We start from the raw sequence: 144,179 nt of genomic DNA on the forward strand, positions 1-144,179 counted from the left end.
ACATATTTTGAAGAGAAAGAAAGAGGACACTATGACGGCCATTCAAAGGAAATAAGTGCAATTTGTCCCAAATTTTACCCCTGAAAAAGAGGATGTGTGAAGGGAAGTTTTGCCCAACAGATGTGTCCAGGAAAAAGAGGACACATGGCAACCCTGTCATGTGACATGACAGACAACCTAATTAACCATTTGTCAAAAGCGAACTAAATTGTGTCTTCGGTTTTCAGCTGGGTATAATTTGAGGGAGGTAAACTTTAAAAACAGACCTGAGTTTGGGCTGCGCAGGAAATGTTCCAAATCTGTCAAGTCCTTGACATTAAAATTGTGAAAAGGTTCAATTTTGTTCACCGAACCTAGCTGTTATTAGCAAGAATAGAATGGAGGGAAAGAGTGGCAGATTGTCGAAGGTATGAGGAATGCAGCTCTCAATAACATTCTATTAACCTGTTTTTCCTTTCATTGGTCTGAAGTCTTTTGGGAACTCCTACTGCTGGGTCCCCTTTCAGGAGACAATATGTACATTCTTGGGATTTGCAGGAGGTGTGTGTAGACAGTTTGTGTGTACAATGACCACATGAGGTGAGTAGAAGTAGGACCACACCATTTGGCCCTGACCATTCACTAAGGTGCTCAACATATCTTCAGGGTGGTGGTGGGGATGATCTGATAGGAGACTCTGTGAAAAGCAATGCCCTTGATTGCATATACAATCTACAATCCTGTTTCAGGAACAGAGGGTGTAAACGCATCTTATTCTGACCCTCACTCTCCACTAGTACAGTGTGAACACCCCTGCCAGGACTGAGCCAGTCCAGAAGCCCCACTGGAATACTTGCCTGGAATGTAGGAACAGGACGGGCCCAGCACATGGTGTCACTGACAGATCACCCAAAGGCACTGACCTCAAAGTCCAACATTCCTCTGAAATGGAAGTATGTGGCTTGGTGGTGACCCACATGCTTTCGTCCTGAAGGGCCTGGTCTCATGAGAGCAGCTTTACAACTATGGGAGCCTGAGGGAGGAAGGTTTATCATAACCTCCCTGTTCTCAAGCAGGATCACCTTTTGTTCAGCCAGAGAGTTCACAGCACTTTCTGTGTCCTCTCTTGGTGTACCCCGAAAGCTCTTCCTGTGATCTTGGTGCTCCTCCACCATGTTTGTCCATCTTTTTCCATGCTTCCTCTCCCCACTCACTAAACATATTGAGCAACTGAGAGCCTAAGTACCTGTGACATTACTGTATGATGTACCATAAAAAAACGCGAAGAGCAACCGCTAGAAGGAGGGGGCAATAATGGTCAGGATTGCAGCGAGTGGGATGGGGGAGTTGGTGCCAAGGAAGGACTTTATCATAATGCAGGTAAAGGTAAAGGTAAAGGGACCCCTGACCATTAGGTCCAGTCGTGACCGACTCTGGGGTTGTGGCGCTCATCTTGCTTTACTGGCCGAGGGAGCCGCTGTACAGCTTGGCAGGAGCAGGGACCGAGCAATGGGAGCTCACCCCGTCACGGGGATTCAAACTGCCAACCTTCTGATCAGCAAGTCCTAAGCTCTGTAGTTTAACCCACAGCACCCTCCTAATGCAGGTAGTAGCTTCAAAAGCATGGTTTTAATCAGGACTGCAGCAGGGGAGGAAAATGGTCAAATAATTATCCACCTCTCAACTACCAATGGATACTATCTGCAGTTTTTAAAACATGCACATTAAATATGGTTCCTCTTCATCCTGGAGAAGAGTGACTAGTGGGGTGCCACAAGGTTCTGTCTTGGGCCCGGTCTTATTCAACATCTTTATCAATGACTTGGATGATGGACTCAAGGGCATCCTGATTAAATTTGTAGATGACACCAAACGGGGAGGGGTGGCTAACACCCCAGAGGACAGGATCACACTTCAAAACGACCTTGACAGATTAGAGAACTGGGCCAAAATAAACAAGATGAATTTTAACAGGGAGAAATGTAAAGTATTGCACTTGGGCAAAAAAAATATGAGAGGCACAAATACAAGATGGGTGACACCTGGTTTGAGAGCAGTACATGTGAAAAGGATCTAGGAGTCTTGGTTGACCACAAACTTGACATGAGCCAACAGTGTGACGCTGCAGCTAAAAAAGCCAATGCAATTCTGGGCTGCATCAATAGGAGTATAGCATCTAGATCAAGGGAAGTAATAGTGCCACTGTATTCTGCTCTGGTCAGACCTCACCTGGAGTACTGTGTCCAGTTCTGGGCACCACAGTTCAAGAAGGACACTGACAAACTGGAACATGTTCAGAGGAGGGCAACCAAAATGGTCAACGGCCTGGAAACGATGCCTTATGAGGAACGGCTAAGGGAGCTGGGCATGTTTAGCCTGGAGAAGAGGAGGTTAAGGGGTGATATGATAGCCATGTTCAAATATATAAAAGGATGTCACATAGAGGGAGAAAGGTTGTTTTCTGCTGCTCCAGAGAAGCGGACACGGAGCAATGGATCCAAACTACAAGAAAGAAGATTCCACCTAAACATTAGGAAGAACTTCTTGACAGTAAGAGCTGTTCGACAGTGGAATTTGCTGCCAAGGAGTGTGGTGGAGTCTCCTTCTTTGGAGGTCTTTAAGCAGAGGCTTGACAACCATATGTCAGGAGTGCTCTGATGGTGTTTCCTGCTTGGCAGGGGGTTGGACTTGATGGCCCTTGTGGTCTCTTCCAACTCTATGATTCTATGATTCTATGAAATATAAGCACATATTTAATGGCACACTTGGTTTGTCTCTGATATGCCCAGTTTTTGTCCGAATGGAGGCAGGGCTTTCTTTCCTGTATGTTTCCCTTTCTGAAAATCTATCTACTTTCAATAGCATTCCATCTCTAATGGCATGGCATGTCCCCCTGTGCTTTCCACTCTCTTGTTGTTCTGCATTGTATCTGCTTGTGCCCTTGAGCTCTCAACCCCCCTGAGCGAGGAATTCCATTCTCTGCCTGCCTCTATTTATTGCAAGGCACTCTGCACGTTGTTCTGGAACTCTATAAATGACAAAAATGCACATAAGAAACTCAAGAGATGGGAGGAGATCATCCCAGGAAAGATGGTGAGTAAAATAAACTCTTCCCAGGGCATTGATTTGAGGAAAGCTAAAATAAAATAAAATATTTTTTAAAATGATGAGGTTCCCGGTAAGAGACAGGTTAATAAATCTGCCGGGAACTGTTGTTTGAACGGTGAGTGAGCAAAGTTACTTGCTGAGGCAGGTTGGGTCTGGGATTTCATAGAATTTTTCTAAGAACTAAGGGTTTGCCTGCTGGGCAACAGGCGTGCTTGCCAGTCAAAGATCAGAATGTCACGAAAGTTTAATCTGCCATGCTTTACCTCCTGCCTCCCTTCCTATTCCTTTATTACTTCTGGTTAAAAAGAAGGAAATCATGTCTATTGACTGAGGGCTGATGGAATTTCTAGAACAAAGATTAGATTAGGCTGCTGAAATTTCAATGGCCAACATTTTTTTAAAAAAAGAACCTGAATGACATCAGCAAAGCTTGGGGGAGGGGAAACCCATAATCTGCTACCGAGAACTTCCATTGGCTGCTGCGAGGCCTGTGTTATTTGACATGACGTATCTCTTTTGGTGGCTTTCCTTCCACACACTGCATCATCAGTCCCTTTCTTGGTATTAGAAATCCCTTCTTCGTACCCAACAGCATTCCGGTTTAGCAATACAGCGATCAGCAGTACATTTTACTCAGCTCCCAGGGAGGGGCAGGGCCAAGGGCCAAGGGTATTCAATGGGAGGAGAAAGAGACTGCAGCTGGGAAAGGGAGATGGAGTTGAGATGGAGGAGTTTGGGGAAAAGGTGAGCAGAAAGCAAGGTGGGTATATTTTCTTTTCCCCACCACTGAATAATTAACATCACCCAAAACTCAAAATATGGGAAATCGATGCGAAGAAACAAAGCACACATCGGTGTGGTGTTTAAAACAATGTATCACTTCAGGATCCAAAGTAATCTCCAATAAATCCAGAGAGCTGCAGTAGGGAACATAGGAAACTGCCTTATGTCTTGCGCTACTGTCAATATATTGCCCAGGACCAGTATGATGGGCAGACCACGATGGTGATTTCACTCAGCGGTATGTCGCTAGTGAAACCACCACCACTCGTGAGTCCCTCCAGTGCCCAGCAGGCCGAGGGACAAACAAGCTTCAGCCAGTCGCTGGAGGCAGAAGGACTCAGGAGCCATGGCGGTCTCACCAGCGATATACCAGTGATGGTGGAGTGAAACCACCATCATGGTCTGCCCCTCATCCCAGCGCAGAGGGAGAAGAAGAGAAGAAGAAGAAGAGTTTGGATTTGATACCCCGCCTTTCACTCCCTTTAAGGAGTCTCAAAGCGGCTAACATTCTCCTTTCCCTTCCTCCCCCACAACAAACACTTTGTGAGGTGAGTGGGGCTGAGAGACTTCAGAGACTAGCCCAAGGTCACCCAGCAGCTGCATGTGGAGGAGAGGAGACGTGAACCCAGTTCCCCAGATTACAAGACTACCACTCTTAACCACTACACCACACTGACTCTCAAGTTGTATACAGCTTGTTCCTCCCTCTGTTTCTTTAAACTGCTTGGCTGAGGAGCACACAGCTGCCCTCACCTCAGTCAAGCAATTTTACGGAGTCCCTGCCCCGCCATAGGCTCCGTTAAACTGCTCCCGATCCCCAGCTGAGGTAGCCCCAATCCTTCTCCTGCCAGCATGCAGGTGGGAGAAGGATTCGGGCTCCCTCAGCTGGGAGGTGGGAGGTTTTTACGCTCCCCGGTTGAGGTGCACAAATAAACCCCCATCCCTTTGGTATGTGCATGTGCGTGCCAGTAGGATGGGGTTTTTGCTCAGTCGGGGGTTAAAGCCTTCACGCTCCCCGGCTGAGAGGTCGTGCCGGCAAAGGCAAAGGGAGAACTGCTTTCTTTTATAAGTTCTGAATCTTCCAACATTCAACCTCATTGGATGACCATGAATTCTAGTGTTATTACGTCACAGGGAGAAAAACCTTTCTCTACCCGCTGTTTCCATGCCATGCATAATTATATAAACTTCTGCCACCTCTTATTCACCCTTTTTCTAAACTAAAAAGTCCCCAAACCTTGCAACCCTTGATCATTTTGTTTGCCCTTTTCCAAACCTTTCCCAACTCCATAATACTTTCTGAGTGAGAGCTACTTTCTGAGTGAGAGTTATTTCCCTTGGTCTGTTCCTATGCTGCTTTGATACCATCGGCAAGAAAAGACCAAACCATTTAGCAGATAATGTGGTTCTTTCTTGCAGAAGTTCCTGGAGCACCATGAGGTCAGATGGTGGTTTAGTGTGTCTAGAGCTGCTCTCGTTGCATATGTATTGGACCTTTGTGATGTGGTACATACAGTAAATGGTCACCAAACCACAAATACAGTTTGCTTCCTTAACCTTCCTTTCTGACTCATTTCCTAGAGAAACAATTGGTTGCTGACGGAAATATATTCCCCACATAACCACTGCTCCTGTGAACTAGAGAGGGGAAGTTGGCCGGTGGTGGTAGGAAGTGCAAGGAAACAATATTTCTGTTGAGAAATGTATGGGAATTCTTGGTTGGATTGGAAGCGGGTTTGAAATCTGAGCTGTAGGCTGCTTTTTATGGGCCAAATGACACTTCAGTTGGGTGGTTTGATCTCACTATGCTTTATTTTCATTAATGAAATGCAGTCACAGTGGGCTGCCAACTGGATCAGAACTGTCATTTTTGGGGGGAGTGTTTAACCCTTTCCTCCATGGTCATTTTCCCAATCAAAATCCTCCAACACTCAAGGTGCTTTTTGACAAACTGGAGAATGAATGAAATAATTTAGGTGCCTGGGTTCCCCTGGGCAAACTAAAACATGGGGAGGGGGGTTGTTGATTATGGAAATGAAATGGCAAGTTTTCTTTCCCTCTCTACAACTACTCTGGTCAAATGGTTAGCCCCATGCCACCTCAGCTGCTGCACGGCACTTTGCAAAAAGAAAATGATGGGAAATCCAGTGATGGATCTCTCACAGAACATATATTTTGGACCTCCATTGTGATAGAAACACTGTTTAATTGCATTAACAAAAACATTGGCTCATAAAAGAGCACTTGCTTGAGGACCTGCTTTCTGGGTTGGTACCTTCCTAACCACTTCTCTTAGTTCCTTCTCTTCTTCCACACAACTGCTTTCATCCTTTCACTTTCTGGTATCACTTGAGAGTCATGAGCAGTCAGCAGCTGGTTCTGAATTCACTAACCCCTCTGCCCCATGCAGTGGTCAGTTATTCTGCCTTCAGGCTAAGGCAGGGGGGTTCTTGGCAACATGCCATTGAATGGACCACTCTCTAAGGGCATGTAGCCTGGCACTGGCTGCTCTGCCTGGCAGGGGATCCCCAGCAGGAGGGGCCACCCAGCCCCCTCACCATCCCAGTACGCAAGAGTGACGCTGCTGCTGGAAGGCCCGTGGTTGTATCCAATGCAGTGCCAAGCAACCTATTGAGTTAGTGCAAGGATGTCTGCTTGCACAACAAAAAATCCCCCCTCTCCCTGCTGCTGTTGTGTGGTTTTCACAGATGATAAGTTTATTTGCACACATCTCAAGTTTTCACCACTGTCTGGCGTGAATTGAAAAATTACTGTAGGACAAACCCCAGCATAAGCCTCTGTGCATCTCCACTTCTCAGTGGGGAAGTTTCTGTCAGTAAGAGACTTTGGGCAGCTTGTCAGCTGTTACTGATCTTCTGTGTAAGAAACCATTGAAAAGCTTTGAAGGAAACCCAAAGTTCCTTGAAATGTCATTTGAAAACCATACCTCAGTGATAATAGCATGCGAATGACTCAAAAGAGGGCATTTGGGGTTGGCAAAAGTTGGCTTTAGCTGCACCTATCTGGGTTCTAATATCCCAGTGACTTTCATCTAAGAGGACACTAAGCTGCCTTCCCAAGTTGTACTCTTATGAGCAAGGCACTGTGAATACAAAATGCTTCCTTTATTTTCTGCTCAGTAGAGCTTCCTGTACAGTACAATGAGGTAGAGTTGTTTGCAATAAAGGACTGGTGTTGCATGTCGAGTCCTGTGCCCCGTTCCATTGCTGTCACACACACGTAACTTGCCACATCTCACTGCATTTCATTAACCGTGTTCCTGGAAGTCGTGGCCGCTGTGTAAACAGTTAAGCTTCGAGAATACACTCCTTGGTGATGTAATCTGCTTATTTACAACATCTGTCCAGGCATCCCTTGATAGCTCTGTTAAAATGGCAATGGTAGTTACATAAGTCAGTTCTTCTCATATACAGATTCTTGGATGATATCACAAAATGCACCAGCCTGTCTTGCAGGGCATAGAAACAGCTTGTACATTTCATAGATCTGCCTTCTCCTCTGGTTTCCCTTGAAAGACTGGCTATATGGGAGACACAGAGTTTAAATGTTTTTCAGACATAAAAATAACTGATGGGTTTGAAGAGATATGGCAAAGGTTTTCAAGGTTGCACATAATAAGGTACAGAAATGTGGAAATGATTATTTTAAGAGGCAGACCAAACAGTGCCATGCTACTGCATGCAACCTTTCGCTGATATTTTCTTTTTTTAAAAAAAGCAGAAGCAGTTTCTGAAGACTGCATAGGTCAGTGAAGAGGTAGGTAGATGGTCTCAGCTTCAATCCTTGGCCTCTCCAAAAAGGGTCTTTGCCTGAGACCTTGGAGAATGCTTGCTAGTCTGAGATAGCAGGAGTGGTCCAAATGAACCCACTACTCAGTATATTTCTACTTGAGAAATCCTTGAAAAAGAGGACAAAGTTTTCAATGTTTTCTAGGGTTCATGGGTACTGCTTAATGTTCCAGCCACATTTTTCCTGTACAGGAAATATGCTATTATAAAATGCTATATAGTAATGTCTATAACTGAGATCCAGGCTTGTTGGAATACCTATTCTCAGTACCCACTGAGAAATGGAAATGTGTTTTCCCCCGAGGAAGAGAAGAATGGTTAACTCAAAGGTCTTTTATATTTTAGGAGAAATAAGTTGATGCGTATTGGGCAATGGAGTTCATCAGTAGAAAGCTGAAACTCATCTGATGCTATCCATAAAATGCCCCAACAATTTTCAGAGAAAAAACAGCACCTGATTGCTGCCTCTGACAATGTCTCCATGTAAATGGAAACTGAAGCATCTTCAGGCTTCAATGAATTGAAGTGATTTAACTAATAAACTAGAGTTAGGTTTGACAGAACAATGCTGGCAATGATCTGTGAATCAAGCAAGAGCTCCCGAGTAAGGGAGGGGGAAAATAAAAGTTTCATTCATTAGCTTTAAGTTATTGTCAGTACCCAAGTCCCGACTGGTAGAAATAACCTCAGCACAATAAGATGCAGTATATTCATTGGAAATAAATTCAGTGCTCTGAGAAGATGAAGTGAATAGGGAAGTTACCTATTGGGAGGAGTCTGTATGACTGATCCAAATCTGGAACTTAATGAGCACCCAGGAGATAATGGAAAAATAAAGAACCCCAAGAAGCATTTGATAAAACTAAGGTTGCAGTCATGCTTTGTATGCAGTTACTTGGTCCATCCACCTGGATGGCACTGGTCAGGTTGTCATCTGGCTTGGAGGGGGGGGGACTCATGATTTAAGACACATTGCTACAATAATGCTACAATATTCATGCATACTTCCCAGGGGTATGGAGTCACATCACATGGAAGCAGCGTCCCCACTTCTGGGTATATGTGTGTGAAGGCTCTATGCTCAGGGTGGAACATGAATCCTTGCGGGTGTGAGTTTACTGTGTTCCTGTATGGCCTATGTTAACCTTGTGAATATGTAGGGGACCTGTATCTTTCAGGCGCCTGTGGTGCCGAAATGGTACATCTGATCCCCTAAATAAGAGCAGTGTGGTTGTGAGCATGAGTCTGTGCAGATTATAAATAGCACGGCTCACGAAACTGAAGCAAAAATAACCTTTTTTTTTTTAAAAAAATGCAATTATTTTTCCAGCTGGAAAAATAGAGGCACGTAGAATGTGCTTGGTAAGGTTGATCAGTTTCAAACGACACCATAAGTCAGCGAAGAACGAACAATAGAACTTCTGAGACTTGTTCAATAATGACCTGCTTATTTACTGTAAGTTTAAGCTCAGAGCGTCACTTAAAGCTTTACATCTCCCGCGCTGCCAAAATACATGCATGACAGAAATAAACTAAAACATCATATCCATCCATCCATCCCTGCAAACTAGCTGTAGCCAAACAAAGACCAAGTTGTATACGGCTTCCATGGGCACACCCAGGAGACTCAATATAGCCATTGTGGGTTTGGCGCATTCATTTCCCCGGTGTATTTCACATTCCCAGCTGGAGCGCATGCTGACACCTCTGGGTAACATCAGCCTCCAGAATGAAGGCATGTGATGCAGTGTTGCTGCAGAAGAAGCTAAGAAGGTCTGGTAAATGGGAGACCACTACAGTGGTACCCTGGGTTAAGAAATTAATTCGTTCTGGAGGTCCGTTCTTAACCTGAAACTGTTCTTAACCTGAGGTACCACTTTAGCTAATGGGGCCTCCTGCTGCTGCTGCATGATTTATGTTCTCATCCTGAAGCACAGTTCCTAACCTGAGGTACTATTTCTGAGTTAGCAGAGTCTCTAACCTGAAGGACTGTAACCTGAAGCGTCTGTAACCTGAGGTAACACTGTATACGCAAGCCACTCTGCAAGCTGAGTGTAATATTTCTTTGGTAAAAAAAAATTAAAATCCTATTTTTTTGTATATGTTGTTGCATTCCAGCTCTTTGTTTATTTGTACGTCATTACCTTGGGTGTTTGTGTAACAAAAGAGGATTTTTTTTGCGTTCCTTATGGGTTCATCAGCAGCTGGCGCAACAGTCACATTCCTTTCAGTATCACATCATACTTTGTTGCTGTGGATACCGTTGTGATGCTGCAAACAAAGGATTAGAAAACAACATAGTATTCCCTCTCCCTTTGACCAAAGGTTCTGCTTCCGTAACATATTAGCAAGATGAACACATGGCCTCACAGAAAGAGCCTCTGGAGGCTGACCATTCCATAAGGCTTTGCTTTTTTTGTAATTCTGGCTTATCTAAAATTGCTAATGGGACATTGGAGCCCTATTTTCATCAGGTTTTTGGATTTCTGTAACGCTTTGGGGGCACCCATAGTATAATGCTATAATGCTAAAATGCTAAAAGGACGTGATATAACTTTATGTTTCTGGTTGCAGAGGTTAATAGGCAATTGTAAAATCAATCCTTTTGACAGAATCTGAACCAGAACGTTCAGGCATAAGTAAGGTCAACATATTCCTAGTAGTTTTAATTTGAACATCTAGGGCGGGGGTCAGCAAGGCTTACCGGGCATGGGCGGAGATCTTCTGTGGGTCGGACCAGTGCAGTGCGACGCTGGAAATCGCTTCTGTGCATGCCCAGATGCTGAAAATCACACCTGCGCAGAAGCGATTTTCGGCGACTGGGCATGCGCAGAAGTGATTTCCGGAGCCATGGAAGAGAGTCCCCATGCTGCACTGCGCAGCGCATGGGGACTTGCCAAGCAGGCCGCATTGTTCGGTGGTGGCTCATGGGCCGGTTAAGCCAACCTCTGATCTAGGGGAAAGAAGAACCAGTATTTTGTCTGGTGGACAATGCTTGGCCTGAGAAAACCACTGGAGTAAGACCCCCAAACCAAATCACACGGTCACAAAACTGCCCTTATTTTCAATCTGTATAGCCACTTTTGCCAGTCCAGGTGTAATGTTCAAGCAAACAGATTGAGCATGCACAAGAGAGTGCATGATGATGCCCAGTCCATGAAAATGAACTTGCTTTATTGTGAATTAGTTTGGAATCTTCGTTTGAGCTGGATCATTCAAGGGACAAACAGATTTCATGTTCACTCAGTCCTGCAGCTATTCAGCAGAAACTCAGTTCATAAATATGTGAATTAACCCCAGGGCTAGCAGTAGGACATGCAAAAATGCAACAAGTAGCAAGCCTAGCCACTCGTGCACTTATCTAAAGCAAGCAGGAAATGATGGCAGTGTGGTCCTTGTTTCCAGCCAGGGCTGTGAAAAGCTGATAATATGTCCAGGCCAGATGGGAAATGTCCTTCTTTGCCTCTGCCAGCGGGACTCAGAGTAGACCCCCTTAAGATTGTGTTCTTGTTTAGTCGTTTAGTCGTGTCCGACTCTTCGTGAACCCATGGACCAGAGCACGCCAGGCACTTCTGTCTTCCACTGCCTCCCGCAGTTTGGTCAGACTTAAGATTGTAGGCCCATGCAAATTGCACCCCCTGTTCTGGTCTGCTTCCAGTGGGGTGGGATGGGGGTAAGGCAGGATGGAACAGGGTGTGACATGCTTAGCCAATGTGTGCAGGGGCCGGGAATGGAACCACCATGCAAAATGGTCATCGCCTGTATTCCAAAACTCTGGATGACCCCACTCAGCACTTTCATGCAGATGCTAAACAGCATGGAGGATAACATCAAACCCTAAAGAACCACACATTAGAGGCTGCATGGGGCCAAAGAGCACTCCCCAAGCATCACCCTCTGGAAGTGACCATCCAAGTAGGGCTTTATCCACCACGATGCAATGCCACCCACCCCTAACTTGGACAGCCACTCCAGAAGCATGGCATGATCAATGGCATTGAAAGCTGCTGAGAGGTTGAGGAGAATTAACAGGGACAACTTTCCCCTGTCTCTCTCCCGACAGAGGTCATCATATAGGGTGACGAAAGCAGTTTCTGTGCCCAAACCAAGCCTCAACCCCGATCTGATCTGCAAGCTTAAGGTCCCAGTACATTATTAGAGTAGATCACTGAGCCTCTTGGGCTTGCTGATCAGAAGATCAGCGGTTCGAATGCTTGCAATGGGGTGAGCTCCTGTTGCTCTGTCCCAGCTCCTGCCAACCTAGCAGTTCAAAAGCATGCCAGTGCAAGTAGATAAATAGGTACTGCTTTGGCGGGAAGGTAAACGGCATTTCCGTGCGCTCTGGCACTGGTCATGGTTCTCCGTGCGCCAGTAGCGGCTTAGTCAAGCTGGCCACATGACCCGAAAAACTGTCTGTGGACAAACGCCGGCTCCCTTGGCCTGAAAGCGAGATGAGCGCCGCAACCCCATAGTCGCCTTTGACTGGACTTAACCGTCCAGGGGTCCTTTACCTTTACTTTTACCTTACCTTTAGAGTAGATCACCGAATTCGGGATCAATATACCCTAGCATTATATAAAACTGTCTAAAGCAGCAGTTGATCTTAAAATGAGAAGAGGTGCAGTACGGGCAAAGGGGAAGGTGTTAGACTGGCCAGGAGAAGGAGCCTCAGTGCTGTGCATCAGACTCTCCTACCTTGGAGGTTTTTAAGCAGAGGTTGCATGGCCTTCTGTTCTGGATACTTTAGTTGAGATTCCTGCATTGCAGCAGGTTGGACTAGATAATTTTGGGGTCCCTTCCAACTCTACAATTCTATGATTCGAATGGGCTCCTGAATTGGCAAACCCTTAGCTTGTTGTTGTTTAGTCGTGTCCAGCTAGAATGCTGTAAAGGCCACCCCCATGGCAGAACTGCCTTTGCTTATTTTCCTACCAGTGTTGAACATTTGCAAAGCATTTCAGACTTCAGGGAAGAAAAATGGGGGGAAACCAACATCTATAGCTCAGGACAGATCAAAGATTTATTTTCACAAAGGTCAGATTTTCCATGTCAGGTTCATGAACTCTATGAAATAACCTGAGCCTTTGGGATCAAAAAGAGCGAAAAGATGGGAAGGTATTGAAAGAACACACTGTCCACAAGATCAAGACCTCTCACTGGGCTCTGGTCTTCTGGCTTTGCCCTGCTGAGCAATCTGAGAATGGGCTTTTGAGCGACATTTAATCAGTTTGACTTACAGGAAAGTCACAAAAGAAAGAAAGTTGTTTCTCAAAAGTTGGAAGTCTGAGAAAGGTCAAAGATCTCCTTGTCTAATTGCATGTCAAGTATTTTGGGGTGGGTGGGGAGGGGGGTTTATGCATGGAATTTTGGAAGAAAGCACATAGCACAACAATATCACTAGAAATATTTCTTTTTAAACCCTTATTATAATCATATATCATGGAAGCACTTATGGAATAACTTGTGTAAAACACTCTTAAGGAAAAGTTCATTATTTGAAACCTTGGAGATATGTCACACACACACACACACACACACACACACGTGTAACAAACTACAAGGCTAACATAAAATCAGTTTATATTCAAAGGAGCTAAAACAAACTCAGTAATTGAGATTGGCTTCCATCGTATGCAGAATTATTGCTCCAAAAAGTAAGAAGTAGATTTACAATTGCCCATATATAGCTTTGCACTGTAAAGTTTCCCACAATTTTCATGATCACTGCCACTCATGTGACAAATGTGGTATCCCAGCACACAGTTCTTTCCTCCTATTTGAAATTTACAGTGTAAAAGGAACATTAAAAATTGGGACAGAAGTGCTAGCATTACAACTATTAAAGCTAACACAATAAACCGGAATGCAGTCTTTGCATCTCAGTGACCTTTCTACTCACTGAAAGGCAGTTTAAGTATGAGAATGAGGAAAATCACAGAAGCTTCTATTTGTTATTCTTATCACACAGTGAAGTACTCTGGAATGACCCCTTTAGTGTTTGACCCTAGGCCAGCCTTCACCATCTTAGTGCCCTCCATATTTTGGGACTACAATCCCCATCAGCATGACAGTGGACAAGGATGAAGGGAGTTGTAATTCAACAACACCTCAAAGGCACCAGGTTGGGGACAGGTGGAATTAGAAGAAGCTGTGTTGGTTGCTTTTTATTTATTATGAAATTTACATCCTGACAACCAGATACTCATGGACTCTCTAGTAGCTTAAATCTGGAGCTTTTTCTAGCAGTGTGTACCGCAGACCTTGGGCACCACTTCAGATTCAGATGAGAAGAAGCTTCTGGTAAGGAAACTAAACCAAGTCAAGGGAGAGTTTAACCCCCCCCCCATTGAATTAAAAAAGAAAAATACTGCAAGGGACAACAAGCCTCAGTTAATGAGTCCTCAAATTTTCTTACAGGATAGTGCATTTATTTGTTACCCTGATCTTAGAGAAAGGTATAAAAATGGAAATCCATCCTATTCCAAATAAATCTGAGAATAAATGCTCAGTAAATCATAGTCGAAAATAGCTTTATTTTTGATAAACAATAATACTAGAAATAATGGAAATCTTTAAAAAGGATTCAGCTATTGCACCCAAGTAAGTCTTAGATCCTTTCATTTATATGCTGATGAATTTATGCCTCACATTTTGATGGGTTATTGGGTGTCAGCAAGAAAAAACCCCTCAACAACCTTCTGTAAGACCTCATTCAACAGAGTGATGAAGTGCATATTTCATTGTGCTTTTCTGGGGGAGGGGGAAGGAAGCCACACTTAGCTGCAGAAATCCTGCCTTTCACGTTTGAGACACATTTTAATTTGTATGAAATAAGGCTACCATGACTAGAGGAAATAAGGCAGCTGTTCTATGCCAGAAAAGAGCAAAAACAAATGAAAACACCCAAATTATTGAATTATCTTATTGTACGCAAAGATAGCAAGGGGTGATATCCTAATTCAAAGTTTTCCTGCATGATGTGGCTCATTTAGGTCCTTTTTGGGGCTGTTTCTGGGGCTGAGACAGTTTTGATTGCATTGAAGGATGACCTACACTGAGAATAAGGGGAATACATCCATCTTGGTTGCTGGACATAGGAACATAAGAGCTTCATCAGACCAAAGGCCCATCTTATCCCGCATCCAGTTCTCAAAGTAGCCAGATGTCTTTGGGATGCCCACGTCAAGACATAAGACACAAGGTGCCTTTCCCCACATTGATGAGGTGGCTGATGGAGGACACATATCTGTTTTCTGCCCAGTGCATCCATTTTGTGGTCAGTAAAGACACCACATTGTCCGCTTTGTGACTGGCACCCGCAGCTTTTTTTCAAAATTCCAAATGTGCTCATCTGTGGAAAAAGTTTGGCAACCCTGTCTCTGATTTCTATATATAATGCATTGCTATAATATTATCTGTTCAACTATGAATACTGTTTTCACCATTGGAACAACTCTGAGTAACATTAGTCTCTATGGTCCAGCTTCAGCTATCCAAGCCATAGAAACATACCAATTTTATGCAGCAATTCTAACTTCTTGAGATACCAAACCAATGCTCAGAATTTGTAATGCATACAGTATTATTGTTACTTAAAATCTGTATGCAAATATTACTGGAAGCTGCAAACACAAGTTCTGACACAATGTGCTTCCCTTGACTGAGAAAGGAGGAAAAGAAGACTGAACTCGTGATCCATCATTTGTAAGGAATTTCTGAATGGGACTGCTTATAACTGGTGCCCTTTTTACTGAAGTGTACGTAGTTATATTCTGCCATAAATAAAAGAAACATTATGTCCCATTTGGGCACACTCTTTGCATGCTAAGTGAATATTTGGAGTAAATGATGCGTTTTTTGAAATGAATTTTCCATATTCTCCATCGTTCTGTGCAGAAATGTTCAGGACGTACAGTCATCCATCAGACTAAGCAGAGAAAGTGGAGCATTATTTCATTCCTCAAATTTCTGAGTGCCCACACATCTTTGGTTCTCATGGCTTCCTTATTGTTCAGTCATTTATATCAAAGATGTTTTAGGCATTCAGGAAGTGTATTATTATGCTTCACTGCAGAACGCTGGATTCTATAACATCTTTCATTCAAAATGGGTTTCAAAAGAATTTATTGAACACAAAGTTTTTGTTTTTTAAAAAGATGGTGTCAGCCACAGCTGTAGTAAAACGGGGTGGGTTTTTTTAAAAGGATGAAATTTATTTACCGTTAAGATTATTTTTAAATCATCTATGCCAGATGCCCAGATTGGACTGCTTATGCGCACCCCTGTGTCCCCCCAGAAAAAAAACCCCACTGGGTCTGAGATTAAACTGGGGATTGGAGTAATGTGTACATAAGGGCAATGCTTTTTTCTTCTTCTAAAAAAATGTTTGGGGGTACTCTCATTTTTCTACTCATTGAAATTCTGCCTCTCAATGAGGCCAAACCTAGATTCACAAAATGTTTAGGGGTATGTGTCCCCCTGCGTCCCCCCAGAAAAAAGCACTGCGTAAGGGCACCAATGTAGCTCCAAAGCACGGGAGCACCATGCCATTTCCCTGTGCAGTTCCTGGGTTGTGCCCAAGACTCTCTCTCCAAATACAGCCTTTTATTTTCCCTCATCTTTGTGATGGCACCTCTTCCACCCAAACCAGCAAAAATGCTCAGAAAGAGGCGGACAAACCAGATTTGCAGATCTATGGTGGAACATTATTATAAAACCATATCAGGTAAAAGCAAATTTGTCCTGCTATGCTAGCTGCTGGCTTGGAAATAAGGAAAATGTTCTAAATGGCGCTTAAAAAAAAGAAAGAAAAAGCAAAGCCGTCTATGTTCAAACCAGCCAAAATTGCTCCGGTGGCTTTTTTATTCTGGAGTTTGGCAACCGTGACATGATCTTCTTGTTAGAAGACCCAAAATGACTGCAGACATCCTGCCCTGACCAGGGAGATCCGGGACACGCTGGCAGAAGTCTAGGAAAAGTGTATCCTTGCTCTACATAGCTGCGCCTTTCCGGTCAAGCCTTGGCTGTCCTGCTTGAAAGGGATTGCATTGAACAGGTACAATAATAAAGAACAGCTTTCCTTCAGTAGCTCCTCTGCAGGAACCTATGAAATGAGGCGAGCCCAACTAGAAGAGAAGAGAATTTTGTTGCTATTAGGAGCTTTGCAGCAGCCAAAGATAATGCGGTGGCAGTACTAGCAGGAGCTTCACAGACATTGATCAAGCCTTGAACTGGTTATGGCTGTTCATTGTGAGAGGTCTAAGCCAAGCTACAACAGTGCCAAATGAACATGCAAGACATCAGGGCGCATTACACTAGGAAGGTCAATTCTGTTTGTATTGCAAGCTCAGAATAGTTCTCATGGGTTTATTTTACTTTCTCCCTGGATTTGTCAGCGTTATCTTTTGCCAAGCAAAGGCCGTCGTTTCAGAGCTGCTCCTTTGGGCCTGTCACTGACAAAAAACTACAAAGACTGATGCAATCACACAGGTCCATTTCATTCTGCTGTCTAGTCCCATACTGTTGTCTAGTAATAATGCCATTGCCTTCCATAAAAAGAGAGATAGCGACAGAAAGTATTACAACAGGCTGTGTCCATAATATCTCCCAAACAAATTTGCTCATTGGTTAGTAGGGATATACTGTGCTGATTTTGTTTTCTTGTTTTTCTACATTTCCACTGTGGTTTTTTTAAATACAAAATTATCAGCATTTTAATGCAAATTCCTCCTACTATGCACATTTTTGTATGCAATATCTGGCCAATGAGCACACTGCTTTCATGGCTGTCTCATTCGGTCATGGATGTGGATAGCATGGGTTTCCATCTTTCTCTTCTGTCCTGGACAAGCCAGAGAAACTCACTTATGTATGCATCTGTTAAATACAAGAGTAACAAAGTGGATGGGTGTTTCTTTGCAAGCAGCCAAGACCTAGCCAGTCCTCATTCACAAGCCAGGAATGGGACTTGCTGACACCACTTACAGCACATACAGTCAATTCATAGGCTCCAGCTGCCCGGCTGAAATCAAACCTGTGTTGTGCAGAAATTTATTATCTCCATCTTACAGATGGAGACACCAAGGGATTATATGATTTGACCATATTCACAAAGCGCAGGACCTGGAGTTTAAAACCTAGATATCCTGAACTCTGCTCCCAAATGAGATGGATAATCTTGCAGAGCAAGAGAGAGACTCTGTTTTCTGTCTTGTGCAGATAGGATATTTATACACTTCAGAGTTACCATCCCACAGAATTAAAAAAAAGCAAGTGTTTTCTTGCTTGGAGACTGCCTAGTTTTACTCCAATTTAGAGCATTTGTTTCTGCAAAATAAATAAATAAATAAAGCTACAATCCTTAAAGAATATTTACAGTATCCCTGTTGGTATCTGTTTCAGATTTGGGACTCAGCTACATTAGTGAAGAAAAAAACATTTTATATGAGTTATAACACTGTGATACAATGCTCTGTGGAGTCTTGTCTTTTGCCAACAGGATTTCCCTTTATGAAGTTTACAGTGTGTTTAACTGAATCACATTTTTGATGTGTCTAGATCCAGCCTCTGATTGAGCTTATGTATATGTTGTTGTTTTAAGCCTATCATCTATCTATCTATCTATCTATCTATCTATCTATCTATCTATCTATCTATCATCTATCTATCTATCTATCTATCTATCTATCTATCATCTATCTATCATCTATCATCTATCTATCTATCATCTATCTATCATCTATCTATCTATCTATCTATCTATCTATCTATCTATCTATCTATCATCTATCATCTATCTATCTCTCTCTATCATCTATCTATCTATCTATCTATCTATCTATCTATCTATCTCTATCTATCTATCTATCTATCTATCTATCTATCTATCTATCTATCATCTATCTATCTTATCTATCTATATCTATCTATCATCTATCTATCTATCTATCATCTATCTCTATCTATCTATCTATCTATCTATCTATATCTATCATCTATCTATCTATATCTATATCTATATCTATATCTATATCTATATCTATATCTATATCTATATCTATATATCATCTATCTATATCTATCTATCTATCTATCTATCTATCTATCTATCTATCTATCTATCTCTATCATCATCTATCTATCTATCTATCTATCATCTATCTATCTATCTATCTATCATATCTATCTATCTATCTATCTATCATCTATCTATCTATCTATCTATCTATCTATCTATCTATCTATCTAATCTATCTATCTATCTATATCTATCTATCATCTATCTATCTATCTATCTATCTATCTATCTATCATCTATCTATCTATCATCTCTCTCTATAGGTTTTTAAACATTGTTTTCATAAATGCACTTGTTTTAACTGTTTTATATATTAAATAATAATAATAATAATAATATAAAAATGCACTCACACTTATTTTATATATGTTCGGGGTTATTAGCTAAACTAATAGTGTTAGATCCAAACTTAGCCATCCTTAGAGCAGACCCATTGAAATCAAGGGAGATTCAGTCCCTTTTTATTTCAGTGGGTCTACTCCAAGCACGACTTACAGGACCATCCAAACCTTGTCTGGGCAGGTGAAGTGTGGTGGAGCAGAGAAGTCACAGTCTAATCCTCAGCTCCATCCTCAGAACACCCCAGAACATTTGGGGGCTTTCTGAAGACCCAACTTTGGGAATTTCCACCTGCTCATTTGGAGCTCCATGCCAGCAGAGTGATGGTGTCATCTAAGGTTGCCATACATCCCAGAATTTCTGGAAATATGCCAACCCTATGCCGTCACTTCATGGGTACAGCCAGCAGAGCAGGGTGGAGGGAGATCTTGTGTTGGATTGATGATTAAGCTTGGAGCCATTCATTGACTTCCTTTCAATTCAATTATCATTTTTAAAATTATTGTTGTTAATACTACTTCTTCATCTACTACTAATAGCAGCACTGATACACAAGCAAAAAAGACAGGTCCCATTTTAACTCTTCCATCAGGAGGACCTAAAAGTGCTTAAGGCTGCGGTACTAGCCTCTCTTTTCATAGCAGTAGGTGCTATGAAACCCAGCAGGGCTTTCTTCTTTTAGACATGCACTTAAGGTTTACCCCTTGTTAAAAGCACTTGAAATATCTATTATCTGCCTAATTAGATAAATGATAATGAATGCTGATAAATGATAATGTGTGCTTGGTGATTCTCAAAAGGTCATTGTTAGTTTCTTCCATTTATTTGCATCTCCCTTTACCCCAATCCTGATTAATCCCTTATCTAGGTATCCACTGAGCAAATGTTAACAAACGTACAGCATGGCGCTATGCAGGTTTGTTCAAAAGTAAGCCTCTGGGGTTGGGTGACTATACCTGAATTTCATTTTCTCATTTTCCCAACCTTAAGTTCAGTTCTTCAGAATTTCCACGTCCGTTTCTGATTCATTTAAAGTCCTCAGGAAAAAATATTCAGCATTTTAGTGCAAATTTTTGCCTAACGTAATAGACACATTTTTGCAAACCAATTTCCCCCCAATACCACACACTTTTGTGTGTTATTCTAATAGATAAAAGCATTTTTATGTACACTTTATTATGCATATTTTTGTATACATTGCTTGGCTGGAGAACACACTTGTGAACACACGGATAAGTACAAAATTCAAGGGATGGGTGTGTTTCACCCTTTGCTTTGGGAAGTACAAATGATGTGGTTCACCTTTAAATGCTAACTGAATTGAATGTCTCTCCCATCCCTACAATCCCCACTGTCTTCAATGAAACCTATTCTCTGGTAAGTCTTTTAGGACTGCAACTTGAGGTCCACATGTTCAACACGTATGCCATCCTTTACTGAATTACACAGAGTAGTAAAGGTGAGAGGCACAATGGCTGGCATTTGTTTGTCTATTTTAAAGCACTTGTGGGGGCTGCCTGTCTGGGGGGAGGCAGAGTGTACATTGGCTTTGTTTCATAGACCAGCAGGGAATGCAAGCCAGTGCCATTAGAGCAGCTGCTGTCAATTTTTTAAAGTGTTAATGTAAATGGAAAATGTTTTTGTTAAACGGTCGGGTCACAGTAACATATCCTATAATGAATGTCTCTCAGGAATTAACTATCCCCAGCTGGCAATTCATACAGCTCATGTATACTCTGTACCATTTTTACAGCATGTTCGGTCTTTGCTAAGTGGTTCACAGCCTTTATTGTATTCAATCCCAAAGCAATTCCATGAGATGAGTTACTGTTGGTCCCATTTTATAGATGGGGAACTGAAGCTGGCAGATGGTGACCTGCCAAAGGACAGAGAATGGGGGGCAAACTAACCATTATGTGCAAAGCTGTGAAACAAAGTCTTGGTATCTTATTTTATTGTTTGAAAGAAAAATGAAAAGCAGATCTCCCTGCTCATTGCTGAGAGTGGTGGTGGGGGATTTTGAGCAGAACAGTGCTTGGTACAGAAAGGGTTAAGCTTCACTGCCTTCCTACTGCTACATTCAAAAGAGCACCCTCCTCAGGCTGCTATTCTATATAAAAATGCAGGTCCTCATTACACACATTGAATACAGGGATGTGGGTGGCGCTGTGGTGTAAACCACTGAGCCTCTTGGGCTTGCCAATCGGAAGGTCGGCTGTTTGAATCCCCGCAATGGGGTGAGCTCCTGTTGCTCTATTCCAGCTCCTGCCAACCTAGCTGTTCAAAAGCATGCCAGTGCAAGTTCTTCTTCCTCTTCTTCTTCTTCTTGTCTTCTTCGGCGATCACTTGTAGCCGAGTAAGATTGTCTTCCATAAACATGGTTTTAACAGTGAGTCCGTAAGTGACTGTGGAGGCCAATTCTGGATCCACACGTCCTTCCACAGTGGGGACATTGGTTTCCGGACGGGAGTTGATCACAGTGTGGATTTGCCAAGTGTGCCTTCCTCTTAGCACGTTTCTCCTTTGCATCCTGAGTTTGAATGTCTTCAAAGCCCATGACACGTTTGGTAAAGGCTATTCTCCAACTGGAGCACTCATAGGCCAGTGTCTCCCAGTTGTCAGTTGGAAAAAACTACATTTTTTAAGATTTGCCTTGAGACAGTCTTTAAACCTCTTTTGTTGACCACCAGCATTACGCTTTCCATTTTCAAGTCCAGTGCAAGTAGATAAATAGGCACCGCTGTGGTGGAAAGGTAAACGGTGTTTCTGTGTGCTCTGGTTTCCGTCATGGTGTTCCGTTGTGCCAGAAGCTGTCATGCTGGCCATGTGACCCGGAAAGCTGTCTGTGGACAAATGACGGCTCCCTCGGCCTGAAAAGCAAGATGAGCACCACACCCTATAGTTGCCTTTGACTAGACTTAACCATCCAGGGGTCCTTTACCTTTACCTTTTACAGGGCAGGTTTGTAACTGGGGGAGAGACCAACCCTAGAGATTTGCTATCAGCCATTTTAGACAATTCGGAGCTAAAGGAACAGATGGTCTGACTCAGTTTAAGGTCAGCTTCCTGTTGTGCTTGGCCACTGTTAAGAGTCCATTTTCTCAAGAAAAAAACCTTTTGAAATCAGATCTTTTCTAGGAAGGGTGATTTCAGTTCACAGTTGAAGCAAGCACCTTCTACAACATGAGCCATCAGCCATTATTTTTCATGAGCAAATAATCCACCTGCCAATTCAGGCCCCTCAAGTTAATCAATATAAAAATGTATAATAGATCAGAGGTATATCTTACACTTATTAACAGATAAATGAGTTGAGGCAGCTTAATGCGCACCAGCCATGAAGGTGTGGCTTAACAACATCCTATAAATGCCAACAGGTATATAAATATTATAAATAAATAACTATAAACACAATCATAATAAATACTTCAATCGGTGTCCAGCTTTTTCATTTAATTAAAACATTTTCCTTATTTTCTTCAATATACTGTTTTTGTTTCTTAACAAATACACGCAAATCAATGAGAACAGAATATATGTCATAGTCAGTTTCAAGGACTAAATTCCCCTTAATGCTAACAGACGCTGCATGGGAATTAAGGCTACATCCTTCAGACCATCTTGCCCTATTATACTGGGTAAGATTGATTCTAAAGGAGCATTTTCAGGTTTCCAGCTCATACGTTTTCCTTTATAATTATACAGCTTATCTCTTTGTGTGCATCACGGTTAGCCTTTAAGCAATTCTAATGGCGGCTCTTAGTGGGACGCAGGTGGCGCTGTGGGTTAAAGCCTCAGCGCCTAGGACATGCCGATCGAAAGGTCGGCGGTTTGAATCCCTGCGGCGGGGTGCGCTCCCGCTGCTCGGTCCCAGCGCCTGCCAACCTAGCAGTTCGAAAGCACCTCCGGGTGCAAGTAGATAAATAGGGACCGCTTACCAGCGGGAAGGTAAACGGCGTTTCCGTGTGCGGCTCTGGCTCGCCAGAGCAGCGATGCCCGCTGGCCACGTGACCCGGAAGTGTCTCCGGACAGCGCTGGCCCCTGGCCTCTTGAGTGAGATGGGCGCACAACCCCAGAGTCTGTCAAGACTGGCCTGTACGGGCAGGGGTACCTTTACCTTTACCTTTAATGGCGGCTCTTTGCAAACAGCTCAGAAAGCAACAGGGGCAGCATTTCCACTAAATTCAATGGGCCTTTTAAAACTTCAAGGCCTCTTTCTTTGACACAGATGATTTCATATTGGTATGCCACTTCAGAGTGGAACAGTGCAACATAATTATTATTATTAAGTCCGTTGCTACTTTCTCTAGTTCTCTCATAAAGTTTAATGAGGCTGAACATTTAGCCCTTCGGTGCCCAAACAATGCAAAAATATCATTCTGCCTTTCTAAAATCTGTTTTTTTAAAAAATAAATAAATAAAATAAACCACTGCAAAGGAGTAATGGTGATGCTGGTGATATTTTATTTCTCTTTGGGCGCCGCAAGTGAGTTCACTGCTAAGCAAACTCTGCCGCCGCCACTGAGATGATTCCCAGACTTAAATTTAGACATGTGGTAAAGATGCTTCCTTGCTGAATTGGGGCTATTTGTGTTGACATTACTAAACAGATCCAATTTTGTGGAGTATCTGCACCAATTTTAACTCTCTCTTTTTTGGTATAAAAATAGAGCCCCTTATAGTTGTTGGTTTGTTTGTTTTTTAAAGTATAACTCTAAGGTTATATTTTGCGTGAGTTAGTGTACTTAACTCCTGAATCATAACCAGGTGCTAAACCATTGAGTCTCATCTTGACTTACACACCTTTGAGCCTCAAAATGTATTGAAATGTTAGACATTTTAAGGCAAACTTTAGGAAGAAGATAAACAGAGAACAATGGGATCTCTGACCAGGTAGGAAAACATCAGCTTTGAACTCAAATTATATGTTGAGTTGGCATCCGTCTGTCTCGGGAGACAATTGACGCCTTTGGGGGTGAGGTCAAACTATTGGCTGGTTGCAGCACCTGCTGTGGCTATAGAGACTGATGTGGGAGAGACATGTTTCGTTGTAGCTGGGGCAGAAGAAGGCATCTGATTGTGCTGCTGCAGATGAACCATGGCATTTCTTCTCTGCGCTCCTCCCAGTGGTCATTCCTCCTCTGGTCACTGCTACAGATACACAACTTGACTTCCTGTTGCCAGGCACTACGGTCGTCTGGAAGGGACTTCCACATGGCAAGGGTCATGTTGCCAGCCTTCATGTCATGTTTGCAGACATCTCAGGGTTACAGTTAACACCAAAACTGGGCTACCACTAGCTGTATTACTGATGGATTCTCCCCAGCCTGGTTAAAGAACCAATAATCCAGACTCCAAAGCTTTTTGTTTGTTTTGTAAGTGAATACAGCATTCATTCTTTCAAATGCTGTGCTTTTTTCCACCATCCTGAGATTGCATTCAGGTGATTTTAGAGAACTTTAGCAAGATGTACAGAGTCTGGGCACTGGGAAATAATGGCTTGCTGCCTAGACAACTTAACAGTAATGCATTCCCATCATTAAACTATGTAACTGGAGTGATATTAATTAGTGAAACCCACATCATAATAATTTCATTTAAGAATATTTGCTACCACAGGTTAATGGTGCTTGACATTCTGAGGGCTGTTTTTGACGTTACTTGTTAATGGAGCAGGAAGCTTCTATGATTAAATGAACACTTTCCACTGAAAAAAAATATGACAATAATATTTGCTGCCTGTTTAGGATATTTATCTGTAACATAGACTTCTTTACGCATACAAAATCTATGGGTTTTGTGATATCCCTAATGAAAGCCTTTTAAAAATTGTTTATAGATTTTTGTTTGAGATTTTTACAATAAAAGACCTCCTGCCTTTCTCATTTATATTTTTGGTGACATGGGAGATTTGGTAATATATACTGTATAGAAAAAAGAAGAATGGTTATAAAGGAACAATAGTGGGAAGAAAAAAAGAAAGAAAAAGAAAAGCAAAACATGGTATAGTTCATGATGGGAGGTACCAGAGGGAGATACCCATCTTTTTAGTCCACCCAGATTTCTAAGAAATTCAGCCAAATGTAATGCGATTTCTCTCACCCCTCTTTCCATGTAAAGTATTTGTTCATAAGAGGGACGCGGGTGGCGCTGTGGGTTAAACCACAGAGCCTAGGACTTGCCGATCAGAAGGTTGGTGGTTCAAATCCCCATGACGGGGTGAGCTCCTGTTGCTTGGTCCCTGCTCCTGCCAACCTAGTAGTTTGAAAGCACGTCAAAGTGCAAGTAGATAAATAGGTATTGCTCCGGCGGGAAGGTAAACGGTTTTTCCGTGCGCTGCTCTGGTTCGCTAGAAGCGGCTTAGTCATGCTGGCCACATGACCCGGAAGCTGTACGCTGGCTCCCTCGGCCAATAAAGTGAGATGAGCGCCACAACCCCAGAGTCGGTCACGACTGGACCTAATGGTCAGGGGTCCCTTTACCTTTACTTATTTGTTCATAAGCTGTGAGGCCTAAGAGGTTTTTTACCCATTGGTCGTCATGAGGAATCTAGAGGCTTTTCTGTTTTCTCCAACTCCCATCAGCCTCATTCAGCATTGCCAAGGGCCATGGGAATCCAACAGCATCTGGAGGACACCTGATTGGGGAAATCTGTGTTTGACTAGGAGGGTGCTCTGTGAACCCAGGCTCTCTACTGGGTAGACATGTCCCATTTTAAAATTAGGTGTTTTATAGCAGCATGGAGAAATGGAATATGATAGGATTGGTTTAAGATCATATTAATTCTTCTTGTTAATTCTTCTTTCCAGAAATATGCAATGGCAACATAGTCCCAAAAGAGGTGGGAGAAATTAGCCTGTAGTGCTCTGATTTTCCAGCAGTTAGCATTGGTTCAGATGCCTAAGTGGAAGGTCTAGTGTACTCCTTGGAGTATTTCTTGTTGGAAGAGCCTCAAATGAAGATCTAAGATGAAGGTGCCACAATCACAGCAAGCATAGAATCATAGACTTGGAAGGGACCACAAGCATTATCTAGTCCAACCCCCTACAATGCAGAAAACTTGTGACATGATGGTTTAATTTTGACTTAAGCTCCTTATTACACACACACGCACACACACACACGCACACGCGCACACACACACACGCACACGCGCACACACACAGAGAATGATGGTCAGCCTCCTAGAAGGACCAACTGCTGGTGCAATTCCCATTGCAAGTGGTTGTCTATGCAGTCACCCATCCCACCTACCATCCATACCAGAGGTGAAGATTTCTTTTTATGCTGCCCTGGTACACACACTGATGGGAGGATAATAGTGCTTCATACTACGGCTTTTTATTTTTATTATTATTGTGTAATCGTCCCCCCCATTTCTATGCAATTTCTTCGTCTTTCCTCATGTTTTCTCATAAAAGTGTGCAGAAAGAGAAAATGATGGTAAGACAATTGGCCAGGCATGCCGTTCCACCAGGGCACAACAATTGAAAACCAAAGGAATGTACGCAAACAGTTCTCCACATGACAAAACGTGCCTTGACATGTACCACTTCAAGCTGCAAGAGGAGAAAATGCACAGTCAAATTCCCAGCAATAAAGGGTGGGGGGAAATCCCCACTCATAGCAAACTAGGGTATCAGGAAGAAGGCTACAGTTGTGCACTTGACTTCTTTCTGACTTTCTGACTTTCCAAGTTTTCAATGTATGTGCAGGGAGGTCTGCTGGTTTGATTTTAATAGATGGGAGAACATTCACTACCTGCAGTCCCAAGTAGTAATGGCCAGGAATATTTTATGCTCTCTGCCTCAAGAAAGGTGTTTTGTTTTTTAGTCTAGGGCTCTCTCAAGGATTCTGTGCTGTTGGTCTCAAGCCTGCGTTTGTAGCCAGACAGAAGCATCATACCCTCCAACATTTCTCCAATGAAAATAGGGACGTCCCAGTCCATAATGATAATTTTACTATTTATACTCCACACATCTTACTGGGTTGCCCCAGTCACTCTGGACAGCTTCCAACATATTAAAAAACAACAACATTAAACATTTTAAAAAACTTCCCTATGGAGGATTGCCTTCAGACAGGTTTGGAGTCAGATAACTCCATACCCTCCAACATTTATTCAATGAAAATGGAGACATCCTAAGGAAAAGCGGGACATTCCAGGATCATATCAGAAACTGGGACGGCTTCTCTAAATCAGGGTTGTCCCTGGAAAATAGGGTAGGGACACTTGGAAGGTCTGAAGCAATTGACAGACCAATTTACAGTGGTACCTCGGGTTACATACGCTTCAGGTTACATATGCTTCAGGTTACAGACTCTGCTAACCCAGAAATATTACCTCAGGTTAAGAACTTTGCTTCAGGATGAGAGCAGAAATCGTGCTCCAGCAGCAGGAGGCCCCATTAGCTAAAGTGGTGCTTCAGGTTAAGAACAGTTTCAGGTTAAGAACAGACCTCCGGAATGAATTAAGTACTTAACCTGAGGTACCACTGTATTGGATGTAAATGTAATAGTGATTTTACTTGGAAGTAACTAATAGTTAAAATAAGAAACTATATCCTAAGGCACTACAACTCCCATCAGCCTCATCCAGCACATTGCTGAGGCTGATGGGAGTTGTAGTCCAAAAATATGGAGAGCACCAAGGTTGGGAAGGCTATCTAAAGAAACCGAGGCTGGGTGTCAACTTGTAGCGGAATGGAAAAGGAATCAGGTAAACTGGTAGAATAGACAACAATTTTTTAGTCTTGAAGGTGGAAGCTACCATTTTTAAAGCTCCCCAATAAGAAAACCCTCTGCAAGTAAAAAACCAAGCCTGGGAGAGAGCAAGAGTGTGCTGGCTTTCTATCTGCAGGGGAACAGGGTTTGTGTTTTTTTAACGTAGGGGGATGTCTGAAGTAATGGAATCTGTTCTACTTCCTTGGCCTTCTAGCACCTCCTTCTGTGCAGATGAAGCCAAGGGACTTGGGAGCCTCAACTCTTGGCCTGCTTCTGAGTGCACCACAGAATAGCCTTCCTCATTCCATTTAAAAATAAAAATAAAAAGTAGCCAGCAACGTCCTTTACCAGAATCAAATAATAATAATTATTCCACTAAAGGGCAGAGGCTTTTCTTTGAGGGAATGTGTAATACTAGTTGGGTAAGGAGATGTAAAGCAAACATGTTGGTCGGACCTCACTAGCAGAAAAGGAAAACAAACGTTCTTGAGGGTTTGCTCATTTTGATTATTGATAGGAACTGTCAAGCAGAAGCTCTCAACAAGCTGCTCATATTGTCTATACAATTATTTTACTTTGCCTGAAGGGCAGCTCATTTATTCATCCATTGTGTGTGTGTGTGTGTGTGTGTGTGTGTGTGTGTGTGTGTACGCACACACGCACACACGTACACACGTTTTTGTTATCTGGCAAGAGACTTGTTCAACTCTAAACATTTAAATATGTTTGAGGAAAAGAAAAGATACACAGTGAAGTAAGAATCTTTCTTCAAGGTCATGCTTGCTCACATTTAGGGCCTAACTACATGTAAAGTAAGGCGTGCAGGAAGCTAGCATATGCCGAGTCTGATCTCCATCTAGCTCAGTACTGTCGACACGGATTGGCAGTGTCTCTCCAAGGTTTCAGATATATCCTGAAAATACCAGGGACTGAACCCAGAATTTCTTTTTTATTACAACAGGCTAATATGGCTACTCTTCTTGAAAGCAGGTGAAGTAATTCCTTTCAGATTTTAACATGTATGCACGCATACATACACAAGGCAGAATTATATGTGTTGTTCTAAGACATCTGGGGTGTGTGTGTGGAGGCTTCTTTTATCCAAGCCATACAACTAGGAAAAATGTTTAAAAACAAAAAAGGAGTGTTTTTTAAGCAACATATGTATAGAAAGGTGGGGAGGGTGGAAAGAGAAAGGAGGAAAGAAACAGGAACAAATGGGAATGGAAGAATTGTGGGCTTCTCGTTCTGCAAGCGGCCCCACAGCCATAGATTTCCCATCTATACTATATAGAAAACATAACCATATATATTTCAACAGGCAACATACTTTGCCTCATCTGAATGCCTGAGGGCTTTGGTAATTGAATTGGGAAGTAGGTAATATTGACAAGAGTGTTGCCTTCCATTGTGGTAGATGTTGGGAGCTCGGCTACCTATCGTCTCTGAGCTACCATACTCAACCTGTTCCAAGATGTAGCCAATGCTATTCCTACTCACAGTAGACCTATTAAATATAATGGTCATGGCTAAATTAAGTCTTTTAATTTCAATGGCCCTACTCTTGAGCATATCTTATTTGGATACAATTCAGCGTCACAAATATTAACACTCGGAGCTCTTCAGCTTCTATGGAATGTGATTGTCTTAAATGAAGGCTGCAAGAGGCCAACAGGACACATGAGGGATAATATATTCAGCCCTCTTCCCTTCAGCATTTAGAGCACATCCAGCCAATAGGGGTTGCCTGATGAATTTTTAACCACTTCTTTCAACATATGCCTTGGATTTTGTTGCATTCTTGATTTTATCTCAGGAATGTTTCCCATCAATAATTATGAACCAACCTTCCTGTTTCTTCATCTTTCTCTTCAGAGAAACTGCTTTTTTGTATTGGGTTGGGCAGGCAAGGTGGTTAGTTTTTGTTCCAAAATCAGGTCTGACTCATCCAGGTATGTTTCATTGCCAGGTTTGTTCACTTGATTACTTCCCGGGAGAAACGTGGTTCTTTTGCACGTATCGCTGAGGATCATCACTGAGAGCGATGCAGGGAGTTTTGCAGTCTCTCATCTGCCACTAACACTTGCAGGTTAGTTTCTTTTGCTTTCTCGATGGGAGAACGTAGCAATCGTGGAAAGAGCTAGCTTTCATAAAACCCACTGAAGACGGACAGCAACAGTTATGAGCATGGTGCTGATAATACACCATATAACACCTGTTCTGAAAGATCTACATTGGCTCCCAGTACGTTTCCAAGCACAATTCAAAGTGTTGGTGCTGACCTTTAAAGCCCTACATGGCCTCAACCCAGTATACCTGAAGAAGCGTCTCCACCCCCATCGTTCAGCCCGGACACTGAGGTCCAGCTCTGAGGTCCTTCTGGCGGTTCCCTCACTGCAAGAAGTGAGGTTACAGGGAACCAGACGGAGGGCCTTCTCAGTAGTGGCACCCGCCCTGTAGAACACCTACCCATCAGATGTCAAGGAAATAAACAACTATCTGACTTATAGAAGACATCTGAAGGCAGCCCTGTTTGGGGAAGTTTTTAATGTTTGACGTTTTATTGTATTTTTAATATTTTGTTGGGAGCTGCCCAGAGTGGCTGGGGAAACCAAGCCAGATGGGCGGGGTATGTATAAATAAATAAATAAATAAATATGCTAAGGTTGCAGGTGCGATCCCCATATGGGACAGCTGCATATTCCTGCATTGCAGGGTGTTGGACTATATGGTCCTCAGTGTCCTTTCCAAATCTATGATTCAATGAAGCTAAGACAGCACTGAAGTACAATCGTTCTTCATATGCTCCACCCTTTCTTGTAGAATAATGTGGTTTATCTGAAAAAGTGACAGCATACAGTTTCACAGCTAAGATTCTCCAGAATAAGATGTCGCCTGAAAAAGCATCTCAACCCCGCCCCTTTCCCCTTGTTCCTTCTGTACAGAGCTTTCATCAGTTGCTGTGGAACAACAGCAGGAGAGGGCTGCTGTGCTCCTATCTTCCCAGTGGGTTCCCCCAAGGCAACTGGTTGGTCACTGTGGGAAAAAGAAGGTTGGACTAGATGGGCCTTTGGTCTGATCCAGCAGGACTCCTCTTCTTCTGTTTTTCTAGGGTTGTTCTTTTGGCTGAATGAGCACTAGTGCTAGAGGCTGCTTTTTCTAGCCCTGTGCCAAACACATATTTGGCAAGATGCTGCAAATCTCAAACCAGAGACTCTGGTGGAATCTACACACATGTTAAAAAAACGTTCAAAATGCTTTAAAAAAAATCATTTTGAAAAATGCATTGAATTTGCTATAGCTCACAATTGTATATTGCACTTTACAACACATTCAGAACGTTTTATTTGCAGCTGTATAGCTGAGTCCCCTGGCAGAGGGATGTAGGTGCCTTACTCTTTGCACAGGTGGTCTGACAGAAAGAGAGGAGGATCTGCTGGTCTTTCTCTTCTGTGCTTCAGTTCCACTACTGTAGGTGGTCAAAGGGTGGTATTGCGGCTGCCTGCTTTGCTGGAGCTGTGCGAGAGAAAGAGCCCATTGGTTCCACTTGATGCTATAAAGTCTCTGGCTGTAGCCTGGTTCCTCATTCTAAGTATTGCTCATGTCCTGAGTAGCCTTCAGATTGCCTTTCTGCAGCAATTGCTCCTATCTTGGCTACCAGCTTGCTTTCGTCAGGCAAGCAGCCCCTGACAATTGTTTTCCCAACTCTAAATATGAGATGGTTGGGACTGGGATTCTAGGAAGATGCCTTATATCTGTCCAGTCTATCTGCAAATCCTCAGGCCAGAATTATCTACTCCAGGGATGAGAAACCTATGGGCCTCTGGCTGTTGCTGAAGTACAGCTCCCATTGTCCCAGACTATTGGTAGTTTGGGGTGGTGAAAGTTGTAGTTCAAAAACCTCTGGAGGACCACAAGTTCCTGATCACTGGCTTCCTCTGGCTCTCCAGGATCTTGGACTGGTATTCACCGTCACCCATTAACTCATCCCTTTTAGTTGCAGATGCCAGGGACTGAGCCTGGGACCTTCTGCATGCAGCACATGTGTCATTGAACTACAGTCCTTCTAAACAGAGACGGCATGAACATGTTCCCATGATTCAGTTGCCTGCAAGGCTCCTGCTGCTCACATCTTCCTGTTATAGAACTAAAGATTCATACTTACTGTGTGTATGAAACACATGGGGAAGGTCTTTCCCATGATGATGTTGCTTATGTCCATAGAAGAGGCCCATAGAAGCAATACTTCCTTGGCAGAATCTCAGTACATGTAAAAAGTTACAGAACAACAGAAGCAGATTATTTAGGACAGGGGTGGCTAACCTGGTGTCCTCCAGGTTAGTTGTTCCTGGACTACAATTCCCATCATCCTTGACCCTCAGCCAGGTTGGTCGGGGCTCATGGGAATTGGAGAGTGCAACTTAAATTGTGTAACTAATGTCTCAGTGACTGGATAAGGTGACCTGCCAAAATATCTCCCTCAAACAAGCCAAGAGTCCACATGAATCAGATGTGAAAATTGTAATGAAAATCTGCCTTGCCCGGGCATTTCCCTTCAAGATAGCCAAATTCTCTACTTCTCCATCATGTCCAAGTGGAGAGGTCACATCTCCCCTCAAATAAACAAACTGAGGAAAACTTGCCTTGTAGCTAGGAAGCTGGAGAACTTTGACAGTAGTTAACATTTTGACAGTTCCCCCTCTCCCAAAGTATTAAGCTCACTTCCCTGAAGCTTTTTCTCCTTGCAACTGGCTGACCCAGAGGCCTGTCCCTCAAAGTGATCTTCACACAAAAGATTATGGATACTGTATTCCTTTGTCCCTTATCCTACAACCAACTCCGAGGCAGCCAATGTTAGAGAGAACCATAAGAGTAACTTTTGCTGTTAGATTGCCTTGTATACGGTTACAGAGGTCAACATTCTGGCCTAGTGTTTTTTTTCCTTCCCTTTTTGATAGTGCCTACTCACTGTTCTCTCTCACTTTCTTTTTTTTCTTTAGCACTTCACTTAAATAGGCTGTTTAATTGTAGTTTGGGGCTGTTTATCCCCCCCACCTTACTTAGACCTTGTGAGCTATGCTATTGCTCCAAAGTGCCTGGGAGATTAGGAGGACTGATGGGCTGAAATGAATAGGCATGATTTCAGCTAGCAATCCTCCTGCTCCTATAATCGGGTGGTGGCAAGAAGAGAGAAGTGGGATGGTTCATCCATTGATGGTGAGGTACCCTACAGGGATGCGGGTGGCTCTGTGGTCTAAAACACAGAGCCTAGGACTTGCCGATCAGAAGGTCGGCAGTTTGAATCCCCACAACGGGGTGAGCTCCCGTTGCTGAGTCCCTTCTCCTGCCAACTAGCAGTTCGAAAGCACGTCAAAGTGCAAGTAGATAAATAGGTACCACTCCAGCGGGAAGGTAAACGCTGTTTCTGTGCACTGCTCTGGTTTGCCAGAAGCAGCTCAGTCATGCTGGCCACATGACCTGGAAGCTGTACGCTGGCTCCCTCGGCCAGTAAAGCGAGATGAGAGCCGCAACCCCAGAGTCGTCCACGACTGGACCTAACGGTCAGGAGTCCCTTTACCTTTACCTTTTACCCTACAGAGCTGGTGCAGGAGTGCGGCTTTGCAGTCCACAAAAAATGGTTGACAACACGCTATAGGTGTGTGTTCTTAATGGATACTGGCAGGGTTTTGCCTAAGCGCTAAGAAGACATCAACAGCCTCCAGCATGTGCTGAGAATTGCTCCAGCTAAGTGTTGTTTCGGCACATGTATGTGAATTGCAGTGGAGTTGATCAATGTTTCCTTAAGGGAAAATTATGCCAAATGCTTGAGGTGAGTAATTGTCTGGGTCGATCCCAAGAAACATCAGCGGTATGCTAATGATTGGCATTAGGCAGCCTATTTGCAATTCTCTGTTCCTCGCCAAAGGTATCAAGGAAACACAGATGAACAAATTCCATTACATGATCTTTGACAATACCATAGGCACCTGTATATTTGAACTCCAGCAGTATCTTAGACTCCTGTGTGTTCACTTGTTTATTTGAGTTTTTAACCTGCACCATCCTGAAGTCTCTGGTTGGGTAGCAACACTAAAACAACATTGCTCCAAAACCAGTAAATAAAATTCCCACGAGAGAGACTGAAGCACTAAATTGATTTGAAATGGTTGCATATCTACTTAACCCTTGCTATTAAAAGATAGTCCAAACATGACCATGCTTCCAGAAAATGTCTCCTGGGAAACAGAGTTCTTCAACTGTAGGACAGCCAACTGCTGAGGACACCTCTTAATACTTTCACAATTTGTTTGACACATTGGCCAATAAGACCTTGGCTAAGTTTAAAGATTTGAGGATGGATGTAAGGGAGGAGAAGGTTGGCTTCAAGGTTTGTCAAACTCAAGGTGGATTTTTCCTCTCCTGAAACATTTCCTCCAAATAGGCAGAAATTCAACGTCTGCAGAATCTCCCCATCACTGTTATCTCCTTGCTGGGGGAAAAACCTGGCACTGCATTTTTGCATGTCCCAAATAGAGGTAAAAGGCAGTGGGGGTGGAGGGAAATGGCAACACTAGTGTCCAATCATTTAAGGTTTTATACATAAAAGCTATATTCTAATTAAACCCAAGTAACATGATGTAGAAGAAGAAGAGTTTGGATTTGATATCCTGCCTTTCACTCCCTTTAAGGAGTCTCAAAGCAGCTCACATTCTCCTTTCCCTTCCTCCCCCACAACAAACACTCTGTAAGGTGAGTAGGGCTGAGAGACTTCAAAGAAGTGTGACTGGCCCAAGGTCACCCAGCAGCTGCATGTGGAGGAGCGGAGACGCGAACCCGGTTCCCCAGATTACGAGACTACCGCTCTTAACCACTACACCATACTGATGTAATGTGCTCTTGGTGATCCACTCAGCCAGGTTAGGATTGCCATGACTGCACCCCCCCCACACATTAGCGTTTCTCTCATTCATCTGAAATAACTAGATGATGAAGTCCACCCTGCTTGCTATTGTTGCTAGTTGCTATCTTTTTAATAGCCCTGCTGCTCTGCTTTTAACAGCAGCCTGTCACCTAGAAATTTGGTAGGGAAGCTTCACTTGCTAATTTTATTTTATTTACTTTATTGCTGTGCCATACTGTTGTTAAATGCACAGGAGCTGGGCTGACATGCACAAGAAATCTGACAAGCTTATACTCTCACCATGTAGTCAGTTTATCCATGGACTCAGAACAATTCAGTTCACCTAAGTGTCTGATTTTAAGAGTGTTGTGCATATCTGTCAGGCTGTTCACAGGCACATGGAAGTTCAACCAAGACATGGCATACAAGTGAAACTGGTGACATTGTTGCAGGGGCTCCCTGGGGCCAATAAGATAAGCCAGACAATCTTCATCTTGAATAGACTGGTTTTGCAAAGGCCTCGGAGCACAACTGCAAGGTCTTGTTCAGCGAGAAGAAGATAGGAGCGATGTAATAATAAGAAGGGCCCCAAAGCCTCTTGGTTGTTCCTTCCTGAGATTATCACAGGGTGAGCAAGTCCCTTTCCCAAAGGCACATGAATAATCCTCTCTGCTGGCCTCCTATTCACACCCGCTTTCAGTGTCACGTCTGACCTCTACTGGAGGGAGCATGTCACTGTTGGCCTTGGAGCTTCCAGTGTGCTGATGGTGCTTGCCAGTTGTCCCATCTGCGGCTGCCCTTCTGAACAGAGTTCTGATGCAAAGTCACCCAAATGTTGCAGAGGCCAGTAGGAGTAATACGTAAGCACTATATGACAAGCGGGCAACTGAGGCCCACCGCAAGGGAGGCAGAGAGAAATTTTGTAGAAATTGGTTGGGAGGTGTAAGATCAATGTGATTTCTGTTGAGATCAACTCTGTTCCTAAGTGAAAAGTTTCCTTAAAAAAAGAAAAACCCACCAATATATATATATAAATATATATATATATATGTGTGTGTGTGTATGTATATATATATATATATATATATATGCAGGTTTTGGTGTCCTCGGGTGTCTTCCCGTGTAAAAGTTGGGGTGTCTAGGCGACGTTTCGACGAGGTCTCACTCGTCATCTTCAGGCTGGTGCTTTCGGCTTCTTGTTACTGGAACAGAGCGGGATCTCAATGTTTTTATATATATATATATATAAAATGTAAGCCATATCATAAGCCCCATGAGCTCTCAAAGCAGTGTGGTGGGGTTTTTTTGTTTTTGTTTTTGCAAATGATACAATTCTAATATAAAACAAATAGTCCAGGAAAAAGATTGGATAGAACTCCCCATTGATCCAAGCTCGCCTTCCAGAAAGGGTATTTAAATAATATAATTTAGTTGCCTTCTAAAAGACAGGATCAACAAAGTCAAATGGGCTTCCACAGGAAAAGCACTTAGAGGAAGGATACAACTAGGAAAAATGCTCAGTATCTCATCACTGCCAGTGGAGCAGTTAGATCGTTTTAGACTCTGGACTTAATAGTCTTATGGGGAACTCATCTTTAGATGGAAATGCTCTAAAATGCTCTCTTTGGGACCCTCTTGCTGGGTGGGTTGCTGGACTTTTGCCCCAAACTCTCAACAACCCCACTGACTGGCACCCGCCAAACCTCTTAACAGCACTGACATACAATGCAGGGACCCCCTCACTTGACGAGCTTAAGGCATATGCCACAATGGCAGGAATCATTCTTTCCTTCAGCAAACTGCACCCTACACTTTTCCCAGAACTGAACATGGGTACTCTGTATTTCTCAATTCTGTATTAAAACTTTGCAGAACAACACTTAAGAGAACATGGTGTACCTGGCTGAAGGAACAGCTTGTACAACATATCTCTTCCTCAGTTGGTTTGCTGCCTCTCCCAGAGGTGGGGGGGGGGAGGGAGGGAGAGTCATTGTGTCTCTCTAAATGGACTAGACACTATTTCAGAGATCTGGATCTCTCAAGTATCTCAGATATCTCACAGGTTTTGGACTTGCTGAGGGCCTTTTCCCCTTCACAAAAGGCCTTTATGTGTTGTACACGTGTAGATTATCATGTGTGATGGCCCTGCATAGACCTAGCATCAGCACTCAGCCTGGGCAGACACTAGTCGAGGGCCCCAGAGGTTTTGAAGGGCTCCTCACCATTCACTGCATTTACTGCTGGGCCCCAAGATGCTCTTCAGCAGCTCTCATCCACATGGCTGCCCACCATTTTAGGTCACTCAAAAGGTAGTGCCCCAGCCCATCAATCTGTGACATTTATTGATTACATAGCTGTATGGGCCAGGGCCCAGCATTTTGGTTAACCTAACCTTAATGGTGCACATGGTTCAAAAGTTCTACTTCTCATCCACTTCTGAGAGGTGTTTGTGTCCAAGGACCTGGTAGATGACAATGAGTGACACCATCTCAAAGCAACAGATGCAATGCTGATCCTTCTCTGGCTGGGGGGACTTTTGTAGGGCGAGGCCCTATCATTTACACCATGCATGCACATAACTTGCTGTAGTTATGTACAGTCATCACACATGATGGTCTGTGTGCAGATAAATTGGTGGGTGTGCCCACACTTGGAAACCAAGTTGGCAACTAAGTCTGCCATGTCAGTGTCTTCTGGTCTCTTGTCTTAAAAATAGGAACTATAGTGATACATTTGATAGGAATGTTGTGAGGAAAGACTATACAAATAATATGTTTCAGCCAGTTCCCAAATTCCAGCTCTTAGTTGCATTCCTCTCTGGGGGTGGGGAAAACCCTGCAACCCTTTGCAAAAGCAAAGGAAGGGGTGAAGCTATGCCGTTGATGGCAAGCTAAACGTTGTGGGCCACTATAACTGGCTGGCAAACTGGGGCATAATGGAAAGGAGGCGATCAAGTTTATTCCCTCCCCTAGCTGTCTCCCCCATAGTGCACCGTTTTGTAGTCCTATGTAAGCAAATGGCTGGCATTCACTTCTGCGGGTCCCTGAAATGCATGGGTCTCTCCACACACACATTCAGCCTATTACAATGATGCCATTGTCCCAGCTCAGTCTTTATATGTCATATACTACCATATGAATTTGGGGTGGGGCACTGCAGAACAGAAGATGCTTGCTTCTCACTGCTAACCCCCACCCTCCCATGTAGGACAGAGTCAAAGGGCTGCAATTGGCAAGACTTCAGGGGAAATGGGAAACCCATTCTTTCAAGTATAGATGGGGTAGCCAGGGGAAGATTTGGGCTGCAGTTGGAGGCACCATTAAACTGAAGTCAAACTCTGTATCCCACCCTTACACTTACACTTCAGTTGTGCCCTCTCCCCAGTATTGCTACATGCAGTCTTGTTAGTTGTTTCTTGCATGTGCCAAATCATCTATTCTAGGTTGCTCCAGAGGGAACAACTAGGAGGTATTGCTGGAGGTATTTCAACAGAGGCTCAAGGAGGTGGTAGTTACGTTTTGCATTGAGCGAGGGGAAACAGTAGATTCCCAACTCTGTGATTCCATGGTTTGTACCCAGTGTAGCGCTAAGTTTGGTTGGACAGTGTTCTCGAAGGTACAAACATGAATCGGACCAAACTGCGGGAGGCAGTGGAAGACAGGAGTGCCTGGCGTGCTCTGGTCCATGGGGTCACGAAGAGTCGGACACGACTAAACGACTAAACAACAACAACAAGTGCTAAGTTACCTATTGGTATACTTGGTGCACTGGCAGAACATTGTTGCACAAAGAAAACCGTAAGTACTGAAGATTAAGTACTCTCAGCATCCCTAACCATTGACTGTGCTGGTTAGAGGGCACCATGTTGGCTGTGATTGCCTTCCTTGAACACGTTGAGATTCATGTTGATGGAAGACAGAAACCTCATACCAAAAACATTAATAATTTTGCTAACTATCCCAAACAGAGGAAAAGAACTTAACACCAGAAAACATTTTGAATGCAGGGAGAGGCCCAGTTTGATCTGATAGGGCATGCACTCCAGTTCTTCTTGTCTCAGATTCCTTGGTTCTGGGGAACAGGGATCTGTCTTCCTGGGGCAGTTTGCCATCAGCCTAGATTGCTGGCACAGCTGCAACTATCAGTGCCATTCACCAGAGTCAGATACATTTTCTGTGCCTACACCTTTCTTATATGAAAATAGGAGGCTATCTCAGTCTTTCAGAGGAAATGGTTCTCCCTTTGAAGAAAAGCAATGCATTCTTTTTAATGTGTGAAATAGATCCCTATGAACAAATGCAATCCCCTGTAACTTTATAATTGGAATGTATGGGGCACTCTGCTTTAAATCAGCTCCAAATTCAGTACAATACATTTCCATTGATGAATTTCAGTTTTACATAAAAGGTCAGTTAAAGCCTTACTCTTCTCCCCCCCCCCCACCTCCCCACCTCTTTTAATTCTCTTCCACATCAGCAGATGAAGTCAGACCTGGGTGTTCCTTGTGTTTCCTTAAATACCAAGAAGAAGACAAAAGATATTTTAAATTGCACAGGCTTTTGTACTTGATGGTTGTGGGAGGGAAACATACCAAAACATGCCCTTTTCTAAGATGCATCAGCTTTTACACCTTCCTGGAAAATACAAAAGGGTATAATAATATTTATTTATTTTTTTTAAAAAAACCCTCTAAGAAAGGGGGGGCACCCTTCCAAACAATAGAAGACCTTGTTATGGTGTCACTTTCCATGTCATATGAAAATATTTTTCCAAAGTTTGAAAGCATTTGTAAAAGAAAAAAGCACCACAAATATCTAGTGATTTCCCCCTCTCCTTTATATTTAAAAAAAACAAAAACCCAACAAAGCAAAGTTCTTCCCTCCCCACTCCCTTCTCTTTCCTTAAAAGAGAGAGAGGGAAAAAAGAGTTTAGAAAATTTCACTTTTCTATTCACTGCAGTTCTGGCCAAAGTAAAGCCCTCTTTTTACATTGACGTCAAGATCTTTACTAAGATTAGGGTTTCATTTCTCTATTGCAGCAATTAGCCAGGGAATGTATAAAAGGCTTGAGGGAAGCCGGCTAGAACTCCAGAGGGAAAGCACTTTGTACCACAGGCAGATAGTGAGAGGGAGAGAGAAAAAAGAGTGTGGCAGGAGAGAGTGAGAGTGAGAGAGAGAGACGGAGGCAGCACAGAGAGAGAGAGAGAGAGAGAGAGAGAGAGAGAAGAGCAGAAAGTTTGTGTACAAAGATTTCTCCCCACCCACCCCTCTTCCACCAAACGAAAAAAAGTATTGTTTCACCTGAGAGCTTTGCTGATAAAAGGAATGAGAGAGCGAGAGTGCTAGAGCTGCTCAGCGCTTTTCAATACCTCAGAGTTAGAGGAAAGTTAGCAGTTTGCTCAGCTTCAGTTTTAGAACTGCAAGCAATTGGCAGCGCAGCTGTCTCTCTCCCTGTAGCGGACTGAAAAGGGGCTACTGGCTAAGGAGAAACAACAACACAAAGTTTGACTTAGGAGTTTCTGAAAAATTAAAAGCAGCTCAGGGTGGAAAAGATTTTCATACTGGCGTCTGAGTTAATGTTTTTCTTCCTTCCTTCCTCTCATTAAGCCCGGGCTCTGCTGCACTGAGGCAACTCTATGAGAAGAGACAGGGCACCATGAGTTTTTAAGGAGCACTTTGTTTTTTGTTTTAATTATTATTGTTAATGAGAGCACAGGGCATGACGAGGGAACTCAAGGGAAGCCTCTGAAGAGCAGCAGCAAGCAAGATGGGTCTCTTAAGTGTGGACCTGTTGATCACCCTTCAAATCCTGCCGGTTTTTTTCTCCAACTGCCTCTTCCTTGCACTCTATGACTCGGTGGTCCTCCTAAAGCACATGGTGCTTCTTCTGAGCCGCTCCAAGGCTGCACGTTGCGAGTGGCGAAGGATGCTCACGTCGGAGGGGCTGCGCTGCGTCTGGAACAGCTTCCTACTAGATGCCTACAAACAGGTGAGTTGGCAGACCCTGAGTGGAAGGCAAAATTTTCTGGTGGGGGCATTTGTCTCCGCTGCAGATAGAAAGGCAGCTTGGGATAAAGTTTACCGCAAGAGCGCAAGGAAGATTTGAGGCACATGGTCTGAGCCATTTATCACAGAAAGTAACAGAGTCAGGATTTGAACTCTGATTCGAATCCTGCCTCCTGGTTTGCAGCTTAACTTACTCAAAAGCGTGGTTCCATGAAGACTTTTTTGGGTGGGAGCAAAGGACAGGGTAAGTTTTAGGCAGGGAGATCCACTCCATTCAAACTATATGGGTTTCATTACAGTGTATGAACATGTATAATAGGAAGTGCATCTGCGATGCCCACTTCTGGACCAGCATTGTATTAACTCTTTTAAGAGTTTTAACTGCTAATGATAACGTGTTGTTGGTTCATTTTTCACCGAAGCACAGAAAGACTCTTCATAACGTTAAATATATACATGCAATAAATGGTGAATTCCTACATGTCTCTCCTTTGAGTGTAATAATAGAATCTGTGTGGGTGTAAATATGTGCAGGGCTGTAGACTGAATAAGCAAGCATATAATCACTATATCCCACTTTCACAGCTATCAAAATTAGCCAGGCCACCAGCCTTATGCTTGGCACGTCCTGTTGATTTCCAGTGTCTAGGCAGAATTGAAACTAAATATATCATTCTGCATGCCAAAACAAGACAGGTTTCTATGTTTGCCATTTTGCAGATGGGAAAAGTGAGGTGGGAAAAGGTAATAATGTCAGTCACAGAGCTGCCATGCAAACTCCCACGTGAGAAGGACCCTCTGCATTCAGCAAAGGGATATGGCACAGTCTGCAGAGCAGTTAGTGAGTAGGAGGCCTTCAGTAATAAATGAGTAGTAAACTTACCGGGTGATCCACAAAGAGCTTCCTCAGCAGGAACTCCCTGTGTTGACTTCAGCAACCTCTTGTTGGGGCATGTGACAACCGGGTCAATAGACTGAGCAACATAATAGAAATGAAAATCGTGCTGCTTTACTTACTCACCAGGTTTTCATTTAACAGCCTGGTGCTTCCCCAGTTATCATTTATAGGATTACCCCTAGTTATGGTACTGGGAAATATTGTGCTTTTATTGGTGTAAGCAGCAAAAAAGAAGCATTAAGCTAAGCTCTCAATGAAAACAGAATGAAAACTAATGAAAACAGAAGTCCCTCTCTTTACATTCTGGACATTAATAAACAAATAACATGCAAATATGCCCATCTTTCATAAGCTAAACTGAATTATCTACTGTATTGTATAACAAAGGAGCTTACACTATAAATCTTGGAAGTCCGTCCCTTTTCATTACAGTATGTAAGAATATGCTTGATTTCCATTCATGTCAAGGACAGTGACAGCATCTTCCCTAGGAAAGGGCACTATCTTGTGACAACTACCTGGAAATTGAAGGGTCGTAGCTCAGTATTAGAGCATCTGCTTTGCATGGAAAAGGTCCTAAGTTCAGCTCCTGGCATCTCTAGACAGGGGCTGGGAAAGAATCATTGCCCAAAAGGCTGGAGAGTTGCTGCTAGTCAGTGTAGACAATATGGAGCTATGCGGACCAATGATTTAACTCAGTATAAGCCTGCTTCCTATGTTCCTAATTGGTTATTCAGGGTAATATTGCAATCTAGCCATTCTTATGGCGTGTGCATATTTCTGAGTGATGCTTTGCACCATGGAGAGCTCCCATGGTTAAATCAGGAGTAATGTGGCGGGTTAGGCACCCAGGGACAATAATATTCACATTCAATATATCCCTCATGATCCTTGAATAGAAGAGTTCACGGGACACTCTGCAGATATCCCAGGATCCTCCAGAAACACTTCTAATTGCATCTATAGAATATGCTTATAGTTGACCCAATGCTTTCAAAATACACTCCTGCTTAGAATTTAAGTGATACCTTGAAGTCTGAGCACCACAGACTAAAATTTTTGAAATTATTATTTATTAAACTGCATGCCACAAAACCTCTTTGGCATAGTTTAAATTGTGATTATCTACTCTGGTGTGTGCTGGAGCAACACTTTGTCTGCCAGGTTGCAGCCCTGCAAAGGTGAAAACAGGTGTAAAGATTTGAAAGCAGACCAAAGTAACACAATGGCTTTAACACAGGGGTGGGAAACCTGCAGCTCCCGTTATTTCTGATCATTGCCCATGCTGGCTTGGGCTGGTGGAGTCCAACAACATCTGGAGGAAATATCCAGTGACGCTTATTATATCAACAGATGGTATGGTATGGCTCTTGGCTGAGTTTACCTTAAGGCAGTGGCAGAAAGGGGGCATACATTCTCCAGTGTCCTTTCCCCAGCCTGCCAAGTGTTCTTGCTGCCACTGTGGGGTCTCAGTGGCTCCAGAAGGAGGGCACTGGAACAGTGATGTACATATACAGTCCTATCCAGCCTTATCGCTGGGGTTAATGCCTTGCCATGTTCACAGCAGTGGTCACAGAGGAAACAGACTCCAACCCAGAGTCTACTTCCTGACTGGCTAGGAAGAGCATAGGGAGCTGTCTTAGGGTTTCAGACAGGACCTTTCTCACCCTACCTGGAGATGCAAAGGATTGAACTGCGGACCGCCTGCCTGCAAAGCAGATGCTGTGGCACAGAGCTATGGTCCTCCTCATTAGCTTCCCTAAATTTTCAGTCCCCCTGTGGAGCAGGGCTTCCTCAAATGAGCAGGTGCCCAGGTGCCACGGCAATCCTTCAGAGATAATGATGGTAGTGAGAGAGCAGGTGTTCCTCAGAGTCCTCTCTGTCCACCAGGTGTTCTTGCCGTTATACACTGTTAAGCACCTGTAAGTTAGTGCAGCCTTCCCCAACCTGATGCCTTCCAGATATTTTGGACTGCGACTCCTGTCAGTCTCAGCCAGCACCTCTTGTGAAGAGGATCTGCTCACCTGCAGTGGCCAAGAACTGTAAAACCCCCCCTGTAAAACACTCCAGAAACATACTTCTCATACATAACTGACTTTGATATGCAGGGACAGCATGCAGATGTTCTGTGCATTCCATCTTGAAAATTGAAATACTCCCGGATCAATAAAAAGTTAGGCCACTGCTCCTTTCCCCTGCTTTGTATCTTTTCACAGCAAGAGTGTATCTAAAGCAGACCTGGAGAATATAACTCTCGTAAGAGTTCAGAGGCAGTGGTTGTGAATGGTCCTTTGAATGTTGAAGGTCATGCAAGATTCTGTAAGATTCTTTAGGGGAGAGCAGAATGCTAAGGTCTCCACCACAAAGAATGAGAGAGGAAGTGTGCAAGGTTATAACTCCCACAGAAAGAGAGAGTATAAAAAGAGCATATTCCAGAACAGTTGATTAAGTCAGCTGCTATCTCTTCCCTGTAGCCTTGAGCAATATGTAGAAAAGAGGCTTGGATCTCATTTCCATGAATAGTGTTTCCAGGTTCCACACACTGCACTGCTAAGATGTCTGAGCAACACCCCACTGCCCCACCATATAATGTAATGAAGAATGCAACAACAGCAGCAACAACAACACATTTTGCAGAGGAGTTTGCGGAAGGCCAGAATGTGATGTAGGGTCACAGGGTGGCATGAGGAATAGAAACTGTGTGGAAGGCCAGACAATTGGGTGTTGCGGGAGGAAAAAAAGCCCTCCCCTCCTTTTGCTAAGCTTGCTTTCAATTAACATCACATTAACTAGTACAACTTCCAGATGTAAGATGTAATTTGTGCATTTGTCTTTCCCCCCCTTTTGTAATGTACCACTGTTGGCGGCAGAAGCAGACACCTCAGTACAACTGTGTTGTTAGGAAGCTGGCTTTTAGGGCAATAACCATTAGCAACAATGCTAAATGTAAAGCTGGATGTTGAAAAGCATTATTTAATGGGCTTATTCGATATATGGGTAATTTGTTGCTAAAGCTGGCATGGGCAGATTCTGTTTCATTAGAGAGAGAGATTTTGATGATTCTCTAATGTTTGCTCATTTCCCCCCTCTTTTGTATATTTTTTACCCAGCTTTTAGTAGGTTTCTACATACTTGGTGAACTTTGCTTTCCGATTTGAACACCTGCCAGATTCAGCATGGATTTCCCCCCTTCTTTTTGCCGTACTGTTCCCTCCTTATCGTTTGAATTGCAGCCCCCAGGAGGCAAGCACACCCTGCGTTGCACAGAGAGGTTCTTTATAACAAGGTTAATTATCATAATGAGGGTTAATGGAGCCAGTGTTTAAGGCTGGGTATCTTTACATTTTAGAGGAAGAGTTCAAAGACAGGGCTTGTTTTTGAGAATACCTTGTGCTTTCAACTCAAAAAGGGTTCTGTAATGTTGCTGGATGCTGCTAGGATGAAAAAGGCATCTGTATTCCATCACATATTTAGAGAGTGATGTGACTGCTGGGAAAACAGGATGATGAAAACCCCTGATTGTATACGTGCAGGATATGCACAATATTCCTACGCTATATAGGTCATCCGGATGAGTGCCAATATAGACTTTGTGGCAGGCGATGCCACCATGTTTGATCTATACACAATAACGCATATGTTTATAAGTAATGCGGGCAACCCACCAGTCACAGGGGGGAAACAAAATCTTTCCCTGTAGAACAGGTCATGCTTCAGCACTGTGTGGAACCTGTTTTTATGAAACCCAGAAAAAAGGAAGAAATAACCAACAGCGAAATAATTTTCAAGCGGCCTAAGCTGTGGAGGCTGGTGCCCATTGAGACTGGTAGGCTGGTAGGCAGAGAGACCCAGAGAGGGACAAAGCCAACTAAGTCAAGTTTCAGAATCCTAGAATCAAAGAGTTGGAAGGGTCACTGTGGATCTTCTGGCTCAGCCCCTTGCAATGCAGGAATATGCACCCATACGGGGATCAAACCCGTAACCTTGCCGTGATCAGCTCCATGCTCTAACCAACCAAGCTGTTGTAGAGGTTCTTCTCCTTGCTGAGTTCTGTGCAGAGGTGGAAACTGACAGGCAATGACACCCCCTGAACTGATTGCAAGTGAGAAGTCCAGGTTGGCTAAGGGCAGCCTGAAATTGGTGGAACAGTACCAACCTCCACATTACATTACATCACAGCTCAAGAAGCAGCTCAAATATAAGCATCTGAAGTTTGTGGCACTAGATAGATAGATAGGTAAATGCAAAGGGGACCCCTGACCATTAGGTCCAGTTGCGGATGACTCTGGGGTTGCAGCGCTCATCTCACTTTACTGGCCGAGGGAGCTGGTGTACAGCTTCCAGGTCATGGGGCCAGCATGACTAAGCCGCTTCTGGGGAACCAGAGCAGCACAGGGAAATGCCATTTACCTTCCCGCCGGAGCGGTTCCTATTTATCTACTTGTACTTTGACATGCTTTCGAACTGCTAGGTTGGCAGGAGCAGGGACTGAACAACGGGAGCTCACCCTGTTGCGGGGATTCGAACCGCTGACCTTCTGATCAGCAAGCCCTAGGCTCTGTGTTTTAGACCACAGTGCCACCCGCATCCCCACAGTGCCACCCGTGTCCCAGATATATTAGACTCCAGTGGAAACCCAGAAACCCAGTCTCTCCAGGGTGTTTACTCTGTTTTTAATCTCTGTTACTGTGCAAGGAGCCCAGAGACACAGGACACAGTGGGCTTTAGTTTCATTGCCATCTCCAGACCAATGCAGGGGAATGGGCTGCATTAAGTCCTACAGACAGCTCTCTTTGTTCCAGCTTGCCATGTTTTTTGGAAATGTTGATAAGAGTCTCCAAGACTGAAGTTAGGGTGGAACCATAAGAAAACAAGATCAAAGGCCAGCATCCTGTTTCCCACAGTGGCCAATCAGCCGCCTCTGTTAAGCCCACAAGCAAGACATGAGAATATCAGGTCTCTCCTGCTGCTGTTCCACTACAGCTGGTAATTCAGATTCTTAGGAATTTAGGATGCTGCCTCATCCCAAGTCGGACCACTGGTTCATCTAGCTTAGTATTGTCTAAAGCAGGAATGGGGAATTTCAGGCCTGGGGGCCAAATGAAGGCCTTGAGGCCTCTCTTTCTGGCCCTCAGGAGTCTCCCTAGGCCACAATCCTAACCAACCCAGCCATGTTGCTTACTTGGATTGCTATGCTACAGAAAAGTCAAGGGTTTATGTACAACTACCTCTCGATCTGCAATCCAACTCAGCAATAAATCATGGGTTTTCCTGGGGGGAAATGGCAGGGCAAACAAGGTGGGGACGAGCTCTGTGTCACTGCAACTTGTTTATTTAGCCCACGTGTATCCAGGTTAAGTGGCAGCTGCTGCACTTTTTCCATGTGTTTGCGCCCTCAAAGCAGAATGGACTTTGACAGCAGCATTCAACAAGACCTGGCTATGGACAGTGTTGTCATGGGCTAATTTTCTTGTGCAAAGCAGAGATGGGGAACTTGTGGACTTCTGGATGCTGCTGAACACCAACTCCCATCAGCCCCAGCCAGTGTGACCAATAGTCAGCAAGGATGGGAGCAGTAGTCCAATAACAACAGGTTAGCCATCCCTGATTGAAAGGTTTTGCTTAAGGTCTACCAGGAGTCAAGCCAGCCATTTTCTTCCATCCTAATCTATCCAAGCATTTCCTTTAGTTTTTCAACTGATATCTATCTGTCCAGCTATCTATCCATCCATCTATCTGTCTGTCTCAAGGTTCTGTTCTTTGCCTTTGATCTGGGAGAATTAATATCAGGGCCCCAGTTTGTGCATAAGAACAACTCCTTGGTTGCACACTTGTTCCTAGAATGAAGCAGCTACGAACCTTCCCAGAATGTAATCCCAATATGACTTCTATTAATATGAGCAACAGTGTTGTGTAGCATCACGGCAGAGGCAATATATTTACAAAGACAGACAAATCAGTGTGTGGAATAACGGATAGGCTTCTTTCTGACTTTTGTCTATTTGACACACCAGTGGGAGAGTAAACTATTTTGGCAGGCTTTTAGGGCAGTGGAACAAGGCCTCTTAGCCTAAGCCCATCTGCTTTCATCATCTTTGTTTACTTTGGCCTGAAGTTCAAGGAAGTGCTTTTCTTTGTATTTCATAGCAGTGGGAGTATCTTATGAAAGAAGCTCTCTATTAAAAAAACATTGTCCAATAGTTCTAGGTCTAAAATAGTCTTACTGGATGTTTATTAAGAGATAGTGAGTAGTTTTCTCCCAAGCTGACATTAAGAGTGCTCTGCTTATAGCTGCCTAGAAGGCAGATAATTGATCTCGGTAGATTATTCAGGCGCAAACATTTACAAACTATTTTTTAAAAAGCAAGACCACAAATTGTTTCCTATGTACTTAGGGAAGGATGAACTTCCTAACTCTAGGTTTAGGCCTGGGAATGTGTTCATTCCTGTGACTGCCCCCAGATCCTCAGAAGTTGAAAGGAAAGGATAACATCATGCACTTGAGGGAACGAGTTCTTTTCCTGTTGAGGATATATGTACATGACCCAAGATCTTTCACAATATCTTGAGCTTCTTTGATATTGTTCCTGACAAATCTAGCATTGTTCCCCAAGATTGTTAGGGAAGTCCTTAGCAGTGCCTGCTCTGATTCTTTTCTCATTGAAGCCTACGCATCAAGGCCTACTTCAGCTGCAAGATGAAATGAGCAGTTGACACAAGTACTCCCAAGCATCCTCTCTGGGTTAGTGGAACCCAAGTGTTTCCTTGGTATTCTGGGGAGCTTTGGGCTATGGAGCAAGTTGGGACAAAGACTAGAGTGCAAATGGTGCAAGCCTTGCTCCAAAGCTGATCCAACACGGATTTCGTGCCCGTGTGGCAATGCAGGCTGTGAGGAAGGTTTGCTTTTCAGTTAGCATTGTATCTTCTAGTAGCTGGCTGGCAGTGTTATTTTGGATGGGCCAAAGGTAACTTATTCCCACTGTGGTGGAGGGACCTATGGAGCATTTGAAGACGTGCTGTGACCAACTGGCCTCACATTTTGACCACGTGCAGCAGAGTGGGTTTGACTGTTTGGGTTCAGGAGGTAATCCTTCACCATGTTAGAGGATACTCCCTTGAAAGACAAAATGGAATGGATTGGAATAAGTATTTCCCAGTTGCAAATGTCTGCTTCTTGGGGAAAGTGGTGAAGTGAGTTGTGGTGGCACAACTGTAAGCATTCTTGAATGACTCGGATTATTTGGATTAGTTCCAAGCTGAGTTCAGACCTGGCCACGGGACCTAGTTGGCTTTGGTCACCTTGGCAGACAACCTTCACTGAGAGTGGGGCAAGGGGAGTGCAATCTTACTCCTGCTACTTGACGTCTCTGCAGATTTCAATACCATTGACCATGGTATCCTCCTGGACCAGCTTTGTGGAATGGGAATGGGGGGCACTATGCTACAGTGAATCCAGCACATATGGGACCGAGTCCAGAAAGCAGCAATGGGAGAGTGCTTTGGGGCACCTGGCAGTTCCACTGTGGACTGCTTCAGGATACTATTTTATTCCCAGTGCTATTTAATCTCTACATGAAGCTTCAGTCATTAGTTTGGGGGCAAGGTGCCATAAGTGCAGTGATGGCGCTCAGCATCATTTCACCATAAAGTCTGAATCAGGAGAGGACGTGCAGGACCTGGACTGGTGGCTGGATGTAGTGGTGAGATGAGGACATATAAGCTGAACTTGAATCCTGGCAAGATGGAGGCACTGTGGGTTAGTGTCAGAGGAATTGCTCAGTTGCCTGGATGGGATTGCACTCTCTCTCAAAGGGGCAAGTATACAAAGTGAGGTGCTTCTGGACACAGCTCTGTTACCGGAGGCTCAGATAGCCTCAGTGGCTAGAAGCATCTTTAACCAGCTCTGATTAGTGAGACAGCTAAGGCAATTCCTGGACCAGGAGAGCTTGACCACTGGTGACTTCCAAGATTGGATTACTGCAATGCAATCTAGGTAGGGCTTCTCTTGCACTCGATCAAGAAAGTGCAGCTTTCTCTTGCACTCGATCAAGAAAGTGCAGCTACTGCAGAATGCTGCAACATGGTTGTGAGACCCTTTGATCAGAGACACCTTTGATCAGAGATTTGCAGTGGTTGCCAATTTTTTTACTATTGGTATATAATGCCCTTAATGGCTTGGAGCCAGTTTTCTTGCCCTACCTCATAGGTGTCCACTCAACCGCTTAAGTCTGCAGAACTGGCCCTATCACAGGTGTCACACATTACTTGGTCCACACTTGTAAGAATTTTTTCTTTTCGTATTGCAGCACCTATACTTTCAGAACTCTGCCTATTGGCATCAGGCAGGCTCCTTCACTATTCTTTTCAACGCCTGCTTAAAACCTTTTTGTTTAGACAGGTTTCCAGAGACATACATGTTGACATGTTTTAATCTCCTTTTAGTTTTCTGCTTTGTTCAATTGTTTTTAAAATGTTTTAGTTCTTGTTTTAACTAGTTTTTATTCATATTTTTAATATTTCTTGTAAACCTCTTAGAGGTTTTGTTACAATCAGGTGGTTTCTTTGTGTGTATGTGTTGTTGTTGGTTTTTTTTTTTTTAAAAAAAACTCTGCTAAGAAGCCAGCAGATATATCCAGGCCCATTGTTCTCCTTTAAGAAATATTTTGCTCATTTAGGTGAAACAGGAAAATATTAGGAAAATAGATGATTCAGGACTCTGATAGTGGGGTGATGAGGAAAGATGATAGTTGGCAACTAGTAAGCAGGTGGCACTTGTATACCCTCCAACATTTATCCGATAGAAATAGAGACATCCCATTCCATAATGATAATATTACTATTTATACCCCATACATATTACTGGGTTGCCACAGCCACTTAGCATGGCTTCCAACATATATAAAAACATAATAAAGCATTAAGCATTTTTTAAAAAAACTTCCCTATACAGGAATGCCTTCAGATGGCTCAGGGGTTGCATAATTCCATAACTTCCAACATTTCTCCAATAAAAATAGGGACATCCTACCATACCCTCCAATATTTCTCCAACGAAAATAGGGACGTCCTAAGGCAAAGCGGGACATTCTGGGATCAAATCAGAAACCAAACCGGATACTTGGAGGGTCTGCACTTGGGTGAGTGGGGGAAGATTTTCCCTGGCTACTTACGGTTGCTATTTTTTAATGGGTATGATTTTACACATATGCATCTTGCATGGTCTCTGAGCAACTTACCATAACTTTGGATTCTGTAGAGGAAAAAACAATAGTAGCTTTGGAACTGTCCTCTTTCCAGTGGCTGATGACAGTTTGGATGAATCACACTATAAAATGACAGGTTCCTAAGGGCTTGGATGCCTGTGAATGGAACAAAATCAAAGAGAAGGTCTTCAAAAGTATTTGAGAGCTCAAGGGGATTCTCTCCATAGCCCTAATACATCATGTCTATGTTTGAACAGCCAGCACCACAGCCTGCTAATTATCCAACAATGTCTATCTTCTGTAAGGACTTAGCTTAGCTCAGAACTCAGAAGTCTCCAATGCTGTGCTTTAAAAACATTAGTGTACAGATTCTGAAAAGCCTTATTATATTATCCCCTGAAAATAAGTGCGAAAAAGTGTCTAAATGTTCTGATGCTTTGTCCATGGGGCGTTAAATGAACAATGTTACTACAGTGGTAAGTTCTATTTCTGGTTAGCGGCTTATGAAAGGGCCTCTTTTCCCCCTACCTCTTCCACCTCATTTTTCAATCTGCATGCAAGAGCAACATTAATCATGCCCTTGCTACTCGGTGCAGCTTTAAAGTGAGATCCCTTGAGTCTGGGCAGTTAGCTAAAAATGCAGATTGAACCTTATGCACAAACAGACGTTCATCTTGTCCAGTATTTTCTTTCTGCAGAAGTAGCCAGTCTGCTACTTCTGGTCTGCGGGTGCTCAGAAGCAGGAGATCGTGGTCATATAGGCAAGGTTGTGCTCGTATTGTCTGACAACCCATAAAATACTTTGTGGGAAAGGCCATGGCTTAATACAATGCTTTGTATGCAGAAGGCCTGAGGTTCAATCCCCAGCAACTCCAGGGAGGGCTGGGGGAAAATGCAAAACCCTACACTGCCAGTCCATGTTGAGAGTGTTGAGTTAGATGGGCCAATGGCCTGACTTCATAGAAGGCAGTTTTCAGTGTTCCTATAGTGCTGCTAAATGTGGAGGCTCCATTTTAGCTTATACAACCCCTACAGCTATTGACATAATGCAATGGGCCTGGATAGCTCAGTTGGTTAAAGCATGGTACTGATAATGCTGAGGTTGCAGGTTTGATCCCCGTATGGGACAGCTGCCTATTCCAGCATTGCAGGGGGTTGGACTAGACAATTCTCAGGGTCCCTTCCAACACTGCAATTCTGTGACATCAATGAATTTGTTGTTGTTGTTGTTGTTGTTGTTTAGTCGTGTCTGACTCTTCGTGACCCCATGGACCAGAGCACGGCAGGCACTCCTGTCTTCCACTGCCTCCCGCAGTTTGGTCAAACTCATGCTGGTAGCTTCGAGAACACTGTCCAACCATCTTGTCCTCTGTCATCCCCTTCTCCTTGTGCCCTCCATCTTTCCCAACATCAGGGTCTTTTCCAGGAAGTCTTCTCTTCTCATGAGGTGGCCAAAGTATTGGAGCCTCAGCTTCAGGATCTGTCCTTCCAGTGAGCACTCAGGGCTGATTTCCTTCAGAATGGATAGGTTTGATCTTCTTGCAGACCATGGGACTCTCAAGAGTCTCCTCCAGCACCATAATTCAAAAGCATCAATTCTTTGGCGATCAGCCTTCTTGATGGTCCAGCTCTCACTTCCATACATCACTACTGGGAAAAACATAGCTTTAACTATATGGAATGAATATAATATAGTGCAACTGGCTTTCGGGGTTGGTGTGTTGTGCGACAAGTACACAGAGTGCAATGAGATTGAGTGTGGGGGGGGAGGCTCGGTTATTTTCATTGTACACAGGTTGCATATTGACAATAAAGGTATTATTAAAATATGTCTAATCTTTCTAGAAGCCATTTGAAGCATTGTCTCACGTTGTAGCAATGAATTGCATAACAGTGTATTACATGCCCTTTTATGCAACTTGAGCCAACAGTCCGTCGATTTCGTTGGACAATCCTGTGTGTGAGAGAGAGGGAGGGAGGGGAGAATCATTTCACTAGCTACTTTTGAGGTCAGAAGATTAAATGCCTTGAGATAGATCAACTTCCAAGTTTCCCTGTGGAGGAGAAGTAGATGAAGCAGAGAACCATAGCCCAGTTTTCACATCACCCACCAGTGAGGCACACAGAGTAGCTGGCTGGTGTAGCTGACAGAAGTCCATGATTATAGGAACTCTGGAGCCTGAGCTATTGCGTGTGAGTAAAATTCTCTGGGTCGGTTCCTCAGAACGGCTCCCTTGCCTGCCTTTGTCTGTAATTTCAAAAGAGGTTTGGCAGAGCAATAATTTTTATTTCCCCCCCATTTTTATTTTATTTTGGATGACATTTCATTGTGGTGTGGTGTGGGTATCTTTCCAAGAGCTAATTCCGCGCACCCCCCTCTCAATAACGAATAACAACAACAAAGAAACAAAGGAGCCCCACGAAGCGGGTGATCAGTGAGGATGTCAATCCCATTCCTGAGCCTGCTGGAATAAAGAGGCCCTTTGGGAATGTAAGAGCTTCATCAGGACCAATTAGCAGGACATGGTGCTGGTTGTGTCTGAGCATTAACTACTGGGCAGGGTTGGGGGGGGGGTTTGGAGTGGCTTAAGGCTAGCACGGAACAAGGCACCGACCTAATTACTCCTCCGCTAGAGCAGAGGAGGCCTTGTGAATGTCTGCTTGGCAAGACTTTCTCATTAAGGACCAAAATCTCCAAACAGACGCAAGGACTCCTGGTAGGGGGGAAAACATTAACACGATAGGTAACCTGTGGCCGAGAGAGTTCCTTTGTTGCTGTGGGAAATGCAGTGATGCTAGCCACACCAGAGGGTTGCTTGGGTACTTTCCAGATATGTGATGACGTGAAACCAGCTATTATTTTGCTTCCAAAGTCAACCTTCATCCCTTTCGTTTGTAAGTTACTGCGGCTGGGAGGGAGGCACAGAGGGCACCCTTCCTTTGTTGGGACATAATTAAACCAATGCCCTTGGCAGCAAAGTGGTTTTGGTGCTTGAAAGACCAAATGATAACAACGCCCTACAGAACTAGGTCCTTCTACCTCCCCCTCCCCGCCCTCCCCTTCCCAGGTTCCAAGGATCTATTCATTTTAAGAATAGCATGAAGAGTGGAGGATTCAAAATTAAGACACTATTGCTTTCCTTTTTACTCTTTGGATAAAGCAAACATCACCTCCCCCAGCTCCTGTTCACATTGCAGCTGCAGGAGAAGCTTGGTTTTTTTCCTGCATTGGAGCAACTGACAAAAAGCGCATCATGTATGGGGCAGCAAATGCACACGTATTATGGGCTGCAATTGCTTGATGTTAGTGGGACTTGCTTCTGAACAAACATGCGTAAGATTGGGCTTTTATTCTGTTCTAGCCATTCATTGAATCCATCCATCCATCCATCCATTCTCTTTTATATCTATATATGTTTATTCCAGTGATTTGATGGGATGTATGTACCGGTATATCTTCACACTTCAGAAATTCTCTTTGAAATTCCATATTTTACTTTGTCACAATTGGTTGACTAAATTGCAAGGCTTTGCTTCATGAATCTTGAGGAACGTGTACAGTAATCATGCCATCAAAGGGGGATTTTATTTCAGGCTTTCTATGCAAACATTTATTGCCTTACAGCACAATCCTAGCCAAGCTTCCCAGGGGCTTCTGGTTGGCCACTGTAAAAATATGAGGTTGAAATTAGATGGGCCTTTCATCCAGCAAACCCAAACTTATGTTCTTATATCTACTGAGAAGTACCGTAACTCCTACTAAATTCAGTGGAGCTTGCTACCTTAGGATTGCCGCTTTAGTCATAACAGCTATGTCTGGGTCTTGAAATAAATCTCATGTAACAAATTAAAAGATTCCCATTGTTACTTAAACCCTTTAGACTACTGTATGTATTCCATGTGCTTGTAGGATTGCAGTGCAATTTAAAGTTATGGGATCCATTTCGGACTACTTAGCATTTGTTTTAAAACAGTTTTCTAGCCCCGTATGAACCAACCTGGACCATGTGATCATCATCTGAAGCCCTTCTTCATGTGCCTCCTCCATGAGAGGCTGGGGGGGGTAGCAACATGAGAATGGGCCTTTTCTGTGGTGGCTCCCCACTTGTGAAATGCTCTCCCCAGGGAGGTTCACATGGCGCCTTCATTACATATCTTTAGGCGCCAGGCCTTTGGCTAATTAAACAACCTTTGGCCTTTTAAACTGGGGGCGGGGTTTGTTTGTTACTGTTATGTATTTTTGTGTTTTTATATAATAATAGTAATAATAATAATAATAGAAGCTCAGAAACCATTGTGGGTGCACAGTTTGGCTTCTAGTAGCTACAAATAGGCATTAATTACGGAACATTGTTCTTTGCTCCTCTCCTATGGCTATTGTCAAAGGCAGTCTTCCCTAACTTTGGAAGTTGGAACATATTGTTGGACTACAGCCGCTATTAGCTCTCACCATTGACCTTCCTTGCATTCTCTTTTCTTCCATTTCCCCAAAGTCTGTTGAAAGTTAACATATATTCGAAGATGTGGAGTCATTGAACATAAGCAAATATCTGTACAGTTCTTTCCTTACTATCTATCTATCTATCTATCTATCTATCTATCTATCTATCTATCATCTATCTATCTACACAATGTAATATTGTAGGCGTGTTATTGCTTGGTAGTTTTTCTGCCACAGAACTGTTAAATTATCACTACAGCAATAGAGCAAGTATATATACAATAATTCAAAACCAAAAGAGGAGGGGAAATAACAGGAGAGTTATTATATCAGGAGGACCATTCCACGCAATATAGGAATTGGGCCTTTAGTGTTGTGAAGCTGAACCTTTGGAATTGCCTCTCATCAAATATTAGTCAAGGGCTGTATCTGTTTCATCGGCTCTGGATCCATTCCAGTCCGGCTTCTGTGCGGGTCATGGGACCGAGACGGCTCTGGTTGCCCTAACAGATGATCTTTGTAGACAGCTGGATCGAGGCGGGTCGGGGCTGCTTATTCTTCTAGATCTGTCAGCAGCTTTCGACATGGTCGATCACGAACTCCTGGACCACCTTGCCGACGTGGGGATTCAGGGCACAGTCCTTCAATGGCTGCGCTCGTTTCTCTCTGGTCGGGGACAGAGGGTGGCGCTTGGGGGGGAATTGTCATCGCGCCGCTCCTTGGTGTGTGGAGTACCTCAGGGTGTGATACTCTCCCCGATGCTTTTCAACATCTTTATGCGCCCCCTCGCCCAGCTTGTCCGGAGTTTTGGGCTGGGTTGGCATCAGTATGCTGATGACACCCAACTCTATCTGTTGATGGATGGCCATCCTGACTCGGCCCCAGACACACTGACCAGATGTTTGGAAGCTGTGGCTGGATGGTTACATGGGAGCCGGTTGAAGCTAAATCCTTCGAAGACAGAGGTCCTGTGGCTGGGACGGGACGATATGGGATTGGGGGGGCAACTCCCATCTCTTGCGGGGGTGCAATTAGTGCCTGTACCATCCGTTAAGAGTTTGGGTGTAATCTTCGACACCTCCCTTTCCATGGAGGCGCAGATTGCAGCTATAACAAAGGCAGCATTTTTTCATCTCCGCCAAGCTAAGCAGTTGGCTCCTTACCTCTCTCGCCCTGACCTAGCCACTGTGATCCATGCGACGGTCACCTCCAGACTGGATTATTGTAACTCGCTCTATGTGGGGCTGCCCTTGAGACTGACCCAGAAACTCCAGCGGGTGCAGAATGCTGCAGCGAGACTCCTTACGGGGTCTTCGCTGCGAGACCACATTCACCCGGTGCTATACCAGCTGCACTGGCTCCCGGTGGAGTACAGGATCAGGTTTAAGGTGCTGGTTTTAACCTTTAAAGCCCTATACGGCCTAGGACCCTCGTACCTACGGGACCGCCTCTCCTGGTATGCCCCACAGAGAAACTTACGGTCTTCAAATAAAAACATCTTGAAGGTCCCAGGCCACAGAGAAGTTAGGCTGGCCTCAACTAGAGCCAGGGCTTTTTCCGCTGTGGCTCCGATCTGGTGGAACGCTCTGTCACTAGAGACTAGGGCCCTGCAGGACTTGACATCTTTCCACAGGGCATGCAAGACAGAGCTGTTCCACCAGGCCTTTGGCCAGGGCACAGCCTGACTCCCTCCCTCGGCAATCTTCGTGGAGCTCTGGCACAATGATTGCCAGTGGCTTGATTTGAATCAATTTTATAATGAATGATTTTAGAGTGTTGTTTGTGCTGTACCTTTGTACTGTTTTAATGTTGTTAGCCGCCCTGAGCCCGGCTTCGGCTGGGGAGGGCGGGATATAAATAAAATTTCTTCTTCTTCTTCTTCTTCTTCTTCTTCTTCTTCTTCTTCTTCTTCTTCTTCTTCTTCTTCATTTCTTTTAAACCACCCATCTGACTGGGTTCCCCCAGCCACTCTGGGCAGCTTCCAACAAAAATGCAGCATCAAACATTAAAAGCTTCCAAAAGCAGGGCTGCCTTCAGATGTCTACGAAAATTATTGCTTGTTGTTAGTTGCTCTGGATTCCTTGGGGAGGGCGGGAGATAAAATTCATCACCATCGATCATTTGGTGAAATGGCAGCAAACAATAGTAACTCACTACCTCTTTATTTGTTTTCAATACTAGGTGAAACTGGGTGGAGAAGCACCTAACTCCAATGTGATTCACATACCCAATGGTACCAGTGACAGCAGCAGCAGCAGATGGAAAAGCTCTGGTGGGAAGTACGGCACTGAGTGCCACCTATTAGACTTTGCCAAATCGGAGCGCCCGCTGGTGGTCAACTTCGGCTCGGCCACCTGACCCCCCTTCACAAACCAGCTGTCGGCCTTTGGCAAGCTGGTGGAAGAGTTCTCCAGTGTGGCTGACTTCCTGTTGGTCTACATTGATGAGGCTCACCCATCAGACGGCTGGGCTGCTCCTGGTATCTCCTCCTCATTCGACGTCAAGAAACATAGGAACCAAGAAGACAGGTGTGCAGCTGCTCACCAGCTTTTGAAGCGTTTCTCCTTGCCGCCTCAGTGTCAGATAGTGGCAGACTGCATGGACAACAATGCAAACGTGGCCTACGGGGTCTCCTTTGAGCGTGTGTGTATTGTACAAAGACAAAAAATTGCCTACCTAGGGGGCAAGGGCCCCTTTTTCTACAATCTCCAAGAAGTTCGACTTTGGTTGGAGCAGAACTTCAGGAAAAGATGAAGTGTCCAGACTTACTAGAGGAAAATACATTGCACATAGTGCCCCTTTAAAGCAATGCAAAAGGGAAAGAAATTGCCCCCTGGGTTTTTTTGGATAGGCTTTTTTTTTTGGCCTGTTACTGAACAGCAGGCCAAATCATATGGCCAGATAAACACAACAGACCATGAAAGCAAAACGAAACCTGAATTCCCCATCATCTTCCCAAAAGGGAGCTGAGAGAAGCGTTCTATTTGGGACAGAAAGACTGGTGAGATGAGATTCCTGTGCCGTGAGCAGGTGATCTTTGTGTTGAGGTGTTTGGTGCCGAAGGAACCAAAAGCATCACTTCTAGAACAGTTCATTGAAAAGGCTATACCATCATTTGAAGGGGTATCTCTTTGCCCTCCCGTGTTTGTCCTGCTGAATTCAAATGTGGCAAAATTAGAAATTTGAGGCTTGCAAGTGCCATGAAATAGAACTATTCCTTTTTGATAGAGAGGGTACGGCTTTATAGATACTGCGAGTTCCAGCATCTGCTACAAACCAGCTAGTCAGTTGACCTCTTTTTTTGCTGAAAGTATTGGTGTTCACAACTAGAAATCTCTCTTTGCAGTATTGTACAGCTGCAATTTGGAAAGCTTTTAATCTAAACAGATGATTTGATGCTAGCTGGTTTCCATGCTTTTGAAACAAAGAGATTCAGCTTATACATTCATGCATAAGTCCTGCACTGTAGTCTTCAAATCTTAAGGAGACTTAAAGATTTCACAGCACCACCCAGCATGAAAAACACACATGTCTATTTTAAGATCATAGGCTATATCTCAAAATCTAACTTCGTGATAATATTGTGGCAGAGCACTTTGCGTCGGATCACTTCAGACAACCCAGTTCCACTGGATTCCCACCACTTAGAGCAGCAACGGGATGGGGGGACGACATGTTAGTTTGGATTCACCCCTGGGTTATTTTGCCTTGCCAAAGCCAACTTACATAATGAAAATGTACATTGTGTAAGATAAGGTGATAGTCCTACCATGCCTGAGCTTGAATGCATCCAAGATAGCTGACTCATGTCATCTTGTGTGAGAAAAATCTGCTAAGATAGCTCACTTGGGTCTCAGATCATCAAAGACAAAGTGTTCTTACCATGTCAGCATAGATCTTGTATTCTCATCAGATGAAGAATTTAGGGAACAGTTACATGGCAGCATTTTTCAATATGCAGTTCCACTTGACCACACCCAGTTGGGAGATCAGAAAATGTTGCCCTCTGGGATCCCACCGATGAAAATTCTGCAGCCTCTGCTGAGTCCGCACCAGACGATTCAGCTGTGTAGACCAGCACAGGCAAGAGAACACTATCAGGGACAGCATGTGCTGATACTGTGTGTCTGATCTCATCATAAGGAGTCACATAAATGTGCCCTTAGGATTGCTATGTGCTTAACATTATGCCTGCACTCAGATAATCTCTGAACAGGGAGAAGCTCATGTGCTCTGAGCTGTCAGATTACCTCCATGTAGGAAAAATATTGTGTCGTAATCTTTAGAAAGAGAGTGAGGGAAGAAAAGTAAGGCAGGAGTAAGGCAAGAAAGAAAACACAGGCCAGGAACTTCGTTGTGGGAGAGCCATTACAACATTTCAGACATTGGGACCATTTGTGAATTCCTTCACCTGGGCTTTCTTGGACTGGGTGTACGTGTGTTCACAACCTCGTAAGGCCACATCCTAGAAGCAACCTTGGTTTAACACTAGCTTTGGATGCATGGAACTGAAACAATTTATTAATCAGTGTACTTGCTTGCTTTTCTGAAGAGAAACAGCAGCCACGGGTGCAGCTGCAACAACAACAGTACAGTTAGGATTAGAAGTTACTGTGTGTTTAGTAGGTGCTCTTTTAAAAAATAATTTATTGCATTTAGAAGCCATGATGCAGATGGTTTTTTTGTGTGCGGGTGAAAAGGAAAGGGGATAGGGAGGGAGATACACACCACTTTACCTCATTGGTATTGAAACTTTGTCCATTAGTTAAATGTGGTTGCGTCGATATTGCCCTCCCTTCTGTTCTAGAAGTTTGCAATTAGTTTTTAATCAGATTAGTTCGGTGAAGTTAGTTCAGCATGAAAGAGGTTTCACCCTCAGGGCTGATGAATTGCAGAGCTGCAGAGGGCCAGCTGCCTTTGCCCAGCTTCATTTTCTAAGGAGCTTCCTTGGAAAATTCATGTCAGCCGCATAGGTACTACTTTCCTTCCCCTTCCCCTCCACCACCATTTCAAGCATGATGAAGAATAGAAATACAGTAGTTTTCAGGAGTGGTTTTGAAAGTGACACTGAGCACAAGCTACCTTAAAAAGAACACACAAAAAAACAGGGGAAGTAAAGCAATTTACATCAGTGGTGGAAACCATTCACCAATACCCAGAAGTGTTCCTTCCCCACCTCTTCATTTATGTTGCCTCCTTATTTGTAGATTCAGCCTATCTTTATGTTTTGATGTTGGCCAGTCCAGCTCATGCACATGGCATTTTTAGAACGTGCTTCTCTCCACTGCAGGTATGCAAACTTGACAGTGTGGTATGAATGCTATTTCCCCCTCCCCTCCCCATGTCCTCTTTCATTCCTTTCCTCCCTTATACAGACGCACAGCACTTGGCCACACAAATACTGAGAGAGGGTTTTGGAGAAACTGACAGGATGAACGAAGTGTGGAAAGCTGGCAGTTGGAAGACTTAGGGAAGGGGTGTGCTCTTGGGGTCGAGGGTATTGCACAGGTGTAAGGGCTTGAGGAGGGAAGTAAAGAGGGACAGTGTTAGGGAAGGTGGGCTTCTTTAGCTCGGGGTGAAGAAGATACTACTGCAAAGAAGGGGGAGGGAGATAGACACAGGAACAATGGTCAATATGGAAGGAATGCAGGTCTTTCCCAGCCTATTGGCAGGTACATGAGACAGTGGGATTGTCCACACTTCTGCATGTCTCATGCTCAAAATGGTGGTGTTCTGCTCAACGCATTCCTTTTTCCCGAGGAAAATCAGTCTTTCGTGCTAAATCGATGCAAACATCAATCCAGAGAAAACCCAATTTGCCATTTGCTCTGATTGAGCACTAAAGAGCAGTTTTCCCCAGGGGAAAGCAGCGGTACAAGAGGAAGTATGGATGATCCCCCATTTCTTAGCTGATTCTTCTTAAAAACAACAACAACGAAGAACTAAATATTAGTACAAAGTCTGATTTTACCCTTGTGAAGAATAGAAGCAATTATCAGATTAACTGTGTGTTCTCAACTATATTTAATCAGAAGTAAGTCCTACTGATTTCAATTGACTTACTGTCCAGTGACTGCATGTGGGATTGCCACCTAATTCATTTTATTCAGTATCCTGTTTCAAATAGTTGTCAGGTTTTATTATAGAGGCAAATTCAAAAATCCAATTTATGGCTTTTTCCAGAACAATTTAGCAGTGACTGTTAACGCTTATCTTTTAAAACCACAATGGAGACACAGTTAAGCACTTTAAGCACTGTGTTAAAGAGGTGCTGTGCTAAACAGGTTTGCCTGGAAGTGAAAACCAATAGGTTCGAAGGGCCTGAATCGCCCAAGCCTGCACATGGTAATGCCAAAGTAACATCAAATGTGTTCAATGGGCCTCACAAGTCAATGTGCATAGGCTTGAAGCTGCATCTCTGGATATAATCAATGACTTATCAATTCAAGAAGTTCATTTAGTGGGCTATACAATTCCAAATCATTTATTTGATCACCTTCAAATTTGCTGTCCTGTTATTTCACAGAATGTTCCTTTCTCTCACAGTATTAAGGAAAATGAGGCATTTGGTTCCATTATTGTTTCCTTACGCAACCACAACCTTTTTGCTTTTTTTATTTTTTAAGTCCCTCTATGTTTTTGATCATTTTTATCCTATTTTGGTTTTTTGGCAAATGCTCTATTTTCATGTTGGTGAACATAAAACACAAGTCACTATTCTGGATGGTGACAGAAGTTGGTTTGCATGTTTATGCTCTTTATATTCATTCTTCAGGCTTTTTTTATAAAAAAAAACAGTTTAAAAAAATTGTCAAAAATTCTAATTCCTTTTCATTTATATGCCTTGGATAGAAAGACCAACCAAAGTGTTTTCTTGACAGTTGGAACATACCTTAAACTCAGAATAGGGATTGTGAGTAACTAAACTATAATACATTTACATATCTAAAGTCACTGCTATTTTGCATGGCTATTTTCTTCCTTTTGGTTTTCCATTATTCTGAGATTTCTTCTTATGTGTGAAATGCTTGTTATTCATAGATGTCTGGTTCCTCACACAGTGTGAGGATTAGGAAACGGACATATGTCAAAGGAAAATCCACCAGCTTTCTTTCTTTCCAAACAACACTGATTTCTGGCTCTGTTCATAAACTTAATTATGCCCATCAGCTCAACACAATAATCATGACAGTGTTACCTTCTTAAAAAAAACTCCACCAGAAAACAGCAGACCAAAAACCCAGAGGAAAATACATTTTTTTCCCAAAAAAACCAAGGAGAAGACTTTTGTGACTTCAGTCTTGTTAGGGATATGATTTTGCTATTGTTCTTAAAAGGAAAAAAATAGATTTAAGGTTTTAGATTTTGTGAGCAGCCTCTCACCATTAATGATAAAAATATTGTAGATGTTAGGCCACCCACTGAAAATACCAGCACCTACTCTTCAATCAGCAGGACTTAAAAACATAAAATTAGACTATTAGGCTTCAGGTATAATAATGAAAATGTTTCTAAAAGGATATGTTCTGTTATTAATTGCCCAAATACAATACAATACTGTTTTTTGTTGGAAGCAGGATACTGGTATATAGATGGATTTGTCACTTTTCAATTCATGATGCTCCCAAGTTATAAGAATCCACCAAAAGGTCTATGTGCCACTCTGTACCACCAGTAGGATGTAATTCCTGCGTATGTATTATAAATAATGTTTGTCTCTGATAGTAGTTTGCACAGCCATGTTCCAGATGGGGAATTAGGCAGAAGCAGTGAGTTGACATATTAAGGAATAAGATAACAGATGGAACCTTACCACAGAATACACTGAGCTGGATCAATGTAAACAAGCCAGTGTGGTTAACTAGTCCTAAAATTTGCAAAAGGAAGAACATAGTGTTAGATCTAACTTGCAGCATGGGAAGCCAATCCCTTTATGCCTCACATCTTAAGTTTATGTGTGGACTTGTGAAGAAAAGGGGCCTCACACAACCATCACATAAGAAAAGCAGTCTCGTGCTTCTCTTTTACAGATGCAAATCACATGTCAGTGAATCAAACGCAGTGCTGTTTTTCAGTATACACTCTAGGGTGATTGAGAAAGCTTAAGGTGAGCTCACTTAAATGAAGGGGACTAAGGCTGAGTATTCGGTTGAGATCATAATTGGTATTCTTTGTGTGGCCTTTCGTGTTGCTGGATGTTGGATTTAGATCTTTACAACCTGCATTCAATAATATAACCAAAGCAATAAAAGATGTATCAGGCAGGGAATACTGGCCAGTTATATTCAACTCCACACCATGTCAGTTCAGGACTCATATTGACCAAACTTTGGCTGGACCTAAGACTTGGTTTGCAAGGATGGGAGAAGAGGGTGAAGCTGAGATGTTGGTGTCTCCATGAAGATCACTGACAAAAGAGTGTCTCACTCAGTTGGTGTTCGGATACTTTTGCACTTGCATTTCTCTTTGCCTCTCTGTTTCTGCCTTCAGAAGTAGGGATGTATTTGATATCCATTTAATATGAGTCCTGAGTCAACATAGTGAGGAAATCACTTGTTTGTGTGTATGCATGTATCCTTGTTTAGATGTCACAAATACACTCTGTAGAAGAATCAGCAAAAACATGTTACAATATTGGTGCTGTGTGGACCATGTACTTTATAGAACTGTGTTTTCCACCTTGTATTTTAATAAAAGTGAAAGAAGAAGAAGAAAAAGACTCCTTTTTTCTGTCATGGGTACATGACACAGGTAATAGTAGAACTTCAGGACCCTAAAGTGGTGAAAGGCCATTTTAAACTGCCTTTGGAGAGGCTTGATCACCAGTGATTTAGGAGAACTATGAAAGTAATACATTCAATCTGTGAATGAAAGAGTAAGCAAAATAATTGGATGAGGCACAGTCGACCCAAAGTTAAACACCAGGATTCGGGGGGGGGAGGCGGGACTTTGGAGTTCTGGTCTTCTTTAAGACAAAATGGAATGAATTAAATGGAGGAAGAGTGTCCTTGCCATTATATTGAAGTGGCAATGACTTCTAGCTTCTACTGTCGCCATCATGTCTGGCTGTCCAGATGCTTGGGTGAGAAGATGCATCACCCACTAGCAACTAAAACATCTGGCCCTGGTTGTGAAATAGCATGAATCTGGGGTCACCATAGGTCTTTTGAGCAGGAACTGGAATGTGCAAAGCAGCTAGAGAATTTAAGCCCGGGGAGTTGACATTTTACGCTATTAAACTCTTGAGCAGGATTGGGGAACCTGCAACCCTCCAGATGTTGGGCTTCAGTCCCCATCACCCCTGACTGTTGGCCATGCTGATTGCGGCTGAAGGAGTTCAGCAACATCTGGAGTTACCCATCTCTGCCTCAGAGCCCTTAAGGGAGTCACCACAACTGCCTTTAAATGAAATCTTACGTTTAACTTTAAATTCATGTTTGCTTATTGTCAGCCAGTTTTCTGGGAAGTCGGTTACCAGGTACAAAGCTGGGCTATAAATGCTTAAAATAGATAAATATAGCCTATTGCAACATTGTACAAACAAAATGACTTTTGAACCTGATTCCACAAGAGTGGAATATTTGAGAGCTGTTGTATTCAAGTCCTGCTTGTGGGTTTCTCACAGACATCTATCTGGCTGGCCACTGAGAAAACAGGATGCTAGACTAGCATACCTCCCAACACTTCTCCAATGAAAATAGGGATGTCCTATTAAATAATAATAATAATAATACTCCACCCATCTGACTCTGGGCGGCTTCCAACATATATAAAAACATAATAAAACAATAAACATTATACAGGGCTGCCTTCAGGTGTCTTCTAAAGATTGTATAGTTACTTATCTCCTTGGCTCAGGGGTCACATAACTCCATATCCTCCAAGGGTTCTCTGATGAAAGTAGGGACTTTTCCTTTAGGAAAAGTGGGACATTCTGGGATCAAATCAGAAACTAGGATGACTTCTCTAAATCTGGGACTGTCGCTGATAAATGGGACACTTGAAGGGTCTGGTAACTAGATGGGGTATTGGCCTGATTCAGCAGGGATTTACTTATGTTCTTAAGACTCACACAACATCAACAAAATGACGTGTGTGTTTTGAATGCTGAAGCTCCTATGTTTAATCCTCAACATCTCCAGGTAGGGCTCAGAAAGTCTGCAACACTGGGACTCCACTGCCAATCAGTATAGACAATGGCCTGGTTCAATATAAGGCAGTTTCCTACTTCCCAGACATGAATGGCACCAGTCATTAAAACACTTCTATAAGAAATAAATTCATCATTCGTTAACGGCTGACCAATTAGTGATAGCATAGAAACAGAAATTTACCAAATCACCTACAGAACAGGATTGGTATCTATCTCTATCTATCACCATAAATTAGGGCTCAAAATGGGAGGTGGAAATCTGATCATTTTACGAAAGACCAGTGGCCAATAATCACATATTTGGAAATGGGAGTATCTCAAATGAGCCAAATGAGTACAAAACGAAATATTTGAATGAATTGCTTTCTGTTTCCACTGTATGCTGAGTGAACTAAAATAAATGTGAGCAATAAGGAGGAGAAAGAAGCTAAATGTAATTGCAAGTGTACTTATTTTTTTTAATTATTTGTAGGGAGGGAGCAAGAGTCCTGTGTTGTGTGTTTTGTGTAATTGGTTACCAAAAAAATCAATAAAACAAAGTGTTCCACAGATAAATAAATGACAAAAATACCAAATAAAGAATGGTGAGGTGGGGGAGAGAAATCTTGTCCATCTCTAATGGAAGCAAAATAGCAAATTTCAATACCCAGGTTTATGCAATGACAGGAAAACACACACACATGCATAGCCACTCTGTTAACAAAAAAGAGCAACATTCTTAAGACATCATTAACCTTTCCCCAAGTATAACCTTTCAACAAAAGCCCTAATTGCTGGCTAAAGACCTTGATCACAGACAAGTGATCAATTTTAGCTAAAGTCAGTATCTTGTCTATGGTTCACCACATTAATTGACTCACTACATTTTGCCCGCCTGCCTGCCTTCCTCTAAATTGCCAGTCGCGTTAATGAACCCACTGGCATACATATGTTTTAAAGAGACTAATGTGGCATGAGACATTCTGGGAATGCCAACTGTTTGTGTCAAACTCTTGGTCCTCAAACGCCAACTGGGGGTGGTTGTAATATAGCATTTAGTTTGAATTAAAGAAGATTTCCCCCTCCCACCCCACCCCCACTCGTACGCACTGTAAGCATTTGTGCAATAACTTTAATGACCATAATGTAGTTTCTAGACCAATGGGTTAGACCCTGAAGCAGAACTAAAATGGGGAAAGGGGCCATCACAAAACACCATTGTTCCTATCAACTGTATCCTCCTCTGTGTTTTGTTAGCACCTAGATATTTTCTTCAACGGGGAGCCATTCACAAGCGACTTTTTTTTTGTAAACTAGAGTCTAGCATGCAATGAGAAAGGAGGCTTTGTGCAAGATGAAGCATGGAAGAGGTATAAACATTCTTTTCTTTGATCTAACTGGTAAGAATTTAAGGTAGTTCCCCTCTCCCCTTTTAGAATTTCGTATTTTAACAAAATAATTACTTTTTAAAAAAATATCTAACAGATAAATCATTGCTAATGATAAACATATTTTGCATAGTATTTACTAGTACAGCAAAATTACACTATGTTTCTCCAGTTTTTAGCTTCCGCCTCCAGAAATAGGCACTGTACTGTAAAGAAATTGCCTCCGTTTGGCTTGAGCTCTGCCAACCCTCATTTAATACATGCATCTTTCCATTGCTAAATGGTCCATATAAAGCTGTTATTTTCTATGCCCCACATATGCCAAACCAACTTGCATCAGATTTGCCGAAACATTATTTTTTTCTCCTCTCTTAAATCTATGATACCCAACACTTTTGAATATTGGAGTGGCCATGCCACCAGAACAACTGTTTGGATGCTAGACCCTGCCACATACAAACTGTGAGCTGTGACTGTACAGAGAGAGGGAGAACTCTAATGAATTTTCCTAGAGGCATATTAAAGTGAGGGACATAGCCAAGTATAGCCAAGCTATAACAGCCTACCCAAACCTGGTACCCTGCAGATGCTTTGGATAACAGTTCCCATCACCCCAGCCAGCATGGTCAATGGGTAAGGATGCGGGAACTTGTTGACTAACAACATCTGGAGGGCATCAGGTTTGAATTTGTTTTTGTTCATAAGCAGAAGTATATTTCATTGCAGTTTGGCTAAGAGGAGCCCGCCCCTGGAAGCATCTAGGTCAGAGGTTGCTGGAGATGTTGTCTTCAAGGCTAGTTCTAAGATTTTCAAGAAATCAATCCAAGCCAATCACAGTTTTGTGGAATATGTTTCATGGTGGTAGGTTTTTGCCTAAACAATACTACCAACTGCAAATACCAAAGTGTCTTAGCCAGCCTCTGTAATAACCACTTTCTAAACAACCCATCCATGTGTATGGATGTGTAAGGAAGTGCAGCAGACATTGTTGCTCCGTTGATGGCTTTATGATGTGCCAAAGTTCTGTGATTCATTGTTCTGTCACAGTAGAGCTTTAAGAAACATCTTCAGGGCTTTTTAGCAAACCAGATGGTACTATCCTTGAGCTCAAAAGGGAAGAACCCCCACCCCTCTGTGAATTCATGTTTCATTAATGCATTCAAGAAGAAAAATAAATTGATTGCCTGAAAATTTCTGGGAACTCAAAATAAAAGTTTGCTTCTTTCTCTTCCCTGGGAGCCAGTGTGGTGTAGTGGTTAAGAGAGGTGGACTCGTAATCTGGTGAACCAGGTTCGCGTCTCCGCTCCTCCACATGCAGCTGCTGGGTGACCTTGGGCCAGTCACACTTCTCTGAAGTCTCTCAGCCCCACTCACCTCACAGAGTGTTTGTTGTGGGGGAGGAAGAGAAAGGAGATTGTTAGCCGCTTTGAGACTCCTTAGGGAAGTGATAAAGCGGGATATCAAATCCAAACTCTTCTCTTCTCTTCTTCTTCCCTTCCACTGTGTTGCCCATGACACTTCCTCACAAAATGTTTCTGGACAATTGATTCTGTGTGCTCTGCACACACAAGCCAGGTGTTTCAGCTGGATCACCATGACTTATGCAGTGCAAAACAGCAACTCTACAGTACTTATGTCTCACCTTGAACTGATTCCTGTATTCTACAATATGATCTCCACACACCTTCCAGTTTAGTGCCTGGGTGCTGAGTCAGCATGGCAGAAGCATCATTGCTACAAGCTAATTGCTGTAAAGGTCTAGGAATGGAAACCAACTGCCCACATACCGGTACTTTCCTCTACCATCTCAGCAACCAAAGACAACTCAGCAGCCATATTCAACTAAGTCCTCACCTGCACGATACATTCAAAGCGGTACAATACTGCTTTAAACGTATAATGCGGACGGGACTTGAACAGTTGTGCTAGTGGAAATGAGCACAATGATTCCTGCTTGTGCAATGGGATTTCCCCCTTCTCCTCCTGCACCCACCCCTGCAACGCTCCCCAAATCTGCTCCAGAGGGTCAGAAGGACCCCAAGAACAGTGTGCAAGGGGAAAGAGGGGAGCAGAAATGGAATGATCTCAGCACTACGGTGAATACAACCCAAAGTTCTTATTGCTACTAGATTCAACAAAGCCTCATTCCATTCTTCTGCTGAGAAGGTACAGGCTCCTTTAAACCATTCCTCATAGGACTTGTTTTCAGGGGTTCTAGTCTTTCTTAAAAAGTGGAATCCAGAACCAGACCCAGAACTGGCTTTTTCCATGCCTAGAGTGGAACTACACCCCTGTTCAAATTCCAATCCCCCCATGTGAGTAGAATAACGTGAGGGAGATTCCTTGCTCCTCCTTCCTGTCTCCGTCCTTGTAACCTGAGTGACAGGCAAATGTCTGCAGTGAGGATCCAACAAGCCATCAGTGCAGGATGAAGGGTTACAGTGCCTGAATGGAGCTAACAACTTTTCGTGATCAACACACCATGCTTCTGTTAATGCAGCTTATGACTGCATCGGTTGCCAACATGTTTAAATGGAAAGTTTCTTAGCCTCAGGACACGAAATGAAGTGGCCAAATGAATACGTAATGGAATTTGGGGGACTGGGGCTATTTAATTGTCCCAGCGTTTTCCTAGAATAAGTGGGATGTCCACAGCATGAAAACAAGGCTGGACACAAATAGATTCTCCATAAAGCAAGAGAAAGGCCATGCATGGAGAAAAGATAGCAGATGTGGGCCTCTCCCTGATGATGGGAGGCTTAGGAGACATGGTAGAGAAAGGGCTGTGGCTCAGCAATAAAGCAGAAGGTCCCCTGTTGAAGTCCCAGCATTTCCAAGTAGGCCTGAGAGACAATTCCTGTCTGAAACCCTGGAGAACCATTGCCAATCAGTGTGGGCAGAACTGCAATAGATGCACCAGTGGTCTGACGCTGGTTGAAGAGAAACACCTGCCTAGAATCTTGGAGAGCAGCTGCCTGTCATTGTGGAGAGAATTGAGCTAGTGAACCACTGGTCTAACTGTGTGCATTGGGCATCTTCCTATGGGCCTATGAGGGATGATTGACAGCAAGCTCCTGCACTGTTTATATAGCTGCCGTCATGGAGAGCCAAAGGAAACCCATCAAGAGAGTAAGATGGAGCAGAAAGCAGCAAACAGAAGAGTATTTCTTAGCTGCCTTCAGGGTGACTAGAAAACTAGGAGGATTCTAGGGTCAGGGGACTTACCCCAACATGAGATAGTGAACGCCACTTTGAAATTCAATCCAACCCAGAGCTCTTAATGTCCTTCCCTTTATTTTTGTAGTTCTTCCTTGCTCCCAGGGAACACGGGGCTGATCTTTGCATATTTGAGATCCACCTGCATTGCTCTTGTGTAATTGTCTTCGCCACACCAAGTGAAAGGCTGGGGGACTTACTGCTGAGCAGATCCCTTGGTGGGAGTGACTCCAGCCCTAGGAGTAGAATTGGCTAGGCCAAGGGAGATGAACCTTTCTCGGACATAATAACAACAACAACAACAACAACAACAACAACAACAACAACAACAACAACAACTATACACATATAAAATCTGTTTAGAACATATAAATAATTCTCATAAAAACAGCATAACACCAGCCCTTTCATTAAAAACAGTCAGTTTCCATTTCCAAAAGCTGGTTAGAACAAGAAGGTATTCGCCTGCTGGCAGAAGGAGAACAAGGAGGGAGCCAGTTGAGCTTCTCTAGGGAGGGAGTTCCAGAGTCTGGGAGCAGCCATCAAGAAGGCCCTCTCCTGCATCCCCACCAAGCATGCCTGCGAGGGTGACAGGACTCAAAGAAGGGCTTCCCCAGAAGATCTCAAAACCTGGGCAGGTTTGTATGAGAGAATGTGTTCTTTCAGATAGTCTGGACCTAAGCCTAATAGGGCTTTATAGATGATAACTAGCACTTTGACTTGCACCTGGAAACAGACCAGAAGCCAGTGAAGCTGTTCTGGTAAGGGAGTCGTATGCTCCCTATAACCAGCCCTGGTCAGCCCTGGTCAGTAATCTGGCTGCAACTCTTTGAGCCTGTTGAAATTTCTGAGCCCTTTTCAAAGGCGGACCCATTACAGTAATCAAAACAGGATGCAAAACTAAGGCATGTGTCACTGTGGCCAAATTAGGCATCCTATTTAAACTCTAATCAGGGCTGCTCCCCGTGTTGCAATGCGTCACTGCATCTGGCTGTTAACCAGAAGGCTGGTGGTTCAAGCCCACCCAGGAACAGTGGTAGTCAGGATTCCTGCATTGCAGTGGGTTGGGCTGGATGACCCAGCTCTACTATTCCACGATTCTATTATTCCCACCCCCTAATCGATTTGGGGCCTGCTACTTTCCAGTGCATTTTCCTATCATTTTCCTTATTGTAAAAAGTCCAACTTGGGGAATGGAATTGCTGTGCAAGAATGCCAAATCAGTGTTAATTGGGCAGCCTGAATTTGCCGATAAAATATTATTGGTCCTGCTCACAATCTCATAGAGACCATACAATGACAGTTAAACACAGTGGCGTAACGTGGTTTGCTGGCACTCAGAGCAGGCAAGCTGCTGATGCAACTGGAGTGGTCCCCCCACCTGAACCCATCAGGGCTATGCCACGCCGCCTGCATGCCTACACAGGGGGGTGTCGAGCCAGCCAACATGGCCCTTTGTGGGTGAATCCCCCAATGCCCATGGAGAGGAGCGCCAGGCCGGGCTGCACTGGGGTTGCCCCTTGCCCACCTCCCTCCCTCCATGCATGCTCACTACAGGCCAGAGATGCTTTGCCAGGGTGGGGCAGGGATCCCCATTGAAGCCGGCACCTGCATGGGGGTGCCTGGTGCCCTCATAATTTTGTGGGGGGGGGCATGTCTCCCCTAGCCCCCCATGCTACGTTCCTGGTTAAACATGTGCAGCCCATAATGGAAGATAAGAAAGACTCAGCTGCTTCCCAGGCTGCAGAAGCTGAGGGCTGGCCTTTCTCAGGTTCTGAGTTTCAACTGTTTTAATCTATTTCACATTTTTCTCCTGCAACAGAAGCGAATGGGCTGCTTCAGTGATTTAAACGTTTATATCTCTGGGACAACCTAATCCGACTGAACTATTTGAGCTCTCCTTTGTTGGTGTGCTTTGTTCCAGGCCAGGTAAATAGATAAGACAAGCCATTACTGAAATCATTATGGGCTGGATCATTACCCAGAATACCATCTGCTGGTATTTTATCAAGCTTCCTCCTATTAAACTGCCATTAAATTGCTTCTGATCTTCCCTTATGGGCAGAGGATAAATCAGTTCACTTGACAGATACGTGGGAAGTCAGGTAACAATTTTTTAATTGTTTCTGCTACCATCAGGTGTCAGTCATGATCTATTTAATACACAATAGAACTTTAATTAGATGTATTCTAAAGAATCGTGTCTTATCAATAGCCAGGGACACTACCAAGCTGGGGAGGGGGAGCTGGCATGGAGGCAGTGGAGGAGGAAGGATGTGTATGAGAACAGAAATATCAGTGGCAGTATACACAATATAACTGATGAATAGTTAGACTGTTATGGCTTCATATCTGCTGTCAGGAAGGAAACAGGAGCTTCTGGTGGCAGCTATCAAGTCACAATGGTAACGTAACACATTTTCCAGTGAAATCCACAACTCTTATAGCTGTAGGACCTGTACTAAGGCTGCCCTGTCCTGTTAGTTTGCAAACTTTCAGGGAATGCTCTTTTATTTTTTACTTTTATTCCAAGGAATTGCTGAGCATCTGCAATGGAACTCCAGTGCATTGCAAACAATTCTGGGACATGTCCCCAGAAGCTCACCCAGTGAGGCCTTTGGACCCCTCCATTGCCCCACATGACCTGAGCATGTGACTTCAAACACTTCCATTGGTGGTTCACCTCCCCATTGCTGGGTTAAGATCAGTGGCAGCAGTCAAGCTCTCCTTCAGGGGTGCTTCTCTGCCCTATGGCCATTGTCCGTTGCCCATACCTCAGAGCAGGGTAAAAGCGGACTGAAGCAAGGGTACCTTGGAGCTGGTGTGTGCTTGAGCTCTGTGCTGGATCTAGGGCACATTAGAGCTGCCTAGGAGAGCCTGATGGTGAGCTGTTTCCTCTGCAAAGACCCAGGAGATATATATCCTCTCAGAAAACACCTCCTGCTTCCTGGGGAAGGAGTGTAACTAAGTGGAAGAGCATCTGCTTTCTAAGCAGAAGGTGTCAGGTTCAATCCCTAGCATTTCTAGGTAGTGCTGGGAGTATTTTTCATCTGAAACCCTGGAGAGAAATCCAGTAAATATACTATAGACAATACTGTGTTACAGTGGTACCTCGGGTTAAGTACTTAATTCGTTCCGGAGGTCCGTACTTAACCTGAAACTGTTCTTAACCTGAAGCACCACTGTAGCTAATGGGGCTTCCGACTGCTGCTGCTTCTGTTCTCATCCTGAAGCAAAGTTCTTAACCTGAAGCACTATTTCTGGGTTAGCGGAGTCTGTAACCTGAAGCGTATGTACCCTGAAGCGTATGTAACCTGAGGTACCACTGTACATTCATTTTATGAACTTTTTGGCACATCTGAGTACTTGTGACATGGTCATAACTTGGAGTAAGGGGGGGTAGAGGATCCCCCCCGCCTACCATCATATTCAGCTGCAAGCTCATCCATAGAATGAAGCTGATTTCCATAGGATTCTGTTGAATTAACCACAAATGCTTCTGGTTAGTTATATATCTGTCCCAATGCAAAGTTTCCACCACTATATTGTGACTGGAATTATTCCCAAGAAGCAATGTATGTGGGAAATATTACACTAGAACTGAAAATCCACATGGATTTTCCAGGAAAGATGCGTCAGCAGAATACTGAATTCTTGTTAGGTCTAATATGAGGATAAGAGAGATGCTATCTGGAAATATTGTGGTATTAATCTTAGCAGGACAGCTGTGGATTACAATTTATTGTGGGGAAATCAAGGTGTCTTTGTAGTTTAATATTTGCTTCACCATTCACAAACACTTCTGTGAACAAAAAAAATCATGCTAGTAGAGAACATGCTATACCCTTCTGCTTGGGTGTCATAACAGAATCCTAGGCAGATGTGTCAGTACAAGTATTTATGGATTATGCTGATAGTATTTCACTGCTGTGAAACTGTTGCAATTAAGAGCTGTTTAAGCTAAATATTCTGATGACATATACTGGATTTTCTGAGGGCACCTGTTTCGAAGACTCGGTCATAAGTCATGCAAGACTTCCTTACTCAATTTTCCTTAATATTTCCTGTAACCAGTTGTTCATGAGTCACTGTACAATATCAGAACCGATACCTCCTTTAGGGCACCTTATACTTTTGTAAAAAAGAGAGAATGGTTTGCTCTGTGATTAATGTTGTTGAAGGATTTGTGGGCAACATTCCCCCCCCCCCATGAAACAGCAAACCTTAAATATAAAAAGGTAAAGGTACCCCTGCCCGTACGGGCCAGTCTTGACAGACTCTGGGGTTGTGCGCCCATCTCACTTAAGAGGCCAGGGGCCAGCGCTGTCCGGAGACACTTCCGGGTCACGTGGCCAGCGTGACATCGCTGCTCTGGCGAGCCAGAGCCGCACACGGAAACGCCGTTTACCTTCCCGCTAGTAAGCGGTCCCTATTTATCTACTTGCACCGGGATGTGCTTTCGAACTGCTAGGTTGGCAGGCGCTGGGACCGAGCAGCGGGAGCGCACCCCGCCGCAGGGATTCGAACCGCCGACCTTTCGATCGGCAAGTCCTAGGCGCTGAGGCTTTAACCCACAGCGCCACCTGCGTCCCTAAAAAAACCTTAAATATAGCATGCTATAATAATGTAGATTTTTACAGCTACCTGTTTTGATTATTTATTGTCTGTTGGCATATATACTGTCCCTTTCAGGCTGTGGTTCCAGTGAAATGCTGTGCTCAAAGTTTACATTTAACTGAGATGAAGTAAATATTGGAGAGCAGGGAGTAATATCTGCAGTGTTAGAGGCTTGAAAAAAAATAACACACTGTTACCTTTAAACACATTTTCACACTGCCTAGAAGAGGCAAAAAGAGAGGGTCTTCTATGGGTTTTCTCAGAATACAAACTATTTGTACAAGTGAAACATGCTGAGAAGATGAAGACCACACTCCCCAAAATAATTATTATTTGCATCCTTGGTCATTTTAGCAACATTAGGGCACCCATTTACAAAAAACAACAAACCACCAGTTTTTATTTTTCACCACCATATAAGGTGCAACCAGAAGTTGAACCATAACAATGTAAGATGATCCCTGCTGGCCCACCTTGTACAGCATGCTGTTCTCACAGTGGCCAGCCAAATGCTTATCAGAAGCCTTTGTGCAGGAGCGGAGTGCAAGAGCACTGCTCTCCATTTGTGATTCCCAGCAAGTGGTATTCAGAGGCCTCCTCTGATGAAGGAACAACATACCATCATGGCCAGCAGCCCCTGAATGTCCTCCATGGATAACCTGGGGCTGTTCAGAAGTGCTTCTCTTAAGGATGGCTGAGGGCAGGGAGACTAAAATCCAAATGCAATTAGTTCACTGGCCATTCTACCCATACCCCATCTTTCTGTTGGGGGTGGGAGTTATTGAGAGGGTGATTACTACCTAGCTTCTGAGGCAGTTGGAAGTTATGCTGGTTTCTTTGACCTCTGCCAGTGCAACATTTGCTACGGGCATGACACTTTGAATGCACCATTGGTCTTGACCAAGGACCTTTGTTAAGGAGATCCATAAGCACCTTATCATTCTTACTCATTGTTTTGGTGACCTTTGACAGTAGCTGGCATGACCCACTGGCATGACTTCGGGCCATGGGTGATTCAGGGATTCACATAGTGAAACAAAGGGGTTCACTACATGAAATCATTAAAATGGCAGCACAAGGCAACTCCCACAATGTGTGATTCAGTAGCTAAAGGCATCTTGTTTGCCTTGCTTTGGCAAAAAGGATGGGTAGTTGTTACACCTTAATGTAGGCTGAATGCATGTACATGTTGGAGCAGGATGTTTGCATGTTGATGTTATATTTATTCATGCACAGTAGGAGGGGGAGTAGCTGCTCTCCTCTTAGTTCAGTCATTCTACATGCAAGTAACCTCTTCACAACAGGTTGGACAACAAGGACTAGCTGTTGTGCAACAACTGTTGCTGTCCTTTAAACGCTGTCCTTCTCTAGAACAAGGTCTCTTGAACTAATGGACAGAGAACATTGGATATGGCCCCGAGAGATGTAGTCCTACGTAGAATGAACCCATTGAAATCAATATGATTAACAAGTCTTTCTGATTTCATTGAGTCTACACATGACTACATGTGGATGCAGCCCACTGTTTTTTACCAAATACAATTATCAAACAGTTTAAGGGACAAAACTGTTATGGAGTACAATGCAGAAGGTCCACCCCCCGCTCCTCTCCTCTTTTCTTTTATTTGTTTGCTATCACCTTCTCTTGCATTTTCTCTGGCATGTTCCTTGTACACAATCTGTTTCTGTAATGGAAAAAGGAAATAGAGGGTGATCTCACATTTCTGCAAAATGTCTTAAACTGCTTCATCTCTCTTCATTCAAACTTCACTATCCAAACATCTCATAATATGAATGCAAAAGACTACAGCCTCTTCCCACTCAGGAAAGATTAAATTGCAGAGTGATGTTGAGGAGATCGCATTACCAAAACTGCAGAGAGAAAATTAGAGAACAGCAATGTAGCGTTATGATAATAATTAAAATCTAAATGGTCTTGGCAAAGGAATGAAGAAAATGGATTTTGCAAAGTAGTTATCCTTCCTCTTTCTAATTTGCAAGTTTTGCCAACTTGATTCAAACCCATGCCACATGGTGCTGAGGAGTTAATTGGGATTATTCCCATTTTAGAAACTGTATAAGACAGAGATGGGGAATTGGTGGCCCTCCAGAGGTTGTTGTATTCCAGCTCCCAATCAGTCCCAGACAATATTGCCAATGATCAAAGATGATGAGAGTTGTCATCCAATGACACCTGAAGGGGCACAGTTCCCATCTCTGGCATGAGGTATTTCTCAGAAGAAAAATAAAACGAGTGCCAAAAGTGAATATATCCTGTACGTCCCTAGGAGTTGGGTCCAAACCTAGCATCTCATAGTGAAGTTTGGGCTGAAAAGAACCATCACCCACCACTCCAAATCCAGCTGCATTTCTTAAATTATATAGCTTTCAGCAAATGCTGAAGACACACCTCTTTACCTTGGCTTTTGACACCTAAGATGTGTTTTTTTTTTTTTCAGGGCCTACCCTTTTCTTGTGACTGGGTTATGTTTTAACAGTTATTAATTCTGAATTTTAAATTGTTATAAACCACCCTTGGATCTGCTGGAGAAGGGTAGATAATAAATATAATAATACTAATGCTCCCCATTTGTGTAAATCTTATCTGTCCATTCCAGACATGATTTATCAATTTGCCCTTTAGTATATTTAGCCTAACTGAAGTCGGTGGTGCTGTAACCCATGTTACCTTTTCTTTACCTTGTTACCTAAGGTAGACTTATTAATATTATTTACTGTTTGTCTGTTGCTGTGCAATGCAACACATTTTCCTTGAGAGCCTCCTAAAAATTGTCCAGTCACCTATGTCATAGCTGAACGTGTAAAGGTATATATGCTCCATTTCCTTTTGATTAGTGACATTGTTTTATATTTTGCTTTATGTATGTTTTCCTTTCTCTTGTTAATTCACCTTACCATTGATGGCAATCAGCCATGTATGTTTTTCTTCTTTTCAATGAAATATTTCAACAAATAGTGTTTTTTTAAAACCCAGTAGCTTTATTGGAACGATGCCTAGTCCATTAGCCTGTCTTAAGAAGATTCTTGGGGGTACGAATTGGCTTTTTTGTGGTGCCAAATACTGAGGGAATTTGGGTTGATACCTACGGGACCGCCTCTCCTGGTATGCCCCACAGAGGAACTTACGGTCTTCAAATAAAAACACCTTGAAGGTCCCAAGCCACAGAGAGGTTAGGCTGGCCTCAACTAGAGCCAGGGCTTTTTCGGCTGCGGCTCCAACCTGGTGGAACGCTCTGTCACAAGAGACAAGGGCCCTGCAGGACTTGACATCTTTCCGCAGGGCCTGCAAGACAGAGCTGTTCCACCTGGCCTTTGGTCAGGGCGCAGCCTGACTCCCTCCTTTGGCAATCTTTACAAGACTTTAGTTTATGGTTGCCATTAATTTTGATTTTAATTCATTTTTATAATGTTTTATAATGTTGTACTGTTTTAGTGTTGTTAGCCGCCCTGAGCCCGGCTTCGGCTGGGGAGGGCGGGATATAAATAAAATTTATTATTATTATTATTATTATTATTGATTCAGTGAGTTTTTCCTCTCTCTTGAGTCAAAGTGTGGTGTCCGTACTCCTATCCACTGGTTAGATTAACCCCCACCTCCCAAACCATGTACCACTCTCTAGTTCCTGTCCTTTTCTGGGTGCTATATCAATATCTTCCTATAGTTTTATGTTATCCTGGATCCATGGGCTTTGCAAGAAGTATAGCTGCCTCGAATGTGACAACGCCCCTAATGTAACAGTGTAAATTATGTAGGAAAAAGAATTTCTCCAGAAAAGTGTCTGGACCTATTTGTCTACAATATGGCCAAAGTTATAGCCATTCTTAGAAACCCTAGTGAATGGGGAACACATAGCTTCATTTCATACAGAGCAGCTTGGAACTTAAAACACACAGATCAAAGTGGAAAGAGCACAGAGCGATTTAGAAACAGATTGTAATTTTTTAAAAATGCACAGATACAAGGTGAATCTTGGGGCCTCTGCCCACTTCCAGAAGACAAATTATGCAATGCAACTTTGCCTCATGAGTGAGACTGTGAGTAGATGCCTGCACATGGTGGGCAAAGTACATAATCCCAAGAACTACTTGACGACATTTTTGCAGAGATAAATCTGTTGGTTTCGCTCTTTGTTGCAGCATGAACGTATTAGCAGCTCTCAAAATAACAGTGGGTGGAGAGAAGAAGAGCAAGACTGAGGACTTTCCTCTGGCTCCTCAAAATGCAAATCCCTGAGAAAATAAAAACAGACAGACAAACTTGAGAGCTGCCAAGAAGCAGTAGCATCATAAAGTTATTTACAGATGTCTGGAAGCAGGATCCTCCAACTGGGCCGTTTTAACTGTGGCAACAAACAAGAAAAAGTCTTACACTTTTGGAGTTAAAATGGTCCTCCAACCTTTTAATATTAGGGGCAGCAGTATCTGCTAGCGAATATCTGTGTAGTACCTGTTCTGTTTTAGCTATAATCCTGGTGGCACTCACCACCTGAGTTTGGTAGTAAAAGACATGATAATTCAGAGAAGTTTAGGGGAAAGAAAAGAGATGCATCAAGAAAGAGTGAGGGATACATTATGCAGTGGGGTGAAATCTTTTAACTTTTGAATGCTAGGGCAAATGAAGCACCACGAACTGACAAGGTCATGTCAAGTTCCCATTTTCACAGAAGACAGTCCTTTTTGCCCATTGCCTATTGCTATGTGCAAAGTCAAAACAAAAAAAATTCCTTCCAGTAGCACCTTAAAGACCAACTAAGTTAGTTCTTGGTATGAGCTTTCGTGTGCATGCACACTTCTTCAGATACACACATGCACACGAAAGCTCATACCAAGAACTAACTTAGTTGGTCTTTAAGGTGCTACTGGAAGGAATTTTTTTTGTTTTGACTATGGCAGACCAACACGGCTACCTATTTGTATGTGCAAAGTGATAGCAAATGAGGACTTTGTAAAGAAGTGAAATCCCTTTGTGATATGAGTAGGGTTGGTTTATTTTAAAGAAAGAAAGAAAAGAAAAATTAGCTCTATATGAAAACAACTGAATAGCTGTCTGGGAAGAGAACAAATCATTTCCACTCAATGCCAAAGTCCAGATCAAGGTCACACCACGTATTGTCTCATTCCTGAATGTTGCTATTTGGAAGCATATTTATTCTCATTTGATTTCAGTGGTGGAACTGCGCCTGAGAGGTGTTCAGCCATAAAGAATGTACCAAACCAGCTCTTTCTCTCCCACAAATAATTGGCTGTCTCTTTTCCCTCTGGCTTATTTATGGTATGTGATTCTTGCATTGGCTTTTGGGTGAGTCTTCCCTCCTTCCCTCCCTGTTCCTTTTATCCATTGCTTTTAATTAACCTCTTGGGCAGCTGCTTCTGTCTCTCCTAAGGCCCTCCTTTCATTGTGAATAGCAGCAGAGCATCCACTATAACGATTACAGAGACCAGAGCCCACTCACTTGTGGCCAGTTGTATTATACTAGGCATAAAAGTTTAAAAAAAAACAAAACACAAAAATGTGACCTTGCAATTTGTAGGAATGCTCCGACTTCCTCTAAAGGACTGGAATGTATCCAAACAGGTAACCACAGTAATCTGGCTGTCGCTTATTTCTTGTCGATGGCAATTCCTGGATTCTGATGATAATAAAAACAGTGACCTTTGCAATAGAAATGCTTTGCTTATTCATCTAATCCATGTCCCTAGAGGCAAGTTCAAGACTGCTCCTTTACAATGCGGCTTTTGCCCCCCCCTTTCTTTCTCTAGTCTCCTTTTAAGTGATGAGATTTACACTTGTACCATGGAGGTTTGCATCATAACAATAAAAGGAAGGGGGAAAGAAACCCTCCAGCTATACAGCATTTTTTCTCCCTTCAAACCCATGAAAAGTTAATTTCCACCCCATCAGTATTCCTCTTGCATTGTAGTCCTATGGGCTGGCTTAAGCAGCATATAATAATTTACAGCTCTGCATGCAAACTTTAGTCTAGTGTCTGGGAAGCAGCAGCTGTTAGTACTGGCAGGGCAAGGAGGTGTGGTTTGCTGAGCAAAAGCACCAGAGGCTGAGATGTGGTGATAGAAAAATCATCCCACTATTCCCTTTCTGTGCTGAGAGACAGCAGTGGAGCCAGGGGGCTGCTGGAGTGAGCATCCTGCAGGCACATGACTAGGTGGTGGTCCTGGGGTGGATCCTCAGTGAACCGCCCTTCACTGGTCATTGCTGCATTGAAGCAGGGAAGAACTTGGACGATATAAATTAATAAGATGGCACTGTTTGGCCCACACATGCAAGTAACACCTGGATAAATTTCCTCCTTTCAGGGTAGTGACTTTCTGTAGGATAGCCTTTTCTGTAGGATGAGGGGGATACCTGATTCCTTCTGAGGAGAAAAGCATACCCTCCAACATTGCTCAGAAGAAAATAGGGACATTCTTTTCTACTTCAGTATCACGGCTTGAACATTTCCTCCTGGTAAAGTACAAAAGTTATTAGAGGAAACTCATTTCTTTGTTTGTCCTTCCCTTCCTTTTCTTTTCACTACCCCAGTCTGTTGATTAGCAGTACGCAGGGAAGAAAAGCCCACAGACCTATGGGAGACATAGTCCTCCAAGGGCTTCTGCAATTCTGTGGGAGCACTGCACTCCTTCTTCTGCTGCCTACTACAGCCCACTGCCAGGTGGGCTCACAGGAGCTGATGGGAGGCACCGCCAAACGAAGGAGACCCACCAGAGGGCATTATGCTGCTCTCCAAAAATAGTCTTGATTGTCACTCTGGAAATGGAGAAGAATAGATCCTTATTTGTTGCATTGTCCATATAATCAGGGACGTGGGTGGCACTGTGGTCTAAACCACTGAGTCTCTTGGGTGTGCAGCTTGGGTGTGCTGGAAGATCAGAAGTTTGAATTTGCTCAACGGTGGTGAGCTCCCATCGCTCTGTCCCAGCTTCTGTCAACCTAGCAGTTTGAAAGCATACCAGTGCACATAGATAAATAGGTATTGCTGCGGCAGGAAGGTAAACAGTGTTTCTGTGCGCTCTGGCTTCCATTATGGTGTTCCATTGCACCAGAAGCCGTTTAGTCATGCTGGCCCTATGACCTGGAAAGCTGTCTGTGGACAAACGTGGGCTCCCTTGGCCTGAAACAAGATGAGTGTCCAGATGACTGGACTTAACCATCCAGGGGTCATTTACTTTTCCTACCTAGCCATATGACCACAGTGCAGCTGCTGGACAGGTCATAGCTTACTGGTAGAGAACCTACTTTGCATGCAAATGGTCTCAAGTTCAATCCCTGGTGTCACTAGATAGGCCTGAGAAAGACTCCTGAAATGCTACTGCCAGTCAGTGTTGACAATATTTAGTTAGTTGTACCAGTTATCTGACTTGGTATAAAGCAGCTTCCTAGGATCCTATATCTTAAAAAAACCCACCCACCCACCCACCCACCCACAACTTCCATATTTTAAAAACTGTTTTGTGCGCTGCATATGTTTTCTATGCAGTTCCTTCCATGTATCGGAGAAGTGAAGTAAGAATTGTCTAGTAAGAATAACAAATGTGATACTCTCGAGATGTTTCCAGACTACAACTCCCATCCAGGGGCGTACGAAGTGGGGGGCGGAGGGGGCAGGCTTCCCCAGGTGCCAAGATGGCCCCTGCCTCCCTCCAGCTGTAGAGTGGCCGAGGGCATGCACACTCCATATGGGCACATGAGCGGCAGCCTGTACGGACTGTGCATGTGCGGGATGCCACACATGCACACTCTGTATGGGCTGACGCACCCCGGGTGCCGGGGAGGGTTCTCCTCCACTGCTCCCATCATCCCTGACCATTGGCCATGCAGGCTGGGCTGTTGGGAGCTGGAATTCAATAACATTCGGTGGGTACCAGATTTGATATGTCTAGTGTTGCAGCAAAGAACAGCCAGCAGCCGCCATTTCTGTGGAGATTAATATTAAGGAGTCATGTCCTTCAGATAAATAGATTAAACCTCTCTATGTGCAATACAGAAAGGAGCTTAAAAGTTCCAAACTTTTTTGTAATGCCTTTGTTAGGTTGCAGTAACAGCCTTTGACATTTTGTGGCCCCTTTAGATGTGCTTGGAAATGACAGCAACACGGAAACCAGATGCTTACTTACATATGAGTTGTGGTCAGGAAACGAGATTCAACAGCATCTCTGGTAAGCCTTGGATTATTTGTGCAGAAAACCAACTGTTTCCATAGGAACTCATGCCTTTTCCCCCCAGTGACAATGAGGTCATATTACATAAGGAGGGAAAGCTCATAGGTCAACACACGGCACATTAAACTTTTTTTTTAAAGGCAAACTTGATAATACCTCAGGCTGTCGTTGCCCTCTCCCCTTGGCGAGGAAAAGGCAGAAGTCAGTTGCATCAGATAATGGGATCTGTCCCAGCAGGTCACAGAGTCCTTGCTGATCCTGTGGAACCTGTACAATTACCATTGAGGTGTTGGCACTTATTGTCACATTTAGAGAAAGCAAGTTCCCAAAGTCTGTAACCTCTGCTTTCGGAAATCATTTCCAATTTAAGCAGGTCTTCCACGATGCAGACGACCCTGCTGTTGAAAATGGTGCTGTTAGCAGCGCCTGCCTTGATCGTTGTGAATGAGTGGTCATCAGGGCCTTGATAAAAGAAGGCTCCTGTTTCTTAATGGGCTCCTGAATGGATAATTTACCTGCAGGGGGCAGGAGCTGAGGTGTGCGCTTTGCAGAGGAAGGGGGTGTGTGGAGAGAGAGGGAGAGAGAAAGAGAGAAAGTAATGTTGCAGTTGAAATTGGTAGACAAAGTAAGTAAGCGTAGAGGTTTTTCTACCTGGATAGAACAGCTTTGGTGCTTTCCCCCATCCCACAGCCATAGGGCTGAGGTGTCTTCAGCCCCTTCAATACTGTTTAGCAGGGGGCGGAGGAGTTTGAGTGGCGAGTGGAGTACAGCGCAGGGCTAGGCCCAGTTTCTCCAGCTTCTTGGTGTGGGGCGCAGAACGAAGCTGCACCTTCTTCTCTATGACGTGAGCTGAGTCAAGACTGCCGCTGCTGCCGCTGCTGCCTCCACCTCCTTCTCCCGCCACCCAGGCCGGGGGGTTCTCAGCAGTAGCGGCTGCAGTGACCACAGCTCTGGCGGGTCCTTCAGGCTGTACTGACTTTGCAGTTGCTGCTGGGAGATAACCAGCATAGTGCTGTGCAGGCATGGCCCAGCCACCTTTGAATCCTGGCACCTACCGGGGATGGATTTTTTTGCCACTTTGTTCAGCTTGCTAGTCACCTCAATGATTATTATTATTAATAATAAATTTTATTTATACCCCACCCTCCCCGGAGCCAGGCTCAGGGCGGCTAGCACCAATAAAATTACAGTAAAAACATAAAAGGAGAAAACTAATTTAAATTGCAAGTTAAAACGCAATTTAAAATGCAGCCTCATTTAAAAAATAGCTCATAGATCAAAAACCATAAAGGGAGGGAAACATAAGAGTCAGACTAAACCAAAGGCCAGGTGGAACAGCTCTGTCTTGCAGGCCCTGCGGAAAGATGTCAGGTCCTGCAGGGCCCTAGTCTCTTGTGACAGAGCGTTCCACCAAGTCGGGGCCAGTACTGATTGTGTTTGCTACAACATAAAGATGGCACCTCAGGTGTGCCAGCACTTCCATGTGGACAGATGCAGCCAGCAGTTTGCAAATTCTACACATTCATTCATTCATTCCATTTATAGCACAGCATTCTTTGATAAAGCAAAAGGTGGCATCCCTACGGCTCCCAGGTCATCCAAGTAGTGACCAGACCCAGTCCGACTTAGTTTCACCAAGGTCATCCTACCACATTGCCTTCAGCCAGTGTGGTGTAGTGGTTAAGAGTGGTAGTCTCGTAATCTGGTGAACTGGGTTCACGTCTCCGCTCCTCCACATGCAGCTGCTGGGTGACCTTGGGCCAGTCACACTTATCTGAAGTCTCTCAGCCCCACTCATCTCACACAGTGTTTGTTGTGGGGGAGGAAGGGAAAGTAGAATGTTAGCCGCTTTGAAACTCTTTAGGGTAGTGATAAAGTGGGATATCAAATCCAAACTCTTCTTCTCCTTCTTCTTCTTCATAACTCCCAGGAACCCACTGCTCATGAACCTCAAAGGACAGAATACCTGTATAGTAGCTTAGATAAAACTAACTGTAGTAAAAGCAAGCTACTTGATGACAGAGGCTCTTAAGAGGGGCTGGAAATTTGCATCTGCCCTTATGGCTGTTGCCTACAGCAAGAGTTACAGTTGACATTCGAGCAATTTGCTTCTGTCCAAGCCTGCTCCCACCTTGATTAAGATTTGGAAGTCTCTTGATCTTGACATCAGACATGATGACTACTTCAGGTATTTCCCCGCTTTGCTCCCTAATGCCATCACAGTCATCTCCTAATTTTCTTATGGGCTGCAACTCGTAGCTTGTGGAGATCTTATTAAGATAAACATATGACATGCTTGCCTTCCTCGTCCCTGAGGCTTATGACTTAGCTAGCAAAATGCCCGTTACTGTGATATGAAAATGATTATACTGTATTACTAGATGCCCTGGAGTTTGGGTGTAACCGCCATGGACCCTGCATATAGAAACACTCTGCAGCTGGTCCCTCCGTTGGGTGGTGAATTCGCATCAGTCAGGCCTGGAGCACCCAATTTCAAGAGGTGGTGGGCAGATTTGGGTTGATGACTTTATATTTGCAGGAGTTGGATGGCAACTATTTGCTCAGAATGGAGAACATAAAGGGGTGGATTCGAAACATTCGGGTTAATGCTTTGTCTATACAATTTGCAACCCACCTTCTGCATAGATGGTCAGAAGACAATTAAACCCACTACCCTCTCCTGGTGTTTCTGGCACCAGAATAAAGAAGCCTGTTCTTGGTTGGGTTCTATTTTTATGGAACTGCAGCAAAATGTTGGGACCTGGATCTTAGACAGACAATATATAAATGGCCCTCTTTCTCTCATGGCATTCTAGTGGTTTCTAATCATTTTCTCCAATTTCTGTGCAGCTATATTTCAATGTTATAAATGGTTTTTAACGGTTTTCTATATGGAGTTGTTTCTTCATGTTTCTTTTTTCAGGGCTTTAACTGTTTTGCCTATTGTTATAATTGCCTATTTTACTGTTGTAACCCACCCTAGCAAAGGGTGGATAAGAAACTTAATACATGAAAATTAAATGAAGAAATAAGTTGCAATTTTTGGAGGAAAAGGTAGAAATTCCTGTTGTAACAAATCATATACAGTGGTACCTCGGGTTACATAGGCTTCAGGTTACAGACTCTGCTAACTCAGAAATAGTGCTTCAGGTTAAGAACTTTGCTTCAGTATAAGAACAGAAATTGTGCTTCGGCAGCGCGGCAGCAGCAGGAGGCCCCATTAGCTATGAAGTGGTGCTTCAGGTTAAGAACAGTTTCAGGTTAAGTACGGACCTCCGGAATGAATTAAGTACTTAACCCGAGGTACCACTGCATACCTTCTTTTCATGATTATTTCAATAACTAAACATTCCAAGTTTAAATGCAGCCAGGTTATTCTTTTTGTCATTTCTGATTGAAGCTAGGTTTGTTGGGTAAATGCATCAAAATTATTATTATTATTATTATTATTATTATTATTATTATTATTATTACCCACCCTTCACCTGCAGCTCCCAAGGTGAGTGACAACAATTTAAAAATTCAGAAAGAAAAACAGTTAAAAACATGCAGTATAACTAGGGCTTTTTTTCCAGCCGGAACTTGCTGGAACTCAGTCCTGGACTCAGTCCTGGCACCTCTCAGGTGGGCACCATTGCTATTATAAGAGAACGAGGAGGTGAGGCACCTTTTTTTCTAGAAAAATAGTATTGAGTATAACAATGCAGTATAAGAAATGACAGGATAGATCAGGATAGATGTGGGTTGTGGCTACTATTGTTCCTGTTTTACCTTTAAGCCACCTTGTGTCCCTTGAGGAAAAAAGATGAGGTATAAAAATTAATGATGATGATGATAGTGAGTGTAAATGAGTTAATGGGAGTGTATACACAACCTTCAATAGCCCAACTGGCATTATTCTGATCACACATTATACAGTATATCCCCATATCCTCTGAAGCTAACTCCTATCACAGTGGGCCCCTCCCTGTGCTCCTGGTTTCTCTCCAAAAAGTCTATCTCACACTTCTCAGTTTTTATGTTCAGTTGATGAAAGCTTTGGTCATTGAGTGTTAGCAGTTACAAAAAGGCTTCCAAATAATCATTTGAACAGCATGATCACACTGCGGTAAAGCTAGTATTAAAACTACAAAGAACATATTGGCTCGTGATAGGACTGAAAGAACCTATCATCTGTGTAGTTTTCTTTCCTATCTCTTCTTCCATTCTACCATCCAGTATACAATCAAAATCAAAAATAAAGTTTGTGTACAATTAATGGTACAAATTCTTTCAGGGGTATGTTTCACCGTTGGCTGTTATGTACCAACTTGTCTGGATTTCAGCGGGCTTATACCTAAATGCTGATGTTCTGCTGTGAATTAAGAGCAATGTAGCAGGTGATAAGGAGAAGCTGATGGGACATCAGGTGGTCATTAGACAAGCCAATATTTCAGGGATAGGAAGCCTGGATAGATGATGGATGCCCAACTTCCATCAGCCCCAGCCAGTATGGCCAATGCTCAGGGAAGAGGTAACAGCCAATGAGGTTAACATCCAGCAACATCTGGGTGGCCACAGGATCCTCGCCATCCTTTAAATATTTTCTCTACTTCAGCCTTGCATCTGCAACAGGGAGGTCACACTGGTCTTCCCGGCAGGGCTAAAATAATAAACAAACATAGGAAGAGTCCATTGATTGGACCAAAGATCTATCATGTCCAATGACCGTTCCTTATTGTGGCCAATTAGATGCTTACAAAAAGCTAACATAGCATACATGAAGGGTCTTATTTCTTGAAATGTGCTACAGAAATGTTAAGTTTTATTAGTAGACAAAGCGGATGCCTTGAAAATATATATTTAAAATCCCCATCAGTTCAAATAGCTGTAAGACTCCTTGTTAGCCTAACATGGCCCTCTCTCTAGATAGGCACGGCAAAAGCATGAGGATAAAAGATGTTATGTGTACTACCTTTATCTCTTCCTAAGAAAAGTGTGTGTATATCATCTACCATCTATTTATATCATCTACCATCTATCTATATCTATCTATCTATCTCTATCTATCTATCTATCTATCTATCTATCTATCTATCATCTATCTATCTATCTATCATCTATCTATCTATCTATCATCTATCTATCTATCTATATCTATCTATCTATCTATCTATCTATCTATCTATCTATCTATCATCTATCTATCTCTATCAATCAATCAATCAATCAATCAATCAATCATCTATCTATTATCTATCTATCATCTATCTATTATCTATCATCTAGCTGGCTACCATCTCTTTCATGCACAGTGCTTTATGGACTACAGGAAGACAGGTCTCTGCCATGAGGAACTGCAATCTAAAACTGCAACAGAGGGAAATCATGTGTTGTAATTTAATTTCAGGTACACTTATTTAGGATTACTTACATGCAGTAAAGCATGGGAACCAGGGGCTGTGCTAATGACTTTTTGGAAAACTGGCTTTCAACCTGTTTTGGGAGGCAGTGTTTGAGGCAGCAAGGGAGAAAGAGCAGAGCAGTATGAAATAAAATCAATTATATTTCACATTAACAGCAGTCTGCTTTTAGAGCAGGAGCTAGAACATTGTGAAGCCCTTGCAGCTTCTCAGCATCCCCATTCTTTGGGCCCATCGGTCCTCCTAAAGATTTCTGTATATCGTTTGTAAAGAATGAGCAAGTATGCTGTTTTTCCAGAAAAAGAGAATTTCTCTTTGGCTTCAAACAGCAGCCAGCTGCAGATCTAACTTGGGGACTTGCCGCCGGCTTGCTTTTTGAGCCTTTCACCCAGAGAATTCAATTGTTCTGGGCCAAAGCAATTGCTCCCTGTGCATGGTTCAGTCACTCCTGGTTGTGCAACAGAACCCCCCACCCACTGCACCTGGACTCTCCTCACAACACTGCAAATCCTTAAAAAGGCAAGATTATAAACATTTTGCGCTATGCAAACAAATAACATCAGCGAAAGAGATGTGTCAGTTTCTTAACCCTCAAGACCCCACTTGTTATTACTGATGAATAAGACCCAGCAGGCCCAAACGTGTTTGCAAACCTGCAGGCTTTGCCTTGTATGGCTGAGTATTACTACTTTGTATTTAAAGGCATTAACTAATTAATCATCACATCATCGCCACAAAACAGGTATTAGAATGCATTTCCCCCCCTCATTGTGCTATGAGAGAACAAAAGGCAAATAAGGGGCATTATTAGGATTCCCAAGTGAACTTATGTCTCGGCCATGACCAGCCCCAGATATGCTCAGCTTCAAGAAGGTGATGGTGGTAGTAGTAGTAGGGGGTGGTGCGGTGCAGCAGAATTGCAAAGCCACTGCCATCAAATTATAGAATTGTAGAGTAGGATGGGACCCGAATGGTCATCTAGTCCAGCCCTCTGCAATGCAGGAATCTCAGCTAACACATCCATGGGCCTATGGCCATCCAACCTCCTCCCAAGGAAGGAGAGTCTACCACCTTCTGAGAGAGACCGTTCCACTGGCAAGCAGCTTACTGTCAGAAGGTTTTTTTCTGATGTTTCATCAGAATCTCCTTTCTTGTAATTTGAATCCATTGGTTGGGGTCCTACCCTCCAGAGCAGGAGAAAAAAGCATGCTCCCTCTTCTGTGTGACAGCCCTTGAGATATTTGAAGAAGGCTATCATATCTCCTCTCAGTCTCCACTTTTCCAGGCTAAGCATATCCAACTCCTTCAACCATTCCTCATACAGATTGGTTTCCTTGATCATCTTGGTCGCCCTCCTCTGCACATATTCCAGCTTGTCAGCATCCTTCTTAAACTGTGGCTTCCAGAACTGGACACAGTATTCCAGGTGTCTTGACACTGGCACTGCTAGAGTTTATCTGGAGGGGGTGGAGTGGGACAGGGCAGGGCAGGGCAGGGTGTCAGCAAAGTCAGGGTCGGGTAGACACATCAGGGGAGCCAATCCGGTGCTCCTGCCAGTATGCTCAAGCCACCTCAAACTTGCTGCCACCCTGTCCTGCCTGAGCCCTGTCCAGATAATCTGTAGAAATGTTGATGGAAGAGATGTTCTATGGCACTGCTCTACTAGATATTACCATGTGATTGCATCACATGCCCCCAGATTATGTAGGGAGTCAACCTACAAATCTTCCTTCATCTAACTTTGTGAGGGGAATGGGGATCTATCTAGATTTGATTCCAGCAAATCCACATATTGATAAATATGTGGGGGATGCTGAAATTTGCAATTTTATTATGACTTTCTATAGACTTTATGTTCTCCCTCTTTCAGTGTGGTTTTATGATAGTTTTAAGATGAGCTGCAAAAGGGGATTCATGGCATGACATGCTTAAGCCCTATTGTTTCAGGAGAAAGCATATTTGGGGCAATGACATACACATATGATCCAGCACTAATAATCTTTCTAAGACTCAGTTTTGTATATGCAATTTTGTACACATTGTAAAATACACATTGCAAAATTCAGAGATCTGCAAATTTTGAAGAATGGCTGTGTTTTGGTTCACATCTTGTTTCAAAAATTGCAAATTAGATAGCCTCGCCTTTAAATGGAAACTGGACCACATTTCTCTCCCCTCCATAGAGCTGGAAGACAATAACAGATTCACAGTTGAGGAGGAAGCTGGTTTAGGAGAAGACATTCCTTTAGATACTGGGCTTTCGGACTACTTAGACTGTTGCTTCTCTCTCTATATGGGAGCCTCTGCTGCTTGAAATTTCTAAGACTGCATTACGTGACAATCCCATTTCACCCGTAAACCAGTTGGGTGTTCTTAAAAGTCCTATTTTGCCTGCAGAGTTTTATTTCATCTGTCCTTTTGCGAGTGCACCCCCACTGTGTATGGACCACTTCAAGCAACAGGGCTTTACCCAAGAGTCCCCTTCCCTTTTTCTATCAAAGCAGTAATTTCTCCGTTGAGCCTGGCAGCCACTTAAATGATACACATATATGCACATATCTGCTGGCTGCCTTGGAAGCTCCCTCTTCTCGGCTGCAGAAGAATGAGGACCAAGGGGGACATCACTGCCTCATTCCATGCAGTTATATGCATGGTTCATTATTATAAACTCTCAAAGCTTAGCATCCTGCCCACTGTTCCTGTGTGACTGTTGCACCAGCTGTCTCTTTTGTAATGATGTAGGCTCAGATTTTATATATTATGTCTAATGGGGGCCATAGAATTTCAGAAGGTCTTGGTTAATACCAATGATGTCTGGGTGCTTTCCCGCTCCCTTTACTGGCTTCAAACAGAGAACAGAAGGTAGATCTGAGTCGCTTCCAGCTACTGTGTGCCAGCAGATTTGCTAGACATGTAATCATTTCTCCCCTCTTATTAAAGCTGGCGCTCAGGACTTGCCTATTAGTAGAATTTTATGTATTATTTCAAGTCTCTTACATATTGTCATTCATTAGCAAATCCTCCATGACTGGGCAGCTACCGCCAATAGGTTACCTTGGCTGGAAAGGCCTTTCGGTGCACATTATCCAAAATTAGTTTGTGGAGCAGTTTCCAATGGGAAATCAGCAACGAGTCTTCTAAGAATCCATACACTCAGCTGTATAGTTGCAACCAAACATTGTGGATTCGATTTCCCCCAACGCTTGGTTTGTTTGAACTTCAATGAAAGCAACTATTTCCCCATTTTAATAATAATAATAATAATAATAATAATAATAATAATAATAATAATAATGTTGATGTGATTGTCTGTTAGTAGTTCAACCTTGGGGAAAGTGGGTAGGAACAGGCAGGTTCAAGGAACCAGCAAAGTATTCTGCTTCAAGCTAAGGGATAGCCCAGTTGGTAGAGCATGAGAGTCTTAATCTCAGGGTAGTGGGTTTGAGCCCCACGTTGGATAAAAGATTCCTGCACTGCAGGGGGTTGGACTAGATGATCCTCCAACTCTACAGTTCTGTGATCTGTCCATTCAAGCATTGGCAGAGAACCTGTGGTCCTCCAGATCTTGATGGATTCCAGCTCCCATCTTTCCTGACCACTGGCCATGTTGACTGGGTCTGATGGGAGCTGGAGTCCAAGAAGACCTACAAGGTTACAAGTTACAAGTTAACTGGATGAGAAAATGTTGCAGGAAAAGAAAATGTGTAATTAACACCAGCCCCCTGTTTCATCGTTGGTTGTAAGCAAGATGCACTTAGGCTTTTAAGCAGAGCCGAGGGAAAGCAAAGGCTCCCTTTCCGATGTAGTTCTTGCTGCCTTCACAGTTGCTCCTACATCGCTCTGAGGAATATATACAAAATCCCGCCCACATGATTGGCCTTCCTTGTGTGTTTGCCTAATACTCAAAAAATGCATGCCCTCCTGGGAAGTCTATTGCTAGCATGTAAATACGTAAGGAAGCCCGACCACACGGTGGATGTTTATATAATAGCAGGGCTCCTGTGTCTTTAAAAGCTGCATGACTGATCAAAACTGAACAGCTGCACTTTTTCCCATCAAGGCATCTCTGTCCGGTTATATAATAAGCATATTTAATTTAGTAGTTGCATTTATGCCTCTTGTGGAGCTTTTAAAGGTATAGAAGCCCTGTCGTTACATAAAAATGACAATTCTTGGCCAGGCCTAGTAAAATGAGGGGTTGAGGGTTGCTGATAAGCAAGGATGGTTTCTGTCATTTTTCTGGCTCCTGATTTGTGGTGAAACAAAGTAATGGTAAATGTTTCACCAGCTTCATTCCCTCCCACCCCAAACCAGGTGTCTTTTAAAGGCAAAGAAAAGGGATCAGAAACAAGTAGCAAACCTCTGAGTAAGGAAGTCCTAGGACCCAGAAGACCTTAGGTCATAGAAGTGTAGGAGCAAGGGAGAATTCTGCCACGGGTAGCTAACAAATTCTTATTTCTATACAGCATGCACAAGCACAGAGCTTTACTCAGGATCTCAATCTGGACAGTGTGAAGAGGCAGAAAGAGGCAGTGAGAAGTGTTGCTGAATTACATAAACTGAATTTTGAAACCTAGTCGACTCTACTGTGGAAGTAGCAAGGCATGTGCCAGAATGCCGTGGAAAAATTCTCACTAGTTTCCTTCTCTAATCTATGAGAGGAAGGTAACCAAAATAAGATGAAACACAGACACATAATACTATAAATTTAAAAGAAATGCAATATGTCCAGAGGTGGATTTAGGAGAATGTGATTTAGGAGAATGCGATTTAGGAGGGACGCTGCAGGGGTGTCACAACTATGATGTAGAATCGAAGGCAAGAGGTGGAGGGGGCACCAAATTTGGGTGTCATACAGGGTGCCACTGAAATTTGAGATCCTAACATGCACCACTGATTTGTCTCAACATGGTGGGGCATACTGTGACCAGGTGAACACTGTGCCTGCTCAGTCTGTTGATGGGCAATTCAAGGCTCCAACTCTCCTTGCTTAGAGCTCTTTATCTTCAAACTGGGCCTTTAAATGGAAGATAATCCTTTGTAAAGTAGGACACGTGGCCACTATTTGTGGTAGCAGCTTTCCCCTTCTGCAAGACAGGGATGGAGAATTTGTCACCCTCCAGATGCTGCTAGACTCCTTTCATCTTTTACCATAATCCCAAATCATTGGCCAGTGTGTCTGAGGCTAAGGGAAACTGAAGTCCAACAATATTGGAACGCCACAGAATCTCCAGTCCTGCTGTAAAGTAACGAGGAACCTTGACTCAGCCTAGGATTCACAACACATTGCATCTTATTTTGAGGCAACAGGCCATGACGGTGGACTTAGAACTCATGTTGAAGGTGAACAAAGAACTGTCTCAGACTTTGGCTGTGTTACAGTTCACTTCTTCATGTGGAACTTCAGGATTAAGATGTTGTTTTTTAAATCAACCAGTGAACAGATAAATGCAGGTTTATATGAAAAATCTCATAAAAACAGAAGGCAGGCTAAGGCCAGTTTTGTTTGGAATGGAAGGAGGAAATTTAACAAAAACCTTCATATTCCATAGGAATGAATCCCCTGCTACTGACCCCAGCAAACATTTGTTAGTCAGCTTGAACTCCTGGAATCTGTTCTGTGTTCCTTTACTCTGTCTGCTTTCTACACATAAAAGAATGGTAAAAATCCAGTCCAGCTGTGAAAAATGCAGAGAACAAACATCCAACATCACCAATTCCTGTAGAAAGAAATGAAATGAGGAGTGATACAATATTTACAAGAACTGGGGTCACTAGCTGCCACTAAATTAATTTCTGTTAAGAACTGGAAGCACAGTACTATAGTGGGTATCCCTGGATGCCTGGAGAGAGTGTTATGGATCTGTCTGTAGGGTCGTATCAAACCAGATATTATTTTTATTGGTGGCAATGGGAGGGGGAGAATCCAACTTCAAATCTTACTCTCCATTGCGGGAACTCTATGTCTGACATTGAAGAAGGAGATATTGTCTATCCTTTGGCCTTTGGATTGTCCTTCCAGGGGCTATAGGTTTGCAGTTTTTGTTTGTTTCTTTGTTTGTTTGCTTGCTTGTACAGCATGCATTTTATTGTGATCCTTAGCAGGAAGTAAGTCTACGCCAGAGAGACAAATAAAATCTCTTCCTTTTGGGAGGGCTAGCCTCAGAAAGATTATGGTTTCATATTTTCTAACTTGGTCTAAACTTGCAGTAGCAACCTAATTTTCTTACAATCCAGCATTGCTTCTTCCTTGTTTTGGAATGGCTTCTCAGTTCCTGTTTTATCATGTCCACATGTGTGGACTTTCCCCCCACATAACCTCTCCTACCACCCAGCTTTCCCCTTGTAAAGATCATGCTAATCATATTGTTATAGGCCAAGGCTATGGGTTAATGTCAACTTCTATTAAGGTTTCCCCCTCTGGTTCATTGCTTATGACGTGGGTAGCACCACAAAAACCCCTAACAATGACAGAAAGAAGGGTACAGTGGTTCTAGTCTGCATGCCTGTTGAAGGAAAATATGGTACACTTTATTAGATAAAGGCTTTCCCCCCTTAAAAAAACACAATGGGTGCATCTGGCAAGTTATAACTATATCCTTTGTAGAGAAGAACAAATTTTGATGACATCCGTGCATGCTATTTTGGGTCTAACTGGCTTGTTCTACATTTCATTGACCCTTACATGACCCTAGTGACATTTAGCCCCACTCTGGACATGGAATATAAGAACTCAGTATACACATTATGAATGGGGGAGAAATTTGATTAAGTTTGCATTTAAAGGTGAACTAACCTAATTAATGCTTTCTGAAGCAATATGCAAGCTAAAGCAGTCATCCTTTGAAATTTGCACTTTTCTGAATTTTGCAATGCAGTTCTCCAGCCCACTGATGTGTACAAAAGTAAATGTACTACCATGAGGTGTGCATTATAAATGCATATATTACTGACAATAACATACCTGCATTATATTTGGGGAAATTGCTTTGCAAAATATGTGTATTAGGCAAAATTGCACACAGAAAAGAGAAATTCACATTAAAATGCTGATGAGTTTTCAAGAGGACTTCTTTAAAAATAATAATTGCAAACTGATGTAGAAAGATGGAGAACTGAATATGGGAAAAAATGAGAAACTGCACTGAACAGATCCCTACGTATATTCACCCTGTACTTTAGCCATGCACACTCTGGTTTCCTTGTAGTTAGTGGTTTGGGATAGTTATGCATCACTTCATTTCATACACCTGATGACTTGCACTTGAATGTGTGAACTGACTTTGCTAAAAAACAGCAACCTGGAGGTGTTATATAAGCTCTATCTGTGGATGGCCCTTTCACACTTGCAAGTCATCATCTGATACTGCAGTCATCAAATAATGGCACTCCCACATGTGAAGTAGCCATATAGGAGCAAATCAACACGACATCTTTTCCCTTCACACACACCTAATTTTATAGTCTTGGGTGTCTTCAGTAGAACAAAAAGGGTGTGCCATGACACCGGTGACGTAGTATGAAGGCCACTTCATCAGGTGACCAGTCCACAAAACCGTATGTCATAATCAATTTTATTAGTTTTTAATATGCCTCCAGACTCTTGGTTGTTTTTCTGCAAGATACCCTTCTGGAAATAGTTACTCTGTGGAACACCATCATATCCTTAGTGTCATTCATCATCACCATTTCCTATTTCCATCAAAACTCATGGTTCAGCTGGGCAGCCTCCTTGCTGCTGGGAGTGAAATTGTTACCTTTCCATATATAGCCTCTGTTCCCAATATCCTATCAGTATTTACATGGAATTTGGGTCCCGCAGTGCATTTTTCCATTTTTATCCTGCACTTGCTTCACTGCTGCTTTTTGACCTCTTGTTCCCATGTTTCTGATGCAACCACATCTGCTTTTCTTATCTTGGATGCTTCCCTCGTTTTCACACTTAATCTCCTATGAAAACCTTCCTGTACTCTTTTGTTTATTATTCATGCTCTCCATGAAGTAGGGTACTGCTTGGACAAACCCAGGGTGATTTAAAAATTGACAGCTGTATCGAAAGACATGATACTGAAAGCATTTGGGTCCCCTGAAAACATTGGTTCAGTGCATGGTAAGAAATGTAAAGTGGCCTGGCAGTACATAGATTGCATTTTTAACAGACAGATAGAAAGACACGAGTAACTGTTGGAAATGTGGCCTTGACAACTTGGCTTTTGGCACGGACACGTTCACTTCACCCATATCTCAATATTATTCTGGATAAAGGTTCTTGGAATTCTCTGTAACGGACCAGGTCAATAAACTCTGGTGTGTTCAAACAAAGCAAAGTGTTCCAGCCATGTGTGAGGCTGCCCTGTTGCCTACAGCTGCAACAGGAGATCTGCGAGTGTCCTTATTCGACAGTAATATCTCACCGTATTCGCTGGTTTTGTTTTTTTCATGGAAAGGAGCAAATCGTGTCCCACAACGGTGCGACATTTCCTTCTGCAGAGTTTCAGAGCTTCTGCAAACCTTTGCTAAGCTCTTCATGAGACAGGTTGCTTACTGCGTAGCAATTACCCCACCTTCTGGGGTTTGGAATGGAATGGAAATGCTTTTAAAGGAGCAGTCTAATCCAACACCCCAAGTTGTGTCCATAATGATGAAAGAAAGAAAGAAAGAAAGAAAGAAAGAAAGAAAGAAAGAAAGAAGTCCAAGACACTTTGGATCTTCAGGATTCAAAGCTCCATAGATCCCCTGAGAGGCCCAATCCTTGGTCCCAAAAACTGCTCCAGCCCAGGGGATGGCACAGCAAAAACTGTAAACAACAACAACCCACCAAAACACACACACACAAAACCACTCCCAACTGACTTTGGATGTGGTGGCAGCTCTGCCACTCCACACCTTCATGGCCTCAGTAGGGAATCCTCTGCCCATTTGTATTCCCTTTTATGTGAAACTGCTATGATGTTACCTACACCAGTGGTAGATAGGAAACTAATGTTAAAAATAATGTAGACAAATGGCTTGTAGCCAGATTCTCCACATGTTTCTAAAGTGATTGACCAGGGGTGAACGAACAATTTAGAAATGATTATAAATTACATTTAAGTGGTAATAAAATTGCCCTGCGTTAACCTCATGTTTACTGTGTGGGATCTGTTTGGTTGTAAGGCCAAAACAACTGTAAAGTGGGAGACTTTAACTTAAAAGATGCTGAAAAAATAGCATGACTTATTTACAAAACTAGCCCTGTTTTCTGTTATTATACCTGTTTCAGGCATGACAACTCTTTCTTCACCCAGAACAGACTCCTCATCCAGGAGGCAAGAAATGATTACTGCCTCTGATGAAAAAAACATATTAGGCATAATAATAAACTGAAGGGTGTGTGAATAAATTAGCCAGTGTGGTGTAGTGGTTAAGAGCGGTAGTCTCATAATCTGGGGAACCAGGTTCGCATCTCCGCTCCTCCACATGCAGCTGCTGGGTGACCTTGGGCCAGTCACACTTCTTTGAAGTCTCTCAGCCCCACTCACCTCACGGAGTGTTTGTTGTGGGGGAGGAAGGGAAAGGAGAGTGTTAGCCGCTTTGAGTCTCCTTAAAGGGAGTGAAAGGCGGGATATCAAATCCAAACTCTTCTTCTTCTTCTTCATTATTTTTCTCTAGCGTCTTTAAGGGTTGCCTTCCTGTTATTTTGATCTGGAATTGCTGATATTCTTCCTCCTCCAATCCATTTTGAGTTGCAAGGTCTGTCTGTATCCTTGGCATTTCACATCATCATAAAGCAAACCTATCAGGGCCCCTTCTTCTGCAACTAACTTGTACGCCACAATTCCATTGTTGATCACCGGGAAACAGTGATTATAATTGTCAAGGATGCTATGTTCTTTCAGAATGTGTAATTTCCAGGTGCATTAGCTTTCCTCCAAAACAATAGAGTTCTGACTGCAGATGCCTAGAGCAGTCCCTGGAATCTCTTAAACAGATTGGATTAAATTTTCCGTTGTTGTTGTGCAAAAAAAGTGAACCACCCTTTTCCACAATACAAGACTGCCCTGTAGCTGAGGAAAGTGGGATAACAGATTTCTTGCATGATTGAAACAGAAGTTGCCATTACGTGAAATGTAGTTCTTTAGGTACAAGCCAGAAGGAACCAGAAAGAAACATCCTAGGATGTACATGGAAAGACTGTAATAACACAGTTAATCCAAATAAAGAATGCAAATTTTAACCAAAAACACATCAACATATTGTGTTGGGGGGGGAGGGACTTCCCTGATTGATTTAGATATAGGAAGCTGCCTTATTTTAAGACTATTGGCACATTTAGCTTGATGTTGTCTGTACTAAGTGGGAGCAGAAGAGTTTCAGATAAGGATCTCTCTCAGCCCTTCCAAGAGATGCCAAGGACTGAACCTGGGACCTTCTGCATATCCTGTCTCCTTTCTAAAGGAATCTTACATTATTAAAATGCTATGGAATAATTATATAACAATTATTCCTACCACTATCAGTGATTATGGCACACAGGCAACAGCCAGCTTTCAGTGATCACCGTGTCAGCCTACACTGTCTGCATTTTCTAGACTTGTAGAGAGCAGCTACAGCAAATTGATTCTAGATTTAAGAGGGGAGTTGCACAGCTGGAAGACTTAATTGGCAACAGTTGCAAACTGAAAGAGACAGTAAACTCTTAAAAGTTATATAGAAAGAGAAGCAACAGCATTTGGGATTTCGGGATTTCACCTCCTCAGCAACGGCCTCATATCGCAGCCAAGAGTTCCAGAGCTTTTATCATCAATTCTAAAACTTCAAGCTTCTTTCTTCAAGCAGTAAATTTGATCATTTGGCTTTTGTCTAAGTTTCTTGTTGACTAGGGCCTGTTTTCTAATTCAAGCATACAAACAGATGTATGATTCCCCTTTTCTTAGAGGACTGGGGGTATGGGAAGCAGCAATGTGAATCAACATACCTCTCTTTATCAGAGCTAACATTCAACACTAGGAGAAAGGAGTTGACTGGTCTTATCAGCAATGGATATAGTGATGTATACGGGGGGGGGGGGGGAGAGAATTCAATAGCTCTTCCCTGTGTGATGGACTTAAACATAGTGCCCAGATCTTTATCCTATGTTGAAATTACAGTTCCAAAAGGCACCGGTCTCAAATGAGCATACACAGCAGCATGCCTCTTGCAACTTATCTTCTGCACTTTCGGAGCCATATTTCATGGAACCATAGAATCTTAGAGTTGGAAGGGACCGCAAGAGTCATCTAGTCTAACCCCCTGTAATGCAGGAATCTGACCTAAGGCATCCATGACATTTATGTCACAAGTTGTGCAAACTGAGCTGTGTTCCTCAAGGGTGCCACCTGGGTTGATCCAGAATAAGCTACATTTTGCAAATTGGCTCAACGTACTTAATTCAATGGCTGTTTGCAGAATCCAGCTTTGTGAGGTACAGAATTTGGGTTGTCTCAGTACAGACTTTTCTTTGGAAAAATAAATAGCACATGCACATCTGAACCCCCTCATATTGCTCAAGTGTCCTTTTGCAAATTGGCCCAGTTTACATAACTTATGCACTGTTCGCAGAATTAGAGTTTTCAGATACAGGATTTGGTTTGGTTTTGTGCAGTTATTATTATTTTTTAGCAGAGTACATAGCACACTCACATAGTATACACTCACATGTATACATCAGAACACCCCAATCTTGCTCAAAAACCCATGTTGCACTTGAAGAAGAAGAAGAAGAGTTTGGATTTGATATCCCGCCTTTCACTCCCCTTCAGGAGTCTCAAAGCGGCTAACATTCTCCTTTCCCTTCCTCCCCCACAACAAACACTCTGTGAGGTGAGTGGGGCTGAGAGACTTCAAAGAAGTGTGACTGGCCCAAGGTCACCCAGCAGCTGCATGTGGAGGAGCAGAGACTCGAACCCGGTTCCCCAGATTACAAAACTACCGCTCTTAACCACTACACCACACTGGCTCTTGGTGCAATTAGCACCTTTTAGACGCACCTGGTTTTGCCTGACGAAGGTAGATTTCCAGTGATGAATGTGTCTTCTTTGTCCTGAAGGCTTTCTTATACTAGTTTTCCCATTGCACAATAGGCTGATGATCTGGATGTGTTTGTTTCAGAGCCGATGTTGACCATGTCCAATTTTATTGGCATGAGCATCTTTGACATACTGGATGAGACAGACCTCCTCAAGATAGTGTAGGATTTTGTGGCTTTCATAACAGTGATGGATCTATTCCAAGTTATGAATAGCTTGGGGCATATATTGGGTTTGTGCTTTGCATTGGCTTGGAAGCAGACACTGCAATTATTGGGGGTGTTGAGAAGATACTGGATTTGTTGTTGGGAAGTTACCTTCAGAGAATGGATTGCACTAATCTTTCCCCCTAATCACTGGGCGGCGTGCAAAATAGATTTGCTTCTCTCTAGAGATGTGTGAATTCCATAGGTGTTTTAAGGAATATGCTAATTGACTCTCATTTCCACACTAACCAGGGCTATTCTGTGACTTGAGTGGCAATGGAAAAGTTGCTTGCCAGAGTGCAAGACCTGGAACATTGTGCTATGGATTTTGCTGATCTAACACTCATCTCTGTTTTTCTTTCCTCTTCCCCTGATCCTAATTACTCAAAGAGTAATTACTTAGTGAGTAAACTGAATCCAAACATGGCCAAGAGAATCATGGTCACCAGGCTTTGTGATCCAGGAGAAAGGAGTTCAAGTTTAGTTTCGAAGGGCCAAGCCAGAAGAGATGGTGGAAGATCTAGGACTGTAGATCTTCTGAAGGATTTATAGTCACTCAAAGGAGTCATATTGGAAGGGGATACTTGGAAAAGGATGTCTCACACAAGTCATGACAATGTGGGAAAAACTGAGATGGGTCAGAGGAAGAAACAAGTTCACACATGGCCAAAAGAGGTTGAAAGGCAGGTGGAGTTTTGCCACTGAGTTCATGAAAAGAGGATTAAGGCACTTAATTATGCCAGATTTCATTTGGATGAGTCATTGGAGGAAGTCAGGATGTAAGCTCTTCAGGTGGGTGAGCTCTCGCTCCAGACAAGCCATTAGGATGCAGCGTTTATGAACCTGATCTGCCCTACCAGTTCCTTTGGGATCCCTGCCAGTGGCATGTTGCTGCCCTGGATTGCGAAGCTGGCACTGTCTATTCTTAAAACCCGAGGGCAGAAGAGATTAAGTTTGGTTTAGGGAAGCTGCAGGAATGGATATATGAATGAACTTGAGTCTGATGTTGCAATCCGTGAGGCCCTCATGGTTCTCCAAGCCAAAGGCTTCCATGTGTCTTTGAAGGGATTAACCCAGCACTTTTAAATACAACCAAGTATATTGTTAAGTGGTTCCTTTAAAAAAAATCACACATAGAGAAAGAGGGGGGAGTGAGAAACCATCGGATTTATATGAATCCCCATTCCTACCTATTTTGGGAGCTTCCAGGGGAAGATGCAGGGAGGGCAGGAACCCTTAAATGGCCAGCATGGCCAGGGATGTTGGAAAATAGAGGAAGTTCCCTTATCCTGAGTCAGACCATTGGTCCATCTAGCTCAGTATTGTTTGCACTGACCAGCAGCTATTGTTCAGGATCGGGGCCTCTTCCAGTTTTACCTGGAGATGCCATGGATTAAAACTGGGACATTCTACATTCAAGGTTGATGCTCTTTAAATGTAGAACCTGGGTATTGGTGCAGCAGGCAGAAGAAATGCTGCTCTCTTAGTTACTAACAGCCCAGTCTGTATACAGCAAAGGAACGGAAGATGGCAACCCCATAGAAACAGACTAGTGTGGAAACATTCAAAGTTATGAACTGGCACCATGGTCAATACTCACATTATGCAGGAGGTATAAGGCTTATGCCAGGATAAGATCTGCCAGTCTCGACTCAGCTGGCTTAGCTGTGGCTGAGCTGGGATGAGGGAGCTACATGGCTGTACTAGGAATTGGCCAGCTGCACCAGAAATCCGCTGGATCCTATCAGATCTTGAGTTTGGATTGCTCCCTTAAATAATGTAGAAAGAGTCCAGAGAGAAAAGCCCCAATAACACTTTACTGAGTAAAAGTGAACAAAAAGAGTGCAAAATTTGAGGCAAAAGGAACAGAGCGGTGTACATAGAAGGGAGACATTCATTCAACCATACATATATACAAAGGGGAGAAAACTACCTCAAAACTACACAGTCAATCAAAGCACATGGTACCTCAGTGAAGCTCCTGCCACTCTGCCTGGTTGCTAGGCAACACCTCTTCCACCAGCCTCTTGGTTAGCTGAATTACTGATAACAAAATTAACCCTTAAGATGGAAACTGACTGATCTCTGCTGTTGCACTTTCAGCATCTCTGAGGAAAAGACACAATTTCTAGGGTCTTTCAGTGTATAAAATGTATAAGGTGTATAAAATTGAAGGAAATTTAGGGAGGAACCCAGGGTCAGCCAATGCAGGCAAATGGTGGAAAATTCAGGACAGAACTCAATGCAGTACATAGTTAAAACAGGAAGTCCACTACTGACATAGATGGCTTTAAAGGGAGATTAGACAAACTCCTGGAAGATGCAACTACTAATCATGTTGGCAATGTATTAGCTCCTGGATCAGAGACAGCACACTTCTGAATGCAGCCACTGGGGAATGAGAGTGGGAAAGGGCTATTGCCCTTGTGTCATGCTTGCAGTCTTCCCATAGGCATCCATTTGGCCACTGTGGGAAAGAGGATGCTGAACGAAAGAGGACTTTAGTCTGATCTAGCACAGCTCCTCTTAAATAAGAACCTGGCATTCTTACAAGCAAACACGTTTCATAAAATCAGTTGCTTGGGATTCATGAAAGAGCTTTCTAACAACAACTAACGTGTTTCCTTTTTAAGTAGGAAATAGCTTTCTCATAATAAATAAAGAGAGATATAGAGAAAGGGACTCTGGTGGAAAATATGATCTATTGGAAGAACTTTATATGCAGTGAGGTACCTTCTTGGCTTTCCAGGAGGAACCAGAAGCTCATTAAAAGAAGGGTTTGTTTTTGTACAGTTGTGCTTTCAGATTTTATATCCCCCCTTTTTTTCTTAAAAGACCTTCCATTCCAGAAAAAAAACATTTTCTCCAGTTTTTTTAGGCTGCAGTCCTATACCCACTTCCCAGAGAGTATGACCGATGGTGGAACTACACGGGTAGAGTGCTGTCTAGCATATGCGCCACCGGCGTGCAAAGATCTGCCCAGCACCCCCAAAATTAGTTTAGCCCCCAAATTAACTTTTATTGTGCTTGTGTCAGACTCCACGATTATGCCTTACCTCTTGTTTACGAAAGAAGGTAGGAAAAAGAAACAAACTTTTTAATTTACTCATTTATTTACAATACACTTATACTTAAATATACAACACCACCACACTTAAACTTATAAGTATTGTTTAGGCACCTACTTAGGAGAAACATCAGTCGTGTCAAACGTGCCACTGACCCCGCTGCTGCATAGCAGCTCAATACAACACTTAACATAATTTCGCGTGCATGGTGCCATTGTGAATGACAAGCGCCGCCGCTGGCATGGCACGTCTTTGGTAAATGAGCGCACAAAGTCGAAAGTCCTTTTAGTAAAACAGTAGGTATACATTTCAGTAATACCTAGGCATATATGTATTTTGTTTTTCTAGCTTGATCAAAATTATTTATTATATCATAACAGGTAGATAGTTAAGAGCTTAGGCAGCTTCAGTGGCAGGTGCCTGGTGCCTCCCAGAATTCGTGCCCGAGTGCCCCGCACCCCTTGCACCCCCGGGTAAAGACAGCCCTGCATGGCTAGTTCCATCATGGGCATGTCTGGGTAGACATGCATAGGATGGTGCTCTTATGTGTTTGTAGGATCTCCTACCCAAACCATAAAAATGACCTGAACTTGTTGTTGACAACTTATCTCCCTTGCCTTGGTTCCCTGGAGGAGACTCTCTCCAAAGAGTTAAATGCTCAACGAGGGACCTGAAGGTCTTCAGAGCTGGTATGACGTTTCACTCCATTGTGGATGTTGGATGGGAGAATGCCTTGCATCAGGCCACTTCACTGCATCTGTAACAGATCATCAGTCAGCTGTGCTGACTGGATGCCAATCTGAAATGAATTCAAGCCACTGATACAATGACTACACAGCAGCCTGATCCAAAGGCCTTTGAAGTCAATGGAAAGTCTCTTTCTTGCTCCAATATCAACCCCCTAAATCAAGCACACATGAGGAGAAGAGGGAGTGCGACTACAGCTCTTACAGTCGCCAAACACACAGGCCTTTTGACCTTATGAACTAAAGGAGATCTTCTTTTTTGACTCCTAACAAAATCCACACTCTATCCTCTGACGGGGCCAATCTCTTTACCTACTTAGGGCACCATCCAGCAAAAGCTAAGCCCTAAAGCCTATTGATTTATGTGACAGAGAATTAAGCATGCCCTTAACTCTTACACTGAAAAAAGTGGAACTCTAAAGGGCTGCTGTTTAGCTGGAATACACCCTACCTTACTCAATATAGCAATATTTTAAGGATGCGTCTATAGAGTTGCGTCCTTTCTTTATCTGTCTCTCTCTTTCCTTACACAGGCACGGCAGCAGACAGCTGGATCTTTCTATGGGATGGCATACGATGGGCAAAGCTTCATGTGCTAATTTAAAGGGGCTGTTAAAGGCTCAAGAGCAAGGCCAGTAGAAAGGATGGCAAGGCTGAATAAATTTTACAAAGGAGGAGCAATTCCTTTACATTCCCCAGGATCATAGAATTAAAAGGGAGGTCATGTAGTCCAGAGCTGCCATCTAGTTTCCAGCTGTTTTTGGACTACAGTTTCCATCATCCTCAACTACTGGTACTGCTAGCTAGGGATGATGGGAGTTGTAGTCCCATAACAGCTGGAGACCCAAGTTTGGGAATCCCTGATCTAGTCCAAACACTGTGCAGTGCCAATTCTGCAATACAGGTTGCAGCCACAGAATCCTGGACTGATGGCTGCCCAGTCTCTGCTTTAATACCCTCTGGCAAAGGAGGACCCACCACTCCCCAAGGCAGTCTGCTCCGCTGTCAAACAAGCTTCCCATCAGGAAGTTTCTTCTGATGACAATCCACTTCCCTGTACTTTCCACCCCTTGCTTCTAGTCCTGGCCTCTGGTGCAACAGGGAACAAGTCTGCTCTGTCCTTCTTCATGGCAGCTCTTTAGATGATTGAAGAATGATATCATGCTTCCTCTTCTCCAGGATAAACATTCCCAGCCCTTTCAACTATTCCAACCCTTTGCCATCCTGAATCCAGTGTCTCATTGTCCTTAAAATGTGGCACACGGACCTGGACATAAAAGTCCAGATGTTGCTTGACCAGCACAGAACAGAGCAGAACTCTTACTTCCCATGGTCTTGGATACTTTGTTTCTGTCAATGCAACCTAAGTCTGCATTCACTTGCTTTAGCAATCGCACTCCACTGCTGGCTCAAGTTCAGCATGTGATCCACCCAGATCCGTTTCACTTGTACTGCTGCTAAGCCAGGTCTCGCCCATCCTCTGCTTGTGTTGGGGTTGTGTGTTTTCGGTACCTAAATGAAAAGCTTTGCATTTATCTCTGTTGAATTTCATCCTGTTGGTTTTGGCTCAGTGCTGCAGGCTGTCAAGTTCACTTTGAATCTTGACTCTGTCTTCTGCAGAGTTATAGCTACCCCTCCCAGGTTTGTGTCATTGGCAGATGTGAAGAGCATTCCCTCTACCCCTTTTCCAAGTAGGAATGGGGGAGAAATTCAATTCCGCTTGCATTTAAAGGTGAACCTACCTTATTCAAATCTTCCAAAATAATACACAAACCAAAAGAGGGCCATGCTTTCAAATTCACACTTCTCCTAATTTTGCAGTGCCATTCTCCCATCAAGATGCATAGTACTGCATAAATGCATTTGTTAGGGAAAATAAGATATAAAGATGCACAATATCCAGGGAAATTGCTTTGCAAAAATATTTGCATTGGACAAACTTACAGAGGAAAATGTGTGTATTAGGGGAAACAAATGGAGGAATTCAACACAGAGCTAAGTTAAAGTCCCCTAATGTTGCACTAGTTGTGCTAATGCTAAAGTAGGCACAGGAAGCCAGGGTTGTGCGACAGATTGCTGTAGCCCTAGTTCTTCCTGTTGTGCAAGCTTTTGCACAACCTGTTGCACCACTGCTTGCCCAACAAGCTTCCGCTACTGCAAGAGTTGCATTGGATTTCATATTGCAAAAGCATTATTTTCACACTTACATTAGTGCAACAGTCCTTGCACTGTTAGTAAGCGAACACTGAATCCAGGCCTATCAGTCAGAAACAAGTGAGAGTTGTCTTAAGATTGGAAATGTTAGAAGCTAAGAGGAGCCAAAATTTATAAATTCATTCATCCCTGCTTCTAGGACATTTATACCATGGATAGGCAAACAAAGCCCGGGGGCCGGATGCAGCCCAATCGTCTTCTAAATCTGGCCCCTGGACGGTCCGGAAATCAGTGTGTTTTTACCTGAGTAGAATGTGTCCTTTTATTTAAAATGCATCTCTGGGTTATTTATGTGGCATAGGAATTTGTTCATTATTTTTTTTCCAAAATATAGTCCGGCCCCCCACAAGGTCTGAGGGACAGTGGACCGGCCCCCTGCTGGAAAAGTTTGCTGCCCCCTGATTTATACAAATTTTGAATAGCATATGGTACCTAGGACAGAGCCCTGTAGCACACGATTCATAACCTCCCTCCAGTTTGAGCCACTAATTGGGCAACCGTTGCATCTGCTGTTCCTGGGATAAGAACTCTCTTTCTCTTTTTAAAGAAGCAAGTAGTCTGGGATAGCCAATGTAGTGCTCTTCCAAATGTCATTTAACTACACCTCCCATCATTCCTGCCTATTGACTGCTTTGGCGGGACCAGAAGGGAGCTGCAGTCCAGGAACTTCTGATGAGCATCACATTGCCTACCTCTGAGCTAGGGGGGTGTCTCTCCTTACCTATCCTGTGCTGCATATCCCTCCCTATACAATTTGTTCTACTTTCCTCAGTAATTTCCTTAAGCATGCAACCCAAGCACATTTACTGATAAGTAAGCACAGTCCTGTGCATATTTCCCTGGGGGGTAAGTCCCATTAAATTCATGCTTGAGTTGCCACCTTTTACATTCTGGGTCTCTCTCTCTCTCTCTCTCTCTCTCTCTCTCTCTCTCTCTCTCTCATGAGAGGTGGGCAAGGGAAACAGCTAATATCCATGTTCCAGGCCAAACTTGGGTAAATGACTTTGGGCTCAATGCTTTGAGGCAATGGGTGAATTTATAAAAGGAAAGGTTATTGAGTGCAGATATAGAGTAGCCTGTCCCCGCTACTCCAATGTTTATTGCACAGGCTGCAGATTGACTGGAGGTGATTGTGCTAAAAATTAAAATAAACTAAATTAAAAATATCCCTATCTTCTTACGCAGCACATCTGTGCCAATTTGAGCCACCTCTGATGATCTGACAAGCGGTTTGGGGCTAGGTTGTTTCAGATGAAGCTAAAGAAAGCTTCACCCTTAGACAGCTTTTCGCTAATGTTCTGAGCTGAAGAAGAGGAAGGAAGGAAGTTCAGAACAACTGGAACATGCTGGAGATCCCAGGAACCGATTCTTCTCTACCGAGTCATTGGCCTTTGAAATTGTGAGCTTTGCCTGCCCTCTAGTGGGTAATAACGCATACTGCCCACTTTTTCCACCGGGATGCCATCTATGGAAACAATGGCCCAATAAAGTGAATATTCAATGAACAAACTGAAACTTAATCCCGATAAGACGGAGGTCCTCTTGGTCAGTCAGAAGGCACAACAGGGAATAGGGATTTGGCCTGTGTTGGATGGGGTAACCCTTCCCTTAAAGACACAGGTGCACAGTTTGGGCATGCCCTGGACTCAGCCCTGAGCACAAATGTTCAGGTTCCTGCGTGTGATTTCCAGATATGCACAGGTAAGTGCCAGCTGAGCCCATTCCTTGAGATGTCTGATATGGCCACAGTGACACACGGCTTAATTACATCCTGTTTCAGTAACTATAACATGCTCTGTGTGGGCCTACTTCTGAGAAGTGCTCAGAAACTTCAGCTGTCTCAAAGAGCTACAGCCAGATTGCTGACTGGGGCTGGTTATAGGGAGCATATGACTCCCTCACTAGAACCGCTTCACTGGCTACTGGTCTGCTTCCAGGCACAATTCATAGTGCTGGCTATGATCTTTAAAGCTCTTCATGGCCGAGCTTCCAATTCCCTCATACAAACCTGCCTGGGTTTTGAGATCTTCAAGGGAAGTCCTTCTCTCAGGCCCACCACCGTCCCAGGCATGCTTGGTGGGGGTGCAGGGAAGGGCCTTCTCAGTGGCTGCTCCCAGACACTGGAACTCCCTCTCCAGAGAAGCTAGACTGGCTCCCACCTTGTTTTCCTTCTGCTGGCAGGTGAAGGCTTCCTTGTTCCAACAGGCTTTTAGGAACTAACTGTATTTAATGAAAGGACTGGTGCTGTGCTGTTTTTATTGTAATTGTTGGTATGGGTTTCATAGATTTTATATCTGTACATAGTTTTTAATTGTATCAATGTTTAATTTTTTTTAATGATGGTTTTTTTCTGTGTTTTAAGTGGTTCTTATTTTTATCTGTAAGCCACATTGAGTCCTGCCAGAGAAAAAGGTGGGGCATAAACAAACAAACAAACAAACAAATCCTTCAGATGAAAATATGTCACGATCATAGCTGTCAACTTTCCCCTTTTTTAAAGGGAAATTCCCTTATTTCGAATAGGATTCCTATCAAGAAAAGGGAAAAGTTGACAGCTATGGTCAGGATGAATATTTTGTTTGATTGAAGAGCTATTTCCTCAAGGGTAGAATACATTTCCACTTTTAGGATAAAGGAAAGGTCATTGGAGAGGTGAGGTTGGCTGGCACCCCTGCCTTCCGCCGTAATACATAGGATGGTTTAACCATCTAAATGATGGCTGGACCACATGCACTCCCACAAGATGTAATGATGGTCACCAACTTAGACTGCTTCAAACTCATAAAAGATACAGCAATTACTTCCTACTAGCCATCATGGCTATGTTCCTCTTCCTTGGTTGAAGGCTGTGTGCTTCTGAATACCAGTTGCTGGAATCACAAGGGAAGATCACAAAGGTCCTGCTTGCAGGCTTCTCCTATACATTTGTTTGGCCACTGTGAGAACACGGTGCTGGACTATAATGGTCTTTAGCTTGATCCAGCAGGGGTCTTCTTATGTGGTATAATAAGTCGAGCACAGTGCTCCACTAGCCAGCTACATATGGTAGCCTACTGAGGGCTTGATAAACTTTTTGTTTTGCCTGCCAGGGACTGACTAAACAGGGTGAGGGGGAGTTGAGGAGCCTGCAGGTATCCTTCATGGCCAGCTGGTAGGTCATGACTTGAGCAGGTCTCATCTACAGAAGCTATTAGACAGACTTCTTTTCACTGAGCACATGAAGGAGGCTGTGGGACTCTATTCACTGATGAAGCCCCTGGTGAATCTCCTGTCCCTGTCCTACCAACAATAGGGTTGCCATATTTTGAAGAGCAAAAAAGAGGATACCTGCATACCCAGCTGAATGTGTGAAAGATCACCTCCACATTCACCTGCACTTGTACAATCCGCAACAGGCTCACATTGCAGTGAGCTCTCTCCCCTTTGGAACCATGTGACTTCCTTTACATGAAGACTCCACAGTTATAGTTTTAGAGCAGTGTAGGCATACTGTGTGTCACCCTTGGCAAACAACACCAGTCACCAGAACCATCTCTGTGGGGCTTGTTTCTGTGGGGAAACAAAAGTTTCAGTGCAGGTGCTGGGCCCCCTCAATATTCTACAGCCAGACAGGCTCTGTTGGGCCCTCTTCCAGCTGTTGTGGGCTCAGTCGGGCCCTGCCGCTGCAGTGGTGGGCTCCATCGGAGCCCTTTGCAGAAGCAGTAGGACCTGATGAAGCCTGTCACAGCCACAGACCTTTCAGAGGGCACACTGGGGTTCCTCCCAGCATGTGACATCACACTTGTGCACCAGGCACCCACAATGGTGGGTGTAATTTGGTGCATCTGCCACCAATGGTTCTACACATCTTGCCATTGGAAAAAAAAACTACCAGCAGAGGAGTTAAAGAGGAAGGATCCCAGAACGGAACGGTCCCTGATCTAATTTTCAATCATTCAGTCTAGAATTATCTAGTATTGTGACTCTCATGTTGTGAGGTTTTTTTTAAGGCCTCAATAAAGCCTTAAGAAAGAAACTGGTGCACCTTTAAAACTTTCCACTCGATCAACTATAGCGAATGCTCATTTAATGATTGTCTTTTTGTACCAACAAGAAGTAACAACGCTTTTAGCAAAAGGAATGGAATGAGAGAGAAATTGCCTAATCAGCCCCACTCATGCAGTTCTTTGTGAGAGAGATTATTGAATTTTCAGTCTCTGCAGAATTTTAATGAAGCTCCGTCTTGCTAGAAAATCCAGCCCTTTGTCAATAGAGTTCAATAACTCGACCACCCATGTAATAAGATGTACTGGCCTGAAATCTTTCACTTGCCCAAAAGCCAGTTCTCTGCCGGAAGCTCTCCTGGAAAATAGAGGTACTTTCTGTTGGATTGCTGACGGGAGATGAAAGACAGACAACACCCTATTCTGTTTTTCAATTCACCTTACATCCACTTGGCAACCCCCTGGATAAATGCTTTGCTAAAAGGTGATCACCAAAGCCCTCCTGAAAATTCTCCTCTTCTTTTACTCCAAGCAGTTTCCACACTCAGTGATTCACTTTGCACTCTTAGGTGCAAAAATCATTGTTTTATTTTCTTGAATATCTCAGCCTTCTGGTATTTCATGGTCTGGAAACTTACCCACAAAAGCAGATAGTGTTTTCCCTTTGTCATTTAGATCTCTGTTGTAGGAACACAGAAATCTATGAATCTGTTTGGTACTGAATCAGACCATTGGTTCACGTAGCCAGTACAGCCTACACTGGACTTCCAGAACCTGGTACCTGCCTACAACTTCCATCCACCCCAACCAGCATAGACAATTGTCAAGAATGATAGGAGCTGTAGCCCAACTATTCCTGGAGGTCTCCAGACTGCAGAAGTGGGTCTATACTGGCATACCAGTATCTACCCCATAAACTAAGGATATAGGCTTACAGGCAGGTAAACACATGATTTCTCCCTGAACCAGACATTCACAGATTCATATGTATTGTCAGATTCTATTCATGTTTTTACTGTTATCCTTTCACAGAAATGTGATATGGCACAGTGGCAGAGTGTTCCTTGCTGGTGCCTGGGGCATGCGCACATGCACCACTGTGGGGGCAGGGTGCGACGCTGGAGTGACCCCCGCCCACTGGAGTGGAGAGACGGCCTGGCCAATACAGCCAATGGCCCCCTGCTTTGAGGGGTGCACTCATGGCGCCTGCGAGCCCAGTGTCACTTGGCAAGATTTGCAAAAATGCCATGGGGCTGGCAGGGTGATGTTAGGATTCTTGCTCCGTGTTTGCAGTCATGGGATTGTTCTCTATCACATGATGGTGTATGTTTTCATTCCACAGAGTGGGAAGTGACGGAGACAGGATGTTTTGTGTTACTGTGTTCCGGAATGTAGGATTATTGTCCTTTGTTCTTTTTCTCTTTGCTGTCTGATGAGAAAGAAGAAGGAGCTAAGTCAGAATACTCCGAGTGTATTATATGTAAATAAAAGTAGATTAGCCAAAATGCTGTGCTACTGAGTTCTCTTACGCAAACTGCCAATACTCTGCAGGATCGTAAGTGTGATGATGCCTCTTGGTATCAGTCGCTGTGATGTTTGGGCTGAAGAAAGCTTTTGAAGCTCCCGACTGACCAGGAGGGAGAGAACATGCCAGTCGGGCATGTGTCTCTGCCAGGGTCCTACACGTGAGTAGGATGATCCTAACAGGTGCATGCCTGTTGCATCTTTCTCATGGAGCCCTCCAACTGGAGGGCCGTATGAAAAGGACACAACAGCTCACAATGTTACAGGGCGTCATGAGGAATGCCCCCCCCCAAAAAAAACTGTGCCTGGGGCAACGCTCCCCCCGCCCCCCTGCTACATCATTGATATGACATAACTGGTATTACCAATAAGCACTACTAACACACACACACACACACACACACAGAGAAAACACCTGCTCTTCTTGAGGGGAGCGGGGGAAGAGATAAAGATGATTATGTGCCTGTCTAACATTGTTTTTGTTTCCGTTCCTAACCACTTCACCTGAAAAAAAAATGCAATATCTCCGCTGCTGTTGGAGTTTTCCCTTTGTGTGACGTAATGCTAACTGATTCCAAGAAAGCAGGCAGAAAACTTCCTTTGTTGATGAAGATGCTAGGAGTGGTTTCAAGTACCCTCCAAGGACTTCGGTGATCTAGTAAGTGCTGGCACTCATTAAGGGGAAGGTATTCCACATTTTTGTGCAACTTTTCTCTCTGTGCTTACAGAAAGAACAATACTTCAGAAGATGAAAAAGGTTACTCTTGGCATCCTGTCGTACGTCCAAGTGGCAAATTCCATGCTGTTGTTTTGAATGCAGAACATTCTCCATTTTGATTAGTATTGTGAATGGCAGCCCTGGAGGGGAACACGGAATGTATGCCGGTAGGTGCTGATTACAGATGTACAGAGAGACAAGAGCAATTAATGCCAACAGCTCAGCACAGTTTGAAACTATTTTTAACAGAACTTAACCATAATGCTATCATCAGACTAAGGCACACCTAGGTAGCTTTTCTTGCCTCTCCCTATAGCTTCGCCTTTATATGGCTAAGGCTGCACACCTGCACACACCTACCTGGGTGAAAATTCCACTGAATCAAAGTAGCCACATACAGAACACACTGTGAAACTACTTAACTCTCAGCATGAACAACTCTGAAACGCCCTTAGAGCCCTTCCTTGTGGTTACAATGTCAATACGGCTTTTCACCTTCATTCTTCTAGATCCATCAGCTGGGCAGTAGAGAGGCACATGATGAACAGGAATCCCATCATGCATCCCCCCCCCCCCCGCAGCTGGTTGGCATGCACCTCAGCTCTTCGCAGGTCCAATCCAATAGAATGGGGAGCAGATAGGCAGGCAATGGGATATCAGCAAGTGGTACCAGCAGCTGCCCTACCCTCAGCCCATCAGATGTTTGGCAAGCTGAGAGGAGCACAACTGTGATAGGAAGGAATGTGTATGGGGAGAGTCATTATCCCCATGCAAATTATACTTTCTACAGCCCACCAAACAGCATCTGGGAAATACTGCCAGGGCCCCAGCAATATTGAAGGGTTCAGACCAGAGAAGATACCTCTCTCTGCTTCCATATTCCCCCCCCCCCCCCGACCTGGTACTCCAAGCATTCTCAAGTAGGTGGGCCTAGTCATCATTTCAATTCCCCTCAGTGCTCCTGACCTAATGTCTCAAAGGAGTCACCCACTACTGCTTGGAACAGTGTGACACAACCAGATAGACCCACTATTCATAGTCCCTCAATTTAATCGGGACATCCTGTTTTGGGGGCACTGTGCTCTCATGTGGGTCATGTGACTTGCACAGGAGCACACCTCAGAAGACAGATACCCCAGTTTCCCACTGCAACACTATGTCCTAATTACATCAGAAGGGGCCTACCATAGGAGACTTTGCCCAGGACCACATCAGATGCACAGCCAGCCCTGTTGCCTGAGCTGGAACCTCCAGATTAGCCTCAAAGTTTTGCATTAGAAGCAATTGGGTGGCAAGTCACTGGCTCCATTTCATTTTAACAAATCTCCTAAAGTATTCGAAGACATGGGAGTCTTTCTGGACCCCATCTTCAACATCTATATTGTGCTCTTTAGAAATCTTTCTCATAGTGCTAATACTAATCATCTGCTTCTCTCATATACATCAGGAATAATTTAACACATCATCAACCCTACGCCTGGCTATTATCTAAGTGCTATTCACTGTCTTCATTACAGAAGGAGCCTTCCTGCAACAATGAGACAGCATAACCAAATGGTAATCAAAACCATCCACTTACATCTCCATGGATAACAGCTTCATATAATGGAGAGCAAGAGAAAAGGCCATTTTTCAAATGGAAAGTATATTGCAAGGGTGGGTGGGAATGAGAGCGATTACTTGTATTTGAAATAGATAGAGAATGGCTTTATGGATTCATATTCTCTTGACTGGCATCAGACCGGAAGTGTGGCATTTGGTCAAACAAAATTTTAACGGCAGAGGGAATACAAGTCTGCTATCTCTCATCCTGCATTATCTGCCCAAAAGCTTTTAATTTGTACTGTCTTAATGGTTTGGTCCTCCTCTTTCTTCTCTTCCTACCTGGCAATTTGTTTTTCCTTGAATTCCAGTAAAAAGAAAAGAAAAGATTCACATTGAGGGATTTATATATACAAAAGCTTGCTGAGAAAATTCTACTAGATGGGTCCTTCTTTGACTTTCTTTATGTCAGTAATGTAGCTATGAAAAGGGCACATTAACAGTCCATTGTGGTGTGATATCTAAAGTATGGTAAAGACTTCTGAAAATACCTTAAGTGCCTCTTCACGTAATGCATAATTAACTTGCAGAATTCATACCAATAACAGGTGGCAATGGCTATTACTGTGCAGAGAGAGAGAGAGAGAGAGAGAGAGAGAGAGAAGTTCAGGGAGACGAGACCTATCAATGGATATTACCTATGACAAGCCAAATGGAGGTTTCCATGATTAGAGGAAGGGTATGATGTCTTTGTGCACATAGTGTGAAAGAGATATGGTGGAGCTCAAAAAAATTAGCAATTCAAAGACTAACTATTTAAATACACTTTTACATCTCATAACTAACTTTTACATATTAGGGAGGAGTTTTTAGCAAACATCAAATGAATGTTTATCCATGGTGAGAACATTTTCCTTATGCTCTTGGGGAAGTGGTGACAGTGGAAGTTTTATGCTTCCTTCTCCTGACAGATGTGCAGTGTGGTGGTGATTCTCTTAACACCTTTTAGATAAGCAACTCCTTGAACTACTCCTAGCCTTGTCTAATTGGGAGGAATTCACTTCTAGCCAGTGGAAGAACTCTGCCAACAGTTTTTGATAAAGTGTGTTCTCCTTCATGGAGAGCACGTGTTGCGGTGGGGTCTGCTGAGCCACCCCTCTGTTACCAGGCAGGGTCTCTAAAGATGGCCTGGGGCAGTGATTGGTTCACTGGGTTGCTGGGGTAAAAGTTATGTTGCAATTTTGGTGGGAGGGGTAAAATGTTTAAATACTCTGCATGCAGCCTGGAGCTTTCTCTTTGCTATGTGCAACGGATCACCTGCCCACCCGCCCTAAAGTAAGGGGTTGTTGCTTTGACCTTGCTATGCCTGTCATGGGGTCGTCTGCTTTGGAGCGGGGGCCTGGTAGGAATTTTGTCCATCTGGCTGATTGGCTGCGCCATTTGGTTTTTGCCTACTGCGTAGCAAATCGTCACAACTTGTAAGGTTGCGGTTAGGCATTGGTTATAAATTGGTGGAGGAGGGGTTAGGAGAGGCTGGGCCTGCCCCTCCATGGAGGGGTTAGGATAGGCTGGACCTGCCCCTCCATGGTTGTTGCGGAAAGGGAATTCCGTTAAAGGAATCCTGGGGCTTGCCATCTTTTCGTCCAATCCCTGGAATGGGACTAGGGCCGGCAAGCCTTCGGGGAGCAGGCGGGTGAGAGTTGAGGGTCTGTGTCTCAGCTCCAATTCTTCCACGACTTGCTTTCCCCCGCACTGTCTTTCGGTGGTGCCCGGAAGTCAGTTCTGTCCCCAGGCGGGGGGACAGATAGTCTTAACCAATGCCTAAACAACCACTCACTGTTTTGTATTTAAATAAAGTTGTGGCCAAAATTATGCCAAAAACCTTAAACAAAAATTAAGTGTGCATTGTGAGTTATTTGGGGGGTGGCTTGGGGACCTCGACACGCAATCTAGTTGATTATCTAGTTTGATATCTAGTTTTTGATAAAAACCCTCAAGGTCTACACCAAGGATCTCTGAAGTGTGCCAATGGTATTGCCTGGTTGTTCTGCTGTAATCAAAGACAGGATGCCTTTATTTAAGTCATGTAGTATTTCATGGAGATGAAAGGGTCAGAGGTGGGGGTGGGGGTGAAAAAATATTCCAGAGTACACGTGGTTTATAGCAGGCCCCAATTCACTGTGATTGTTTACCTACTTATCCTTCCTTTCTCCTAAGTTGGGATTCAAGGTGGCTTACATCATTTAAAAACAGTAATAAAAGTACATCATAACACATTTTGAACACAGCAACTCAGTGATCAGCACTGTCTGCACCTTAATTTTCAAAGGGCTGTCTGAATAGGAAGGTCTTAGCTTGTCAGTGGAAGGATAACACAGAGGTTCTGGTGCCATGTGGCATCTTCACTCTGTTACCTAGTCTATTAGTCCCAGATTCTTTCACTTTCAGAGCCATGTCTCACTTTCTGGGTGTGCATCTGATTCATTTGAATCCTGAGTCAAGAACCAAAGTGGGCCAAGTCTGAAGCTCTACCTGTCCCTACCTTCCCTAGCCTTTCATCCATGCTTCTGAAATGTTGCAGGCTAAGGGAACCTCTGCAACGCATACCATTTTCATAATAAAATCATTTCCCTCAAAACCATAGGGAGGAAAAGAAATTCCTTTGAAATTCCCCCTGTTCCCAAATCAAGTCTGATGGACCTTACCACAAAATCAACCTATTTGCCTGTAATTTGGTAGCTTTCTTAGCTAGGGCCACCGCTCGTGTACTCTATTTGCATACAAATTGTCCACAAAACAATAGAAGAGATTAGGTGAATCCTTTTAAAAAACAAAACAGAACACCCCCAAAATGTAAAGCCTGCTCTTGCAGGAAAACCACTACAACTATTCTTTTGAAGTTTGGCAAGTTTCATTCCCTCAAAACGGGCTAAGAAGCCTGCAAATTTCATCCAATTGTGCAGAGAGAGAGAGAGAGAGAGAGAGAGAGAGAGAGAGAGAGAGATGGTTCCTTTCTCTTCTTTTTAAAAAATCAGATCTTAAATGTACCCAGTACTAAAACTCCTGGACCCATTTGTCTGTAGTTTAGCAAGCTTCATCTACTCAGAACGGAACACTGAAAATTTCATCCAGTTTTGCCTAATTTATAACTGCTTTTTATTTTCTTGTTATAGCGGAAGGGGGAGACATTTTTCTGAATCAGTATTCAGATCTCAGTATTCAGCCTGCAAAGTGTTTCGGACCAAATTGGTCTATTTTCCAAAGAACTGAATTAGGGTATGGACTAAATCTTGTGGCCCACGCACACCCATAGCTTATATTGCACCTAGGTGAGAAAAAGGCTGAAAAGTATTATTATCAGGAAGCCCCAGTAGTGACAACAGCAGGTGATAATCTGGAATCACATCTAGTCTGATACTATGATGGTGTGTGTGTGTGTGTCACTAATCATGTTGTTAGTGTCATATGTAGTTAGGCCATTATGGTGGGATGAAGGAACAGGATAAAACCCTTCCACAAGTCGTCCTACAGGATGGAGAGCAGGCTAGCTCAACTACAGAGGCAAATGAAGCAATTGACTTTGTTGTTCAACATTCCAGGCATGCCTGGATAAAGCTGCCACATCATATTTGCAATATATCCACTTCCTACCATCCCTATTGCATACCTCCAATTATTCAAAGGGGGCTTCCAGGAATGTGCATATAGAACTGTAGCCAGAGGGATGTTAATCTGCATTAAGAATGATGTTCAGGAATCTGGGGCTGGGGGGATGTATTTATTCCAGAATAAGTAAAATGGAACACAATAACACATTTTAAAAATGGATAAAATTACAATTTTAAAAGGGAATATCACAGCCAACTGTGGCCCAAACCTATACATGTCTACTCAGAAGTAAATTCTATTGCGTTTGATGGGACCTACTCCTAGGTAAGTGTGCATAGGATTTCAGCTTGAATGAGCTATTATGTTGCTTGGTCTATAATAAGACACAAATGTGCATACTGGGGGAGGCATAGCAAAAATTTAATATGCCTGGCGAAGTGAAAAGAAAAGAAAAGAAAACAACTTGGAATGGCCCTAATGGAGAGTCTCTCAAAGCTTCTGGTGCAGAATGGGGAATATCAGTAATGACTGGAATCTGTTTCTAAAAGGCAGCGGCAAGGAGAGCAATTGTTGCCTTGAAATGAGATAAATCATCTTTAGATTGAAAGGGTTAAAGGTCCCTTGTGACTTAAAAAGCACAGCAGCACCAGAGAGATTGTCCTTTCCTCTTCATTAATCATACTGGCACCGATATTATGAGGCTTAATTATTTGCCAAGATTGGAAGATGCAGAAATTCTTTATCGTCCTCTGTATGCTGCAGCGGACATTCTCTCTCTCTCTCTCTCTCCTATGTAGATAATCTCAGCCTCTTCTTCTAGGTCTTTAAAAAAAAATAATAAATAAAAGTAATAAAAAGTCAATTCTACTTTAGCGTGCCCACACGCATGCAACCATGTTTGTTTTCCCTATATTGAATGTATGGAATTAATGAATGTCATTTAAAGTGACACAACTGTTCCATTTGTGGTGTTAGACCTGCAACGGCCCATTCCACGTCCTCATCTGAAATTGTTATGCCTTAAACGTACGCCTGAAATTGTTGTGGCCTCACATAGTAACACAGGAAGCAGCTCTCCAGGGTATTTCTAGCATCCATGCTTTGCACTGACTTAGAAACACTCATTACAACCATTTGGCAAGGGGTGCTAAAAATTTCACATAATTTGGAAACGTGCCTTTGGAGAGTGCATACCCCTAGATCCTTTTCCTAGTCACTGCCATAGGGAAGAAGCTACCTTATATACTAGGTCAGAATATGTTTGCCCATCCTTTGTGGTAAAATGCCCTGAGTAATGTGTGCCCAGGATGGGGACATGTGGTTCTCCAGAAGTTGGACTCAAACTCCCACCAGCCACAGAGAGCATGGTCAACGGTCAGAGATTATGGGAGCCATGGTTTGGCAACATCTATCTATCATCTATCATCTATCTATCATCTATCTATCTATCTATCTATCTATCTATCTATCTATCTATCTATCATCTATCTATCTATCTGTCTATCTATCTCAGTTTGGGATTGAGTAGAATGTGCATGGCATGCTTAATAAGCAACAAGTACCTTTGTTCCCAGAGCCATAGCAGGATGTACAACAAGGAGGCAGTTTTGATGTGACTGAATGAATGTAAAATCCATTTGTCAACCACTCAATAAAGTGAATGCTGGAGATATTTAACAATTTGCTTTGATAGTGGTGTGCATTTTCTAATTTATTGGATGCTTGCTTCTTTCATAGAAGTAAATTATGTATCATTAATCTTCCTAGGAGGTTGATGTCCTGGAGTTAATTTACTGATTATTTTCTAAGATAATATACCTGCTTGGAAAGTACTGCTTAATCAATATAGGAAAGTCATCTAGGCTATGAATGAACTTAAAACATATGCACCCCCTTGCTTCATCCCGCTCTCAAAGGCATTCAATGATATTTTGAGGTAGCACTTGTTATTTCACAATGCTCAGGGTGAAATGTGATGTGCAAGGAGGCGAGAACACAGTTGCCTCTCTGGTTTAGAAAGCTGTACCTTTAAGAAACTTAGTGACAAGTTTCTGGGTCTAAGAACAGACAGCAAGAATGAGGAATAGTTTAATATCAAGAGTTTTATTCAGAGGACCCTCAAAGTGTCTCTGTCAAATCTGAAACTAAAAGCCCACAGAGCTGCCCAGGTCATGTGACTCCAGAGCAAGTCCTCAAATTGCCAAGTCCTTAGCACTAAGGGTGTGTCAACAAATTGTGAGTGCTATCATTACAGTTAGTAACTGATTTGACATTGTGTTCCAGGAGATGTCCAAAGGAAGGGTGGGGTTGAGGAAAAAATGATGCTCTTCAGCAGAACAGAACACACACACACACACACACACACACACACACACACACACTTAAGAACAAAAACTTTGCTGGATCAAACTGAGCATCCATTTGGTCTAGGGAAGGGATACTGGTTGCCCTCCATAAGTTGCTGAGCTACAATTCCCATCATCCATGACCACTGGTCATACTGGCTGAGGCTGATAGAATCCAACAGCATCTGCAGAGCCACAGGTTCCCTGATCTCATTCAGCATCCTGTTTCTTGCAGTCCATCAGATGACCCCAGGACACTTACAAGCTGCACATGAAGGCAGTAACTCTTGTCCTTAATACCTGGTATTCAAAGATATACTGCCTTAGGGGTTCTATTTAGCTAATAAGGCCAGTACCTGTTGCTGACAGACGTATCTTTTGCTAATTCACTATTTAAATAATCCAACCTCTGTACCTGTGACAATAAATTCCATGTATATGGTGTGAAGTTCTGCTTCCTTTGGTATGTTCTGAACCTACTGCCAGTCAACTTCATTGGGTGGTGTCAAGTTCTAATACTATGGGAGAGGGAGAAAAACGTATCTCCAACACATGCAAACAAATATTTGACTATTAACCTCGAGTTTGCCCCTCTTTATTTTCTTTTGCTGCTACTGACTGTATGCAGGAGATTGGGTTGTCCAAGTAATTAAGGATTTTGGATCTATTTCATATATAGCGATGAGATTTCCTATCAGGCAGCTTCTACAAATGCTCATTCATTCCTTCAAGCTGGAGATGTCAGAGATGGTTGAATACAATACCAGCCATTTGTCACTTTTACTTAACTACAGGGGATGTTTTTGTCAAAGACTGCAAGCCTTGGAATGGATTTTGACTCTTCACTCTTTTGACACTGGCTCTGGAGTAAATGTCAAGGTTTTCTGTTTTATCTCAATGGGAGCAACTCGGCTTCGTGCATATCACTTGGTCTGCCCAGATCTCCTGCTTGCATTGAAACTGGGGCAGCCAAAAGACAGAGAAGCTCCTTCTATACAACAGACTGCATGCATGATCAATTTCACCATGTGGTCAGAATCAAAATGAACAAGCTTGTCTGAAGGCATTCAACATTCTGTGGTCAAATAGCAAAACTTGGGAGGAATGCTAGCTTGCTCACTGAATCCTTTCAGGCAATCTGTGCAGGAAAAGTGACACATCAAGCCAAATCCAGACCAGCACAACAGACCTGCCAAGCCAAATGCTACCTATCATCAGGTGCTTGACAATCATGCCATCTTTGTAATCCTACATCAAAGAAAATCCCCTGTGTTGCAAAACAGAACACTCTAAGCAACAATGAGCAACATGCTGGCTAATAATATACAGTACTGACAATATTTTTATCATAATACTGTTTCAAAATTCATAAACAGAAGATATGCAATATGTGCATGGAGTCACAAACTAATAAACATCAAATAAATGTTTCATGAACAGGAATGGTAAGAGTGGTAAGTCACTGTTAAGGACCACTGAAATGGAGGCAGAATGCCTTTCCAAAGTCAGTATCCTACAAACGTGAATTGATGGGTGCTCCAAATGTAACAATAGGGTGCTCCAAGCTTAGCAGCAGGCAGAACAGTACTTCCAGGATAATGAGCTGTTTCAGTGATAATTCTTCACCAGCAAATTCATTGTCCCCAAAGGTACATCAAATAGCCATAGATCAGCAATCACTTAAAAGTGTAGTAAACACTTGAAACAGAACTGTTCTGTCTGCTGCTATGCTTGGAGCACCCTATTGCTACGTTTGGAGCACCCATCATTTCACATTCGCAGGATATTGACTTTGGAAAGGTATTCTGCCTCCATTTCAGTGGTCCTTAACAGTGACTTGCCACTCTTACCATTCCTGTTCATGAATCTTTGTAATCCTAGGCAGGCAAACGTATCAACCTATTCCTAGACTGCCAATCTGTGTGATAGGCTGTGTTCAGCTTGGCAGGTGACAGATGATGTGTAAGCCATACTTCGTTCTACTTAATTGTCATCATGCACTGATGGCAAAAGTCAATGTGCATTGGGTGATCTGACTCGTCAGAATTTTTGGGTTGGATTTGACATTTTAGCATGTGAGACAGGCTCCTCTAGACCATCAGGTATGGGTGGATAAATTTTTCTATCTGTGGTCCATGTGAGATCCGCAGGTGCTCATTCAAAAGTCCATTCTATTTTGTTCCCATATCAATCTGCAATTTATTATTATTATTATTATTATTATTATTATTATTATTATTATTATTATTATTATCATCATCATCATTTTAAAAAACTTGTATGAAAATACACATTATTTTAAAATGTAGTTTTCACAGTTTTTTTGTATACATTTTAAAACAAAAATATGCATTTTATTACATTTTTGAGCTGTGTTGCAGAATTCAGAAAAATGTGAAGTCTCGAGGATAACTGTGTTCTAATCCAAGTATTAATTTAGCTTGCTTAAAAATGCAGACTAAAAAAAATCATTGAGCATCCTTACCATCAGGTTCTGGCCCTGGGTGTTGGAGGGAGGCTGCCCATTCAAGTAGGCCAAGGAGCATATCTGATATGGTAGAAGGCAGAGTCCAGGAGTAGCAAAGAACCAGAGGCATATATGTGCTCAAAGTCAGGAAGAGATCAATCTCAAAGGCAGGATTAGGGGATCAGTAAGGCCAGGAGCAGATTCATAGTCATAGGTAGGCAGAGGATATCAGTCAAGAGCATAATCAGGAAAAGAAAGAAAAGCCAGCTTGAGAATTCAGTTTTATGTCAACACGTCTTTAAAAAAAAAATCCCTCTTCAGAGAAGATCCAGGTTCTCTATCACATGAGGTGTCTCAATGTGTAGAAGTGCAGAAATAGCAGCTGCACTCACAAGGAGTCAACATGGACAGCACAACCAATAATATTCCTCCACCCCTTTAATTCTATTGCTTCTGATGCACAGAACAGAATTGCCTCTTGCAGTGCTGCCTAAAGGATTTTTGTTGCAAAATGTCAGGCCTTCCCCACCTACGCACAGAATAACTTGTTTCCAAGGTCCTGCACACTTAATTGAGTTTACATCACCGAAGCAGAGTCTCTACGCATCTTCAAACATGCCCTGTGTCCAGTTAATCGGGAAGCTTTTGGAACTGAGATGCACCACAGTGCTTTAGTGGCAATAGGAGACCATTTTTAGCTCTCACCACAGAATTATCATCACTCAGCTTATGGTCTGTTTACAGGCAACGTTCCTCCCCGCCCCACAGCAATGATCATTCCCAAGAACTGCAGAAATGCCCTTGGTAACAGCTGTTTTGGGTGTTTAGTTAAAATGTTTAGAGTTCCCATGTAAGCTGATGAATAAAAACACTTTGCCATTCAGCCAGAGACGTGTACAGCAGCTAACAAGTTAGGAAGGAAGCATTTCCTCCTCTCTCTTTTTGAAGTTGCCAGGCCACTTTGCCGTGGAGAAAAAAGAGTGGGAGATCAGATTCGAGCCATTAGACATGTAGTTGCGCTAGTGTGCCTTTCGCTCAATTGACAGTTGCATTGAAAACAAATGTACAGTGCGTTTGTAATTTCATCACTAGGCACGCGTAGGGCTTGAACACAAACTTTATCCCATTAAGTCAATTCCTGGCATTTAGTAAAGGACCATTTCCTTCACTATCAATTAATGGCAACAGACAGCAAGTGCCCTCTGCTTTTCATAATACATGGCATGAATTCCTCCTTGTCTAACGTCTTCCAACAAATGGAAGCTTCAGCTGTCTCAGTAGCAGCCAATTTGAGTGAATTCACATGGAACCTAAAGGCGTCATTTTAATAGTAATGGTGAATAGTTATTTTACAGTAATTAATCATACTAGTCATGTGCGTAATTAAATGCATTAATTAATGACACTTCTGCAGCATGATCACATGCATGTTTACTTGGAAAAAAAGCCCCGGTCAGGTCAATCAGACTCATTCCCAAGTCAAATGATAGGCAGCTGATAAAACACAGTGGTGAAGAAGCCAAGGGATGAGTCAGGAGGCCTCCATTCTAATTATGTTTCTGCCATGAACTCACTGGCAGGCCACTCTCTCTCAGTCTCCCCATCTACAATATGGAAATAACAATGCTGAATTATCTTATAGTGTATGGTTGCCATATGGCTGCTTTTTCCAGGACACGTCCTCTTTTTCATGGGTATGTAAAACGAGAGTCATCATAGCGATCCATAGTTTAAAGCAGAAGTCGGCAAATGTGTCCTCTTTTTTGCGCTTCAAAAAATGGCAACCCTACTATAGCGCTGTAAGGATTATGCCAAATAAGGGATGAGAAGCACCTTGAATTCCTGAAATCACAATACAAATGCGAAGTACTATTAAATGGCCTAAAAAATGCACCCCTAGAGTGTTTTGCATCTACATCACTGTTTGCACTCACAAGTTCCTCACAGGTAATCTGTGCCATGTGGACCACAGTGCACTGTAAACAGAAACGAGGTGCAGTACAAAGAGGTGTTTGCCCAGCTAACAGTTAACTGACAATAATATTTATATTTTTAATAGCACCTTTTGAGCATTCAGAATGCATCACGCATACTATTTCTAGTCAAATGCTATAGTGAAGATCTGGGAACAGGGTGTGGGGTCACTTGAAATGTCACCCCTCCCAGACTCCATGCATTCAGCTGAACAGCTCCATAAAGCTCATGCATGTGCAGTTATTTTGCATGTCTATCCCTCTGCAAGACTAGAAACTCTAGGTTCCTGATTACCCAGAGAAAACTCTGTGTAGAGCTTCAGTTCAATGTCTAAACGGACATGCAGGTTAGGAATTAAGAGTAGAGACAACACATGCAGTCCTGATCCCACATGTATTCATCAAAAAGTTTTCATAAAAATGTGTGAGTCCAGGATTATTGTCACAGTAATCCTTATAATCCAGTAATGCTGACAGGTCTCCCCCCCCCCCCAGGTTTTTCTGGAGGCGATGAACTGGGTAAGGTGCTCCGTCTGACCTCATGAGGCCTCCTGAAAGGGCCTGGCTTTTGCCACCTGCGAGGAGATGCACAGGCTATAGTGGCAGCACCAGGTGAAACTCTGGGATTGTATGATGCCCCTTTCCCTCACCAGTGCCACTGGTATAATGAAACCAGCCTCTCGCACACACCAGCAGCATGTATACTTGCTGGTGTACATGAGCTCACCACCAAAACCTCAGGAGCAGTTGTGGCAAAGGGAGTCATCCTGCTACACATCACTCGCTGGATGGCTCATCTCTTCAGTCTCTGCCCAGCTGAGCCAAAACAGTGGTGGTACCCCCTGACTGGGACTTGCCTCAATATTCTATGCACTGGTGCTAAACCTGAAGTATAGTACGGTTTTCTCATGTTGCAGATATGGGGCTGAGAGGATGTTGGCAGACCTAAGGCCAACTGATGAGTTTATGATTGAAGTAAGATTTGAACCTGGCTCTGATCTACCATCTTATTTACTATGCTGTTCACATATTAGATAGGAAGAAGAAGAAGAGTTTGGATGTGATATCCCGCTTTATCACTACCCAAAGGAGTCTCAAAGCGGCTAACATTCTCCTTTCCCTTCCTTCCCCACAACAAACACTCTGTGAGGTGAGTGGGGCTGAGAGACTTCAAAGAAGTGTGACTGGCCCAAGGTCACCCAGCAGCTGCATGTGGAGGAGCGGAGATGCGAACCCGGTTCCCCAGATTACAAGACTACCGCTCTTAACCACTACACCACACTGGCTCTCAATATTAGATAGTTCTAATATTCAACATATTATTTGACCACAGGGTGAACCATATGTTTTATGTTGCCAGAGCTGCACCACAGTCCGTAATATAGTTCTAAGATGTACATTAGCAAACCTAACTCCTTTCTGCAAAGGTAGGCCGATAAACAACTATCGAAACCAAATGGCAAAACATTTCACGGTCACTGGCCAATCTGACCTTACCGGCAGATGCGCCGCACGGAGCCACAGGCTCCTCTATCCTGATTAGATAAGGACCAAATCAAAGCTTTGAGCTCAGCATCATCACCAACCCTTTGCTACCTTTGAAATCAAGAGCAGAGTACTGCTGCTTGAGCATTTTAGCTCAAAAATTCCTTGCACCTCTTTGGCCTTTTAATCTTCAGTAGACTTGACTACAGACACAGTCTGCTTATTGCAGGCTACAAAGCTGCAGGGGAAGAAAACGTTTCTTAGGCAATTGCTGGGAAAGAGTGTTAACTTTTCTCTTCTAGAGCATGAAGCACGGCTATATCAGCGTCTGCAAGACTGGGCGGTAAATTTCCACAAGGCAAAATTGCAGTGAGGTAGCAGCCGCTCAGCCAAGTGTCTGTTATTTTCCCCCCCAATAGAGCAATCACATCTGCCAGTGGGTCTGGCAACAGCAACAGCCTTAAGTGTTGGTGCCTGCAAACATTTTTTTTTAAGCCTGTGGCTCATTTCCAGAAGTAGAGTTTGTGCCCAGAAAATATTGTGTGGCCCTTGAGGCTTCAATTATGGCAGAGGAGCCACCCCACCCCACCCCCACCTTACTGCACCAGATAATATTCTCAGTCCTTGTTTTTTATTTGTTGTTTTTTTTTTTTTTTTTGCATCCTTTGCTTTGAGTGTTCCAATTGCAGGGTGGTCTGAAGAACATAGGAAGCAGCCTTATACTGCGTTAGATCCAATGATGCATCTAGCTTGCTGGCTCAGCATCTGCTGTCCAGGCAGTTTTCAGGCAAACTCTCTCCTGGAGTCACCAGGAATTGAATGTGGCACCTTATGCATGCAAGACAGACACACTTCCACTGAGCTATGGCCCTCCAAAGCAGGGGAGAGAGGAGTCTCAAGGTTACTTACTACTGCTCTCAGAAGGCTATGGAGGAGGAATCAGGGGGCGGGGCTTGCAGCTGTCATTAAGGATTCCCATAACTTCTCTTCCTCCTGCCCCAATTCAATCACTGCCATCTTCATTATTCTGTGTTGATGTGCCTCTAGCTGTGAGCTTCCATTTCTCGTATTCCAAGCACCTACCGTCAGTGGCAAAGCTGCATGCTCCGCTGCCAGGGACGGAGAGAAGGTGGGGGGTATGGCGCGCATCCCGGGGGCATGGTACGCTGCCCATGAGGGCGTGGAGCGTGTTCTGGGGGTGTGATGCGCCACCTGTGGGGCCGTGGCTCCCGGCGCACACGCTGGGGTGTGTGGTGTGTGTCGGGGGGGGGCGCCGCAATGGCACCCTACTGGAATAGTGGTGACGGAGGCGGTCCACTCCCTCTGCACTCCCATTCCTCTGCCAGTGCCTACCATGCCCCAGTTTCCTCCCTTCACCATCTTGGTCACAGGGCTCACCCTGATGCTTAGCATTTTCTATTGTTAGAGCTGCACCATAGTCATCTGCTAATACCAGTTAGGCTGTGCTAACGATCCAATTTCCCTCTTGTTACGCAGTGGTGGCAGCAACAGGAGATGCATTCCTTTGAGGCTGGATCTGCTGCTCCTGTGGATCCTGCCACCCAAGGCAATTGCCTCACCTTGCCTCATAGGTGGGCCGGCCCTGGTTTGTACCGCCTGCTACTGGTGTTTTCCAGCAACAGGGATTCAGAAACATACTGCCTCTGGCAGTGGAGATAGAATATAGACATTGGGGCTTGTAGCCACTCAATACTCACAGGAGTAGAGAGGGCTGTGCAACAGAAGAGGAGTAGGAAAAGGAATGTTTAGCTGCTTCTCCTTCAGGTGGTGGCAAACAGTCAATCCTGCCACAACTCTGATAGCTTGTAAGGCCACCTGAAAGGGAAGGCTCCTAAACAGTTATTTGCAATGGAGAAGGGGTGAACGGACTAGTGTTACACATGGCTTGTGTGGTTGTTTCTTTTTTAAATACCCTGCCTTTCAGACTTGCAAGAAGATTCCCAAGCTGACCTGAGCATATTCACAGCCAAATACCCTACACAAGGAAAACTTGATCTCAGAATTAAAGGTTTATGTGCAAGAAAGGGGAAATTTCTTTGTGGTAACTAGTGAAGATGTACCTCTGACTCCTTCTTTCTTCTTGCTTTATATTTCAAAGTAATATGTGTAGCTGAACTGCTTTGTGAGAAAGATTCCAGAGGGATTTTTTTTTGGGCTTGGAATAAACAGACCAGGTCTGGGTTAATGTCTTCATTTCATAGGTGATATATTTCGATGCTCCTCCATAATGCCATAGGCATTGGTGTGCTGCAGCAGAGCACAGTGATCCCTCAGGCTCAGTAATACGTTCCCCTCAAGGACAATGTTCAGAATGAAGCACAAAATGTACATAATGTGCATAATTGTCTGACACCAAGACCTGAAGGGAATCTTTTTGGCAGATAACCAAAAAAGATGAGCCTTTTAAATTTTGCCCTAGCAAGTGCAACTGTTGTTACACAAGGCTGGGCCTACTTTTAGGCGAAGTGTCACAGGTCTTTGAAGAGCAGTAACCCTTCACCATTCCCCAGCAGCTTGTTCTGTACCCTCTAAACTACCCTGATATCCTCAAGCATGGTGCAGAATGCCCCACTGTTAATACTGAAGTAAAATTCAGATGTCATTACAGCTGGAGTCTACCTGGAACAGAGGGGCACCAGTTTGTCCTTCACCTCAGGTAGGGAAACATCTTAACCTAGCCCTGCCATTGCATATTGTCTTTTTAGATAGCCAGTGAACTTCCTCCTCAAGCAGATTTCTCAACAGTTCCTGCATACCTCAATGACTTAAGAACTGAGGCTAGTTCCCACATTACACCAAACACATGTTCAAGCTGTCTCTATGCAAGTGCATGTGAGTGTACACTAGATTTGAATAGCTCAGCTACTGTATACACACACACTCAAACTGCATACTCCTTGAACTTTACATGTACAGTCCAACTATTTGTGTTCACACATTGTACACTAGTTGAGTGTAACATATGAACATCGCTATCCTGATTCCCCAAGCCTTTCTTTAGAAAATGTGCAGTTGTAAAGTATGAAGGTGTTGGGCTCCAGTTCCATAGGGATTGGTATAACAATCTTGGCTAGATAAGCCATGGTGTCTTGCTGGTGTGGACACATTTGAGGATTGTGGGGTCTTCCAGCTAGAAGCAGACATGCACTTAGAATTAGAATCTAGAATTTATTTTAACTTGGGACTTTTGGATGGAAAGTGGGAGCTCTGCCATTGGCCTGCCGTCTTTCCCTGTAGGGCGAGCCCTCGACTGACTGAGCCTATGACTAACATGGGTGGGGAAGTGGTTCAGACAATGGGTCTCATCACCCCCCCCCCCAAGTTTCTTTCTTCCATAGGGTCCTTTCCTGTTCTTACTGATGGCTCCCATCATGGGCAGGAAATTGCTCTTGTTGTTTCCCAAAATTTTCATGATCTCCGCATTGGAGGACACCTAATCCAAAGGCCTCTTCGCACCTGCATGCTGGCTGATCTGTATTACTATCAAAATGCTGGACAATTACCTCTTGAAATCAGCACTATAATGGTCTGTGAAGTCAAATCATCACAACATCCACAGCTCCCTGTGTCTTGCAGCTTGATCCCTAATTACTCATTACTCATTGCTAATTGCTTTATTACTTATTGCTAACTATATTGACTATATCCCTCCCAGTTCTGATAGCAATTTTGCTTGAGTGAGACCCTTCAGATAAGGTAAAAGTCTAAACAACATTGTTAAGAAACAAACAAATAGCTGATCTTGTTTTAAAGATGGAAATTAATTATGTCCCAGATGTTTTGACAGGAGTAAACAAACACTTCAACTTCTTACACTCCAGGAACTCTTTCCACATTAATTTGATTGCCATGGAGAGGGTTCTTGGAGATGTTCTGGGGTGCATGTTATTGGATCTCCCCATCATGCTGCTTGCATGTAGTCAATGCTCTCCTACAACTGCAGAAGGCAAAGCTGATATGCCAGAACTAATTTCACTGAAGGACCTCTTGATGAGCTTCAAGGAACAGCTGGGTTCCCTGAAACATAATTTTAAAATTGCTGTCCTAAAACAATGGAGCATATTATGGGACCTTTGCTCTCCCAAAAGTAGTTAGATGTGAAATAACCAGTGTAGTCACAGCAGTGCCTTTTCTTAAAAATGTTTAGGGGGTACTCTCATTTTCCTTCTCATATTGAAACACTGCCTCTCAATGAGGCCAAACTTAGATTCACAAAATGTTTAGGGGTATGCACCCCCCCCAAAGCACTGGGTCACAGTACGCAATGAAAACCACTGCTTCTTGAATTATGGACCACAATCCCTCAAATGTGAACCTTTTCTTGAGCCTGCTCAGATATTGGTTAGCTATAGAGGGTCTTACCTCACCTTAGATGAAGAAAAGGGGAACAAAATAGATGATATCGGCTAATATTCATTGTATTATGGAAAGGCACTAGCCATAAAGTTATTTTGGGAACATTGTAGCACATGGGAAGCAAATGAAAATACCTGTAATGGAATTAACTTCAGAGTCCACATGTTAACTTGTGACGGAGTGGTCACACAATCAAAGAGTACTAAGGCTATGTCAATGGCGCTGTCACAGGTTGCCAATGGCTATGTCAACCTATGTCCCAAGGTTGCTGTCAATAGCCTATGGCTATGTCACAGGTTGCCAATGGCTATGTCAACCTATGTCCCAAGGTTGCATAGTTTCCTTTGCCCTGCCACCCAAACATCAGGAATGGACATCTGCAGGGAGAAAGTCAGGACATGCAGATCTCCTTGAACTGGATTTCCTTGGGACCTCAACATATCTGTGTTTTGAGTCCTGGGTCCCAGAGGAGCCTATGCAACAGAGGTCCACACACATAGGCAGACATCCATGCTTAATGAGTGAATTACGCTGGGAGAAGCCATGCAGATGTGGCCAACAGCACATCACTTCTTGATTGTATAACACATGAGTTTTCCTCTCGTTCTTTAAGTTTTTGGTTTCTCATTATTCGATTAGTATACATTTCACAACTGGAGTCCCATGAAGCTCATATCTGTGTTGATAAAGCCATCATGGTACAGTTATACACATATGATGCTGCAGACAATGAGAAATATTTATGTATAAACAGGCCAAAAGGGTCCTCTCTAAATGCAGAACTCTCAGAACTGTAAACAGCTTGATCATAGTTACAGTCCAAGTACCATTGATTAAACAGGCTGGACCCTAAAACTGCCCAGGGAATGCTCTCCACCTGGCACCAAAATGGTCATCATTTCAGCTCCAGACATTGTTGTTTTCCATTTGTAACATATTGTTGTTGATATTATTATCATATTTCTTAATAAGATGGTCTTAAATTGCTTTGTGACTTTTTATTGGGAAGCAATATATACATGTACTAAACCTAACCTAACCTACAAAGTATCAAGCTGAAGATATATATAGCAAGAATTTTGTGTAATTCTTCTTCTTCCTCTTTTCTATAAACCCTGATCCTTGACAATTTATGATTCATTTCAGATGATTGGTTAGTACAATGAGTAGACTGTGCGCATTGCTGTTCAGGAAAACACAGGGATTGTTTCATTAGCCTGTACTGATGTACAGACCAAGTTAAAGGGGGGGGGGACCTATTGACTAGCATTGAGACTAATTTGGGAGGGGTAAATAGGAAGGGTGCAGCCAACCTGATGAAGTACTTTAAAATGCAAGCCTGATGGGTTATATTTAACAAATATCTAAGTGGTTATTAGCACAGTTTAAAGCATCTTAAATAAAAGACAAATACCCCAAATACCTGATGGTTTCCACATGCTAAGAAACACAACAACTAAATAGCATCAAAATAAACATTGTACATAAAAATCAGCTTGAAAATTCAAGAAAAATTCCACATTCTAAAACACAGCAAACAGCTAAGCAAATGTTAATATTTGCAGATGCATATGCTTTTTTGGAGGCATAGCTGCTCTTTCATTTCATCCCCGATCAGATGTGCCTCTCTCTTCCTCCTTTTTGCCACTTTAAACAGACCCACTTTATCTGCTGGTAAATGAGAAAGAGCTGCTGACCTCAGGACTGAACACTTTAGCAAACCCACCCCCCACACACCTGCTTTTGCTTTCACTGCCTATCTGAGTGTTGCCTGAGACACCAATGAATAGAGGAGAGAAGCACATTTTAACAATAACACCAATTAACCTTTGCAAGCCTTTTTCTTCTAGTGTCTCATCTTGGGTAAACGGGTCAATAAGGAGACTGGCAACTTCATTTCCAAGCGTTTATATAATGGTAGCCAGGGAGGAAAAGCAGCAGGAGGAATAGCAGCACCAAAGCACTTTCTTCACAGGGGTTTCGCAACCTGAATTCAGCACCCTTCGCCTCGTGACTGCTGAGTTCAAGGATTATATGAGAAAAAGAAGCCAGGGATCTTCCTTACGAATGATGATCCTAATCAATGGAGAGACAGGACTCTGCTCTAGAGAAGCTGGTGAAATGTGTGTTTCTAGGACTTCGGTATGGCTTGTGAAGGCTTGCAATGTTCGCCTCAAAGAGCCTTCAAATCTTTTCTGACTCCGATTAAAATCCAAGTCGGTTCATTTCCATCAGAGATTATTTCTACCCTGCAACCCTGATCCCTCAAAATTCACCCCCCCCTTCCTGTCTTGTCTGGCTGTCATGAATGAAGGCGGCCTAGCTGGAGAAGAACTTTCAGGGTTGTGATGCCACATCGTTGAGATCAGTGGTGTGGCATGGGTTGCCAGGGCCCGGGCCACACAGAGGGGATAAGTGGGAGGCAAACGAACAGAGTACACCTGTGCATTCAACTGCCTAATGGTGTCCGCATCACCCAGGAGATTGCAGCCACAGAGATAAGAAAAGAAGAGTTGTTCCGTTGTCTGGAGAGGTCACTTCCTGGTTCGCATGAAGAAGCCGTTTTCAACCAAGCCCAGCCCAATACACAGCTGTATCGAGGCAACACTAGGTGTTGGAATTTTGTGCCCCTAACAATTTTGCACCCAAAGCAACCATCCCTTTGTTCCCCACCCCCCGATACACCACTGGCTGAGAGGAGTATTATGAACCACCTAAGACTCCATTTGTGTGTCGAGGTCCCCAGGCCACCCCAAATAACACACATCACACAGAAATTTTGTTTAAGTTTTTTGGCATAATTTTTGGCCACAACTTTATTAAAATACAAAAATGTGAGTGGTTGCTTAGGCATTGGTTGCGACTATCTGCCCCCCAGTGGAGGACAGACTGACATTTCGCAAGCCTGTGAAAGTCAGAAAAGGGGAATACATTTGGGGGTAGCGACGCTGCAGGGAACCTGCCCTCAGCCCTTCCCAAATGCAACCAGGGGCTCTTGCATGGCCCTAGCCCCTTGACAGGGTTTGGACAAAAGCAATGGTGAGCCCCTGTATTCCTTTAATGGAATCCCTTGCAGCAGCAGCATTAGAGGGCACAGCCAATCCATGCCCCTCAACCAACCAAACCATAAACCAATGCCTAACCGCAACCTTACAAGTTGTGACGATTTGCTACGCAGTAGGCAAAAACCAAATGGCCCCAGCCAATCAGCCAGATGGACAAAATTCCTACCGGGCCCCTGCTCCAAGAGCAGATGACCCCATGACAGGCATAGCAAGGTCAAAGTGAACAACCCTAAATATAGGGAGGGGGGATGGGCAATCCGCTGCACTGGCAAAAAGAGGAAGCTCTACGCCTCTTGCAGGGAGTTTTAACATTTCTGGCTGTCAATCATCAAAGGGCAACATTAACTTCTTCCCAACAACAAGGGAAGCCCAATCACAACAGTGGCCAATGATCAATTAGGCCGCCCCACAACATTTGAGTGTCCTGTCGGCCCCCACCACAACACATGCTCTCCATGAAGGAGAACACGCTTTCTGAGACATTTATATTGTGGAATACATGCTTCCCTTCCTCCCTATTTCCCTTCTCACAACAACCTTGTGAAGTATGCTACTCTGAGAGTCAATGTTTGGCCCAGGATCACCCAGGGAGCTTCATGGCTGAGTGAAGATTTGAATCCTGGTTTCCCTACATTCAGCACTCTAATTGCTACACGGCAGTGTGCAGCTTCTGTGGCATCACTAGTTTTGACTCTAGTGTATATACTTGCAAATGAATGCAAAATACCTGCACCCTTCCAACCCCTGCAACTTTCTAGTAAGAGAGTAAATATGGCTGAAGAAGCTTGAGCTGCTGCTATTCTATGAATGCTCCATGAGCATCTTTCTTAATCATTTGAATTTTGCATAGAAATGGCACAGGTTATATAACTCCTGCATATCAAAGCCTTTCAGCAGTACTGCTGACAAACAGCCTTCCCCCGCCACACACCTTAATATCTGCGTCTGACAACTGAAAGTAACGCGTCATGCATCCAATGAAGTAGGCTGTAATCCACAAAAGCCCATCTTGTGCCACAGTCAGACTTTAAGGTGCCACGAAGCTGCCTTGTTTTAGCTGTTCTCTAAATAAATAAAACCAAATTTATTGTGAGATAAAATTTTCTATTAAACATCCTTAGACTTGAAAAAAGAAAACTCTGCACTGCTTTAAAGGGGGGCAGGGCTCAGTGGTAGAACAAGTGCCTGGCATGCAGAAGGTCCCAGTTTTCGTCCCTGGCATCTCCAGGTAGGCCTGGGAAACACTTCCATCTGAGACCCTGGAGAGCTTTTCACGAGTCAGGATAGAGTCTACTATACTATAGACCAGGGGTCAGCAAACTTTTTCAGCAGGGGGCTGGTCCACTGTCCCTCAGACCTTGTGGGGGGCCAGACTATATTTTGAAGGGAAAAAATGAACAAATTCCTATGCCCCACAAATAACCCAGAGGTGCATTTTAAATAAAAGCACACATTCTACCCATGTAAAAACACCAGGTAGGCCCCACAAATATCCCAGAGGTGCATTTTCAATAAAAGGACACATTCTACTCATGTAAAAACATGCTGATTCCCAGACCATCCACGGGACGGATTTAGAAGGTGACTGGGCCAGATCCGGTCCCCAGGCCATAGTTTGCCTACCCATGCTATACAATACTGAGCTAGATGGTCCCATAATCTGGTTCAGTATAAGGCAGTACCACCCCCTGAGGGGTGTCTGGGGGGTGCTAGATGTGTCAATGACTATCGGACTTTGAAAAGCTGGCATCACTAGATCAGGTTTGTCAGTTTGGTTGAATGAAAGTTTTAAATGGATTCTGAATAAATGTGCCATTAATTGTTACTGTTTTGAATGCTACTGTGTCATTATGTTCTTTAGCATGTCATAGAATCCTAGCATTAAGATAAATTCAACAGTGTAAACAAGTTTTGATGGAAGGAATAATGAAATACTGGATGGTATAGTTTTTATAAACTATGCAGGGATTTATGATATAATGTATATTTATATCATAAAGCCTGGAAAGAGAAGAATGGAAGTCATTGATATCTTAAGGATGTAAAATGAGTGTTTTAAATTGCAAAACAGAAAACTTAATAAAAATTATATACAAAAATAAATAACTAGAATCATAGAACTGTAGAAATGGAAGGGACCACAAGGGTCTAGACCATTGCAGGAATCTTTTGCCCAACATGGGGCTCAAACTCACAACCCTGAGATTGAGTATCATGCTCTACCGACTGAGCTATCCTAGCCTGTGCAAACTGCTATTCTGAATCATGTGTTTTATGGGATATGGTAGGGAGCACTGGGACTGAGCTTATGGAACTAAGCAGGTTGTGGCCCCCAAAAGTTTGGGAACTGCTGGCATAAGGCATTCGGTTTCCTAAGAGCATAGGAAACATGCATACTGACAAACCCACCATTCTTTACCTTCAAGGCCCTTCTTTCACTCCTCCCCCTGCCCCCCGGGCTATGCCTGAATGCAACATTGCTAGTCGCGCAGCGCTTCACATGCAAATGGAAAAGCATAATGTTTGAGGCATGCACCAATATGCACACACTGGCGCGGTGTTCCTAGTGTAACAGCCCGTGTTGTTCTTATTAAATGTATAACAGTGCCAGGAATTGTGACGAGGCTGCGGAGTACAAACTAATTATCTCTAACAATTCCGCCTGCTTATTTCTCGCATGGATAGCTAGCATCTTCGGCAGGCTTGGTTACATAGCCAAGCTCAGGCTTAAGGGCCTTTGATTGGCTCCAAGATATTTCACTGTTGTCCATAAAGATAAAGAGTAAAAATATGGACAGCTTCGCATTTTATAATGCTGCGCCTGCATTTCCAGAGTAATTACCTAGTAAATATACTTCTGAAATATCTTCTAGGTGAAGTGGCTGGAAAGTACAATAAGAGACAGAGTGAGCCGGGGACACTTTGGAGGAAAACATGTGTTGATGATTTGGAAATATACATCCACCACAGTCTTTTCTGCTAGTATTGCCAGGAAGCCAACCAGAGTGAGGAAGATGCTCTACAGACTGCTGCGGAAACAGGTATCTGGGAGCTACTGGGACACCTGGGACTATAAAACACACAGCAGTGGCAGCAAAAATAGTGCGCTAGGGCACTGGGTTGCTGAAACTTCTCTCCACCCCATTTTAGTTGAAATGATTCCACTGAGAACTTTCTGCTCAGAACTTCTTAGGTGGTCCACATCTTTGCACAAAATGACTTTAAAGGAAAAATCTTATTTGAGTCCAAAGAGTCTGGGGTGATTGGGTGTTCTATATTCTGGGAGACCATACTCTGTGGAGCTGATTGCTTGCTACAAATAGTTGAAGATGATCAGTTGAACTTCCTTCAATGGAGCTAATGGTTCAGAGATGTTATTCCTGAATGGGCAATCTACCTGCAGGGGGTGATGTCTGAGAATGATGTTCTGCAGAGATGTGTGTCCTGGCCAAAAAAAGAAAGCAGTTTGAATGAGAGAGAGAGAGAGAGAGAGAGAGAGAGAGAGAGAGAGAGAGAGAGAGAGAGAGACCTTGGAAATGGCTGATAGTGCAAGGCTCTTTGTGGGCTAGCAGCTGTACAAACTGCTTATATTTGTTTGTCCCCATAAGAACATAAGAAGAACTGCTGGATAAGACCAATGACCCATCTAGGACATCATCCTGTTCTCACGGTGGCCAAACAGATGCCTGTACAATTCACATTCTTGCACTGAAGTTACACCAAGCTCAAGTCAGGACTCTCATATTTGTGTTTAAAGCCCTAAATAACTTTGCTGAAATAGCATCTCCATCCCCACCAAGGCTCTTGGGTGTTAGGGCCAGGACGTTGCCAAGTTGTGGCTGTACCTGTCAGAAGCAGTGTGCTTTGGAATGCCAGTTGCATCTGGTTGGCCATTGTGCGATCAGGATGCTGAAACAGTTGGGTCTGATTCAGGAGGGTTCTTTTTCGTTTCTTACCACCCCACCCAGTCCCTCACTATCTCTCTGAGTTTTAAAAGGAGACTAAATGGACATTAAAAATAATAAAAATTAAAATTAAAAATATTTTTTTTGGCCTGAAAATTATTTTTAGCTCTCTGACCAGGGTGACGGATGGAGGGACGCTGGGAAAATCATAGCTTGTGTAGAGCGACTGACATGTTTGTCAGAAGAGAAAGTCTCTGTGGTTTCCCTCTTTGTTCTCTTTCTCCCTGACCTCTAAAGTATTAGCTCCCTCACAATCCCTTTCCCTCCTGGTATTCCATCATCGCAACTCCTCCAGCTAGGAGGCCAAGGAGTCCCATCTATCAATGCCACTCACTGAATCAACAACAGGAGGGGTCATTTCGGGAGGGGAAACAAGCAGGAGGATTTTTATTTTTTAAAATTTTTGCTCAAGCAACACTCCCGAGAGATATGCCAAAATGTGAGAAGGACCGCAAAAGGGAAGTAGACTGCAGAAAATGGGCTGAGAATGCATTGGCACTCCTCCAGTAATGGTTGCCAAATGATCAAACTGACCCAGAATTCCAGATATTGTGGTCCATGGAAATCTAATGTATTTTATTTAAAATTGGATGGTATTCAATTAAGGTTTACTCAGATTAGGTCCACTGAAAGGAATGCACCTCATTAATTCCAGTGGGCCTACCTCTGGGTAAAACTTGGTTGAATCCACTGTGTGTAATCCTTGATACCACTTACATGCATTTAGGGCTCCTCTATACATAATTTTTATTACAGTTTCATGGTGATTTGTGCTCTTGATGCTACTGGAGCAGTCACATGCAACCCTGCTTTCAATACCATTTGTGCCTGCTGAAGCTTCAGGGTGGTCACACTGCTTCACTTCCCATCAGTGCATGCCCCATGACTTATACCCTCTTATATCACAAATGTTGTGGTATATCTTTCTCCTGCTTTTATTGTGCTATAGCCCCTCTGGACAGCAGTAACGTGATAGAATTGGAGAAACATTGCAGAACAAACCAAAGCAGAAGAAACGCACCACCACGATTATTGGGCTGAATTGTTGAATTGCTGAATACACCCACAATAAAACACCTGTCTGCAGGAGCTCTTAAGTCCATTGGGTGTTATCCAACTTGGAGTAGACCCACTAAATTCAATGGATTTAAGCTGGAGCGCTATTCAGGCATTACAGTTCTTCTTCACAATTTCCAAGGGGGAATCATGGGGGAATGGAAGCACACTTCTGAATAAAGGATGGGGACATAGCCAATGATCTCCACTGTTGTGTCTCATCACACCTACTGGTGTGAATGAAATTAAGTGTCACATGGTGGTATATCACTCAAAAAGTCATATAACACAACATGTAATGCTATGTAAAAAGAGCATTAGAAACCAGTACAGAAGTGCTAGCGTTATACCCAGGAAATCTAAGACAATAATCCTCATGTCTGAATGCACCCTGGGTCACTTATACTACTGCAGCTGATGTCTAATTGTATGCTTGGATAGGAAGAAATGTCTAAAGAGAACCCTATACTGCCGATAAGTTTTGTTTGGTGCCTCTGGAGCAAAATGTGTGCCCATTGAAGAAGGCTAATTGAACCAAGGTTAAGTTATGTCCAGGAACTACCAAAATAAAATAAAAGACTGTTTATGTATGCAAAGATAGCAGCAAGGATGTTTCTTGCCCAGAGATGGAAAGAAGAAGTACCAACCGGAGAAGAGTGGCAGACCAAGCAGATGGAATATGCAGAAATGGCTAGACTGATGGGAAAGATTAGAAATCAGGAAGACCAAGTATGCTTAAAAGACTGGAATAATTTTCTAACATATTTGAGAGACCACTGTAAACAGTTGAAATCATTGACAGGAATACAATGACACTTGTAAAGTAACATGGATTTTGAATACTATGATTATATAATAGATAAATTACAGTAAAAGATGCAGGGGATTTTTTTTTTTTTTTAGAATTGGAACCCATGGAGGGAGGGAAGGAGGTCTCAAGGTTTGAAAGAACCACTTTTTTAAGGTTTGAAAATGTTATGTTTATGGTGTACAACTTTTATATAAAACTAATAAAAATTTATTTATTTATTTTTAAAAATAAATGTCCCGCACAATTCTGCATTGGCTTTGCAAGGCTCACATCAAGAAGCCAAGGAAGATTGCAGATTATCCACAGCCACCATTTGTTCCTGTTCACCTGTTCTCCTTAACTCCTCTGAGTCCCTCCAACAGCTAACTAAACAGAATTAGCTTACAAAGAAGACTACAGTTTGCCACTTCTGCTTACCAACAAATTCAGGATCACCTGGAGCTCACAGAGGGACCAGAATGGCAATCTCTCTACAACCACCTGCATATGCTCATCATGGATCTTTACCAGCTACAGAACTGTGTTATGTTTTGTTCACAAGCCTTGAGTAAAGTGCTTCACTTTGGCACAGCACCATTTTTGCTGGGGACCAAGGTTCTCCAACACATACACACTGCTGATGTCAAGCTACCCAGCCTTCAGTGGCAAGGGATGAGGATAATTGCACTATTTCTGGATGCATTATGGTTTGATTCATAATCTCCTCAGGGTCCAGAACAACCCTGGGTCTAGATGGACCAGTGACCCAGGAGCAATTTTCAATTAAGTTGCACTTCCCACCCCAAGTTTTTTCTCTATTGAGCTGGTAATAATAATATAGAGCTGCATTTTAGGGCAAAGCCAGGTGTACACTGCTCTTGTCACATATATACAATGATCTTTTTGCTTCCTGCCATCTTGACTAAACCTTTGTTTATTAAATCCTCTTTGACCTAGACAGAATGGTGGTCATCTCCGTCTGGTCTGGTGTGCCATTCTTTGTGGGCACATAAATCAATGCCTCTTGCAGCAGTAGAGTGGATTTTCTGTCTATGCTTATGTTGAACAATTCAACTAACAGTTCACCTGGCACACTTTTTTGTGATCAAAGGGAAACTGTTCTGTGGCCAAGCACAACATGTGCATCTGAATTCACTCTCAAAATATTGGAAGAAAGAAGGAACTCTGAGAGGAATACACAAGTGAAGAAAGAGGTTAGGACTTCTTCCTTCTGACTCTATATGCTGCTCTCCGGGTCAACATCTTTTCAATTCATCTCATTTCTGTGTACATGGAGAATCATACTGAGGATAGCAATGACCAACCAGGTACAACCTCTTCCCTTGAATCTTTTGTCACTCTGTGCTATTTTTATTTAATATAGTCCTCCACAAAATTTATGCTCTGTCTAGTGATATTACATTTTTTTCAGCTTCTCCATTTACAACCCATCTTATGCAGTTTATAGATAAAATAATGAACAGTTTTACAGGGGATTAATTTCATTCTCCCAAGAGAGCCATTCAAGATGTATTGATACAAATAAGCCAGCCATGTTGTGGAAACAATTTATTGACAGAATGGCAGCAGGAAGAGATGACAGCAAGCAGCTGGCCAGCAACAGCATGCAGAAGACAAGCAACAAAATGAAAACATTGTCTGATATCCATAGATTGCAAGTACTATATGTAGCATGATTGGTAGTTCACTGAATGTTCTGTCACCTATGGGTACTCCATTAGCGTACTATGTTGCACACTGACAGCATTTTGCAGAAGGAATTCTGACACATACCAGAAATTTAGGTTTGTGCAACTAAAGTGAGTGAAAGTACTTTGGTGCACTGATATAATAAATCCACTTGAAAAGCAACAACGGTTGTTTTGCGGTTAGGAAAGTGACAGGTAAATGCATTGAGACGTGTGGGAGGAATGAATGATAAAACAGAGGAGAATATTGGCTTTCCCAGAGTAGACCCACTTCTTCTGTACTTAAAAGGCAGCTGGAAACCCCATTGTATGAACTTTTCTCCTTGGTTCATTTCTAGCCAAAGTAAAATTAAGTGTGTCTCTCAGCCTGCTGCCTTTAGCCATACTCTCTGCCATTATCTTCTACTGGTATCCCATGTGTCCTATCACTCACTAAGCTCCAATCTTTAATCCATTCCAGAAGCTTTCCCCTGCTGTCATGCTCACTGACTTTGCTGATCCATCTTCTTCTTTCTGCACCCCCCCTTCTTTGTCATGCCCTGGGAAAGTTAGATAAGTATCTCGCACAACTTTTCCATTGTCTCCTAATTCAGTAAGGCATTTAAAGGATCTCAAGCGGATGTGTCAGGCTTTTATGAATCTCTGTTGCCTGCTGCTTGAGATAAGTCACATCTGAAGGAAGATTTGTCTGGCATTTCTGAGAAAGGAGCTGGGAAATCACACACACCCAAACTGCCTGCCTCTGCCATGAACCTGCTGCTTGACCTCAAGTGGTGAGTCAGCGGAACTCTTGCTTTCTGTTTCCTAATGGGGGAAAAAAGACAGAACATTCCAAATGAAATTGTCTGCAGCACAATCCCAAACATATTTACTCAGAATGAAGATCCATTGAGGTCAATGGGATTGCAGCCTTCACAGTATGTTTGACTTAGACATGAACTCTACATGGAGTAGAACATGAGCAAGGAACTTGTGACCCTCCTGATCCTGGAGTCTTCCTGGCTTTAGCTGGAGCCCATCAAGGGATATGGGAGTTATAGTCCAATGGGATCCGGAGGGACATAAGTTCCATGCCCCATAGTACATAGGAATGCAGGAATTTGCCTTATACTGAGTTAATCCATTGATCCACCTAGCTCAGTATTGTCTACACTGACCACAGAGTGGTTCAAGAGATGTTTATCTCCCTGTCATAATACTAGAACCTGGGGCCAGCCAATGAAGCTGAATATGGGAAGATTCAGGACAGACAAAAGACAATGCGTCCTCATACAATGCACCTCACACGAGGTAGTAATGGACACCACCTTGGGTGGCTTTAAAAGGGGATTGGACAAATTCGTGGAGATTATGGCTATCAGTGGCTACTAGCCACTTTGCTATTTCTCCACTGTTAGAGGTGGCATGCATCTCAATACCAGTTACTGGAAATCACATGGAAGGAGAGCACTGTTACACTCAAGTCCTTGGCTGCAGGCTTCCCAAAGGCATCGGCTGGCCACTGTGAGAACAGGATGCAATGCTAGATGGACCTTTGGCCTGATCCAACAGTGCTCTTCTTAAGAGGATGAGAAAGGGGCTGAATGAGTAACATATGTATCAGTAAACTTTACCAAGAGTTTAGGAAGTGGTAAGACTTCTATCACAAGGAAGATTAAGCAGTTGACCACACTTGAGGGTGCTTAGGCAAACTTATTTCCCTATATTTACGCCTCTCCATAATACATCAAGGTCAGGGCAATTGATAAGCATGCCACTATATCCATGCCACTACATGTGGCTAAAAATACAAAGAAGGTAGCCAGAAACTAGAAGAAACTCAGCCCTTTAGTTTTTTTATCATAGAAAAGGGATGATGGGATGATGGGAAAGGTATGTTGGAGAAGATTGTGGGGTTTTTTTGTGTTTTTTTTTTACTGTTTCACAAATGGCAGTTTTAACTGAAATGTGCCCACTATTGAGATTTTTATGTGAAGAGTGGGCTAAATATATATTTAATAAATTAAATTGGCAGATGTGTACAAATTTGCTCAGATACATTATGTCTGAAGACCAATATTTGCATTGATCACCCTCTTTCTGTCCTGTGCCACACTGCAGTGGTACTTCTGGTTACGTGCTTAATTTGTTCCTGAGGTCCGTTCTTAACCTGAAACTGTTCTTAACCTGAAGCACCACTTTAGCTAATGGGGCATCCCACTGCTGCCGCGCCGACACCGCACAATTTCTGTTCTCATCCTGAAGCAAAGTTCTTAACCCAAGATACTATTTCTGGGTTAGCAGAGTCTGTAACCTGAAGCGTATGTAACCCGAGGTACCACCGTACATTCCATTTCTTGGCACGATGCTTCGGTAGGATGAAACCTATTGAACTGCCATCTGTCTCTATATTAGACAATTAAGTTGGAAATTGTAAAATGGGAAAATATAGAAGCACATAAATGGTAACCTGAGAGCACACAGTTCAGAACGCTCAACACGGGAAGTTATAGTTAAGGAACCTAGAGCGTGCCGTCCATTATCAGGTAAGGCATCTATAAAGTTCAAATCACAGGTCAGGTTAAATCTCAGAATATCCACTTGGGACTCCTTCCTGCTTTTGTTGGAGGTTTATTGCCTTCATTTATGAGCTTGGGTTTGTTTGGAGTTTTATAGGCTGGGATACGTCTGTCCCTGTGCACAGTTCCATTTTGGATGCACATGTTAGATTAGAATGTTAAAAGAGTGGATGACAGGGTGCCTGTAGAAAGAAGACGCAATCTTTAAGATGCCCTAGCACAGCTCTCTTATGGAGTAGGACTCAGCTGCCTTGACATCTGGGATTTCACTAACAAGATGATGATTTATTTTATTTCATATTTAGTATAAGTGTTTTCATACTGACATTAAGTTATAATCATAGGACGGTTTACAAAAATAAAAGTGGTTAAAATGTAAATGCAAAATATTTATGTAATAAGCTAAAAGCCACACAATCATAGAAGCAGCATAAAACAGCCAGCAGGAGGTGATGCCTGAATCATTTAGCTGTAAACGGGGGTGTGGAGACTGTGGTGTGATTAACAGAAG

The 144,179-nt window shown here is 43.3% G+C and overlaps 1 protein-coding gene and 2 long non-coding RNA genes across 3 annotated transcripts; 2 read left to right on the forward strand and 1 right to left on the reverse strand.

The window, feature by feature from the left end:
* Positions 1 to 2,950: 2,950 nt before the first annotated feature.
* Positions 2,951 to 31,112, forward strand: LOC310845007. Its single transcript, XR_014564422.1, has 3 exons — positions 2,951 to 3,072; positions 29,789 to 29,908; positions 30,765 to 31,112. It is a non-coding gene; the product is annotated as an uncharacterized lncRNA (long non-coding RNA).
* On the reverse strand, positions 6,977 to 9,894 carry LOC310845206. Its single transcript, XR_014564575.1, has 2 exons — positions 9,824 to 9,894; positions 6,977 to 7,411 (listed from the first exon to the last, which is right to left on the reverse strand). It is a non-coding gene; the product is annotated as an uncharacterized lncRNA (long non-coding RNA).
* Positions 31,113 to 38,470: 7,358 nt separating the features above from the next.
* On the forward strand, positions 38,471 to 63,984 carry DIO2 (iodothyronine deiodinase 2). The gene is made up of 2 exons (XM_083738164.1): positions 38,471 to 40,708; positions 57,449 to 63,984. The coding sequence occupies exons 1-2, from the start codon at positions 40,487 to 40,489 to the stop codon at positions 58,019 to 58,021; spliced, it is 795 nt and encodes a 264-aa protein (XP_083594290.1). The 5' UTR covers positions 38,471 to 40,486; the 3' UTR covers positions 58,022 to 63,984.
* The last annotated feature ends 80,195 nt before the right edge of the window (positions 63,985 to 144,179 follow it).

This window comes from Podarcis gaigeae (genome assembly GCF_964106915.1).
Source record: "Podarcis gaigeae genome assembly, chromosome: 1".
NCBI lineage: Eukaryota > Metazoa > Chordata > Lepidosauria > Squamata > Lacertidae > Podarcis > Podarcis gaigeae.